The sequence below is a fragment of the Primulina huaijiensis genome, chromosome 2 (genome assembly GCF_012295235.1).
Source record: "Primulina huaijiensis isolate GDHJ02 chromosome 2, ASM1229523v2, whole genome shotgun sequence".
Classification (NCBI taxonomy): Eukaryota; Viridiplantae; Streptophyta; class Magnoliopsida; order Lamiales; family Gesneriaceae; genus Primulina; species Primulina huaijiensis.
This window is the reverse complement of record NC_133307.1, coordinates 21,679,792-21,821,937: the sequence shown is the minus strand read 5'-3', so window position 1 is coordinate 21,821,937 and position 142,146 is coordinate 21,679,792. Positions and strand designations below refer to the sequence as shown.

General features: G+C 35.4%; 15 protein-coding genes, 2 long non-coding RNA genes and 3 pseudogenes across 34 annotated transcripts; 11 read left to right on the top strand and 9 right to left on the bottom strand.

Annotated features, from left to right (window-relative positions):
• Positions 1 to 6,180: 6,180 nt before the first annotated feature.
• LOC140957510 (zinc finger protein 7-like) lies at positions 6,181 to 6,627 on the top strand. Its single transcript, XM_073414808.1, has one exon. It carries the CDS (start codon positions 6,181 to 6,183, stop codon positions 6,625 to 6,627), a length of 447 nt encoding a protein of 148 aa, XP_073270909.1.
• A 1,219-nt stretch (positions 6,628 to 7,846) lies between these two features.
• Positions 7,847 to 10,893, bottom strand: LOC140969792 (putative cyclin-A3-1). The gene is made up of 8 exons (XM_073431251.1): positions 10,480 to 10,893; positions 9,536 to 9,768; positions 9,384 to 9,459; positions 9,235 to 9,311; positions 9,068 to 9,101; positions 8,823 to 8,972; positions 8,418 to 8,549; positions 7,847 to 8,226 (listed from the first exon to the last, which is right to left on the bottom strand). The coding sequence occupies exons 1-8, from the start codon at positions 10,822 to 10,824 to the stop codon at positions 8,155 to 8,157; spliced, it is 1,119 nt and encodes a 372-aa protein (XP_073287352.1). The 5' UTR covers positions 10,825 to 10,893; the 3' UTR covers positions 7,847 to 8,154.
• Positions 10,894 to 11,657: 764 nt separating this feature from the next.
• Positions 11,658 to 19,038, bottom strand: LOC140969761 (protein DWD HYPERSENSITIVE TO UV-B 1). Of its 5 annotated transcripts, none has more exons than XM_073431212.1 (10): positions 18,881 to 19,037; positions 18,600 to 18,666; positions 17,560 to 17,813; positions 16,205 to 16,802; positions 15,210 to 15,875; positions 14,169 to 14,609; positions 12,986 to 13,180; positions 12,758 to 12,814; positions 12,134 to 12,196; positions 11,658 to 12,027 (listed from the first exon to the last, which is right to left on the bottom strand). In XM_073431212.1, exons 1-10 carry the CDS (start codon positions 18,910 to 18,912, stop codon positions 11,944 to 11,946), a joined length of 2,457 nt encoding a protein of 818 aa, XP_073287313.1. In that variant the 5' UTR covers positions 18,913 to 19,037; the 3' UTR covers positions 11,658 to 11,943. The 5 variants fall into 5 exon arrangements, with proteins under 5 accessions (XP_073287313.1, XP_073287327.1, XP_073287320.1 ...); XM_073431226.1 differs by having other exon boundaries at positions 15,210 to 15,854; XM_073431219.1 differs by having other exon boundaries at positions 11,659 to 12,027; positions 15,210 to 15,872.
• A 758-nt stretch (positions 19,039 to 19,796) lies between these two features.
• On the top strand, positions 19,797 to 21,856 carry LOC140969756 (protein TRI1-like). The gene is made up of 2 exons (XM_073431206.1): positions 19,797 to 20,168; positions 21,329 to 21,856. Exons 1-2 carry the CDS (start codon positions 19,878 to 19,880, stop codon positions 21,446 to 21,448), a joined length of 411 nt encoding a protein of 136 aa, XP_073287307.1. The 5' UTR covers positions 19,797 to 19,877; the 3' UTR covers positions 21,449 to 21,856.
• Positions 21,857 to 22,105: 249 nt separating this feature from the next.
• Positions 22,106 to 22,978, bottom strand: LOC140957500 (probable E3 ubiquitin-protein ligase RHY1A; annotated as a pseudogene).
• Positions 22,979 to 41,463: 18,485 nt separating this feature from the next.
• LOC140969741 (probable amino acid permease 7) lies at positions 41,464 to 44,848 on the top strand. 3 transcript variants are annotated; one of them, XM_073431180.1, is made up of 7 exons: positions 41,464 to 41,689; positions 42,545 to 42,781; positions 43,244 to 43,337; positions 43,429 to 43,643; positions 43,753 to 43,886; positions 43,978 to 44,205; positions 44,281 to 44,848. In XM_073431180.1, exons 1-7 carry the CDS (start codon positions 41,587 to 41,589, stop codon positions 44,668 to 44,670), a joined length of 1,401 nt encoding a protein of 466 aa, XP_073287281.1. In that variant the 5' UTR covers positions 41,464 to 41,586; the 3' UTR covers positions 44,671 to 44,848. The 3 variants fall into 3 exon arrangements, with proteins under 3 accessions (XP_073287281.1, XP_073287299.1, XP_073287288.1); XM_073431187.1 differs by having other exon boundaries at positions 41,489 to 41,888; XM_073431198.1 differs by lacking the exon at positions 42,545 to 42,781 and having other exon boundaries at positions 41,465 to 41,689.
• A 4,774-nt stretch (positions 44,849 to 49,622) lies between these two features.
• LOC140959928 (zinc finger protein ZAT6-like) lies at positions 49,623 to 50,683 on the top strand. The gene has a single exon (XM_073417986.1). It carries the CDS (start codon positions 49,679 to 49,681, stop codon positions 50,474 to 50,476), a length of 798 nt encoding a protein of 265 aa, XP_073274087.1. The 5' UTR covers positions 49,623 to 49,678; the 3' UTR covers positions 50,477 to 50,683.
• A 423-nt stretch (positions 50,684 to 51,106) lies between these two features.
• Positions 51,107 to 53,075, bottom strand: LOC140959918 (acetylajmalan esterase-like). The gene is made up of 5 exons (XM_073417976.1): positions 52,837 to 53,075; positions 52,479 to 52,685; positions 52,159 to 52,307; positions 51,800 to 52,061; positions 51,107 to 51,434 (listed from the first exon to the last, which is right to left on the bottom strand). The coding sequence occupies exons 1-5, from the start codon at positions 53,051 to 53,053 to the stop codon at positions 51,217 to 51,219; spliced, it is 1,053 nt and encodes a 350-aa protein (XP_073274077.1). The 5' UTR covers positions 53,054 to 53,075; the 3' UTR covers positions 51,107 to 51,216.
• A 3,856-nt stretch (positions 53,076 to 56,931) lies between these two features.
• Positions 56,932 to 59,474, top strand: LOC140969732 (uncharacterized). The gene is made up of 6 exons (XM_073431169.1): positions 56,932 to 57,101; positions 57,229 to 57,386; positions 57,674 to 57,696; positions 58,284 to 58,374; positions 58,699 to 58,781; positions 58,866 to 59,474. Exons 4-6 carry the CDS (start codon positions 58,294 to 58,296, stop codon positions 59,128 to 59,130), a joined length of 429 nt encoding a protein of 142 aa, XP_073287270.1. The 5' UTR covers positions 56,932 to 57,101; positions 57,229 to 57,386; positions 57,674 to 57,696; positions 58,284 to 58,293; the 3' UTR covers positions 59,131 to 59,474.
• A 4,770-nt stretch (positions 59,475 to 64,244) lies between these two features.
• On the bottom strand, positions 64,245 to 72,690 carry LOC140969696 (vacuolar-sorting receptor 3-like). The gene is made up of 12 exons (XM_073431129.1): positions 72,227 to 72,690; positions 69,132 to 69,824; positions 68,968 to 69,056; positions 68,770 to 68,839; positions 68,616 to 68,699; positions 68,448 to 68,524; positions 68,293 to 68,374; positions 66,337 to 66,419; positions 66,171 to 66,237; positions 65,570 to 65,698; positions 65,247 to 65,356; positions 64,245 to 64,681 (listed from the first exon to the last, which is right to left on the bottom strand). Exons 1-12 carry the CDS (start codon positions 72,534 to 72,536, stop codon positions 64,583 to 64,585), a joined length of 1,893 nt encoding a protein of 630 aa, XP_073287230.1. The 5' UTR covers positions 72,537 to 72,690; the 3' UTR covers positions 64,245 to 64,582.
• Positions 72,691 to 74,000: 1,310 nt separating this feature from the next.
• LOC140957475 (uncharacterized) lies at positions 74,001 to 80,234 on the bottom strand. Its single transcript, XM_073414763.1, has 2 exons — positions 78,974 to 80,234; positions 74,001 to 74,252 (listed from the first exon to the last, which is right to left on the bottom strand). Exons 1-2 carry the CDS (start codon positions 80,232 to 80,234, stop codon positions 74,197 to 74,199), a joined length of 1,317 nt encoding a protein of 438 aa, XP_073270864.1. The 3' UTR covers positions 74,001 to 74,196.
• A 409-nt stretch (positions 80,235 to 80,643) lies between these two features.
• Positions 80,644 to 81,710, bottom strand: LOC140969725 (uncharacterized). The gene is made up of 2 exons (XR_012173989.1): positions 81,629 to 81,710; positions 80,644 to 81,494 (listed from the first exon to the last, which is right to left on the bottom strand). It is a non-coding gene; the product is annotated as an uncharacterized lncRNA (long non-coding RNA).
• Positions 81,711 to 82,616: 906 nt separating this feature from the next.
• LOC140969690 (F-box protein SKIP22-like) lies at positions 82,617 to 84,445 on the top strand. The gene has a single exon (XM_073431117.1). It carries the CDS (start codon positions 82,694 to 82,696, stop codon positions 84,227 to 84,229), a length of 1,536 nt encoding a protein of 511 aa, XP_073287218.1. The 5' UTR covers positions 82,617 to 82,693; the 3' UTR covers positions 84,230 to 84,445.
• A 6,806-nt stretch (positions 84,446 to 91,251) lies between these two features.
• LOC140969703 (uncharacterized) lies at positions 91,252 to 93,925 on the bottom strand. 3 transcript variants are annotated; one of them, XM_073431154.1, is made up of 3 exons: positions 93,796 to 93,925; positions 93,669 to 93,692; positions 91,252 to 92,788 (listed from the first exon to the last, which is right to left on the bottom strand). In XM_073431154.1, exon 3 carries the CDS (start codon positions 91,869 to 91,871, stop codon positions 91,260 to 91,262), a length of 612 nt encoding a protein of 203 aa, XP_073287255.1. In that variant the 5' UTR covers positions 91,872 to 92,788; positions 93,669 to 93,692; positions 93,796 to 93,925; the 3' UTR covers positions 91,252 to 91,259. The 3 variants fall into 3 exon arrangements, with proteins under 3 accessions (XP_073287255.1, XP_073287249.1, XP_073287241.1); XM_073431148.1 differs by having other exon boundaries at positions 93,782 to 93,907; XM_073431140.1 differs by having other exon boundaries at positions 91,252 to 93,404; positions 93,796 to 93,873.
• An 8,180-nt stretch (positions 93,926 to 102,105) lies between these two features.
• LOC140959909 (agamous-like MADS-box protein AGL29) lies at positions 102,106 to 103,256 on the top strand. Its single transcript, XM_073417966.1, has one exon. It carries the CDS (start codon positions 102,196 to 102,198, stop codon positions 103,153 to 103,155), a length of 960 nt encoding a protein of 319 aa, XP_073274067.1. The 5' UTR covers positions 102,106 to 102,195; the 3' UTR covers positions 103,156 to 103,256.
• Positions 103,257 to 103,695: 439 nt separating this feature from the next.
• LOC140969664 (inositol-tetrakisphosphate 1-kinase 4-like) lies at positions 103,696 to 111,761 on the bottom strand. Of its 5 annotated transcripts, none has more exons than XR_012173980.1 (10): positions 111,247 to 111,760; positions 109,657 to 109,738; positions 108,552 to 108,584; positions 107,249 to 107,369; positions 106,984 to 107,076; positions 106,440 to 106,559; positions 106,096 to 106,358; positions 105,690 to 105,745; positions 105,472 to 105,556; positions 103,696 to 104,175 (listed from the first exon to the last, which is right to left on the bottom strand). XR_012173980.1 is itself a non-coding variant. In XM_073431101.1 (10 exons), exons 1-10 carry the CDS (start codon positions 111,459 to 111,461, stop codon positions 104,078 to 104,080), a joined length of 1,077 nt encoding a protein of 358 aa, XP_073287202.1. In that variant the 5' UTR covers positions 111,462 to 111,761; the 3' UTR covers positions 103,700 to 104,077. The 5 variants fall into 5 exon arrangements, 3 of the variants coding, with proteins under 3 accessions (XP_073287202.1, XP_073287189.1, XP_073287197.1); XM_073431101.1 differs by having other exon boundaries at positions 103,700 to 104,175; positions 106,182 to 106,358; positions 109,657 to 109,735; positions 111,247 to 111,761; XR_012173979.1 differs by having other exon boundaries at positions 103,703 to 104,172; positions 111,247 to 111,759.
• Positions 111,762 to 114,210: 2,449 nt separating this feature from the next.
• On the top strand, positions 114,211 to 120,030 carry LOC140969649 (proline iminopeptidase). Of its 3 annotated transcripts, none has more exons than XM_073431059.1 (11): positions 114,211 to 114,451; positions 115,088 to 115,299; positions 115,568 to 115,666; positions 115,748 to 115,858; positions 115,929 to 115,991; positions 116,105 to 116,198; positions 117,057 to 117,154; positions 117,649 to 117,750; positions 117,919 to 118,032; positions 118,251 to 118,325; positions 119,651 to 120,030. In XM_073431059.1, exons 1-11 carry the CDS (start codon positions 114,343 to 114,345, stop codon positions 119,750 to 119,752), a joined length of 1,179 nt encoding a protein of 392 aa, XP_073287160.1. In that variant the 5' UTR covers positions 114,211 to 114,342; the 3' UTR covers positions 119,753 to 120,030. The 3 variants fall into 3 exon arrangements, with proteins under 3 accessions (XP_073287160.1, XP_073287178.1, XP_073287170.1); XM_073431077.1 differs by lacking the exon at positions 114,211 to 114,451 and adding an exon at positions 114,506 to 114,637; XM_073431069.1 differs by lacking the exon at positions 114,211 to 114,451 and adding an exon at positions 114,790 to 114,913.
• A 3,677-nt stretch (positions 120,031 to 123,707) lies between these two features.
• On the top strand, positions 123,708 to 131,831 carry LOC140969627 (uncharacterized; annotated as a pseudogene).
• Positions 124,400 to 129,182, top strand: LOC140969636 (uncharacterized). Of its 4 annotated transcripts, none has more exons than XR_012173967.1 (3): positions 124,400 to 125,581; positions 125,940 to 125,993; positions 126,291 to 129,182. It is a non-coding gene; the product is annotated as an uncharacterized lncRNA (long non-coding RNA). The 4 variants fall into 4 exon arrangements; XR_012173966.1 differs by lacking the exon at positions 125,940 to 125,993 and having other exon boundaries at positions 124,405 to 125,050; positions 125,093 to 125,581; positions 126,156 to 129,180; XR_012173968.1 differs by lacking the exon at positions 125,940 to 125,993 and having other exon boundaries at positions 124,406 to 125,050; positions 125,134 to 125,581; positions 126,156 to 129,180.
• Positions 131,832 to 132,665: 834 nt separating the features above from the next.
• LOC140969618 (serine carboxypeptidase-like 17) lies at positions 132,666 to 138,601 on the top strand (annotated as a pseudogene).
• Positions 138,602 to 142,146: the final 3,545 nt, after the last annotated feature.

Below are 142,146 nucleotides of genomic sequence, written 5' to 3'. Positions count from 1 at the left end.
TCGACAAATCGTATGCAGAAGACTGTAACAAACAGAAAGAGCACCGCATAAGCAGACTACAACATCGTACTATTGTCAGAAGAATGTTGACATATTCAGAAAGGACAAATCAACATATAAGTATCAATTAATGCATTCAATGTTACCGTTGGAAGCAAAACCTATAAATAGCTGATGAGTTCAGTGAGAAGAGATTGATTTTTGAATTGAGAATTCTTGAAAAAGAGAACAAGTGAAAGATCAGTCATACAAGATCAATTACGATATTTACAAAAAGCCCACACTTCATAGATATATTCATAGCTTTCAGGCTATCACATGAGCAAAATCACTAGTAATTTACATTGAAATATTCGATCTTTTGAAATCAGTTGTGCTGCGAAAGATAATCAGTTTGTGTACTGATAAGTTGTAAGAAACTAAGAGTTTCAGTTTGTCAGTGTTTAAGTTCAAACTGAAGTGAGTTATTACAAGTTCTGTAATCAATCAAAGTTTTTTTAGTGAAAACCCATCCTTGTGATAGAAAGGGTGACATAAGAGCGTTTGAAATTTTCGAACATCTATAAAAATCTTTGTGTTCAGGAGTTCATTTATTTTTTTAGTATTCAATCTATCAGTTAGTTTATTTACGCATTTCAACTAGTTAACTGACTGATATCGACAACAAGATAATTGAATTCACTAGACCGATTCATATTTTAGAAAAAGAGCAAAAAATCTTTAAGTGTTTATTCAACCCTCCATTCTAAACACTTTGACCCATCAAACCGTTCCTAACAACTTTAAAATAATTTCATTTGTTTTAAGTAATTTTTTAAGAAAATATATCTCAATTTTGTTTTTGACAATATTTTTTAACAACAAAATAAACCAAAAAATTATATGTACCAGAAAATATAAAATAATTATGTTAAAATATTTGCAATTGTTGTGTAGTATAATAATTTTTTTATTAAAAATTTAATAAATATGATTGTAAATTTTGTGAGGTTTTGTAATCGAAAAATAAAGAGACTAGTGTAAATAAATTTGATTTTAAAATATTTTAAAAGGTGATTTATATTAGCAATATAAAAAATGTTTTTTTGAAAAGTCTAAAGAATATGAAAAAATACAGAGAAAAGAATGAATTAACTAGTTTTTATATATAGATTGTTTTCAATAGAAATGAAAATGAGTACGTGAGTTAGAGAGATTTTTCATCCAAATGTTTAGGCTGAATCCATGATATTTTTTACATTTTACAATCGTACCGTACCATACGTTTTAATTCTTGTACATAATAAAATTTCGTACACGCTTTAAAAATATAATTATATTTTGAATATTTCTAAACTTTCGTAAAAATTTTAAAAGTCAATTTTGAATATCACATGCTTTATTGAAACTGTACGAAAGCTTATTTTGAATACCACTAAATTTTTATAAAGTACTAGCATCACCACACACACGATGCATGTATATAATATAATTTATTTAGCATTATATGTTATATTTAAATAGTGTATATTTTAAATAATTAGTTTATTTTTTATTTTTATATATAAAAATAATTTTCTCAAATATTTGATTTAATTATGGATTTTTTTGTATTAACGTGCATGATTGAAAGTAATAATGAAATAAGTGACATTTTAAGAAGTTCTCGAGCATCAAACTGATGAAGTTACGCCGCTTTATCTGGTTGGCTAGATGAACTGTAAAAGAGTGATACCAGATCTTAATGAGTAATCTTATCTATGATGGGGACAAGGCTGACAGTAAGGAAAAAATAAGATTGATCTATAAGAGATACGATACACACCAGTAGATAGACACACACCTCCCGGACTTATTGGCCTAAATGCCCGACCCATTAGGATTCAAGTAGGTGCACTCTGCACTGCCATGAGTATAAGGAAATAAAGTTGCTTTTTGGTTAATAGCTATTAGCTTTTGACCTAGTGGTAAACACTTGATCCTAACAATTGGTATCAGAGCGTGGTAATTGATTCAAACTTCAAACCGCTCAAGAAGCATATTTTTATACTTCTTGTGAGGGAATGTTGAGTTAAAACTGCATGAGTGAGAGTAGTATTATCATGTGTGACCCTCCTCGGAAGTTTTTGTGCCTCAAAATTGCGATGTTGCGTTGCTTGATCTGGTAAGCTAAGTGGGTCGTAAAAGAGTGACATCAAATCTTAACTGATAATGTTGTCTCTGCTAGGGACAGTGCTAGCAGTAAGAAAGAGTACGACCGATCTTTATTTGATATGAGACAACACAATACATAGACATGCACCTCCCGAACTCATTAGCCTAACAAGCAGATACATTAGCATCCAAGTAAGTGCCCTCTGAGCTGTCACGAGTATAAAAAACATTACACATTGACTAATAGTTATAGCTTTTAGTCTAATGATAAACATTTGATCATAACAATTTTATATCTAAAAGAATATTTAATAAATTGAAAATTTATATATCTTACCTATAATAATTATTTGAGAAAAATATGATAAAATTCGATTAAAAATGCTTATATTTACTAATATATACATAAAATCAAATCTACGCATCTATATAATTAATATAAGAAAGATTTTGAACTCAGCTATTATATATACTTAGGGATGAGCAAGATTTCGATTAAACTGAATTAACCGACCGAACCGAGCCAATTCGGAAATTCGGTTCGATTATTTCGGAAATTCGATTTTTCAATTAAAAAAATTCGGTTATTTCGGTTCGGTTACGGTTTTCAAATTTTGAAATTGGTTAACCGAATTAACCGATATAATAAATACTCTTTTAAATAAAATTTTATTTTTTTTATCAATTTTTATATATATATATATTAATTTTTAATTTTAAAATCAACCCTAATTCTAATTCTAATCAACTCTTAATTTTAAAATCAACTCTAATTCTAATTCTAATAAACTCTTAATTTTAAAATCAACCATATCAATTTTTATGTCATCATCAATTGTACAATCTCATATCTACACAGTCTTGAAATTTTTATCATTCCAATTCGAGATCTGTTAATTCATTTTTCCCTTCCCCTAAAAACCTTTCAGGAGCCGTTCTGTGCAACCACTTGGCACCAGAGATCATTCCATCGGCTTCGGCTTAGTTCGTCCCCGAACCACACATTACTCTAAGAGGTCGACTATGATGCCATTATTTAATCCGACGGCTGTTCTCGCTCTACTAACACATTTTTAGAGTTTTTATTTCCTCACTCACACGCACTCCGAGAAAATTCATAAGAGGTTGGTTAATTCAAAATTGTCTTTAGTCAAACACGCTTAACTTTAAAATTTTTAAATTATTAGCTTCCGAAAATAACATGTACATTTTTTTGGTATGATTAATAACTATCAAATATTATTAAGCCATACTCATACATGCACAATCTTATAATATTTCTTATTCCAATGTTAAATCAGTCCATTAATGTTTCCCTCTTGCTAAAATCCTGTTAAGAGTCAGCTCCTTTTTCTGTACAAGTTTTTGACAATCTGTGCATGACAAAGTTAAGCATAACGTTGTGGCTGAGATGAGAACTCGTACGTAGCGGGCGTGTTTGCCACAAATTAATTCTAACATTTAGACAACCCGACCCCATTTAGGTATTTGCAATTTTGTATACTGCTTGTCTCTGCTTTTCGCGACATTATTATTATTTGTTCATTTAAATTAATATAAAATAAGAAAATTATTACATATAATATATTTGTGTAAATTTGGAGATGAGAACGAAAATTTATAAGATGGTAATTTCCGAAGAAGTTACTAATATATAATTTCTTTTTAAATTAAAATTAAGATTAATTTTAGGAGCACACATTTAAATTCTTAGATATATATATATACTTTAGAGGACACCAAAATATTTAATTCCAAATTTACTTTTCTTATCCTACTAAAAACCTCCTCAAGTTACCTCATATTTTACATAGATAAAAATCTAAACAAAACTCAACTCTTTTGAATTTAAAATAATTTCGTGTTAATTGTTTAGTATTATTCGATCAAATTAAAAATAATAATAACATATGCGATACGTGTGCATCTTTTACTAGTTATTTATTAAAGTTAAACCCATTTATTATCGAACTTTGAAATGATTTTTTTTTAAAAAAAACTAATTTTGATATGATGGTAAATTTTTTTAATTATTCTCGAAACAAATTCTAACCATCCAACAATATATATCAGATTTTTCTTCATACTTTATTTTCTCATACAATTTGTGAATTTTAAAAATGAATAAATTTCATTAAAAATAAAAACTTCTTGATTTTTTTTTCTAATTTTTCTACATAACACACATTTATCACGATTATCACTAAGTCTCGTTCCCGACCACTTTCCCCACGTCTTTGTATGAATCAATAAACCAAATTAAAAAAATACACTATATAATATAATCTAATCTAATGGTATAAATGTGCGCCCACTCGGCCCAATATTTATGTTCCTCGCCTAACTTATCTTTTTTACTCCATTTTTTTGAATTCTAGCATACGAGAAAAAGACATACATTATGTCAGATCTATGTCATTCCATATCGAGGATACATGAAATTAAATTATTTAATGATGATAGATTCAAAACATACATCAAGCTGTGTAGGCATACAATGTCTTGATCGATATTTTTAAGGCAAAAACTTGTGTCAGACGATCTCACGGGTCGTATTTTGTGAGACGAATCTTTTGTTTGGGTCATCTATGAAAAAGTATTACTTTGTATGCTAAGAGTATTACTTTGGATTGTGAATATCGGTAGGATTAACCAGTCTCACAGATAAAGATTCGTGAGATCATCTCACAAGAGACCTACTCTATTTTTAGACGGATTCGATATTCATTTTGGTTGTGTTTGGATAGATTGATTTGTTGAATTGAGATTTCGAATCTCACGCATCTGATTTTCAGTTATGTTTTGAACTAAAAATAAGTATCTTAATTCTTAGAATCTTTTCATGTCCAAAGTATCACCTAAGTTTAGTTATTTCATTTCTAAAATACTTCTCAAACCTATTCATATAATACTATGTCCCCATATTGGTTTAATGTAGATGTTTGATATTGTTTATAAATGGTACATAATTAGTTTCCGTAGCAATTTGAGTTAGCCATGCAAAGTGCAATGACATGTCTAGATTTTTCATTTTGATATATCGATGAATTGTTCTCAATAAGGACGTAGTCTATCTATTTGAAATGATATAACAACTTGAGATAATCATTTTTATAATATAAAGATGGACATGAAGTAATTATCAGCGAAGTCATTATACTGTCATGATCACGTAGGCTTGGACTCGGACTGAAAAAATTAATGAACGAAATGCCTACATTATTTGAATAACTCACTTCACTGTGCAGCCTGGGGAATGACAGAGAACAAAAATATATAAAAATAAGAAATCAAGAAGAGTGGCTGAAATTTAGTTGGTTGATAAAATTGGAATCTTGGGGAGCATTTCTCAATCATGATCCAGATAAGGCGATAATAAAAAGGTTAGGCAAGCAGATATAATGGCGGGCAATACAAACAAACTGGGAGGCATTGATCTGACCACAAATGGAAATTGTCGTTGGATGGTCAACTTTTGATTGCTTTCTACTGCTCAAATTAAGATGACACCCCATGGTGGAGCTAAGATTCTTAAGCAAGGGCCAAACTAAAAGTCTCTCATGAATATAACTTGATTCGATGTTACCTTAATGCCACATCTTATTTCTTATGTGGGACTATGCATTGGACAACGTGAAAAATTATACGTGATTCGTTGCAAGTAATTGTTGGGTAGCATCGAATAAACCCAACTAAACACGTAAAGCCAAGCATCACTTGGTGGGACAGTGAACAGAGAAATGAGTGATTATACACTGTGACTCGTTTCATCTATCTCATCATTCAATATGTTAGTTCATAAGCTCAAACTCAAACGATAAGCTTCTTAAACTGAAAATTCTCAAGCTTATTATTAGTCACTCGGTGAAGCCAATACACGGGACATGTCACACAATATGTATTCCATCCCTCGAGTGAAAAAAGGGTTGAACTTCATCCATTGATTTGAGCTTTCAACACCAAGAAGTAACTAATAGTCAAGAAGTAATAAAAATCTTCCGAAGATGCTATGGAAATAAGCTGCTAGAAAAAAAAGAAAAGGAAAAGATGCAGAGTGAAGAAAATAGTGACCAAAGAACACTGCAACAAAATGAAGTGGAATGGTTGAATTTGAGGCTGGGAAGGAATCCATCCCAAGACGAACCGTCACAATCGAAGCCTATATCCGCAAAGTTCTACTCTTGCAACTTCTGTATGCGCAAGTTCTACAGCTCACAAGCATTGGGAGGGCACCAGAATGCCCATAAAAGGGAAAGAGGTGCAGTGAGACTCCATAATTCCATGATCAGATCACTAGGCGTGCGAGCTCACTCCCTCGTGCACAAGCCAGGCAGAGATGGAACCGGAACTGTCGCAAGATTCAACGAGGGGAATGAAACAGCATGGCAGAGAAACCAAATGGTGGAAGCAGCAGATTCCGTGTGGCCCGGAAGTTTCCGACTGGATGAGCAGCCGTCGAGTCCAAAATCATTGGACCTGAATCTCAAATTGTAACGAGCTTTTTCATCTAGAATCCTTAGTTGTATCATACTTTTTCTTCGTGATCTACCAATCTGTTGAAAAGTTGCAACTCGAAGCACACGAGTACGCGACATAATAAGTGATTCGAGAACTTGTCTGGTTTTAATCTTCAAGCGCATGATTGAATGATGCCTTCACTAAGACAACTATCAGCCAAAAGAGCACCACCAACCATTTGATCATCAGACACGAAAGGAGCCTTCATCAAATCTAATTTGATTCCTAAAGCAATGAGTTCGAAGGGAAACCAAAGCAGTGGCAGAAGTTATAAGGACCTCCAAGATTGAGGGGCAAAATTTACTAGTTAACTATTTTTCTGGTTTTTGAGGGGTGATAACATACGTCAACTAATATTAGAAACAAAAAATTTAAACAAATCAAGAGGAATTTTCTAGCATACGATGATTCGCAAACAAAGGAAAGCGGGGATTCCTCGTTTTCATTTAATTTTGATCATTGTAAGATCTCTTCAGGTTAAAACTCATCTACTAATTTGTTCGTCAGCGATCACATAAATCTATTGCATGCCAGAAGCCGAAAACACGAAAAGTGGGAGAGTTGTTCGAGCTTATTATCCATTCCATATTTTTAGCGTAGAGCTGATGCAGGACATAGAACATCGGGAAGACAACGCCTGCGGCGACCGACCTTGGACGACTTTCACTTGCCTATATCCATTCATAGCATGCACCATAGTCCCAGATATAATATAAACATGGATCTTGGTAAGTGTGGTCGACCAGCAATATGACGAGTGGTGGATGGATGTATGAATAAGCTAGATGCATTAATTTTGTTACGTTTTTCGTCTACATCTATCAACGAGAACAAAGGCAAGTTGGCCAGTTCGTATGAATAAGAAGTGTCTCTCAAAAAGTTAATACCGATTACGCAACTCAAATCTTACATGTGGGACGACACAAGGTCAGCAATTACCAGTCACACACACAAAATTCGGTCCCGGAGAATCACAGTTATAGTATCGAAGAAAGTAGAGAGAAAGATGCTGAAATCAATTGGGTGGGAGGACTTTTAGTTTTAGTTACTGAAGGCCAAAAGGCAATATTGGATTATTTTGTTTTTCCTTTACATCGGTAATTGGTTGAAAACTTAGAACCATGTCCTCGATTCCATTATCTGAGTGGCAATTTTATAGTTGTTAGATACTAAATGTTGTAAGAGCAGAAAAATGTTCGAAATTGAATGCTTCGCTCGACCAAAAATGTATACTATTTCACAATTGTTCCTCAATTTCATATGTTACATACTGGAATATAAGCAAGCTTCATAGTACTGATTACTGAACCAATCGACATCATTAACACAAAGAACTTCCTTATGGCTGTGTCAACAGATTTAAAATGACGAGAAGATAAAAGTCTTCTCCAAAAAATTTTAACAATCCAACCAAGGAAGTAGTGAACTTGGGCCTTCATGCATGATTCCTTAAAAATATTTCCTTCTTCAGTGGAATCTGTTCAGCCATTTCTTGAGGAATTGTCATTCACTATTAACTTCAAAATAGCAGGCAGGAACTTTTGAAGGCGGATTCAATGCCGCGACACATTTAAACTGTTTCAAGGAAATAAATTGTCAATAATCTGATGCCAATCAGTTTTGTTTTCAGAATATATGAAATTTAAGTTGGCAAGAGATGCTCAGTAACACAGTAACTTCTAATATCATCTGTGACGACATTGAATTCAATATGGTGGTTGAACATAATGCAAAAACTAATATATGAAATGGCAAAATTGCGACACCTTGTGGTCCATATATTTCTTACTAACTGCTTGAGCCGATGTTTCTGCTCTTAGTTGCAGATAGTGAAGTGCAAGGACACATTCTTTCAGTTCAAATGGCTTATAACCTGTATACTGTTGCAGCACCCGGCTCTGCAAATTATGTAAATAATTTTTAAATGATTATTGACACAGACTGTATGGCTGCAGGTTATACGAGAGAAAATATTAAACTGGTGTTCATGAAAATACTATTTCATCAGTCTTCGATGTCTACAACTTACAAGTTTGATGAGGTCAATAAACATTTTGCCATATTAACACTTCCCAGTGAGGCATATTTAAACATCTCAACAGAATCACAAGTCTAAAAATTGTGCCAGTAGCCAGTATCATAATAAATTTTAATGCAAAGATCTGGCTTACCCATGGATGAAAATTTGGCTGAAGAATAAATCTTGATAGAAAGATGGCTGAAGCAGCAAGTTTTGAAGGAATGTATTGGGCACATCGATATTCCAATAAACTTAGCTCGGCAAGATAACAACAAAGAAAGTCGAATTGGAGATGTGAAACCTGAAAGATGGAAAACTTGGTTAGCCTTGTATTAAATATAACAAACCAAAAATAGGATAAAGCGATAACTGATGAATGTCAAGATTCCAACCTACCATGTGTTCGTCTTGAGCCACCCTGGTAAGAATTCTGCTCATTCAACAAAAAGTTAAGTTAGAATGTATAACTTACTCAACAGCTTGTCGGTACATCACAAAAACACAATGATGAAGATTTTAAACTAAAATCATCGGGGAAAAAAATTTAATAATTGGATACTAACCTGAGAAAAGTTTTAATCGTAGGATTACCCATCTCAAAGTCTAGAAACTTTAGAACGTTTCTCTCCATATCCACTACCTGTAAATAGCCTAAATTTAGATCACTAGAGTGCAACAATGCCAAACAAGGAATCGGAAACACACGACCGACCTCTTCTTTTGTGTATGTGTTATCTGTAATATAGCAAAAATCTTCAATATGTGGAGGGCTGATTTCTTCAAACTTACTGCCATTTTCATGAACTGTTAAAAAAGAATTTGCAAGAAGTACTACACAGAAAACACAAGTGAATAAGTGCTTACGCTGCAATAAGCATGCAAGATACGCCAAGAATTTGAAGTTTATTCCTGTTAAGGTCGTGGTAGGATAGATATCTATCGATGTAGTTTACGGTGAGATAAAGAGTGTCTGAAACAAATTTGTACTCTTCCGCGACCTCCACCAACCAATCAATTAAAACTTCGCGCATAACGGGCTTAATATCCTTTTGAACCTTTTCCATATAATTTGACAAGGGCCTCCTCTTCACCTCCACCTGATAAGTATACCTTCATCAGTTAACAGTAAACATTTCAAGCATAAATAATACTCCTATCAAGAAGATAAACACCGCAAGATCCTTTTTCAGTCTTCAATTTTCTTAACAAAAATGAAATGATGCAAGTGTGTGAAAATGTGGTAGGTATCGATTACACCATACCGGAAAACTACTCCATGTGTAACACGATGTATGAGTCACATGTGAATATCCGCACATTCGATTGCATTCAACAGTGTACACTTCATTGGAAGAGTATTTATTCTTGTGTAACATATACCAAATCACAGTAAAGAAGCATGGTTGACATTAAAAGGTATTAACATACCCGGCAACATAATGCACATTTACAAAAATCATATATACTGATAACCAGTTTAATCAAGTAGTCAAATTAAAAGAGGCATCCTATAGCCACATAAATTCGAGGGCTCCTGCAACAGTAGAGAACTGAGAAAACATATCTCGAGATCTAGTGTTAAATCGTTCCAAACCTTCAGTAGCTACAACAAAGAAAATGATAATACTCAGGATCTCTCTCTAGATTTCAATGATATCGCTCTTGTATTTTGTTTGAATTCGCGGCTCAGGGATTTTTTTTTTTTTGGCGACTTCCACGAACTCCGCTTGATTCCTCTCGCGGTCTCACACCCAATCATGATCATGGTAAAGTAAAATTTGACCAATAAAATAAGGACAAAAATTTACCTCCAAAGAATGCAAATGTTGATATATAAGCGAAGCATGGGAAAATATCGACAATTCTTCAGAACCCGCTCTAACACCAACAGCAGCAACATTTACTCCGATTTCATCGTTAACCTTTTCCTCGGCCACAACTCCAACCTTAGGAGCAGGCTCGGGCTTCCGTTTCCTGGTTTTTCCAGGAGCTGGATTAAGATTCAACGCATTGTTTGTGAGGTCCCCCAACACGGGTCGCTTCTCTGTCGCTTTGGGATGCCCTTGTGTCGATTCATATCCTCGTTTGCGAGACTCTGGTCTTCTATCGCACAACTGGTTTTCCCTGTCAGCCATTGAAGCTTGCCCCAACATTTATCTATTCTATTCGATTTGGATGAGCTAGGGCTTCACTAATTTATTTATTTTTGAATGGATTGTTGCCGCCATTACTTGGATTTCGAACAAAAAAATACGTAAACTGAAAATATGGATAATGAAAAATATGAGAAGTTATATTTGAAGATAAATTATTAATTTAAGAATATCAATCAATTAAATTAAATCTCATAAAACTCCAAATTATTGTGACAACTAAATCACACGTATGTATATGCAATACATCGAGTATTAAAAAACAGACAAAAATTTGTTTGATACGATCTCACGGATCGTATTTTGTGAGACAGATCTCTTATTTGGGTCATCTATGAAAAAATATTATTTTTTATGTTAATAACATTACTTTTTATGCTGAATATCGGTAGGGTTGACTCGTCTCACATAAAAAGATTCGAGAGACCGTCTCACAAGAGACCTACTCAAAAAAATATATAATTATAAGTGTTTAAATAATTACTTTAAAATATTGATGTAACGAATATATTTAATTATTATATAAAAAATTTATATCATTAGATGATATGATAGGTTGTAGTGTTTAGAAGTTGTTGAATAAATATTCGATATAATTTACTTTTTTAAATTTAATTTAGTTGGATTGACAACTAAATTAAATATTATCTATTGTCAATGTCAGTTAGACGTTGATTAACAAATGAGTGCGGAAAGAAGTCAAATTGACATGCTAAAACAAATCAAATAATGACTTGATTATGTAAACTGAAAGTGAAGAGTATGTTTGTTTCTGCAGGATGTTCGGAGAACTCAAGTTCATACGTAAGTCACCTCTTCTTCCTTATTGACTCTTCTTCCTTATTGAAAGCTCACGCTAAAAAACTTTGGATAGTGCAAATAATTTGCAAAATCTAAGTTTAGTTTGTACTTAAACACCATCAAACTAAACTCCCTCAGATTTTTCCATTTGAAAATAAATATACAAACTTCTTAAACTAAAATTGAAATAAATATACAAGAAAGAAGAATTAGGCATTGTCTCGGTTAGTTAAGCTTCCATCTAAATTATGCATTTAAATCTTCAAATACCGAACCTAGTATTCTAATACCCATCGCTGTTGCACAGCCTGCACAATGTCAACCGCCCATTCCGTTAATTGAGTGAGATTGCTGAGCGTAAGGGTGTGTTTTGTCATTGTCATTGGGTGCTAGAAGATTAACCTACATGCATGCTGAAACGGGTCAAATTTTCTGGAAAAGAATTGGAACATAATGCGTCGCATTTGGAATAAGTGACAGATGAGAGAACAACATACACAGAACTAACCTTGAAGATTTCTGAATTTGAGCTTGGACGTACATAAGCAGCCAAAATACTCATGTTAAAATCCTACAATCAACAGCAAGAAACTGGTTGTTGAGGTATGAGATGAAACTTTTTAAGCCATGAAGTGCATCAAGAAGGAAAACCTGTGCATCGCACAGCATAACACGTTGCAAATTCCGAAGAACTGACTACCATATCACCAAAAAGGTAATTTAAGGAATCCTAATAGGTTTGGAATGATTACCACAAGCTAGGTAAACACAAAACCAGAATGTTGTTATACAGACAAAACAAATGTCATGCCAGCATAAACTTTTGAATTATAATATCCATAACTCCGCAGTACACAAGCACAAAGGAAATTGTTGTGCGTACTTGAACTATCTTGATAATTAGTTGGAACTATCACGAGGAGAAACATATATACTGAGATCAATCATGCATTTGGGTATTAATTTAAGTGTTCGCATTGTATTCCAAACTTTATGAAGCTAAGGAATCCAAAGCATTTAACTTGATACTGATCTTGAGAATATATGACCTGACTTTGATGAAGTAAGGTGACAGCCTAAAAAGACACACACACATACACAAAGGGGTCGGAACCAGAGACAGTTGAATTACCCTGAAAGGATCGCCTCTCAAAGATTGCACAAACATCGATGTCCCTGCCCCTTTACCCTGAAGAAAATAACATATAACTTTTATCAGATTATTCATGATGGAGGTGGTGGTGTAATGCGATAAAACCTTAGGGACACTAAAGAAATGATAATAAAATCATCAGATAGTAAATATGCCACATACTCCATGTAATTGAAGTATGAAGCATGCAAGTACCACTTTTCATACCTCCAATGATACATCCCTGAGCCGCCTCCCTGTCTGAGCACAACAAACCCGAACCACATGTTCATCGCAACTTCCACTTATTACATAATCTCTTCCATTCATGTAGTAAGATCGAGTGTAGTTTTGAGAACTTCCTGTAGAAGCTATACCAAAATCCAGATGAAGCCTCCCATCAACAGCTAGCAGCTGCTTTACCTAGCAATAGAATACACACTTACAATTAACTTGTAGCAGAATTGTAGGTCACAAAGTGTTCTAATACTGATTGTGGCTGTGAATAAATGCTTCTGAACTTTCTTTAAGATAACCAAGGAATAAACAGGTGACATTTCCATTTAAAACTTCAAGTAGCATTTTATCTTCAAATTGCAATAACTGGCCAACTTATTTGATTCTCATGCTGTTGTTTGTACACCGAATCCATATTCTCAATGCATTTGAGCTTCGGTTACTCAAATCTCATTCCATACCGAGCCAGCATTTGTGTCAAACAACGATAAAGGCCTTCTAATAGTGCCATAAAGTATCTGTCAATCAAATAGGAATTCATGAGGGGCACCTAAACTCAAAGCCACTCCACTTAATCCAATCAAAAGAACATTTGACTAACCAAATCTTCAAAATTCAGAGACCCTCCAGTTTAGACATTTCATTACTAAATAATCTCCACAACACTCTGCACATTCCACCACTCTAACTATAGAATGAAACTAAATAATTTAAGACATAAAATATCATTACCGACTAGCAAATACAAACAGATAACACCATACTGCAAAATCTAGGCCTAAGGTAGCAGCTCCATCTCTATTCTCTCTGACCATATACATCTGAAAGACAATAATCATTTCAATCACTAGTTCTGATGCTATATTCTGTGTGACAAGAAACTTAGAAGCATGGAGACACTTTCCTTTCAATGCTTTCTTTATCCAAACCCCCAAATCTTGGAAACACGTACTTAATATGCCCTTTAGAGTTTTACTTGTTTGCTATCAGACAATATCTTCTAATCCATTCACGCAGAACCAGTTGCTGCTTTAGATACCAATATATCTAATGCGCTTTAAATAATGACAGCAAAATGAATTCAATTACATTGTCTCTACAATATTGTATGCGAAATACATTGTTAACAAGCATGCAACATTAGTCTTCCACCACCTAATGGCAATAAAGTTACCTCATTGTCAACAGCCGAAACTAGTAGATAATGATCATCTGGAGAGAAGCAGACCATTACATTCCCCCGAGAGCTTGAAGCAGTGTAACAAGGTTGATTTGGTCTCTGTCTCAAATCCCACATCTTAACGTCCTGATCAAAAGACGAAGTGGCAAAAAGATATGGGGAATGATTTGAAAACTTGACAACATTAATATGCTCTCGATGCATATCAGCAAAAATCTGTATACGCCTTCCGCTGCTAATATCATATAAAGCAACATGTTTTGAGTATCCACTTGCAAGAAACAATTCATCTGTTGAGTTGATATTAACAGATGTCAACTGGTCAAACTCATCAAATATGACACAACCACGACTGTCATAAATGCCTCCACTTGTGATGGCCATCCTTTGTACGTCGTACAATCTCAACGAACCGTTATCAGAACCAGCAATTAGCTGACATGTAAAGATTCGTTTTTTTAGGTGAGGAAAGACAATAAGGACGCTCAAGTATGAAAATCAAATTGAAGCCAGCAATAATTTGCGTCAAATGAGGACCTCTTGTAGCTTATAGTACGAATTTTTCACAAAGTCCAAGCACGTGATGAATCTCTTCAAATAGTCAAAAAACACGAATCCATTACTGGCTTACAGACCATGAAAAACAACAGCGATTTATCACAGTGGGAACTTTGCTGGAGCAAAACAAATGTAACCTCATCAGCCTCCTCTAACTAACTGCTTCCAAATAGTTTCAGATATAGAAAAATTATAGTATATTACATTTGATATTGGTTAAAAGATGCAATATATTGAAGATTAAATTACAATACAGCCATGAGTATGAAAAGGGACATATGATTAACCAGAGAATCGGAAGACTTTAGAAATAATTTTTTGGAGGAGTAGATCTATTTTAAACTAATGTTAGCGACTGTAGCTGCAGAATGCTGAAAAGATAATGAATGACAGTCTTGGATAATGTTTTGTAGATGCCCAATGGCACTTTCAATGCCAAAAAAATATGTTTGAAAGCAGATAAGGACAGTGACATACCTTAGAAGGATAGTTTTTTAGCCAACATATTCCCAAGACACTATTCATAGCTCCAAGTGATGGAATGTAACTGACAATCTTCTCACTTTCATGGTTTATAACAACTACTTCACCATCTAGGGTTCCAACAGCCATAAGGCTTGAGTCTGATGGATGGTACTCGAATTGCCTAGGACGAAAGTTTCTCCTTTCATCTCTGAATACACTGCCTGTAATGGAGAGTGGATGTAAGCTAGGCCATTCCGAAGATCCCATTTTAGCAGCTGATAAACACCTGGAATAGAAATACTGAGATTTTCCATATGATGAAGAAAACTTTTTTTTCGAGGCATGCGTACAAGGGAAATTTGCTCCGATCTCACGATTCCTTAACACACTAACAACACTTTCTTTATAATTTCGGTTGTATGGTAGGTATTCAAAGTGAAGTGTGAAGACGCCATGGGCTTTTTCCCTGTCTACCTTTCCAATCGGTAAATTATCAAGAACTTTCAGGTTGGGTAATGAAGCTATCATGTATTCTCTATAATGTTTCTCATAACATATTGGAGATGCATGACGAGAAACATATTTCTTTGGCAAAATACATGACAAGTTTCTAAAGTTGACCAATCGATCAGATAACAGATCTTCATTCTGCATGTCCTGTGTGCCAAAGGAGATCTGCTATGACAAAACAAAAATGCATTATGATTCTTCAAATATTCCCCTTTTTTAAACAAATACTGATTTAAAATAATTTAAGTGCTTGAAAATTTTACATTATTTGGTGGAGATCATAAGGGTCAACAGAATATCCACTTTTAATCATGATTTCTTATAATGCTAAGCGAATCTTTGGCAGAGAATCAAACGGATCTATATTTGCAGTATAATAAGGCATTTTGAATTTGTTCCTCCCCCTCCCACAAATTAAAAAAGAAAGGAAGCGAAAATGAGGTAAAATTACAAAAGGTATGTCCATTACTTAAGCAACACTTGAAAGTTTTCAGTACCTCACTGTGCATATCTACCAGATCATCCCACCCAAAAGGTCTATTGGGCAAGAGTTCCATAAAACCAAATTCCTGAGGATGACCTGAAAAATCCACTTCACTGTCATCTGAAGAATCTTCATTCATGTTCCCTGTGTCCTGAATTATATAATCATCATCATCACTTATGGCTTCATCTCTGACATTTGATTGTAAATGTGGAAAAACTTCACCGCTAGGCAGAGGCAAGTTCATGTGAAGGGCAAAGCCCATGAAACTTGAACACATGTCTTCATTGTTTTCATTTCCTAATGATGCATGAGAGCCCTTCGTGTCACTATAGGGGACACAGTTTTGAAATCGAAGTTCAGCTAGGGAAGGAAGTTTGGCTAATGCTGCACTAGTTGTCCACAGGTTTCCGATTCTTGTCTCACACAATGAAAGAAACCTTAAATTTGGCATACAGGAAAAACAGTCTTCTCGAAAACTAGTAAGTGAAGCACTGAAATCCAGGTTAAGCGTGCACATCCGCGTAAAGTTTCCAACCATATTGAGTTTTCTGAAATGGGATGATCTTAGGTTTAGGACTTGGCAAGCTAAGCCTCGCTGAGAAAGATACCTGGGAATAAAATTTTATCATAGTGAATGCAGATAACTGGAGCAACGAACCCATTTATTTAGCAGATAAAAAAGACATCTACATGGAACAAAAGAGTGTGCTCTTAGTCTCTGATTTATGTGGGTGTAATGGAGACAGTCTACAACATGGGTGAAAATGAAATGCACCACGTGTAAGATAAAACTACACCAATGAAAAATATAGATTTCCTCAAATAGAGAATAATGCAATTTTATATTTGTCACATCAAAAGTAATTAAAAGAAAATACTGATATGCCAAAAATCTGTAGCAGGCCCACAACGTAAACTACATACTTCAAAATACAACACTCAAGCAACTTTGCAAGGTCACGAGAATGAGATGTGCTCTTAAACAATCGCCTCAAATAGAAACTAGAGTTAATGACAAAAGGAACATCAACCATACATCATACAAAAGATGGAGATCATTGCTTGGATTGACAAGACACCTACAGATTCTTAATCGGCAAGTGGTCCGGCCAGCTCAATTTTGGAGGAAAAATAACAAGTCTACAAAGTAAACAGCTTTGGATCAAGTTTTAGCATTTTTGTTTCTAAGCTAACAGAAAGATAGTCCATGCCTTGTCTCAATTTGTTGTCGCACAATTCCTAGGGTAACTCCATTCGGCGTTAGTAGACGAGAGAAGGCAGAAGTGAATTCTTCATAGCATGAAAGTTGTATTGATATTCAGTAGAAGAATAACCGGGAAGTAGTATAAAGAAACCACCACTTACAGCAAGAAATCCTTTCCAAATGATGTATCATGGATATCGACAAATCGAAGCTTTTTGTTAACAGCATGCAGCAATGGATAGACATATTCACCATTCAGTACACATGAAGGACTATTTACAAAGTCGACTACATCAATTTCAGAAGAATCGATATCTGTTAATAGATCAAGAAATGGGTAGAAATCGACATCCTTCAAGTCATCTATTGAAACCATGAGGCTTGATACCTCATGGCGGGCTTTCTTGATCTTGGCCTGCATTAGAAAGATATAATGACTGATCAGAATTAGTCTTTAACTGTCAATAATAGGAAAAATGAATAGCCACGGAGTCCAGAAAATACAAAAAGTGAAGTATGGTCCATAATGATTAATTTTTCTAATTACATGATTCAAGTAATACATTTTTAAGATAGCATACACAACAGAACATATATCTTTCTATAGACAAGAAGTTCCTTTATCATATGCATGCATTGATGTTATAAGAGGTTGCAGTAGTCGTGTTAGGAAGCTTTCAGAAAATCCACGTAATGAATGAAATAACTCCCTTCAGTCAAATTTATTTTATACCAGGCAATAAAAAACCTATCAAAGCAAAACCTTCCTTTTAGTTTCGGAAGCATTTCTTAATTTCCCATCTCATTTTCTCCAGATCTCTCTAATTAATCAACAAACACAAGAAGCATAATTTTGTGCAGCTAAATTCCGGTCAAAGAAAAGCAAAAGGCCACTTTGAAAATCTTCCTGAACTTTGACATTAGCACATTTTGCAGCTAATAAGCGGCTGTAAAAACTCGATTCACTTGAAGCTTTTAAATTCGCTAAATCTCCATCATTCAACATGAGACAGACAGATAATATGGCATGGCGAGACTGCCACGGGTTATGAAATCCCACTCTTCCACAAAGAAGCTCCCGTGAAAAAAGAGTGGTATTTGAAGGGATTTTCCGTGACAAACTAACATCCACAGGAATATAGACATCAAATAAAAACACAATGGTGCACCAAAAAAATAATAAACCGCAGTTATATAAGACCTTGAATAGCGCTGCCACGACTGACTTGTTCGGCGGAATTTCTAGCCTCTTGCAAGCATCGAAGTACCTGAAAATGGTGCCAAGATACGAACTTTACAGCTCAATCATGCAATAAAAAAACAGTAGAAGCACCAACAGCATTTTGTTTTTCCCGGACGATAAATTGCTCAATCGCAGTCTTTTATGTATGCACAACAAATCAGGAAACAAATACGTAAATAAACAAATTTCATAACCTGTAGATTAATCAACTCAAGTTGCAATTTTGGGAAAACCACTACCTTTTCTCCAAGGTGCCAATATCTGTAGCCATGGCGATGTTTGAGAAATTATTGAAACGAAAACGCTCTTGCGATCATTACTAAGACAAAGTCATAATTGGTTTCTGGGGGATTCTTGTATTTTGGTTCTTCAATTGGTGTGATGACAATTTTTAATGAAATTCTCATTTTACCCCCTTGTGTTATTATTCATATGGCCTTTAAGTCCTATAACTATCCTGAAGTTTAATTTATAATACATAATAAAAAAAAATACTCTTGTAATAAGATTACAAATGAATCAAATATCGATGCGTGTAACTAAGAATGTATTGTGGAACCCATCGAATTTGGTCTGATAGGACAATAGAGATAGTTGATGTCGAGAGCGAACAAATTATGTTGAAATCAAATCACTAATCTACGAAGAATAGCTAACAGTTCTGCTCGAAGATTGTCCTCAATGTCGATATAATAATAGAAAGCTGGACAAACCGACCCACCGGAGTCTCGGATTAAACCAACAATTGCCGAATCGCCCCCTCCTTCGTGCACCCGGCTGTATTGAGTTTGTAAATGCAGTTGGTGGTTTAAGCCACGAACCACAATGCAATCCAGGAGTCTGCTGCCATGAACCACCACATATAGGAGTTTTTTACTATATTTTAAAATTTTATTATGGCACAAAAATTAATTATTCTAAATTTTTCAACATTAATAATATAATATAATATAGACTAAATTCATAACCTTAATAATATATATATAAGGTACCGATATAGTGTAGAATCCATATAACTAGTTTTATTTTATATAAAGATTTTAAATTTAANATTTTAAATTTAAATTGAATATAAATTTTTTTTATATTTTTTAAATACTTTTATTTATAATTTTTTTCAGAGAAATATTTAAGATAAGGTTTTGCCCACTTTTTCCTATTCAGGTCTTATCTGCTTCCACCGCTTTGTAAAAACATCTTCCTCTTCTTTGTATTCCATTTCCAGTGCCTAAAAAAATGGCGATTCCGTTTGGTGCCATCTCGAGTTTCATCGCTGGAGAAACGTTGTCTTTTGTCAAGTCTTCATCTTCTGCGGTTGTTAGAACTTTTCCCGTTCACATGCGCTCGATGACGATTTCGGCGGCATCAAAGCCGGCTACGGGAACTAAGAATCGCGAGCCCAGGGGGATAATGAAGCCTCGCCGCGTGTCGCCAGAAATGCAGGCCTTCCTCGGTGGGGTCCCAGAGATTCCTCGTACGCAAGCTCTTAAAGAGATTTGGGCTTACGTCAAACAACACGGCCTTCAGGTACGTACACTTGTTTTCTCGAAAAAAATGGCTGTCGGTAATTTTGCTAATGTTGATAAAGTTTAACATAGTTTATTGGTTCGGTGGAGAATGGAACCATGGAGATTTTGTTTTTGGTGGCGTTATTATTATCTTATGATTTGTGTATAGTATGGGATCTGGAGTTTGCAAGTTCTTGTGTTTTCTTCAGTTGTGGTGTATGAAGTGTCTGTGTGACATCGATTACATTATTTCCTTCTCGGTTTATGCATTGTTGAACAAATCTTACCTCCGCTATTTCCATTTGCAACTGACACACCGATGGCAGCAGCTGCTGTAGATTATAGAGCGCAGAAAAAAGTTTAAATTTGAGTAGTTTTTTTGTTCTGTATTTGGCAATTAACCATGATACATGGCAGTGACGGAGCCAGATGGTGGTAGGCAGGGTGACCGGCCCCTTTTCTCTTTCAATTTCTTCTGTACATTAATTTTTTCATGTATTATATATTCACGAGATCCATATACATGATTTCACAGCCCTTCGGCTTTTTCAAGCTTTAAAGTTGTAGTTTGGCGGCTTTCCCCCCTATGTGAAAGTTCTGGGTCTGCCAATGAATTGTGTTGATATACTGACACTGATCAATTTAACTCTATCCTGGAGGTCTTGCAGCTGAATTTACATATATTGGGTTCTGTTCATTTCTTTTCATTTGTAAGTTAGCAACAGGTCCTTGTTCAGTTGAGTCAATTCGAACAACTTCAGGATTTTTATCACTTACCTGTTTGTGTCAGCAAAAAAAAGCTTAGGATACAATGCCCCCAACATAGTATTCATCTATCAGTCTTTTTCCCTGGAGAAAGATTAACTTGAATTTTCCTTCTGCTAGCAAGAATTTAAGACTTCACTTATACACAAATATGTCTCACGAATCTAGTGATTTTGGATCATTGAGGTTTTAATTTTATGCAACATGAACTGAAGATAGAAGTTCATGCGGTCAATTCCTTATAGTTTAGAATTGAAAAGGTTGTTTGATGACAATTAAACTATTTTTGCCTGATATAATTCTAGTTCGACCGGGATTTAGCTTTTATCTTAGGTAAAAGATGAGGAAACCATGTGATTTCACTTTGCACATATAATTGAAGAAGAATTGACTCGGTTTCTCATCTCATTCTAGGATGCTGCAGATAAGAAGGTCATTGTCTGTGACGATAAGCTAAAGAAAATTTTTGGAGGAAGGGATCGTGTTGGGTTCCTCGAGATTGCTGGTTTGATCAGCCCTCACTTTCTCAAGTGAATTATAGCCGATGGATAATTGCTATGTGTTTTGGTATGAAATCAATCTTTTTTGTACATGAGGTTAGTGGTTGGTTGACGAATCGCTGTCGGGCAAAAATGGCAAAGCACCAACAGATCTTACCTTTTATAGACTAATCTTGTAGTACTCAAGATCAATGGACAACTGAAACTGATTCCACTTGAGAGAGACATCTCTCCCCGTGGTTTTTGCAATGGCTCGTTTTGTCATTTGGACTTGCTTGTAGGCTTTGAGGTGCAAAATGCATGTAGTTGCATATATATCTGTTTTTAATACCGGCTAGGTCTGCGCATGGATCGATTTTCCGATCTTTGTGCTGTTTTTGCTATACGGGTCTGACTTATCTTTGATATATATCATACTTTAATCCGCTAAAAGGAGTTTGGATATTAATTTTTCAATCCATATCCACATATTTGGATTCTTTTTTTTTTTTGGATTCAATAGTCGTTGCCACGGATGCTCGATCCTGCAAAATTTTTAGGTTATTTTTTAAAACATTTAAAAGAATTATTTTTTTATGAATAAAATTAATTCTTGTTTTGAGAAAAGTTCAAAAATTAAATAAGTGGAAATAATTATAATTTTATTAGTTTCACGAATCGTTAATCATAGAGATATAAAATTTACGTTGAACAGGTAGATTTTATAGATAAGAAATTTCTAATTATACATGAAGGTATTAGGACCTGCCTTCAACCGGTTCCACCTGGGGAACATCTGAAGCTCCATCCGTATATACAATGATACCCTGGCGAAAATACGGGCAGTCCCCATATGATATTCGCACCCAGGGATCCAAGCAGCAAACATGATACCCATGTCCACATGGTAACCACATCAGCTCGTCTCCCTCCATGAAACGCTCTAGGCATATGCTACATTCCCTTGATGCATTTGATGTGCCATCTCCTTCATCAACTTCTTGCGGCATACAGTACACATCCACGTGCAAAGTGTTCAGTAGATCTTGAGCCAGTCCTGGAGGTCTCGTCCTTATTTCTTGGTCGATGGTGTTGTTTGCAGAGTCGATTGTGGTTATCCATTCTCTAGATATCTCTGTTTCCAAATCTCCAGCATATACATAATACATGCCTAAGTTCATCTCCGACGAGCGAGTCATTATGAAGGGCGCTTGATGAACTCCGGTCACTCTGCCTTGAAGAAAGATAAATTAGTGATCTTAACAAATGAAGAGGTAAAAACTGGGATGGACTATAAGGGATATTAAACGACAAACGTTATAAGAACTCCAACAGAGGGGAAATAATAATAATTCAAAAAGAAGAGCTCGAGAATTTTAACAGACAACGTATTCATGGTTTGGCTTGCTATCGTGTTCGGATCATCCATGACCAACCTGCCACTGGAGAGCGTGACAGCACCCAACCTATGTAAAAGCCTTTCCCTGGCAAGAAGCACAGATCCCGGCAGTCGATCGTTCTCAAGAAATCTCACTCTATCCCAAACATTGTTTTGATTTTCAAGATGGGTAGCATCCCCTGAAGAAAACCATCATGTTCAGGCCGAATCAATTCAAGTTCCGGAGCATGTTAAAGAAGCGCAAATCAAACTTTTTTAGAGTTGATATAATCACACAAATTTCTAAATATTTTCATAAAATTTTGTAGATTTATTTTGTTGTACTTTTATTGACATTTGTTAACTTTTTTCATAGAACCATGTGAATTTTGTAATTTATGATCGTGATTATTTTTATTTTTTTGAACTAACAATTGAATGTGAATAACTTTTATTTATTTTAAAAAAAAAAATTACTTATTGATTTTTTTAATAAAATATGATAAAAACAAGTCAATACTATATTTATTGCAACTAAACTTCAATTATTCAAATCAATTCAACATTCTTATTTAATTAATTATAATTTTAAAAAAATATGAAACAATAATTTCAATATTAATAAATAATCAAACTTAAAATATTTTCATTTAGTAAATTTTTGTATGAAAACTATATCAATTATTTTTTAAAAATATATATAACAAAAAAATAAACAAGATAATTATTTGAACTTGAAAATAGAGAAGTATATTATAAAAATATTATAATTTTTTTGTTGTGTAGGGTAACAAATTTTTATGAAAATTTTATAAATATAATTTTAAATTTCATGAAGTTTCGTGATCAGAACTAGGAAAATAAAATGAACGATGTTAATAATTTTATTTTAAACTAGTATTAATATTATATATATATATATATATGTTTTTAAAAAGCCCAAAGAAAAGAAAAAGAACATATTAATGGGAAAAATGAATTAATTAGTGTTTATATTGATATTGTTTTAATATAAATGAAAGTGAGTTTGTGATATTTCTCAATTAAATATTCTTCTAAATCTTTAAGTTGAATCAAAAAATATTTTTCGATATTTTATAGTTGTATTTTAAGCTTTAATTTTTATACTTAATAGAATTTCATGGAGTCATCAAAAATAAGTTGATATTTTAAATATCTCTGGACTTTTGTATGATTTTTAAGTNGAAAAATGAATTAATTAGTGTTTATATTGATATTGTTTTAATATAAATGAAAGTGAGTTTGTGATATTTCTCAATTAAATATTCTTCTAAATCTTTAAGTTGAATCAAAAAATATTTTTCGATATTTTATAGTTGTATTTTAAGCTTTAATTTTTATACTTAATAGAATTTCATGGAGTCATCAAAAATAAGTTGATATTTTAAATATCTCTGGACTTTTGTATGATTTTTAAGTCAAATTTGAATACAAAATTAATTTTAAAAATTCTATAAAAATTTACGTTAAATATGACTAAACTTTTATAGAGTATATAAAATTTTATATTAAATACTTCTAGATTTTTAAACTCCACAAAAATTATTAAAAATCTAGAAACAATCTTTAATTTTGAAGACCATGAGTATCTAGAATTCATAGTAAGGGATCTTGGCACATCGTAAACTACTATATCGAAACAGTTTTGAATCCGAACAATATATACCAAATTATAATTATGATTGATTAATAAATATATTAATCCATATAAGTTTTAAAAAGTTTAGTGTTTTTTTTTAATGAATTGTATTGTACCAGTTATTTGAAAAATTGATTGTAAACAACACTATTTCTCTTTAGATGTGATCAAGTTAGTGTACGTGTCACTAATAAATTTAACAACTAAAACAAAACTCATATTAATATCTACAAAATTATCGGAATATATAAATATAAATATGTTACAAAAGTGATATACAACTGATACAAAATAAACTTTTTCGAAATAAAATTATGAATAGGTCTTTTGTGAGACGGTCTCACGAATCTTTATATGTGAGACGGGTCAACCTTACCGATATTCACAATAAAAAATAATACTCTTAGCATAAAAAGTAATACTTTTTCATGGATGATCCAAATAAGAGATCCGTCTCACACAAGTTTTTGTCTAAAATTATTAACTTTTGAAATTTCGGGTTTTTCTTGTGTGGAATGTCCGCGTTGAAAAATAAAAATTGTACAGAAATTTTGAATATCATATGCTTTATTTTAACATGTTAACACTATTTTTGGGTATACACTCAACTTAACACAATAGTTTGTAAATCACGTCAGTCGAGTAAACTGTATTAAACAAGTCTTGTTAGACAAACTCGACCCAGAAAATGTTGATATGTGAAATCGAACTTGAGATCATTAGACCTCATGTTCAACAATTTTACCAACTCGAACACCCCAAAAAAGATTTTTTTTTTTTAAAATCATCCGATTGTAAGAAAAGTTTCCCACTAATTTTAAAAGTATGTTTGTAGGGTGCACGTTGTTGTTGTTGTTGTTGTTTTTTTTTTTTTTTTGGGGCATAATGATAGGGATTAAAATTCAATGGCGACAGGCACAGGCATATAAAGCAAAATAAAGTCTCTTTGAGTAATCTGGTTCCCACAACGGTTCCAAAAGAAGATTCCGTGTATAATTAAGTAGCATACCTTTTTTTTTTCTTTCATCAATTTTTAGGTATCATTTGAAATTGACAAGGAATTTTGTACGACATTAGAAAAACACTTGAAAGCTTCATTAATTTCAAAGTGGGAATATATTTATTCTCACACAATACTTTTATCGATATTAACGTGAATTTTAAAAAGTCAGAATCACCTCAAATTCGCACATCCAAATGCATTGAATAACGATCTTAATTTTGTTGTTTATTTTTTATTTTTTTTTGGAAAAAGAAACATTTTATCAATTCAACAATCACTAAGCCAAACATCATAAATGAAACCAAGGCTGTCATAAGAATTAAAAGGACTAGCGTAACAAATGTATGAGCAAACCATGCATATTCGCTTATTTTCCAACGAAACGAACTTCGTACGAATTTTCTTGAGATAGAAAGGAGCAACATGCAGCAACCATCTATCCAAATTCGCGATGATCTACCGACTTTGAGGCCATAGTTTGTTTCAAAGATATTATCTTGCAGCTCCAGGGATGGTATAGAGCAACCATCTTAACTTTGTTGCTTAATCAATTGATTGTTTGTATTTCCCCCCAAAAAATAAAATAGAATAAAATAAATTTTAGATTCTTTGCCTGTTTTGAGATTTATCGACATATTAGAAATCATTGATCTTACATTATTTCAAATTAACAAATGACTCTTCAAAGATTTTCATGCATCATTTTAAAGAAAAATAAACAAAGTTCATGTTCCAATTAACTAATATGATAAATAATGTGGGCCCCAAATACCAACTATAATATAATGTAAAACTAATTATAATATAGTTATACTATGAATATACTATAAACATAATAGCGGAAGCGTTACTACAATTTATTCATAGCTTGGCGTCAAGCGAACGCTTTTCTACACGATCATACTTTATGACTGTCACGATTCTAGAATGGATATGCATGCTAAAGAGGTGGCTCCCACCATTATTCGGTGTAGCACTTTCCCCACATACTCATATAGAATATGTACAATGTATTAGTACGAGTCAAGGTGAACTCATTATTCCAAACCCAAGTCACGTTGTTCACATGAACCATATACCTGGATTGGAACCCGTTGTTCATAGGAATCACTTTCCAAGCTTAAGTCATGTTGTCCAGTGGACTAGAAATATGGTACAATGACGGTCGTCCCGGGTCCGTTCATTCAATCATTTAGTCATTCAATCAGTAAAAAACGATCAGTAACCAATAAAAATAAATCCAAAAATTCAATATGAAGTACAATATGATCAATAAATAAGAAATACATTATATGATGCAATATATAGGAATCAAGCCGTAGTTATGAAACTATACGATAAATTCCAAGCCGAATGCCAAACATGTCATAAAATCAATAATAAACCTCACATTTCTATCTCACAGAGTGATTTACTTTGATAATCCAATTGCTTCAATATTCCTATATTCATCAATTTTGTGATAATTCATGTGTTAGTAAGATTCTTCGAGAATTAACTTGTCTAAATTCAGATTTTGATTAAATTTGGTGCTTGGATACATTTTAAATTTATGAAAAAAATCATAAAATTGAAGATAATCATTCCAACGACAAGATCTACAACTTTTTTATACATAGTTTTCTAAGAAAATCAACATATTTTGCCCATAATTGAAATTTTAAAATTGGATAGCTAGCAATTTGCTACCAGATAATAATAGCTTCCGTTGACTTTCCGGTCAATTTTCTGACATGTCTAGATTCTACTCAACACAAAGAACAACATTATGTTATAACCAAAACAAAAGGAAAGCATTAAGCAAAAGTTTCAAGTGCATGAACAGGCAATCAAAAAATGTTATTTTTGGAAATATACATTTGTAGATTCTCACGGTTTTTATTTTTTTAAAAGTAATTTGTGAATTTTTGGCTACATCTCCCACCCCAACTTGATTCTGGGTGTGATAGGAAGTTTAGGTAACTTTTTCAGAGTTTTTTGACATTGATTACTAATTTTCAAGTACTTTCCTCATTTTTTGTCATTTTCTCACCCATTTTTCTTCTCCTCTATTTTCTACTGAATTTTTGCACAAATTTTTCTTATTTTTTTCCTGATAATATGATGATATTTATATGACAAATTAAATGAGAAAAGGATACCAAGTATATAAAGAGTTTTTAAATGATGGTATTTATAGGACTTTTTTTAACCGGTAATCGATATTTGACGAAAATAAGGACTTTTTGGGAACTCGGATAATATTTTCGAAAATTTTCCTAAACGAAATAATTTTCTTACTTTCTAATGTGCCTAATGTATTATGATTGTTGGACCTAAACTTGTACCATATATTTTATATTAAAACTTGAGGTTTCAAACCCTAAAACAATTCATATCACACGCCACCAAGCTTCAAAAGACTCCTAGTTTTCTCTCCACCATCACACGGTCACACACCTCACGTTTTCAAGCAATTCACGTAAGTTTGAAGAGATTAAACGCAGCAAGCTTCATCCCTCGTATCTCCGCCAACGTCCCTTGCATCAAGGATTGTTTTTTGTGCGTAAAACACGCAAAGACACGTCTTAATCTTCTTTCACTCATCGTTCATACCATATTATGTGTATTTAACATGATTGCATGAAAAATACTATACACTTTTTATATTTCTTTTTTATGACAATACATGATCAAAACTTGAGTTTTCATGCTATTAAATCCATTTTGATGTTGCACAAAGGGCTGCCATGATAGGGCTATGGGAAGGGAAATTTTTTACGGTTTCGGTTTTGAGAGCTAGGAAGGAGCAGGATGTGTGCTGCTGTTGGGTCACGTCCAGGGGTCCTAAGGGGGTCTAGTCATGGTCCTAGATGGCTTGAGGGAAGGCTGGTGCAAGTAGGAAGGCCCTAGGTTGAAGCTTGGGTCGCGCAGGTCTTATGGAGTGACGGGTTGAGGGCTGTGCAAGCTAGGTTCGTTAGTCTGGTCCAGTAGCTTGTCAAGGGCTCAAGTATGGTCCTGGGAAGGTTTCATAGGGTCTGGACATGGTGGTTAGGGTCTAGGCTTGAAGGAACTCATGGTTGTTCAAATTTGGGTTTTCAAAACTAGGGCAGAAAAATTCAGTAGGCTTATAGGCTTGTTCAAGGGTTTTAAGTGGCATGATTTGGATTGCATAGGGTATTGTTAGGTGTTGATAAGCTATGGTTCAAGTTTGGTAATGTTTGGTTAAGTTTCAAGGCGATTCAGGTTAAAACCGGAATGTAGGTTCAAGTTTTAAAACAAATTGAGAAATTAGTCTAGGAGCTTAAGTTTACGTTTAAAAAATGTTTATGGGTGTATTTTAAGGTGTTATATTAAGTTTGAATGGATTTGAATCATCGTTTTAAGGTCCACGGGTAATTTGGGAAAGTTATGGTTTCAAGGGCAAACAGTCATTTTACACCTGAAAAATGTTAGACGTCCTGGCAGTGCCCTGAATGCTGTAATAAATGTTTAAATGGTTATTTTGAAAGTTAATGAAATTTTGTGATAAAAAATGATAATACTAAAAGACGTATTGCATGCTTAGTTTAAAAGAAAAATGTTATAAGTGATAGATATAATGAAAGGAATTGAAGGGGGTGACTTGATTGTGACTAATACGAAAAGATATGATGATATGTAAGGTCAGTTGACGGGTGAAAGTGTCGTTGATATCCCTTTCCGCCTGGTATCGTGGTTATACGTAGATGGATCCATCGACCAAAAGCAGAAACGAAAGTCACAATTAATGATCTGAATTCAATAAAAAGATAAACATATACGTATATGATGAAAGGAAAAGTATATGATGAAATGAAAGGATTTAAAGTTATACATGTTAATGAAAAACTATTTTATTAAAAGTATTTTCACTGTTGCATGTAAATGTATATGTATTACTTGCTATCATGGTTAAGGTTTGCTGAGTCATTAGACTCACTAAGTGTGATCGATGCAGGTGAGCATGATTTTGATGATGTTGGAGGACTTGATGGTTGAACTAGCTGGACTGATGGTGCACATAACCCGAGAACATTTGTCAGTTTTTCTGTATTATTATGATTTTAAAGATTTTGATGACCTTTATGACTTTTATACTTTGGAAGGGTTTTGAGAGGATTTAAGATACTTATGTTTTATTTTGAAAAATACTAGTTTTAGGTTTGGTTGTCATCTTACGATTTTATGTTTTGCACTGCCTTCATTTGGATTTTTAAATAATAAAGTTGGTTGGTTTATTTTAATGAAAAACGAGTAGTATACATTTCATGAATGATACTCACGGGAAATTTAGGATCCGATCCCGGCGAGGGTCACTAATCCAGACGCAGGTTTGAAATTGTCCTGAGCCTGAAATCACAAATAAGACCGTTAGAAGGGGGCCAGGAGGGTGTCCTGGCGTAGCCCCTCCGACGCTCAAGTCAGAGACTGAGGATATATGGGAGAGCAGCTAAGGGTGCTGCTGAAAACAATATAGTGAATGAATAATCATACGCTCAAACCTGGTATTTATAGGAGAATATCTGGGCTGCTCATGGGTCCTTCACCTGTGGGCCCTAGAGATGGGCCGGGAGTTTGGGCCTAGAGATGGGCCCATCCATGGGGTATCACCAGTCTCCCCCTCCCGAGTCGAACTGAATCGTAGGTTCAAAGTTCGATTAATTGTGTTGTTCTTGGTCTATCAGCGACGTGGACGTACCGTGCTAGAAAAATTAATTTTGTTTGTCGTTAACGACGATGTTTACCGCTGCGAAAATTACGGGGATCGACCTGCCCGGTCAGGTCGTGGGGGTTTGGGGGCAACGCCCCCAAAAGCTCTTCAGAAAATTTGGAAGCAAATCAAATCGTAATCCTGCTCCATAGAGAAAGATATCAAATCAAATCGCAATCTCCTCCTGAATGGTAAGATTTGGTCTGAGCTCCCCTATAAATAGAGGTCCTCCCCTACTTCAATTTCACTTCTCCCCAACATAATTTCCTCTGCAATTCACATACGCTCCACCTGCGCGTTAACTCTAACACAGCTTCATCATCACCTCACCGTCACCATCGTACGCACCCTACCCATCGCCTCGCCCGAGCCTCGCCCAGCAAGCACCCCACGCCGCCCCCTCTCGCCCGAGCCTACACCTAGCCAGCACCCCGTGCCACTCCCTCTCGCCCGAGCCCACACCCAGCCATCACCTCACGTCGCCGCGCCTAGCCTTACGCTCGCCCGAGCGCGCGCTCGCCCGCTCGCCTGAGCTCATCGCCCCACGCTCGCCCTCGCGCAGACAACCCTAGCCTCGCCCTCACGTAGACCGCCCTAGCCTCGCCCAGCCGTCCGCTTGCTCGCCCAATGCCTCCAGCTTGCGCCACGCTGCACGCTCGCCCAACCGTCCGCTTGCTCGCCCAGCGTCCCTGCCGCAAGCTCGCCCTTGCCGCACGCACACGCCTCGCCCTGCCAAGAGCTCGCCCGGGCACTCGCTTAGCGCTCGCCCAGCCACTCGCCCAGCGCCTCCGCCAGGCTCATCCCTGCCGTGCGCACACAAGCGCTCAGCCCCGTGCCTGTCCCGCTCGCCACGCTCGCCCAGCCCGTGCCTGTCCCGCTCGCCACGCTCGCCCAGCCTCGTGACACACTCGCCCAAGCGGCCCGACAGCCACGCTCGCCCAGTCCCGTGACACGCTCGCCCAAGCGCCCTGATAGCGCACGCTCGCCCGGCGCTTCCTCGCCCCGCACGAGCGTGCATCACACTTGTGCTTGTCACCGGCTCATCCTTGTGGCTTTTCGAGTGTTCTTTCACGTCTCTTCCGGGTCAGTTTTCTCCTTCTTCTGTCTGATTACCCTTAACACTAATGTCTTCATCCTATTCCGATTCCGAGTCTAGTTATTCGAGTAAGTCTGAGAGATCTGGCGGGTCTAGCGAGTCTAGTGAATCTAGTGAGTCTAACCAGAGTAGGACTTCTCTAACTGATCCTGAATTCACTCTTGATTCCCATGAGGCAGTCACTACCCACAGTCGTCCTGGTAAGGAAGCCCGCCACGTGAACCAACAAATGAACATATCTGAAGCAGACAACTTATGGTACGGTCACTTGTCTTCCCACATCCCTCCTGGTAACGAGTCAAAACTTAGGACTTTGTGGCACATTCCTTCCTCCCATCAGATAATCATTCCTACCTCTGAGGACCGACCCTATCTAGCTCCCAATGGCTGCTACACTTTCTTTCAGCACCACTTTGATGCCGGTCTTCGTTTTCCCTTGTGCGATTTCCTCCAAGAGTTAAGCAAGTACTATCAGGTGCACTTAGGTTTACTCACTCCCAATGCTTTCCGCTCGATATGCTGCTTCGCTGTGCTATTTAGGGCCTTAGACCTTCCGCTGAACTGCACGACTTTCTCCTACTTCCTGGTCTTAGCCAAGTCTAAGGACGGACCTTTCTATGTGACCTCTCGATCTAGTCACAAACTTTTCGACGGGGCCCCCAGTCACGTGAAGGACTGGAAAAAATATTACTTCTTTATCCAGCCTCCTAAGGAATTAACTTGCTTCACGGATTGATACCCTACTTTCACTAAGCCCGACCTTTCCAAGGATTATAAGAAAGATAAGGAGTATCTGCAGATAATGAGTGTACTTGGAGACCGATGCTTTAACATTCCCAAACTTCTATCTGAAGATCTTCTGTGTCACGCCGGGTTAAGTCCTGCAAAAATTAAGCTGAAGGAGAATGCTGGTAGATACTCTCACTTTTTATGTTTCTCGTTTTTCCTTTTGCTTATTATGTTACTTGATAACACTCTCATCTGGTTCATTGTCTTTGCCTGCAGGTACTAGAGTTATGAATGCTCTATTTCTCCGTGAAATTGCAAAGAAGAAGACTGAGGGTTCATCATCAGTACCTCAGAAGTCAGTTGCCTCAGCACTCAAGACGGGGATGAAGGGAACATGCTCTACCACCACGACAAAACCTGCTGGCCTGCCCACCCCGGCAAAGAAGAAGAAGGCAGGCTCCTCCTCTTCCACTCAGGAGCGAGCCTCCTCCCCACCTCCTCAGGCTGAATCACATCCTCCATCTGGCAAAGAAAAGACATCCGCCGACCCTGGCCCGTCCATTCCACAGAAGAGCAAGCGCAAGTTTTCTGAGATCTCAGCCACAACGGTCTCCTCTCCAGAAGCACCCGAGTCGGATGATGGGCCTATCACCGGGCCGAGTATACACCCCTTATACACGCCGAAGTCGGTCATCGTTGGTCGAGGTCCTTCTCATTTAGCTCAGAAGATATTGTATCAGCTTCCTTCCCATGCAGATGCGACGTTCATGAGTTCACTGGGATGGTCTGATCTTACCCGCCGGACATGCAGCAGTATCGCTGAGGTATACTTCTCATTCCAGATTCTAGGTTGATATTCAATATATGCTTGCTTTTCTTGTCGTTTTTTCACTCTTATCTATCTTACTCAGGGCATGATGTACTTAGGGGAGTTGGTGGAGCGTGCCAATGCTACCCGGTCCAGCGCTTGCCATGACTTACGCGAAAGTAAGGCTCTTTGCGACCAACTCCAGGCGACCCTAGATGAAGCGAAAGCGACACACGTTAAGGAGCTTTCGGAGTCCCAAGCTCAATGTGGCGAGCTCTTGAAGGAGAAACAGGAGTTTCAGCGGCTGATAGAGGACCACGCCAAAGAGAACCAGAAGCTGAAGGAGGAGTTAAAGAATTCGCGAGCTGAACTTAAAGACGCCAAGGCGCGACATGCTGCAGAAGCCTCCTCCTTCAAAGAGGAATTTCTCAAATCCGAAGAATTTGTCGAGATCTGTGGTCCGAAAGCTTTTCACTACCTGGGGGTGGGTTTCGAGGGTGCAGTCAGCCTCTTCAAGGCTCAGGGCTATCCTCCGCCAGGGGCCCCTACTGACTTCATCGACCTTGAGGGCTTCATATCGAGTCTCCCCCCCGATTCTTAGACCGAGCTCCTGTGTTTATGTTATTTTTTGCACTGCTTTACTTTCCATAGGATTATGCGACTTTTGCGATGTTTACACTTGGTTATTTCCTTTCGCGCACTTTTGGCATGTTTGAAACTCGTTTTATGCAACCTTGAGTATTTTGCATTTGAATTTACTGCTTCTCACGAATTTATCTTTGATGTTATTAAACCACAAGGGCTAATAAAGTATCCAACTCTCCTTCTCTTCTAGTAGGCATACCTTAAGCAAGCAAGTAAAAATTCGACGTCCTTACCCTCTAGCTCCTCGGCTAGGCGATGTTCTAACAGGAAAATAAAAATTCAACACATCCACCTTCTAACTCCTCTGCTAGGTGACACCTTAGCAGGAAAATAAGATCCAAGACCTCCACCCTCGAACTCCTCTATTAGGCGACACCTTAGCAGGAAAATAAGATTCAAGACCTCCACCCTCGAACTCCTCTATTAGGTGACACCGTAGCAGGAAAATAAGATCCAAGCCCTCCACCCTCGAACGCCTCTATTAGGCGATGCTTTAGTAGGAAAATTTAATTTTTCTCCGGCACGCTGCTCCTCTACTAGGTGATGCCTTAGTGGGAAAATTTAATTTTTCTCCTGCACGCTGCTCCTCTACTAGGCGATGTCTTAGTAGGAAAATTTGATTTTTCTCCTGCACGCTGCTCCTCTACTAGGCGATGCCTTAGTAGGAAAATTTCATTTTTCTCCTGCACAATGCTCCTCTACTAGGCGATGCCTTAGTAGGAAAATTAAATTTTTCTCCGGCACGCTGCTGCTCTGCTAGGCGTTGCGTTAGTGGGTAAATTTCATTTTTCTCCTGCACGCTGATCCTCTACTAGGAGATGCCTTAGTAGGAAAATAAAATTTTTCTCCTGCACGCTGCTCCTCTCCTAGGCGATGCCTTAGTAGGCAAATTAAATTCTTCTCGTGCACGCTGCTCCTCTACTAGGTGATGCCTTAGTAGGAAAATTTAATTTTTCTCCTGCACTCTGCTCGTCTACTAGGCGATGCCTTAGTAGGAAAATTTAATTTTTCTCCCGTACTCTGCTCCTCTACTAGGCGATGCCTTAGTATGAAAATAAAATTTTTCTCCTGCACGCTACTCTGCTCCTCTACTAGGCGATGCCTTAGTAGGAACATTTGATTTTTCTCCCGCACGCTGCTCCTCTACTAGGCGATGCCTTAGTAGGAATATTTAATTTTTCTCCTGCACGCTGCTCCTCTACTAGGCGATGCCTTCGTAGGAAAATTTGATTTTTCTCCTGCACGCTGCTCCTCTACTAGGCGATGCCTTAGTAGGAAAATTTGATTTTTCTCCGGCACGCTGCTCCTCTACTAGGTGATGCCTTAGTAGGAAAATTTAATTTTTCTCATGCCCTCTGCTCCTCTACTAGGCGATGCCTTAGTAGGAAAATAAAATTCTTCTCCTGTCCTCTGCTCCTCTACTAGGCGATGCCTTAGTATGAAAATAAAATTTTTCTCCTGCACGCTACTCTGCTCCTCTACTAGGCGATGCCTTAGTAGGAAAATTTAATTTTTCTCACCCTCACAATGCAACAACTTTCATGAATTGAAAAGAAGAACTTGATTTTATTGAATTCCAACGGATTACATAGGAAAATTCAGAAAATAAAATACATCAACGATAGAATCAAGAATAATACTTCCTAAGGTGATAAGCATTCCAAGGCCTCTTCAAAGCCTTGCTTTGTGCATTCTCCAAGTAATAGGCTCCAGAGCTCAGCCTCTCGATCACTTTGAAGGGACCCTCCCACTTTGGGTCCAACTTTCCTCTCTGCTCTTCTGGCACCTTCCTCAGGACCAAGTCACCTACCTGGAAGTTTCTCTGAACGACCCTCCGATTATAAGACTGTGCAATACGGTTCTTATAAGCTTCCATGTGAATGCTGGCAGCCTCTCTCTTTTCTTCCAGAAGATCAAGGTCAGTGGCGCGTCTCGCATCATTGTCTTCGTCATAAAACATTATTCTTGCTGATTCCAACCCAATCTCAGCTGGGAGCACTGCCTCATTACCATAGACCAAACTGAAAGGAGTTTCTTTGGTTCCTTCTCTTGGGGTGGTTCGGTATGCCCATAAGACACTTGGTAGCTCATCAACCCAATTTCCCTTAGCATTGCCAAGTCGAACTTTCAGACCCTGCACCAGCGTTCGATTAGTCACCTCCACCTGCCCATTACTCTGCGGGTAAGCTACAGATGTAAAGACTTGTTGGATCTTCATCTCTTTACATCAAGCTTTGATCTTAGCCCCTTGGAACTGTCTCCCATTATCAGATATCAATCTTCTAGCCGCCCCATATCTGCCCACTATATTCTTCCATAAGAATTTCAGAACGTCATTCTCAGTGATTCTTGCCAACGGCTCTGCTTCCACCCAGTTCGAGAAATAGTCAACTGCCACCAATAAGAACTTTTTCTGAGCAGGAGCTATAGGAAAAGGCCCCACAATATCCATTCCCCACTGGTCAAAAGGACAAGCGGCCGTGATAGCCTTCATCATCGTGGTCGGCCGGTGATGCAACCGGGCATGACGTTGACAACTATCACAAGACATCACTATCTCTTGAGCATCATGCAGCACTGAGGGCCAAGAATAACAGGCTAGCAACACCTTCCTTGCCAACGCATAATCCCCCAAGTGATTTCCACAGCACCCCTCATGAACTTCTCGGAGTACATAATCAGCCTCTTGATAACTCAAGCATCGAAGAAGCGGCCCTGCGAAAGACGTTCTATACAACACTTCTCCGATCATCACATAACACGAACATTTTGTCTTCAACTTACGAGCTTCGCGAGGGTTATCAGGAAGCTTTCCCTCTTTCAGGTAATCAATTAAGCCAGTCCTCCAATCCTTCTCCCCCTGTTCAAATGCGGGTGAACTCGTGTGAGGTGTGAGTTCAACTTGGACTACCACATCTCTAGTCTTCCAACTTCCCAGTGTTCCAGCGATTTTGGCTAGAGTGTCCGCCTTTTCATTTTCTTTCCTGGCAATCTGTTCAAATGTAATCTCTGCAAATTTTTCTCTGACTCTGTCCACTTCTTGAGCATACTCAATAAGTTTTTCATCTTTCACATCATACATTCCCTTCATCTGTTGTGCTACCAGCTGTGAGTCAGAAAAAATAAGTACTTGGGTAGCTCCCACGTTTCTGGCTGCTCGAAGTCCTGCCAACACAGCTTCATACTCTGCCTCATTGTTGGATGCTCGAAAGTCCAACCTTACCGCTAACTTCACCTCCTCCCCAGCCGGTGAAATCAGTACCACTCCCACCCCACTTCCCTCCTTCGAAGATGAACCATCCACGTATACTTTCCAAGGGTCCTCATTTTCTTGATGCACGGTCTCAGCCAGAAAATCGGCTAAGGCTTGTGCTTTAATAGCTGTTCTCGGCTCATACTGGATGTCATACTCTCCCAGTTCAGTAGTCCACTTGACCAAACGACCAGACATATCTGAATGAGTTAAGATCTTCCCCAATGGACTGTTGGTGAGTACCACAATTGGATGAGATAGGAAATATGGCCTCAAACGTCTTGCTGTCATCACCAAAGCCAAAGCCAATTTTTCCAACCCTGAGTATCTGATCTCTGCCCCTTTGAGTGCATGCGAAACATAGTAAACCGGCTGTTGAACGGATCCATCTAGCTTGACAAGGACCGAACTCACAGCTCCTTCAGTGGCAGATAAATATACCCACAAAGGCTCACCAGCTGCCGGCTTGGCCAGGACAGGAAGCTCGGCAAGATATTCCTTCAATTCTGTGAAAGCCTTCTCACAATCCGGACCCCATTCAAATTTTTTCGCCTTCCGCAAAGTCCGGAAGAACGGTAAGCTTCTGTGAGCAGACCTCGAGATAAACCTCGCCAACGCTGCGATCCTCCCCGTCAACTTCTGCACATCATTCGGTCCTCGGGGAGAAACCATGTCTTGGATAGCTCGAACCTTCTCGGGGTTAGCCTCAATCCCTCTCTCTGTCACCATATAACCCAAAAACTTTCCACTCCTCACCCCGAAGATACACTTTTGAGGATTCAGCTTCAGCCCGTAGGATCTGAGGGTGGCAAAGGTTTCCACCAAATCTGGTATGAGCTGGGCTGAGTCTTTTGATTTTACCATGATGTCGTCCACATACACTTCGACATTCCTTCCCACCTGCTCAGAAAATACTCTATCCATCAATCGCTGATACGTGGCTCCGGCATTTTTGAGTCCGAAGGGCATGACCACGTAACAGAAAGTTCCTTCAGAGGTGATGAAACTCACTTTATCTTGATCCTCCACAGCCAAGGGAATCTGATGGTACCCTTGATAAGCGTCCAACATGCACAAATACTGATGTCCAGCTGTGGAGTCCACCAATTGATCTATCCGAGGCAAAGGATAACAATCTTTAGGACATGCCTTGTTGAGATCTCTGAAGTCCACACACATCCTCCACTTCCCTGAACTCTTCGGAACAAGAACGACATTCGAGAGCCAAGTAGGAAACTGTACCTCTCGAATGTGCCCAGCATTGAGCAACTCTCCCACCTCCTTTTTTATAACTATATCTTTCTCGGGCCCGAAATGTCTTTTCTTCTGCTTCACGGGACGAGAATTTGGTAAAATGTTTAATCGGTGTTCTGCTACATCGGGGCTCGTCCCTGTGAGCTCTTGGGCTGACCAAGCGAACCCGCTGAGATTAGCATGTAAACAAGTAATGAGTTCATCCCTGATCTCTGGGTCAAGGTCAGGGGCTATCCTTAGCGTCTTCTTATCGGGCCCCAATGCCACGATCTCCGGCTTCTCATCCATCACCTCATGAACCTCCCTCACTACCACGGGCAACCCGCTTCGCCCCCTTCTGATCATATTGACCTCCACACGCGCCCTCTTCCCCTCTTCTTTCACCATCCCCTCATAACACCGACGCGCGACCCTCTGGTCCCCGCATAAGACTCCAACCTCCTTCCCTACAGGAAACTTCAACTTCTGATGATACGTGGACGCTACAGCTCTGAAATCCTTTAGGGCTGGTCGCCCCAGAATTCCATTATAAGCGGATGGGGTGTCCACCACAGTAAATGTTGTCATCTTCGTTACCCGCCGAGGCTCATGTCCCAAAGATAGAGGAAGGACANTTTCAGTGGTAGATAAATATACCCACAAAGGCTCACCAACTGCCGGCTTGGCCAGGACAGGAAGCTCGGCAAGATATTCCTTCANCCTCCAACCTTCTTCCATGCGCCTTCCGAGCTCGCCCGGAATCTCCATCAGGAGCACCCCCCGATATCATATGAATCATTCCTCTCGTGGGGTGGTTGTCCTCATTCCTTCCCCTCCCCGGCTCGACGGGTTCCCGAGTGACATCTTGATCTCGATCTTCTCTCCTCCATTCTCCAACCCTCTGATTTATCCAGGGCGGGCCTCGACCTCGTCTAGATGATGAACGAGATCTCGGGTCATCCCTGGATGTAGATCTTTCTTGCCTGCCCAGCGGTGGAAGCCTAGTACTGCTCTCCACCCTCTGCGACTTCTCCCCCTTCTCCCCTGATTCCCTTACCTCCATCACTTTATCCTGATTCCTGTTCAGAGGAACATGTGAGGAGAATTGTCCTCTACCTCTAGTTTTGTTCTCCTCCCTTTCGCCCGCACCCCTCTTCCTTCCTCCTCTCTCCGTCCCCTCAACTCTTCCTCCCCCAGGCCGCTGCTCCATCCTCTTGTACCGCTGAGCATCCTCTAGATTCACATATTTTTCCGCCCGAGCCAACAAATCATCATAGCTCGACGGAGGTTTCTTGACCAACGACTTGAAAAATTCTCCCCCCCTCAGCCCTTAGGTAAAAGCACTTATCATGATGTCGGGGGTAGCCGCTGGTATCTCCAGCGCTGCACTGTTGAAACGCTGGACAAATTCTCGCAAAGTTTCAGCCTCTTGCTGTTTCATCACAAACAAGCTCAAATAATTTTTTTGATGCCTCTTGCTGCTGGCAAATCGGTGCAAGAAAGCTGTAGCAAAATCCTCAAAAGACTGTATAGAGTTGGGCTGCAGGGTATTAAACCATTGCTGGGCTGACCTCACCAACGTGCCCAGAAACACCCTGCATCTGACTCCATCTGAATATTGGTGCAACAAAGCCGCATTCTCAAATCTCCCCAAGTGTTCCTCGGGGTCAGTATGTCCGTCATACTCACCAATGTTAGATTGTCGGAAATTCGGAGGAAGCCCTTCCTCCAAGATGGCTAGTGAAAAAGGGCTTCTTCTCTTGGGTACCGGCGCTCTGCTTCCTACCTGCTCCCTCAACCTCCGTATCTCTTTCCACATCTCCCCCATCTCACTAATCTCCCCAGTTGGGAGGGGTTGCGTCTCCTCCACCCTGCTCTGGTGGACTTCAACATTTTCCTCACGTTCCTGACGAGCGGCCTGTTCCTCTACAAACACAGACTCTTGATTCCTTTTCATGGCCTCATCCACTGTCCGGGTGATAAATTGGCCCAACTGCTCCAGGGTCAAGTTCCCCACGTTCTCATTGGGACGGGTTTGCTCGACCCTTGTCTCGTGAAGGGGCTGCTCGGTTCTTGTCTCTTGACGAGGTTGTTCCTGTCTCGTCTCAAGACGCGGTTGTTCATGTCTTGTCTCAACATGAGACTGTTCGGGTCCCCTCTGAGGACGCGATGATGCTGAGGTAGCTCTTCTACTTCCTTTCCTGCCTACCATCTCTACGTCTCAACTCAAGTTTTCCCACAGACGGCGCCAAGTGATACTCACGGGAAATTTAGGGTCCGATCCCGGCGAGGGTCACTAATCCAGACGCAGGTTTGAAATTGTCCTGAGCCTGAAATCACAAATAAGACCGTTAGAAGGGGGCCAGGAGGGTGTCCTGGCGTAGCCCCTCCGACGCTCAAGTCAGAGACTGAGGATAAATGGGAGAGCAGCTAAGGGTGCTGCTGAAAACAATATAGTGAATGAATAATCATACGCTCAAACCTGGTATTTATAGGAGAATATCTGGGCTGCTCATGGGTCCTTCACCTGTGGGCCCTAGAGATGGGCCGGGAGTTTGGGCCTAGAGATGGATGGGCCCATCCATGAGGTATCAATGAAGAATGTCGTCAATTACCACTAAGCAATTTCCAAGAAAGAAATCGGCGCCAAAAGCACTTACAGACATTGTTTGATGCTTAAATTGTTAATACAAACGGACACGCTATTTACATTTTTCAATACCAACCATCAATCTTATAAAGCATACGGGAACTATCTAAATTGCGTATGATTCATCATTAATTTTATAATTGTGATATTATAATTATAAACTCATCGGCGGCTTCTGAAAATTTTTGATTGGTCCAGAGGAGGAAAATGGGAAACTCCAATGAAACCTACGGCCTGCTTCGATTCAATCATCGATTTATCGCCAACGTTTGGATTTCATTTGTCTTTTTTTTTTCCGACAAAAATTATATCTCGAGTTTTGGGCGATTTATTGTGCTTTGATCCGTGACTGAATTTTTTTTTTTAAACACGTAATTATAAAAAAAAATAAAAATTATATTGTTCGTTTAATGACATGATTTTATGTGAAAAAACTAAAATTGATCGAAAGAATATAATTACATAATTATTTTCGATTGAAAAAAAAATACAAGATTAAAAATGTCACACACCAATATATACAAAATTAAAATTAACGTTTTGCCAAACTAATATTAGCTGCATGAGAATTGAGATCAGATGTAATACCCCAGTCGAAGTCGTATCTGCAATAATGACGCATAAAATATGTTAAAAATTAACTAAATAATTGTGCTCCTATTAAGTTCAAATAATTAAAAAAAATAAGTAAAATACATGTGAGATCCATTGGAAAATGATGGATTGTGTGAGATTATTTATCATAAATTTGAGTTATTTATCTTTTATAGATTATTTTGGTATTTTTTGTTTAAAATATGATATAATTTAATTAAATTAATCACTTTTAATCAGTTATTTTTCTTGAATAATGTCACCACCTAACTTGTCTTTCTTTGAAGCAAAACATAGAAAACACACACCAAGAAGAAACAAGAAAAGATTGAAAAAAACCTGACTACAAAAATCCTACCAAAAATCAACTCAAAAAAGGGAATCCTACCAAAATTAAGAGAGAAAACTGTGGCCTTGGTCTTGGGCGGTGAATATGGATTCCATTGATGATCTGGACAGTTCACTGTTACTGCACTCAAATATTCCTCCTTTATCATCCTCTGCAATCATGAGGGTGAGGCATCCCCATAAGAAAGGTGACTCGATTGCTTGCCTTTTTAAACCTTTTTTCTCTAATAGGGAAAATTTTTGGACAAGGGTTGTGAAAATCAGTGACTTCATTAACCAGAGAAAGGAGCAGAATAATCCAGAGTTTTGATCTGGGTTTTTCCCTTTTTCTAATATTTATGTTGTCTGAAGTTGGGGCGGATTGAATGCAATTGCAGCGGGGTGTAGGTAAAGATACAAGAAAGCTTAAGCCTTTTCCATCTTGGCTGTAGGATTTTCAAAACTTTCTTTGTTTGCTTTCCTTTTTTCCCCAATAAAGATCGAAAAAGGCTTGATCTTTTATCCATATTGCCATTAACTTGGAATCACCATCTGTATCAAACCTTTTATATCTGTTTAATTCGTTCCTGCTGTTGTTGTTCTACTTTGTTTTATCTCCCGTTTTCTTTTCATTGTTAATATCTTGTGCTTGGAATCTGTTCAAGTTGCAGCATTCCATCTTTTTCAATTCCATATCCGGGTTTCTGGTTCGGCTCAGCTTGACGAGTCTAGGCCTGCCCCATTTATTTAATTAGTGCTCTGGTCATAATCGAATTTGACATCTACCAAACTTGTAATTTGATTGCTTTTTTTCCTGCTTTAAACTCCAATTATGCTTATCCTAGAGGATGATAAGGGAATCCCAAAAAAAAAAAATCTTGCTGATATGCTATAAACTGGACCCGATTATTTCCTTTTTCAATCTTGGAGGGCAGTATAGCATAGCGTAGTCTGGTAGATATTTTGGTCTCCGTTCTCCCTTCCACAGCTTATGAGCAAATGAATTTTTTTTAATCGAAATAAAGTATTAGTGAATATGTGTCTTCCTCCGATCCAACGATCAGGGACGATATGGACTGCTTTGGCACACATAATAACTGCCGTGATCGGTTCCGGGGTACTTTCGCTAGCATGGAGCATGTCACAGCTCGGATGGATTGCAGGTCCATTGACCATGTTGGCATTTGCATCAGTCACCCTTACTTCTGCTTTGTTTCTCTGCAATTGCTATAAACATCCAGATCACAATCATGGACCTCACAGAAACGGTTCATATTTGCATGCTGTGTGGGCAATTCTAGGTGAGACTTAGTTTACAAATCGTGGCTTCGGGTGCCCGAATTCTCTCTTTGCTGGTTTTTACTTGTGAAAGTTTAAAAGCTTGTTTTGTGGTACTTTAGCGTCTGACTGCTTGCTGTATGAAACAATTGGCTAGTATGGATACAAATAATTGGTTTTTTCAAGTGTTTATTTAGGAGAAGCACAGGCAGAAGCGTAGAAGCAAAAAATTAGAGTTCTTGAGAAGTGTTATTATAGCGGTTTTTAATGAGTTTCTCTTCCAAAACACTAGTTTTTTTCATTAAAAGTTTTTGTTAAAAAAAATAAAGTGTTTTTTGGGGAAAAAAATATTTTTTTTCCAAATGCACTCCTCAGAATTTAGCATTCATTAGAGTATGTGAGTTTGCTTCTAAAATCATTGAATGTTATCACTGGTTAAAGAATTCTTTATTCTTTGAATATATATTTTGTGCACTTTATGTCAGGTAAGAAGAATGCTTGGGTGTGCGCTATCATAGTGAAGATAAATTTCATCAAGGTAGGTATTGTTTATACCATCACATCCTCCAGCAGTATGAGGTACGTAGATAAGCTTATGTTAATTGTTGCCTATTCTTTCCCGGGTGGGAACATAACCCATCTTATTATGAATTGATTTTGAATGATACAGAGCCATTCAGAGATCGAATTGTTACCATAACGAAGGGCATAAATCGGCCTGTAAATATGGAAACACTTATTATATGATCATTTTTGGAGGAGTTCAAATTATCTTATCCCAAATACCTAATTTTCGGAATATTGAATGGCTTTCTGTCATTGCTGCGACGATGTCTTTCATATACTCTACCATTGGAGCCGCACTTGGCTTGGCCAAAGTTATAGGTACGAATGTTTAAAGTGTTGTTAACTGAGGACAGTTGAATCTATTTAAAGTTTTGTGGCTTCCATTTAATTTGTCTTGTATTTCGACTTCGGAACCGGATATTTATAGAGAATGGAGAAATCAAAGGTAGCATTGCCGGAAATCCAGCTTCTACCCCTGCCAGCAAAGTATGGGCTATTTCTCAAGCACTTGGAGACATTGCCTTCGCTTTCCCATTTTCCGTGATATTTCTAGAAATAATGGTACGGGGAAATAAAAAATTTGTATTTTTTCCTAGAAAACACTGGTTAATTATTTGATTACAAAGGGATTGAACTTTTTGAATATGTGAAGGATACTCTGAGGTCTTATCCACCCGAAAAGATCACTATGAAGAAGGCATCCATTTTGGCTGTCATCACCACAACTTTCTTTTACTTGTGCTGTGGAGGATTCGGGTACGCAGCATTTGGAGATTCCACTCCTGGGAATCTCTTGACTGGGTTCGGGTTTTACGAACCATACTGGCTCATTGATTTTGCTAATGCATGTGTTGTTCTTCATCTTGTCGGAGGATATCAGGTATGAAATTTCATCGACGAGTCTCTTTTTAAGGTAACGTTTCCACATTCTTTTAAAATATTCGTGCATGATTAGGTGTTCAGTCAGCCACTCTTCGCAAGTGTTGAGCAATGTTTTAGGGAAAAATATCCGAACAGCAGATTCGTGACAGGTGATCTGAAACAAATATCGGCATTGAGACTGAATCCTTTGAGCTTGTGTTTCCGGACCGCTTACGTTGCATTCACCACGGGATTTAGCATACTTTTCCCGTATTTCAACCAAGTCGTCGGTGTAGCAGGGGCGATCAACTTTTGGCCTATCGTGGTGTATTTCCCCGTGGAGATGTACTTGGCACAGAAACATATCGAACACTGGACGAAAAGGTCGGTTTTTTTAAGAGTGTATTGTTTTGTTACATTGATTGTGATACTCTATGCCTTCGTGGGATCCATTAAAGGGTTGATAGCCGCAAGGTTTAGCTAGGATGGCAGCAGATTTATGCGTAGAAATTCTTGTGGTGTTGATTCAGATGTGGTATTTAAATATGTCAATTGAGAACATCTTGTATAGTTGAGAAAGGATCATTGGTCGAGTTAGATGCTGTAAAACCCGCAAATTTCAAACTCGATGTATTATTTATGTACTTGAAATTTTGTACTAGATTATCAAAGATTGTATTTAATAATTATCTTGATTATCTAAAGTGATATGTGATAATTAAATATTTGTATATGAAATATCTAATAGTTCAAATTTAAGAAAATAATAAGTCTATGTTTCGATTTTTGGGATATATAAATACAAGATAAAGATATAAGATAAAAGATAATGAATATATGTATATTTGGATTAGAATAATGAGATAGATAAGAGATAATTTATTATAGATGTAAAATTTAATTCAAAAGTTTAAATGAAAAGATAATACACAATCTGAATAGCAGTCAACCATCTGTAAATGGGAGAAGTTTCAATTAAAAATTTACACCTAAATTTTTGAGTTTTGCTCTCCATGTTATCGAAATTTTTCTCCAAAATTCTGCTGCAGTCATCAAAGTTATGTCCAAGTTCGTAAAATAATTTCCCTTGCTCAGGGGCTCGGCTCCATCGTTCGGGATATGCTTTCAAATGTTTTGAATGACATATCCAAAATTCGGTCAAATCCAACGGTTAGCTTTTCGTATATAGTCTTCGCAAGAATTCGCAAGAAAACTGCTTAGATTCTAGGCGAGAACAGCATACCTACAATTTTTCGTCCATAAACAGGTTAAAACGACTATCAAACCCGATCTGCATCGTTCATAATTTATTTGACGCACTTTTGAACGTACTGTGAAAGTTTAAGCCCGATCCGACGATTCAATAAGACACAAAGAATTTTGCAAGACGACTGATTTTTCGGTCGATGTCTTGCTGCGTTTTCAAAGTGCCGATTGCATGATTCTTTTATGATTTTCAAATTCTTCACATTTTCTTCAAAGTCTAAAGTAAATGGGCTTGTTTTAAAAGTATAATTTCGTTCATGAATTATTTCGTTTTTCGAAAATTACGGTTGAGTTCAATTCTTCTTCTACCATTTCTTGATATGATTATCGTATATTTTATATTTTGTCACTGTGATGATTCAAATGGATACGGGTGGGAAATATGAGAAATGTTTATGATCCTTACATAGTGAGATTATAACAGTTGTACGGCCTCGCTCCCGTAGAGAAGTAAAAATTAGGGACTGATATAAGTAAACTATAGAAAGTAGAGAAATCTCAGTACTTTGGCCAAAATTATACTTATGGTTATGATGATGACATGTTATGAGAATCATGTTATGCATGATATGACATGTAGTTTTCAAAATTCATATGTATTTGTTATATATGTGTTCAAACGGCCACCGCTTACTGAGTGACGACTGTATAACTCACCCTTCACACTGCCATTCCCAGATAATTTATCAGAAGAATAAGAGGAAGATGAATCAGATACCAGTTTTGGGGCTAGTAGTCGACACATGAAGAAATTTAATTAAGTTTATGTTATTTTGAGTTTAAAATTCAAGTTATAAACGCTTCCGCATATCTATTTATCGTTTTCAGAGTTATTATTATAAAGACAATTCAATTTTATGATATTTATGAAATAAACTGGTTTTGATTTATACTGTACTACGATGCTTGTTGTTTACTAATTATGTGATTGTTGAATAACGTCGGTGTCGATTAACCCAATCTCGAGGCATGACAGATACGATTGAAATATGAATATTAGGTATATTGGATACTAGCTTGTGGTGTAGAACCTCTTAAGAATAAAAGCTTTTCATGAAGTTGATTTTGAGCTGCTATCCAAGAGCATTCATCCATAAACATGTTATTAATATAAATAATATAAAGAAATATAATCAACGTTTATTGGAAAAAGTAACTCCCATATATTCTAGGTTAAAAGCACGGAATGTATTTGCACCATCACTATTCTCAAATAAAATATTTTCTAAGGTAGCATGGATATCACATAACAAAGCAGGGTCCGATACACCAGCAACTCCCAACAGTATATGAAATGAGTTCAGTGTCCAATTATGAAATTTTTGGGGAAAAAAAAAGATGAATCGAAATATAACTGTCACACCAAAAGTAAGAGCAAAGAACCAATCAGACAGACGTGCGTGGTCCATAAAATTAATGGAGAAGACAATAGTTTTTTTTTTTTTGTTGAATTTTAAAATGAAAGTTATACATATCTTAAATTGAAATGCTTTTTTTATTAAAATTTAAATGGGTAAAAATATTTGATATACATTCATGAAAAAGAATACGTGTAGTAGATAAGTAGAAATATGGCAAGTGGTGGATGAATCAATGTAGAGCCAAATATGAGCATGCATGCATGGGAACAGGGACAGACAGGCTCACGAGACGAGACTTGGTTAAGTGGATCCAACGTTTTCAGTTCAATCGTGACTCGTAATTTGAAAGTGTCAATTTAGTACTTAAAATAAAAAATTTTGAGTAGATTTGATTAGTAATTAATACATACTCCATTAATTAGATATTTGAGAGTAAAAAAGATTATTTGGTGGTGATACGCTACCATATAAATTACATATAAAATGTCAAAATGACGCAGACGTGTATATTACCAATATCGTTTTCGTCACAAAAATCGATGTTTCATATTCTTTTGCTTCTTGAATTTCACTTGAGTCTCGTGAACGTGACATAGAATCAGTTTAATTATTTGTTAAATATATAGTGAGTAAGCAAACTCAAAATCATAATATTAATATATATTTTGTCGTGGAAGATTCAGCTAGCGATTCAAGATGGCTATATTATATTATACAATCTTATCTAATATAATATATATATTATTTCAATAAATGATTCAGCATAAACTCATCATCCACCTAAGTATCACATTGGTCCAATAGGAATGAATGCAGTTCATTCTCTCCGTTTACGTGTCACCCTAATTATTCGGAACTCATCTAATCCGCCACGTACCCCTCCGACAATCTCAGCCTTACGCGTGTCGCCGTTTGCTGTCTACGAGATCCGTCGAATTTGCTTCTCTCACTCACTCTCCCATGCACACTCTTTCTATATGTGGCACCGATTTCAATTATTATATACTATTTCCATCCGACGGGTCTCACATTTAGATTCCAATTTTAAGTTTGAAATATTAAGTTCGAGATTCGATCGAATCAATTCGTCTCAAGATTCACATTAAACACAAAAATTCTTTTGACACGACTTCACAGATAAATTTTGTGAGACGTATATATTATTTGGGTCATCGATTTTGTAAATATAAATAGTGTTGGCTGTTCTCATGAATAATAAAATCTTCCGAGTTTGTAATTATTTAATCTAATAGATATTTATTAAGGGTATTTAGGGAAATTTAACATTGACTTTGCGACTTGGTATGGCTACACTCTTTCCACTGGGGCTAGAAGAGAGTTCCATAATGTTCTCGAAATGACAAGAATGTCCCCGCTACTAACACACGTGTCCAAATTAAGGTTGCTGCCCACCAAAGGAGATATCCTAAAGCGAAAGTCCTCTGGCTCTTCCGGAGAGCTTTGAAGAAAGTCGTTTCGGATAAAGTTTTTACCTTATGTTTTTCCAAAGGGTAGTCGCTTTTTATTGGAGTTTAAATTCTACGGACATTATAATTTTAATTTTAAATTTTTTATAATTCATAATATCATATTAAATTAACAAAACTTAAAAGATCGAGCTGTGTTTATTACTTGTTTCGCTTTGCAACTCCTACGGCTGATCCTTATCGATAAAAAAAAAAAAAAATTATTCACCACGTGTAGTAGACCTCATGCAATAAAATAATATTAAGTTCAAATTTTATTCAAATTAAATCACTTCAATGCAATTACCCATAAAAATGGGCGCGCATGCATGCAAAATATTTTATTACGTTTTACAAAATCCATAAATGTGTTGTTATTTCGAATATTTTTGTTGTAAAAAGAAAATCCGGATATTAAATATTACGAAATCCTAAATATAAATGTAAATTTTATTTTATTATAAAGTCAATTATCAACAAAGTATCTATGCGTAACGCGTTTGATAAAAGGTATAGAAAGTAGTTTACAAGTTAAATATCAATTAGTTGGTGTACAAAGAAAAGTTATATTTGTTTGACTTAATTCAAGAAAGACTGTGTCCAAGCTAGCCGGCTTAATATGTGAGCAGCTTCAAATTTATTATTATTATTATTATTATTATTATTATTATTATTATTATTATTATTATTATTATTATTATTATTATGTGGTTTTTGGTATGTTAATAAATGATTATAATAGTTTAATAAGTAATTATCATTTAATTATTTTGTATATAAATAATAAGATATGATGTTTTGCACATTAAATAATTTGAAAATTGTTACTTCTCATTCAAGGCACATTGTTTGCTTCTATATTAATATAAAAACATATAAAGGTTAACATGAATTTGTAAAAATATATAATGAAATAATTATTATAATAATCAATTTAACAATTATTATTATTAAGAAATAGCAGATCTATGTGTTATAAATTATTGAGAAAATAAAAACTAATTATTTCCTAATGTAATGATATTTTTTATTGTTAGATTTATCTCACTCATTATTTTTGAAATCAACTTTTTTTTAATTGTCTGAGATGATTTCCATTCGCATAAATTTTTTTTTTTTTGAAAGTTTACATTAAGATAAGTTTTGGATGCCCTTTTTTAACGATAGAATTAATATTGATAAGAGTGACACAAAATCTTCTTCTTTTTTTTTATTAAATTAAATGAAAGTAGACTTTACATTGAGTAATGAGTTGTACATATGTATGAATAAATCCACCGCCATTCCCCACGCAACTTCTAACTTCCCCAAACCCTTTAAATACACACTTCTACCCCAAGCTTTCCTCCACATTTCACTCAAGTCTTTCTAAACTCTCTGTTATCTCACACGTCACACTATGGCTCTTGAAGCTCTGAACTCTTCCGCCGCCGCCATGCCGCCTGTTTTGACTCGCCGGTTTGATGACTTTCATGATGGAACCGGTCCGGAGACACCCTTCAGAAAAGGGAAGCGCGCGAAGGGACAGGTGTCGGATGATTATTGCCAATCAGACGAAGAATACTTGGCTGTCTGCCTTGTTATGCTCGCACGAAGCGGCGGCGGCGCCGCCATCTCCTCCGCCGCCCGTCCCGTGTCACCAGAAGTCAAAGGCGAGAACTTGCCCACCGACAGTACTACCGCCACCGCCTCGGCCTCGAAACCGACAGAACAGTCTTCTGCTAAGGCGGTGACTGCCCAGAACCAGTCTTACAGGTGCAGTGTTTGCAGTAAATCTTTCCAGTCGTACCAAGCTCTGGGCGGCCACAAAGCCAGCCACCGCATCAAACCACCGGCCGCCACCACCTCCTCCTCCGACAGCAATCTATCAACCTCGGCCTCCATCCCTGCGTCGAACGTATCATCTCTAAACCCAACTGGAAGGCTTCACGCGTGCTCTATATGTCACAAGACCTTCCCCACTGGCCAGGCTCTCGGCGGCCACAAACGCAGGCACTACGAAGGCAAAATTGGCAACGCCGTCTCCAAGAATACCGCCGGCTCAAAAAGCGTCAGCGCCTCAAGTGACATGACTACTTCTCACGGCGACGGAGACAGCACCGCAGCCCGCCGGAATTTCGACTTAAACCTCCCGCCATCTCCGGGACTCGAGTTGAACTTGATGATTGGTCTTGGAGAAGTAGAAAGCTCCGTATAATTAATCATCTGTTATTGTTAAAAAAAAAATATACTATTAAACTTAGATTCATTTGAGTTTACTTCTAATATTACGTACTTGTTATTTTCATGGATCGAATTTGAAAAGAATTACTTACACTTGTAAATGACAATTGATTGATTCTCTTTATTCTTTGAAAAATTTGTCACCATTATACTGATAATTTATATAAATACATTTTCTCAAGTTTTTTTTATGTAATTTCGAATTCAATTATTATTTATTTATTTATACGTGCCTAACTGCGTATTAGACCACAAACGTTTTCTGTAGGTAGAATAACAACGTGGTCACTAAGTCATATATTTGGGTAGCTCCAAATTAATTAATGGTCAAATCTTAATACCAGAATGTTCAAATGTTATTACAACAATATTCTTCTCTTGGTCAAGGTTTCAACAATTTTTTGGCTTCGAAATTTATTGATTGAGAAGATAGACAAGTCAAATTATTAGAAATTCAGATCCCAATATATATAGAGTTGGGTAGATTTTGGTAAGGTCTTCTCGTGCATAGCTCGTTTAGGCATGGAAGAATCGACGATGTGCACTAATCCAAGAATTTTTTCAAGTAGGACTATCGTATTATAAGAGGGGGAAAATGGATGATTTTAAAAGATATCCCGATGTAGAAATCATCGACGATACAAAACATATATATAGTTAGATTGATCGAATCAGTTCATTTTTGTGAACGATTATAAGAGAATAAATCGATGATCAGTAGCTGCATTTAATGTGGGGATATATTTGTTGAATGAGCGACTGAGCAAGATCTTTATAAGCTTCTTGAGTCAAATGAATGCCATCCCAATTCAAGTACCTTTGGGGTGTAGCACATACGGGTACTCCACGGTTCCCACACATACTCCCCATGTTGAAATTGTACATACCTCCAATTCCACAGCACGCCTTTTGCACATTATTCGGATCAAAACCTGCACGTTTTATGATTTAAATTTAATATATATTTAGCAGAAGCTTGATATATCATGTTACAAGATTTAATTTTTTTTTACTTTTTAATCTTGGGTAACTCTTTTTGATGCGCTCTGAGTAAACTCAAGGGTCATCGCAGTAACATACAAACCACGCTAACCAGATGAACTGCGCCGAACAAACCCTTCACAACAAGCTCAGCTGGAGAAGGCAGTGAACATGGAGATTCAAACCCTTGACCTCTCGGCCAAGAGTGCACTGCCCTTACCAACTCAACTACCGGGGGCGGGCAGAGCTAAACGACTTGTTTGGAGGTGATTTTTTCTTTTCCCCAAAATAATGCAAAGTTAATGATTAAACTTACCTAGTTTTGATGCATCACGCACAATAGAGAGGTAGGAAGTGTAGTAATCCCCGTAAACAATTATCACATTTGGATGCTCTTTTTTCACCTCCTCGATTGCTACTTGTAATATTTGATTGTGATACTTTGCTAAATCGTTGAACTCTTTCAAGCAATGGTATTCATCGTATGGACCTGTAAACTTTGTGAGGAAAATTGTCCCACACCCCATCGGGAGAACCCCCGGAACAACGATTCGAACCGCCCCGAAATCTATGACCCTCTACAACAAATCATATAGAAACGAGACGCACACGAGGAGTCATTGGTTGCATACATGAAACATGAAGAAGATATAGAGATAAGTTGATTTAACTCACTCTAATGGCCTTTTGGATAGCAAAAACCACATCACGAACCAAACTGGTTGTCTGTTGAATTGTTTTGCCTTGGAGTAATGCAAATCCATAATCATTGACGCCAATCTCCCCAACAACGAAGATTGAGTTTTTAAGCAATTCTATGCAATCTATGGGAGAAGAAAATGTCTAAATATTTACTGGGAAACCAAAAAAAAAAAATCTGGAGTAAAAATGTAAATTATTAGGAAAAATTACATAATTGTAAAAATGCTGGAATGAATCTTTGTAACCATTTCATAACTTTTATGAATCCAAATATCATCGAAAGATTAAATTACCTTTGGGGCAAATAGAATTGAAGTGGGTAAACATCCAATCAAGTTGTACATCAAGAGAGGTTGATGTAAATGGAGAAGAAATGTTGTTGGCTTTCAAGAATTCTACGGGCAGAGCAGTGGCCCCACTTGTAGCAAAGTTATTCCCTTTTCTGAAGTCTGCGTCTCTATTTTGGTAAGGATTCAAGAATGGCAAACCTGATGCCATGGCTACAAACATTTAAACAATAATCAAGTCTCATATAGGGAAAATTAAATAGATTAAAAAATAGGAATTAATATGAAATATGAAAAACCCAGTATAAAAAATAACTCTACAACTTAATCTAAACTCGAAGTTATTCCGGAATTTTTCGTTTACCAATGTAGTCGATTATAAGAAGACCATTCGAGCATCGACCGGTTGGCTTCTTCCCATAGAAATCTTGGCCATAAGGAAGCCTTGCGTATGCACTTCGAGCGCCTCTGCTGCTCTCACGAATGTAGTTCCCAGTATCCGACAAAGAATCTCCCAGTTGGTATATCTTATCGATATAGCATTTCTTCAAATCAAGTGCGTTAATGCAATGCACAAACATTAACAAACCAAAAGTGAGACCAATAAATTCCAAATTCGACATTTTCTCCAATGATCAAAAATCAAGAATTTTAGGTGAGTTATGTAGTTAGTACTGGTGATCTTGTTCAAAAAGGTACATGGATTTATACCAAAATTAAGGCGGCAATAAGGTCATTTAATTATTACAATCAAATTCTTGATTCTGGTCCATATTCAAATATAAATATGTTAATATATTTAATTTACGAGGTTTTATTTCCTTTAAAATTTATAACAAGATTAACAGTTGCAATATTAGATATTCTTGACTATATTGTAAATTAAAAATATCAATCACAATCACCACTTATGGTATGTAATACTATTAGGGATGTGTATACTTGGTTAATGTCTTTCCTGATAAACTTTGCAGGATATATAAATATATATATGATTTAGTTAAGTGGTGGAGATTTGGATATAATTTGCGCAATTTAAAATATATGATTTGGTTTGAGTCAAAAATTTGATGGGTTTAGCACGATTTTAAATAAATTATTAAATTTGAGTAATAGATATTAGATATATCTATTTATTATGCGATATTTAAAAATGACTTCTGAACATAAAGACGCTGAATCAATCCTGCAAAATTTTTCTAAGGATTTAGAATGTTTTTGAGAAGTTTATTCTATGGATTTAAAGGTGTTTGAGAAGTTTATATAAGTATTGTTTTTACTACGTACTAATAATACTATTACACGAATAATAATTATTATATTAATCGAAAGATAAAACTATATATATATATATATATATTATATGAATATGTTAAAGTGATTATTTGCATCAATTTTATAATGTCATGTTTTTATTTATAATTATCATAACAAAAAATCTTATATAATACTAAAAAGATTAACAATTTTAAGCTCGATTATCTTATTTTATATAAACATTTAAACAATTTGTTTTTAAAATAAATGCATATAACTTATAAAAACAACTTATAACGAGAGTGTACATCTTTTTCATTATTATTTTCTGGAAAATGTTATGCTCTTGAGTTAATGAAAATTGTAAAGTTTGTTAGAAAAATGAGTTATGAACTCATTTAGAACTTATTTAGAATCGATAAAATAATTCGAACGAGTTACGTAGCAAAAGAAATTGTTTATCGATTACCAATTAGGGTGAATGAGAAATTAATTGAATTTAAATTTTATCGAGTGAAAAGATTGAATCAAAATTATTTTATATATATATATATATATATATATATTATTGTTCAATTGAATTGTGATTTCGGCCAAGTCTCTTTGATTAAAAGGTACAATCCTTTTGTGAAATGATGTATCATTTCATGAAGTGACATGTCTTTTGATTCAAGACTTTTCATCTATTATAAATAGAACATACATCATTTGCATTAATTGCACCATTTCTTTTCTTCTTCTTTCTCTCTAAAGTTTAGTTTTATATGCGAATTTTTAAGCATTAACGCTTAAAGTTCAAATTTTCAAGATATAAAATCTTGAGTTTGGATTTTCTAAGCTTTTACGTTTAAATTCGAACTTTGAAATTAAATTTGAGAGTTGTCTTCTAGTTTTGAGTTTTTTTAAGCATTTGCGTTTAAATCCAAGTTTTGCAATATTTAAACTCTTGGAATTGGATTTTTAAGTTTAACGCTTAGAATTCGAAATTAGAAAGTTTGCATACCATCTTGATAGAGTTCTAAACATTTCAAGTTCCTGTGACTTTAAAATTTGTAGTGCTACTATTTTGAAGTCGTAGTCGTTGTATCTTGGGAAATGAATTGCCAACACCCGTGAGTACCGAGGCGGAGCGATATCGTTTTAAGGGAAAAAAGTCAAACTTTTGCCTCGACTATTTTCTCATAGTCATTTGGTTCACCCATTTATATCCCTTGATTTCTCAAGACAAAAGAATACCATACCAACAAAGTTTGGAATAGATTTTGATATAATATTAAGTGTTTAATATTCTTTTTGGAACTAAAAGTATTGTGCATATGTGGTGGTATCTCCAGGAGCGGAGCTTCTATTGGCCCGTGTGGCATGCCCTCACACTCGGCTAATTTGTTTTTTCTCACAAAAACGTGGCGTTATTGATCAATTATCTCTTAAAAAATATCATTTTTATACTACAAATATTATTTTTTTATTATAAATATAAACACACCATAAATAAAAATTCGTGAAACTATCTCACAAAACACTTATTTTTTTTTATTTCTTAACACAAAATTAGCATGCCCACGTTATGCCAATTTGGGGATTTGAAATGATTGGAACTGGAAATAACATTTCAGACAATGAAATTCTAAAATGAGATTGATAATTCATTGGATTTGATGAAATTTGTATTTGAATGGATGAATTTCAAATTTATAGATTTGAAAGATATTTTGTAATTTTAGACAAGTAAGAACATAAATCTCAACTTCAAATCTTGTATATTTATATAACGTTTCATGTTAGTTACGATGAATTTCAAGATCACAAAATAATTAAAAAATTTGAAATTCAATTATACTTTGTATAATTAATGAGTAAATAAGTAATATATAAATTTAAAATTATATATATTGTTTCATTGTTAACAATTAAACTATAATAACATTTTTTAACATTAAATTTTATTTTAAAAAAATTCATGTTAATGAAGTGTATATTTTATTTCGTTAAATAATATTTAATAAAGATATATTTTTTCATAGAAATCTTTTAATAAACAATATATGTGAATTTGTATAAATTTTTTTTATTAAATAATGTATTTAAAAAAATAGCGAAATTTTTTAGTGTTCCATAGTTTATTTTTAATTGTGATATAAAATTTCAAATAGCATTTTGAACTTTTACCAAACATTAAAATAGTTTTTAAAATTTAGATTTTATTTGAAAGAATGAATTCCGAATTCATAAATTTCAAATGTATTTATATTATTTAAAAAATAAGACAATAAAACCCAAATCTATCATATTTATGTTTATGTAGTATTCATGTTAATCAATATGAATTTCAAATTCACTCGATAATAATATCATTTGAATTACATTATATTTTGTCTTATTAATGTGTGGATTTTAGATTTAATTTATCATTTCATTATAAACGATTAATCTATAATATAATTCAATAAATTTCTCTCAAACACAACCTTAATAGTGTGTTTGGTTCAATATTTTTTGTGTAATTTGGTGGGATTTTGAATTATAAATATCATTTTGAGTGTTTGGTATAATATAATTTAAAAAGAGCATTGATATTTGGTGAAATTTGATATAACAAAATAAAATCTTAACAAAAATAAAAAGATTTAATAGGATTTGACTTATATGAACAATTTTTTTTTAAAACTAATTAAAATATAATTTTCTCAAAAAACAATACATTTAATTAACTCATTCGTACCATTTAAAAAAATTATTTTGAAATTATTTAAAAATATTTATCTATTTTAAAAATTATTTAAATTTTTGATTAATTTTTTATACTAAAAATCTAATTTATCATAAATTTGACTATTTTATTTCAATTTTCTTTTGATAAACTTTTTTTCGACATAGAAAAGTTATTTAATAAAAAAATTATTATTTTCTTTTATAAATTATTTATTTGTATATCATATATAAATAATATATAAATGTTAAATATTATTAATAAAAAATAAAATTTGAAAATAATAAAAATAAAATTTTCTAAATATCAAATAATATTAATTTTAATCATCAAATTCAATTCTAAAATAAAATTAATAAAACATTCCAATATAATTCTAAATTTACATATTTAAAATCGAAATTCAATTTCAATTTTAAATTTAATTATAATTTTTTTAAAACTCTGGTGATTTCAATTTCAATTTTAATTCTCCATCCAATTCTAATTCCATATTTTATTTAAACAAACAATTCAAAAAATTAGAAACCCTAAACCCCAAATCACCAACGTCTCCTTTCGAATACGCTCTCATTGCCACTTGTTCGTTGCCGGAAACAGGCCAGAGACCACCGTGGTTTGCAGTCCAGAGCCAGAAAACTCCAATAATGGTCTGAATCGAGGTTTGTGAGAGCCAAAATTTCGAACCGAAACCATTGTTTGCGCGGGTTTTGCACGCGCTATTCTTTGTTTGTTTGTTTGGTTTTTTTCGTTTTCCGTCGATTAGATGCTGCTTCTGACCGTGTGTAGCTTGCGTTCGAACCTTAGGACATATCTTGACAAAATCCAGTTCGTTTCCCTTCGAACCAGCTCGAGCTCCTGCCCCTGTTCGTGATTTCAGCTGCGCGAGTTCGTTCCTCGTTGTTTCCGGCCATTTGACGATCGATTTCGGTGATTTAAAGACTTGGGTATGTTGTAATTGAACCCTAAACTTTTTTGAGCTAAGCCCAGTTGTTCCCAACCATTTCCGGCCTGTTTCCGCCGTGTTTCGAGATTTTCCGGCGAGTTCCGCTGTGCACGACTACTGATTGAAATCCCGGATCGATTTTGCTTCGGTCTTGTGCATTTTAGCTCGATTTCCAGCTCAATATTTCGAGTGTTACAGGCTGCCTCGTGGGTAAAGTTTTTCCTCTTCGATTTAATTCGATCTGACTTGTTTATTGCCCTACAATTCATTTTCGATTATTTGTTTTAGGTATCAGAGTTGGGCTTTCGAAGGTAAATTTCAGCAAGATAAAATACTAGTCGAATTAGTTAGTGCGATGTTGTTGATGTTTTGATATTGTGGTGCATTGTGATTAGAAATATTTTATATTTTTTATGGTTTTATTAATTATAGTATATTATTGTCTACGCTGATCTAGATCTGAATTGAAGTTAGGAATTTTGATTAAGATTTTACGAGGACTCTTTGGGGATAGTGGGCTGTTTGTGTTATTAGGACATGTGTTTTCGGATAGTCAAAATACAGTTGAGCTGTTATCCTTTGTCATTTGGATTTTTTTCAATTTTTCTAAAAATTGAAAACTTATACCTTCTTTTAAATGTTCCAAAATTTCCCAAAAATATGTAATTATTGAAGTAGGAGAACCGGCGTCCCACAATGTGCTAATATTGTGAAAAAAGATTGAATTGAAGGCGTGTCTTATGTTTTTGGATTTAGGATCGAGTTAATCATATTTAGCTAAAAAATGCTTACACGCTTGAGAATATAAAGCATGCATATGACTTGGTGTGAAAGAACAAAAGATTTGGTGTTATCTTACTGTTTTATAATCTATCTCTCTTGCTTGATTGATGATTAGGCGTGAGGAAATGGCATTGAATGCAGTAGAGGAGGAATCAAAGAAAAAATCTGAACCTAAATTGGTGAAGCTGGACAGATCATTCAAATTGGTATGCTTTCTTACTCTGTAACTGAGGGGTCTTGTACATGGCTGGGATGAGAAATCATTTGTGGAAAATGATTTACTTACGAAATAACTTTATGAAAGCTGCCAAAATTGAGAAGTTTATAGATTTGTATTTTTAATTGAGATTTGAGACATTGGTCTCCTCAGCACCTTCCATATGCTAGCCGAATATTTAAATTCATTTATTTCCTGCATACTAGATTCTTGCCATAATCCAAAAGTGCACCATAGTTGCCGTCAAAGGTTTCTTTGCGCTACTGGTGTAGTATGTGCAACATTATAGAAGTTCACAATTTATTACATACAGGCTGAACAGTGGGTCAATAACATGAGTGCATCCTCAGTAAATGATAAATCTTCTGCGATGGAATTGGAAGGGCGGCCTGCTAGGTAAGCACACATCTTCACAGTGAAACTTATAGTATAGCGTGGTGGTTTTCATAAGTGTAGAACAACAGCTTTAAAATTTTTTAGGCTTGGTATTGGCGCGACAGTTCCTAGAGAGTCTAAACTTATGCTATCAAATGATCCTGTTGAAAGAAAATTGCTTGCCAAGTTAAATGCCAACAAAAGAAAAGTCATTGAGAGAGTTGATTCGGGGCCGTCTACAAGAAATAGAGACGTGGATGAAGAAAGTGAGGAAGATGAGTCAGAGAGTAAAACCAAGGTGTTTGGGAAAAAGAGACCCGTGAGTTTAACGTCAACTGTTATGGCAAAAAGGAAGCATGTGCAGGCCTAGTCGAGAACTTGTGTATAAGGTAGCAAACTAGCACGGGTTCCCGAAACTTCGGGTAGTTTAATTTATAGGCCTACAAATAAAAACATACGGCCTCTTTTTCAAAATTTCCCCCGAAACTTAACCAACTTGAATGAAAAAGATTTAGATCTCCTGTGTGTGTGTGTGTGTGTGTTAAAAAAAAAAATCAATAAATATGATATTGAATGTATTTGGACAAAACATCGGCGAGTGTTATGTTTATCATCATTTTGGAGGATGGCATTTAGTCACATCTAGGTACCATTTGGTACAGATGATTAAACAAGGGTCTATTTCTATTACATGTTCAACCTATGTTTGGTTCATTGATTGATTATTTTATTTTATAAAATCAAATGACATATATTTAAATAGTGTTCTAGTCATGAGGTGCTAACATGGTGTTGGATTTGGTGTGGGACGACTTGAACATCCACGAAAACACCTCTCTTTATTTTTTCACAGCCTTTAGAAAAATTATTTAAAACTGGTTCATTATGTTTTTCTATGTGACATTATGGTGTGGTTACTTCTCCAATGACTAGTCGATATTTCACAGATTCGGATTAATCCACTTTACTTTAGGTTTAATAAACTCATTATTTTTATAGCTGATAAAATAGTTTCACGAGACAGACACGCTGTCTCCATATAATATTAATATAATTATTAATTAGCTTCAGAAAGAGAGACTATAAAAAAAGAAGAAGTAGAAAGATAGGGTAGATTAGGGATTATTCCATCGTGCATCCAAGGGTCAGAATTTTTTATGGCACACTTTTTTTTTTTAATTTTTTTTTTCCCATGAAGTGAAATCCCAACCATTCATATAGGGCGTGGGGGGATCGAACAAACTGTAGATTAGACTGTAATTATAGTGCTAATCAAGATACATTAGCGTGTTATTAAATTGAATTATTAACATTAAAAACATTGAATACTTCATGCATATATTTTGGCACTGGCACTCGTATCTATCTATCTATCTATATCTACATTTTAAAGTTTACAGGGGAAATTAATTTTTAGAATATTTAACTTTACTCTAAAATTAGCACTTGTGAAATTGGGAAAAAGTTAGATGAATAATTTAGCATTTCATACTCCTTTCTATTGATTTTGATGATGATTAATAATACGACTTGATTCGATTGAAAAGTTTAATGAATGTGAAAACCTACTTGGGATTGAAGTTTGATTCAGAAATAATTATTTCCCGATATCTCAAGGTTAGGAACATTTAACACTTTTTTTTTTAAAAATATTTTATGATCATGAAACTTGCAGCTGTTTCTCATCGATGTATACCGAATAAAACTCTGGGTTAACGTGATAACCTGTAAACTACATTCTACAAAACATGTATGACATATTCACCTTAGAAGACGTTGGCAAGATGAATCAAATTTATAATCATTTGGTCAAGCGTTCACGTACTCTATCGATTCGGACACCCATATTTAACTTTCTAACATAATAAATAGATGTATAAAGCATAAATATAACAAAATGATGGGTGGATTATATGTATTCTCAATTGGTTAAAAAATGATGTAATTGAGAAATATTATTAATATCTTTCCTTATAGTTGTTGGAAGAACATGAAGTCATATATATTAAAAGCAAAGTCAGCAACTGTACATTCTGATAGATATTGTAATTTTAGTGTCTCTAACTTATATATGCCAGATAGTTGGTCTTCTTTTGTTTTTAATCCCAAAATCCAGTGTTTATAATCAATTTAAGTACAGTATTTTGTCAGATGATTAGTATTTATAATCAATTTAAGTACAGTATTTTGTCAGATGATTAGTATTTATAATCAATTTAAGTACAGTATTTTGTCAGATGATTATAACATCCAAAAGTGATCATTCTTATTTGTATCTGGTGACTTAGCCAGATTTTTAAAATAAGAAAGGTGATACTGTTTGTGTCTTGTATTTAATTTGTTATAACATTAAAATAAAAGAAACTAAGCAATTAACTTATGTATATAATTCAGTTAATTAATTTAATTTAATTCCTTATAATATAAATTAATTAAACATAAATGTATTTGATATATAAATGTGTAAATAAATTTATAAATGTATTTGATGGAATAAATAATTATTATGAATAAAGTAACATAAATATCTTAAGAATATTCTTTTTAGATTGAGTAGGTCTCTTGTAAGACGGTCTCACGAATCTTTATATGTGAGACAGGTCAACTCTACCGATATTCACAATAAAAAGTAACACTCTTAGCATAAAAAGTAATATTTCTTCATGTATGACCCAAAAAGAGATCTGTCTCACAAAATACGACCCGTGAGATCATCTCACACAAATTTTTGCTTTTTAGATTTTTAACATTAAAAAAAATATGTTGGAGATGAATTTTGTATTTAATTTCAATATTTCAGGATTAAAAAAAAAAGGGGAAGTTGGTGAAAAATCCCCGATCAAAATATTTCTTTGGGTTTACTCCCTACCCACAAAATTGTGGTACTATGTCATACAAATTGTGGTACACTTCATGTGGAAATGTGGTACACTTCATGTGGAAATGTGGTACTAAAAAAGTACCTAGGGACTGAACACTAAAAAAAAAGATGGCTGGGGACTGATCCCCAATTTCCCGAAAAAAAAAAGAAGCAGCTAAAATAGATATGGGAGGTAAGGCCGTATGGACAATTTTTAAGGAGGTGGTTGTCCTTAGCTGATTTTTACATTATTTGGTTAAATAAATATTTAATAGTCGTGACTAGTGACATCATAGGAAGAATTTTTTTAAAAATTAATTCTTGTATTATTTTTAAGATAAATATTAGTTTTTGTACATAAAAAAATTTATGAGTTTTGTATCGTCTCATTTTTAATTTTTTTCTTCTATATTTTAAAAAATATTTGCTTTCATGTTTGGAGTTTATTATTTATGTACAGATTCATTAGCGGACTTGACCACAATTAATCTCGATATTTATTTAATAATACAATATATTGAGTAATTAAATGTGAAATCTTGATTAAATTGCTAAAGTCTACCTTATCTCATTGCGTGAGACAAGATTAGCTAATAAATTACGTCGTATTATTGTCAGAATTTGGCTCCTTAGTTTGGGAGAAGCTACCATTGATTTTATTTACATAAATTTTCTTCTAACATCATCTATTAATTTAGTTTGAATAATTATTTAAAATTAATAAGTATAAGCGTTTGAATAATTATTTAAAATAAAAGTCGACTAAATTGATTATAAATCATATAATAAAAAAACAAATTAACTTTACAAATTTTAGAAAAACCTAAAACTAAAGTACAAATTTATGAAATGTCATAATCGATTAATAAATTTAAATGTATTTTATATTTTCAAGGGTCCTCATATTAAAATTTTAATTTTAATAAGAATTTAAAAGGTTTTGAAATTAATTTTTAATCTCGTAGGTGAATATATTAATATTAATAGATATTTTCTTTTTAAACATATTGCTTTTGGCGGAAATTAATAATTTTAGCCGACAACTATGTTTTTATGTGTGTTTTTATCTATCAAATCTCATGATAAATTGAATACAAAATCTCACAATATAAATGTTGTACATATTGTTTTACGATATATTGATTGTAATTTTAGTATTATTCTTTCAATTAGTTGCACTATATTAAATTATTTAGATTTCAAATTCACTTCCTATCAATTTATGTTATGCTCAAAATTAATATAATTGGAAATTGTTGAATCAGATTCTTTCGTCCAAACGCATGCTTCCAAAAAATTAGACGAATATGATTAATATAAAGACTGATTGAAGTAGGTCATTTAAGGCATAGTTTAGTATATATGATAGGATAGACATGTGATATATAATATAAAGATAAGTTAAAGATAAATAAGATGTAGGATATTATATTTAATGTTTAGTATGATTTTAATAAGAGTGATTAAATTTATATATTAGATTGTAATGACAAAATTAACCTTATCATAATAAATTTTATAATTTCAAAGTTGTTGCTTGAGTTCATATTTTTTATATGTTCATGCGCTGACAATGCTTGCATGATTTATTTATTTTTACCTAATTTTATATATTATATAATATGATAATTGAGCTCTTGATTTTGTGAGTCAAGTCAAATATCAATTTTTAAGGTTAATCGAGTGATACTAATAATTTTATTGAGATTTATAAAAATCATTTATATAATTATCTCGAGTTCATTATATAATTATCATATTATATAATATATAAAAATAAATAAAAATATTTATTTGATGGGACGGTGAAATGAGAGAACGATAGGGTTTATGATTTTTATATATTGATGACAATTAATTCATTGTAGTGTTTTTTATCATTAAAATAAAATTATCACATATCATAAAAGAGATATTTTATCCTTGTATAAAATTATTTATCATATCATGAGCTTTCTAAAAAGGTACCAAACGTGAGATAATGATGATTATTTATCAATCAATATCTTATCCAATGTACTAAGTGTGAATACAACTCATTCTCAATTTTCTCAAATCTTAAAATAAATCAATAAGATTTATGTTATATGTTCGATGGATGTTACATATACGGTTACACGTTATTTTTGAAATTACAAAAACACCTCAAATGCAGTTTAATTGCAAAAACTCTTTTAAAAATGCATTTGTATACCAATGATATCTTGACTTAGTGATAAGAATAGGACCCCAAGATCCTTATGGTCTTGGATTCAAGTCCCACCCTTTGCAATATATCATTACCGACCCTCTGAAAATTGTATTAGATTTATTTAAATAGGAATATGGCTACTGTATATATGTGCATATAAAATCTGAGTTACGACACAATTAAAAATAGAAAATCTTGAATATCAAGAAAGCATGTAGATCCACTTTCCTTGCAGACTGGTGGAACTGATCCACAGTGTTTTCCGGTATTCTTTGAACTGAGTTTTATATATAGTTCAGCAGATCCAACTAAAAATTTAGTAATAATATGATTCAAAGCTTAAGCTTCATCTGTGTCAGCAATTCTTGAGATCTATGCAATTTAATGCTCAAAACAACATTATCCGAATCAACAAAATTCTTAAGCACCATCATTCCAAAAAACACACAAGCTGTATATTAAAAGATATCAGACTTTGGCTCATCGATACAAATATTTGACTCTCCCAACATGAAATGTGAAGTCACGACGTACGACTAAGGGATCTCGAATAATTAAAGAGGGCACAACCTGTCACATGATAAAATTTACAAGAGTTATGACCTTTTCTTATACCCTAACAAGATCGTGATTTGGACATGTTCACTTATTATGAAACAATTTTTACAAAACCAGATAATTATACCTTCAAAACCTCTCTAATGGGGACAAAGATCAGTCCTACGAGTCCCCACATCACCCTCGCAGTAGAATAATTGTTAGGATTCTGTTTCAAGCACGATTGTCGTTAACATGATTAGGAACTTCGTTTTGGCTGTCTAGAGGCATGTATTGTGCCATTATAGCCCTGATCTCCGAGTCCATATACATCTGAAAATGAAAAAAAGGCAAAAGATGAGCTGATAAAAAAATGACTGGAGTTACAATTCCAATTAACAAAACCACCATCAATAGTGTCTGATGTTACAGAAATATTAAATTGAAAAGCAAGGGAATCCTGCACTGAATGGAACTTCTGTCCTTCCACAGGAACTGTCGAAATGCAACAAAACTAAAAACAGAAGCACTTCAAAATTTGTTTTTCCATGCTCTGAAAACATTGAAAAATGAACTCAAAACAATCCTATTTAAGAATTAACATGATGAAACATATTTTCTTTGAATTATCAAATACGAAAATTTTAAAAACATAAATCATTTTCGAAGTTGATGTCAGACCGAAGGCAATTATTCCTCTAATAGTCGCTCATGTCATTCCTTCAACCATTCATCTTGTTTCAGCTTCTTCCCAAAAAGCCTATGTGCTATCTATATAACATGTTCGGAGTCTAGATGTCAAAATAAGGAAGGCCAGATTATACAAAGAGATTTCAACTTTTGAGGTCAAATGGCTAAACTAGCAATTTAATTGAACATTGATGCATATAAAACTCACCCTCAACCTATACTTGTAAATGAGATACGCCCCACCAGCAGCCATAGCCAATACAATCATAGTGATCCAAACAGCTGTCCAAGAAGACTTCACTTCTGTAGCCCTCTTACCTGCACACATGCACCACAGATACTGTAGAAGCGAGTGTCTACTGCTACACAAAATGACAACCTAATACTGATCATACAAGTCTTATTTTAAATTGTACAGTAATCTAAACATTTTGTTTCAACCTAGTCCGCATAAAAAGCCACGCATCATAGCAAGGACAATTGGTACTTTCCTACACACACAGAGGGTGATGTATGTGTAAATGAACTCACTAATGCATGTATCGTGGTCCCTGATAAACAATAGATCCCCACTACAGGTACATTCGTAACTGCCCCACAAGTTCTTGCAGCTGCATTCTGGGCATTGACATGCTTTCTTTTCTTTACATTCATCAACATCTGTTTGTTATAAGAAAATTCAACGTGGAAGAGGTTAAACCAAGAGAATATGCTGGGAATAGACGCTAATTCAATGTTTCAGAAATATAATTGACAATAAATGACAGGGAACTTAGTGTCTGCTTGAAAGACGTATTCCTTACAATTTCAGGAAAATAAAATTCTAAAATTTATTTTTGCATAATATAATTCCACAATGTCCATACTAAAATGTAATATATATTCCAAAAATATCGAGTGAAGACAGGTCCAGTGTTCATGCTAGAAAATGGTCTGCATGACTTAGTATACGCATATTAGTATTAGGCAACAGAGAGTACTGTAACTTTAAAAAGGAACAACATTGTACTAATATCCGTGTTGCGTTGCGGTTTAGATTAATAAAAAACAGTGGATTGAAATGTACTCAAACAAGGATGTTATCAAGTAACAAATATAGGGTCATTAGTACGTGATATGAAAAAATCCTTACCCGCACATGTTTTAACGCCATCACCTTCAAATCCTTGAGGACACGCGCATTTTCCCTCCTCATTATCCTACATATATAATACAGGGATTCTCATATGAATCAATTTTTGTCCCATAAAAAATAGCAACAAAAATAAATATAATTAGAAAATTAAAAAAATACAAACCAAACAAGCAGAGAAAGTAACTCCATTTCTGGTTTCGTGCCAACAGCCTCCATTACTAATTTTGCACCGCCCAGGCCCACTTGCTGCATGGTGAAAATAGAACATAAGACAGTTTCATTGCAACGCCTTGAGATACTCATACAAGAAAGGAACAAATCAAGAATCAGAATCTTTTGGAATGGTCACAAATATGAGTCAGACCCTCAACCATCCAGACTCAAGGATGATGTTTTGTGCAATCAAAGGTGGCCTGAAAATAAGGCTCTTGGTTTGAATACTTATTTTTTGTCTCCATAAATTCATACTTTGGCTATAAAATGAATTCATCTTATGGACGAATTCATCAATGAAGATAATTAGTTTCTCCAACTCCTTCTCACATGATAGATTGATCTCTAAGAAGAGAGAAAAAAAGCTGTATAAACACTGGGTCGTGACAGTACATCCAACTTCAGTTGCCACGTAGCCTCCCTGGTTTAGGTTCTATAATTCCATTGGTGAGCTAATTTTATCTTTATTTTTTAAAAGAGAACTTGAATCGCAATTCGCAAGCCAAGATAGAGCAATACCACTTTACTCTTGTATGCCCCATATTTTTTGTTCCTCCTGTCTTTTCCTCTAATTTACCTTACACATACAAAACAAGCAGCATAAAGCATCCATCTACAATCTGGAAGAATGATGACACATAGATAAGCACCACATAGCTCCGATTTGTGTGGAGAGTGGCATAACATGGAGCAACTCAGCCTTTTAAAACTATTTAACCTCAAATCATCTTTGGGTGCCAAATTTTGTAGGGCAAACAATTGTGAAGATTCACAGAGCAACCAAAATTCTGTGAAGCGATTAGATGAAGTTGAGGATAAGGCGAGCGTGAATGAAATGTGCATTATTGATGGAATAATTGCATCACATAAAAAACTATAACATGAGCTTCATAATGTCCAAATTGCTTGAAATGCTTAAGCTAGAGAGGAGAGACAAATATAAGTTACACCTTCAGTTAAGGGATTGTGACTCAAAAGATTATGACACCGAAATTAAATATCTTGTTTCTTAAAATTAGGGATTACATTTATTTTCCAGTCCTTCGATGAAGCCTGTGTTCCAGTGGAATTATTTTTTAATATAACTTGTAAGTATTTTGTGGATGAATTAATATATGAAGAGGATTATTTTATTCAACTTTTTCTAACAGAAATACATACATACAAAACAGGAGTGCGCACCAGTAAACAATCAAGTAACTCTGCTAAAAAATGAGAAAATAATTGGGAGAGATATGAAGAAGCAAGAACTGTTATTCTCGTGAGCTGCAATCAAATGACTCAATTTGTGTCATATGGTGTCACGTAAGGTTTATTTGAATATAACATAATTCTAATATGAGAAACACTGTCGGTTGAATAAAAGTATACATTAATGTCAACTCAGACTGGTCGATATACTTCTCTTTTGGTTCACTGTAATTCCAAAAGATGCGCAAAAATAGTGGAATAATAAATTATATGATTTATGGGCTTCTAGATGCCTGGATATTTTTCAACTTTATTTCCTCTTTATTTTTAGTTTTCAGCTGGAAAGAGCACAGGAGTGGGTTCTCAAGGCATTTCCTTCAAAATTTTCTGTTGTTTGGACACTATTCCTCCGATTTGAGTCACAAAGAAGTAACAAGACAAGTGGAGAAAATATTGACGAAGAAAATCTCCAAGGTGGATGTGGACAGAATAAATTTCTTATTGTGCAAAATGACTCGTGTTTAATATACATTCTAATTAATGTTTTATCGATGTGAATCTATATTAGAAGCAAAAAGTCATTCTGTGGCAAAGTAAAGCATAATTTGTTGCTAAAAGTACTTCCAACAACTAACTCTTGTAGAAAGCACATTCTCATAAAATTATATAACTAACCACATCCAAGAAAAAGGACAAATTGCATTCACTTACGTACCAATACAAGAACTGTAACCATCTCCCTTAAACTGCACACCATTAACTACGGGGCATTCACACACTCTTCCTCGAAATGTGTCCTGAATATACAAAAAAATCATAACCAAATGCCATAACACTCTTTTTTATTAGTTTAGCAATTGAAAAAAGTACCTTGCAAGCTGTAATGTTAGCTGTCTTGTCTAGCCAGCAGCCTCCATTATTATCCAAGCACTCATTTGTTTCTACATCTGTAAGTTAACAGAGCATAAGCTCCAACTTTATTATAAAACCAATTAATCTAAAGACATTAAAATTTTCCTTCAAGCGGAGATTACTTACCACCACTCAGACAAACAGCTGGCTCTGTCGTTTCCTCAAAACCTGCACAGAGAGCCTTCAAAACAGAGCCTTTTTCCAATTTCCCTGAAAAGAAACCATATAAGAAAAGATAATAATTTTACTCCTGAAAGGAAATATACTATTACAGTCTAACCTCGACATTGTCGATTATTAACAACAAGTGTAGGCAATATGGTCACATCACCTCGCGATCCTTTTCCAATCTATAAGTACATATTTCAGTTCTCAGACAATGAATGATATTCATAAAACAATATGAAATAAAAGCATATTGCAGCAATATGATGAAAAGCAGAAGATGATTTCGAAGAAGTTGGTCACAAAAACTCACTTGTGCATCCTGTTCTAACTTAAGAACTGGATTGTCTGAATCAGCCTCAGGATCACCCATACACATTTCAATATTTTTCAGATCAAGACCTGAAGGGATAAAAACATTATGTTGATAATCAGTAATTTAGATGGTAATTTAATGTGAGAAATGAAAAAACTTACCTAAAGATTTTACAACACTGTCTGCACATTCTTTGTTGTACTTCTTCTCTTTCATGGGGCATCTAATTTGAAAGTCAGTAACATAGTCCCACCATATCCATGGCTTATTGGTCTCATTGGTCACTTTGAACACGCAAAGCTGTCTCAAATTTTCAAGAACCACATCTCTTCCTTCATAGCCTGTGCTAAAATCCTGTTCAGGGTCCGGAGCACAATACCTTCCATGGTTGATGCATTGAGACTTGCACTGTTTGCTAATGGTAAATGCCTGAGGGCAATACCAAGTTATATAATGTGGTGTAAATTGAGTATAACTGCCTTTCTCAAGAATTTGAGCTGCTCCCTTAAAATCTTTTACAAACTCCATTAACATATCACACTTAACGCCACATTCGTCATTGCTATTAGTCCACAGTTCGTATTCCACACGATCATCTGGGTGTGGAACAGCTTCCCTCCAGTCAAGATTCACATTCACCATATCTCCACCACTGATTGCTTTCTTCAATTTTTCTCCAAAACTTTTGTCTATCAGTGCTGATGGAATTGTTATGTTCTTAATATAATTTGCCGATGAACCATCCTCTTCAGGTGAGTCCATAGTTATTAATGCTTCCTCAATGTCATCAGCCACTAGAACTGCAGCTGCCCCAGCATTTTGGGCATTCCAAACTTTTAAAGCAAAAAAGCAATCTGCAAGCCAAGAAAAAAGATTCGTAAACTTATGTCTTCATAAAGCACGTGCAATTGTACTTAGCAGAATATCTTAAGAGAATAAACTTAATCAGAATTCCTTAAGCAATGCCATTAAAATGGTAGGCAACATTTCCAAATATTACTTAATAACAGGAAAGGTGAAATATTGGAAAAATTGAACACCCTAAACTATTGTAAACCAGGACACAGTGGCTTACTCTCGAAAAACCAAACCGAATTAAAAATTGAATAATTTGGTTGGCGACCGAACAAACCAAAATTTCAGAAAAAAATTACAAAATTGAATTTTATTATTAAAAACAAAGGGTAATATTCCAATTCTGTGGCCCAAGAAATTTTTATTAAAATTTCTGATCTTCTAATTCCATGGCCCAAATCAAATTTTGTGATCTTCGATATCTATGGCCCAAGAAATTTGTATTTGAAATTTTTGATAAAATTGAATTTTATTTTAAAAAATCGGTTTATTCAGTTTAAGCAATTTTTTTTTATAAAATAACCAAAATCGAATAGAATAAATCAATTTAATCGATTTTTTTAAATGAAAATTGTTCTGAATTAACCGACCAAAATTTCTGAACCAGATCAGTAGGACCGGTTATTTCGGTTTAACCAAAATTTTGAAGGCAATGCTTATGTCAAAGAGGAAACATATGACCAAGACTATTGAGAGAATTTTGCACCAATTGCTAAACAAAAAAAATTAAATGTTCTACAAATCATAGAGAGTAAATATGAAATATATTTATCTCTAATATGATGCAAAAAACATATTCCTCAGTGATGTTTACACGAAGAAGTGTAAATTGAATAGCTGGCAAGAAAGTATGAAGATTTCGAAAATCTCTGAATGGACTGAAACAACTCCCAAGGGCTTGATAAAATCATGCAGCAACCCAAGAACACGAGGATACTTTCGCTAGAACAATTTATATTCTTTCTCAAAAGTACTCTAGTAACAGTAAATAATAATATTTAATGTATAAACGCTATTAGAGAAAATCTTGAACACAATAAGATTTTGAAAAGTTATCTTCTTTATGAACTAAACCCAAGAAGTCGGGAGTTCTCTGGCATTCTTTGTGAATAGAATTGGCTATAAGTAGCTCTATTCTCCATTTCCTAGTGTGAATGTATCATCATATATTTGCTGAAAGAGGCCAGGATTTTGGGGTGCATCACTGGTGGAGGAGTGAAGCCCAACATAACACAAAGCTGAATGATGACCAGCTTAGTTTTTACTTCAGAAAAAAAAGCTGACGTTTATATGAGTACAGAATTTGCAAGTTTTATTTGAAAGACTCTTACACAGGGTCAACTTGGTGACATGGAGAGGCAAGAACAAGTCATCAGTTGCAAAGTCACTGTAGAGGCTAAGTTTCTGTGCAGTTGCTCCAGGGGGAGATCCGGTTAAAAAGACTCTTGGAAGAATTAAAAACTGTTGGGAAAATACTTATGAGTTATGACCTTGTTTTGCCACGATAAGGCACCAGTAAGTACTGCTCAGAATCCAATTCACCAAGACAGTAAAAACACTTGGAAAACAACAAACATTTCGTTAAGAAGAAGTCTGAGAACGGCAACATTTGCGTTACTTAGTTTCCATCCTAACGTCAACTGGTTAACATTCTTACAAAGAACTTACTCAAAAAGATCTTTGAAGTGCTATATAAGGCAAGTAGATAATGATCCACTCTATACACATGCTTGAGGAAGAGCATTTGAAACCACTACATTTGTGGATTACCCATGAAATAAGAGACAAAATAATAATCTTTTCATGTGCATGATTTGATAAGATATACTTCGTAAAATATTCATCGACTCCATAAATCAAACAAACCAAATGATAATTTTAAAAAGATAAAAAATAATAATAATAATAATAATAATAATAATAATAATAATAATTCCCCCAAACCAGACAATTATTTTGCCCGAATAGAGAAAGTGACTAAAATATATAGGGATAAGCAAATCAAAATAACCTAGCAAGATAGATTATTCATCTAATCTAAACAATGAAAAAAGGAAAATTTATCAGAAATTACCAAAAGGATGTCTTCTCGAATAAAATAAACAACTATCCTAAAAAGACAAGAGCATTCTCAAATTCAACCTCAAGCCAGCAAACTAACGAAAATGGACTAAAGGACATGCACAAAAAAATAACGATATACACCTCAAACAAGAAGCTCAATCATTGAATGACTGGATACTTCTTTTAAGTAAAAATTACCCACATCATAAACTGAAACAAAGAAATAACCAATATGATAGAAATGACATCTCTAGATATCACAATAGAAATTTCGGATCCAAGTAACCGACAAGGTAAGACGGAACCAAAAATGTTCAACAAGTAAAAGAACAGATACCTCCACGATCAACAAGAACAAAATTCGGTAGAGCCCCAGGCTTGGTCTTGAAAGAAACCCCAAAATCATCAAAATTTTTACAGCCTTTCTTGTTATCTTTTGGGTACACCACAGTTCCTGCCATACTTCCCCCATACTGTGGAATCCCAAAGTTTCCAATAGCACTGTCTTGAGTCCCCTTTATGCTATCCGGTGACGTCACCCTCAAGCTGTTCTTCTCCACAACAAACCGACCCATCACTGATTCTGCGAAAACCAGCAGAAAAAACCCCAGCAAGATTACAGAGCTTGGAATTTTAAAACAATCCATTCTCTCGAACAGAATCAACAAGAAGGAAGTTTCAGGCTTTTGCAATCGCTGCTTAGCTATGTCTTGGATATCCTATTTTTCATGAGGCAGTGCCGGGGAACACGCTCAAACAATGTTTTTTCTGTGCGGAGATAGAGTGGGTTGACAGGGAAGGAAGTCGGATTTATAGCAAAGAGAACTTTCTTCTTTAAATATTGAGAATAATAATATAATATATTCAATCAAAAAACAAAAGAATAATAATAATTGGCTGAATATAAATAAATTAAAGAATAAATCAAGAAATTATCAAGATTTTTTATTTTTACTTGAAAGTTATTATCCTTCATAAATTGGAGAATTGAGCGTCGAATGATACTTTTTTTAAGGATTAAGAAAGAAACTAGAAAATTAACTGAAATAATAACAGAGTTCATGTCAGCCGGATGTATCCGAATGTCAAATTCAATTATCCAAATTTGATTTAGATATGTGGATCATATATATATTTATAGACCTCATATACACAAATCAAAATTGAACATTTGAATTAGTTTGATAGTATTACCTTTTCTAGCATCTTATTATTCGGTTGAGTAGGTTTCTTATGAGACGGTCTCACGAATCTTTATCTGAGAGACGGGTCAACCATATCGATATTCACAATAAAAAGTAATATTATTAGCATAAAAAGTAATATTTTTTCTTGGATGACCCAAATAAGATATATATACGTCTCACAAAATATGACCCGTGAGACCGTCTCACACAAGTTTTCGCATATTCGGTTTGCACTAAGCTATCAACATGTTTCCATATTTGGTTTTGAATAATTTACTCGAGGCCACTTATCTTTATATGATTCGAAATTGAATAGAATTGGCAATTTATTATGAGATTTCTAAGACTTTATTTTTGGATTTTTTGTGGACATAAATAATTTATTTTATGCATTTTTAGAAAAATCAACCACTACACCATCACGCTTAGTTTAAAATATACTTGATTTGTAATTGATATGGTTCTTGAAAATTTTGAAGTTATGAGATACTTGTAAATAAATTTAGATAGATTAAGTGTTCGACAATGACAAAAGATTTATGTATTCGAGTGGCTTTGAGTTGGTTCAAGGATCTAAACTTCTCGAATGTTTTGGTTGGATCAGATGTATTTATGGTTATAGATGTTCTTAACAATCCAATGGACGATGTTTCGAGCTTTTATTTGATTTTCGAAGATCGTAGAGTATTAGCGTTTGAAATACAATATTGTGTTTTTATTTTTGTTAGTAGATCAGCGAATCATGTGAGGGCCCGTGCACTTAATTAATATTTAATTATCAAACAACAAGGATTAATTGGTGTAAACAGCGAAAACGAGTTTAAAAACGTTCATTAGGGCCTACAGAAATTTCGGCATGACCTCCCCGTAAGTAGGACATCCCAAAAATCTCAAAACACAACAACAATAATATACGCTCGAAAATAACATCAAGTTCACAATCAACCACACAAACATCCTACAGCCGCACTGGCCAGGACTAGACACGACATACCACAATTAAAATCCCAAACAACATAAAAAATATCACCATACAGCTACACAGGGCATCTCCCTGGCAAATGTATCAAACCAGCATAATATATATAAATATCTGGGAACTCTGACACAAACCGACTGACTACTGGGTACCACTCGCTGACGCTCCACCAGACGCGTCAAATCCCCTGGAATGACCTGCTATGGCATCAAAAACAACCACAACATAAAAAGAAAACAGGGGTCGGACCCCAGTACGACAAACCAGTAAAATCACGACGTATATAAAAGACATGTAATAATACCAAGTAAATGCAATGATATGCGATGCATGAATGGTAACAATGGAATAACGGATACCAAATGGAGTCCAAACGAATAGCATCATCAACAGTAACAGTGGCCACCCGTGCCAGGAATGCAGCATCAAATCGCCGCTCGTCCATGCACGTAGCATCGGGAATGCGAGTAGCTAAGTCGCTCGTCCCTAGCTGTCATCTGGGAATGTGGCTAATCCTAACCCACTCGTCCCTCTGATGACTCAATATATCTCAACAGAATCAACATAAATCGCCGTCGAAGGAGTCAAGGCTCAATATGTTATGTCAATATAATTTATGCATGAATGCATCAGAATAAACATTCAAAGCACGTAATAGCAAACAACATTCACCGAATATTCTTACACGCCAATATAAGCGTCATAATGATATAGGTTTGAGCGTACCTCAATTACAACTTACAATACCACGGTAAATTCTTAAGGACTTCCTGATGAACTCGTCCAACAATAAAACCTACAATATACATTCGCTATACACTTCAATACAATGCATTCCAAACGACTAAACCAAAATAAATCGGCTCGGTTAAAATTCGAAATCCGGGCAGCCTATATAAATCTTATACAATCTGAATTCAAGCTTAATACCTCAATAAACGAAACTAGAATGCACAACGGTAATTTCGCAAAGATGGCTCGCCGGAAAATGTCGCCGGAAACACTGTTCACGATCTGAAAAACGAGCTGGAAATTAGGGGAAAACAGGGGAAAAGCTTAATTTTCCACTACACAAACTAATCCACCAAAACACAACTAAGAATTGAAGCCAAAAATCTTACCTAGAACCGAATCGAAGCTCACGAACAGTTGCTAGAAATCAACCCGATCGAACTCGATAACTTCCGATTCATGGCAGAAAAGAAACTAATAGACTGGAGAAAGAAGTTTGCTAAGCTGCTGCACTATTACTCCAACTACTGGCGGTGCGACGCGATGACTCCAGAGAAATGAGAGAAGTCGATGGGTTATTCAAGTGGAAAAGAAGGGATTTCTGTTCTCTGCTGTACGCTATACTCAACAAATGGGTTTTAATTAAATGGAAATGGGCTGGGCCCAGAATAAGTTATTGGGCTGTCACATTCTCCCCCACTAATAAAAGATTTCGTCCTCGAAATCTAACAAAAACAATACTGATATCCACAACATTACGTCTGATAATACATAGTAAATTCAGAATACATCGCGTAATTCATTACATTCTCAAACAAATGAGGCCATTCTTGTCGCATCTTTGCCTCTAATTCCCATGTAGATTCTTCTCTTCCATGCCTACTGCATTGTACCAAAACTAGTGGAATCGTCTTGCTCCTGAGCTGTCTTTCCTTGCGGTCCAAAATTTGCAGTGGATGTTCAACATAGCTAAGAGAACTGTCTAACTCCACATCCTCGACATTCACGATATGAGACGGATCTGGCTCATACTTCCGCAACATAGATACATGAAACACATTATGTATCAAAGACAAACTCTACGGCAAATCCAAACGATAAGCCAATGTGCCAATCCTCTCAACAATCATATACGGACCAATATAACGCGGAGCTAACTTCCCTTTATGTCCAAATCTCATAGTACCCCGAAATGGTGATACTTTCAAGAAAACATAATCGCCCACTTGGAACTCTAAAGGTCTACGCCTTTTATTAGCATAACTGGCTTGACAATCCTGGGCTGCTTTCATCCTTTTTCTGATCAATTCAACTTTATCTTTCATCTCTTGAATAAATTCTGGTCTTGACATCTGTCTTTCTCCTACATCTTCCCAACATATCGGCGATCTGCACTTTCTTCCATACAAAGCTTCAAATGGTGCCATACCGATTGTTGCCTGAAAACTATTATTGTAAGAGAATTCCACCAAAGACAATGATTCTTGCCAACCACCTTTGAAATCCATCACTACTGCTCGTAACATATCCTCTATAGTCTGGATGGTTCTTTCTGACTGACCATCTGTCTGTGGGTGATAGGCGGTGCTCATAGCCAACTTTGAACCCAAAGCCGATTGCAAACTTCCCCAAAATTTCGAAGCAAACCTTGGATCACGATCAGATACTATGGTTACCGGCACACCATGCAATCACACTATATGATCAATGTACAGTTTTGCCATTTTCATATAAGTAGAGGTACGATCATATGAAATAAAATGAGCGGATTTAGACAATCTATCAAAAATCACCAAAATCGCATCACAACCACGATTAGAACGAGGAAGATGTGTCACAAAATCCATAGCAATATGCTCCCAGTTCCACTGCGGCACTTCAAGACTATGTAACATTCCACTAGGTCTCATTCTCTCGGCTTTAACCTGTTGACACGTTAAACATTTAGCCACAAAATGAGAAATATCTTTTTTCATACCTTCCCACCAGTAATGAGCTCTTAAGGTATGATACATCTTTCGAATTCCTGGATGAATACTGTGTCGACTACAATGTGCTTCCCGTAGTATAGCTTTTTTCAGATCTATCAAATTAGGAACCACAAGTCTACCATTAAAGCGCAGACTACCATCTGAGGCAACACTAAACTTTTCTGTCTGACCTGTTCGAGACAAATCTTTTAATCTATGAATGTGCGGATCGGTCTTCTGTGCTGCTTTGATGCTGGATAAAATCTCTGGCTCAACTTGAATAGATGATACTACAAAGTAGTCTCCACTGATCTGATAAGTCCATCCTGAAGTTCCCAAGTGCTCGTGAACTTTAGAGATAGTCAAAGATGTCAGCATAGCATTCTGAACTTTCCTGCTGAGGGCATCTGCAACAAGATTCATTCGACCTGGTTGATACTGAATCTCACAATCAAAGTCTTTAAGCAACTCCATCCATCGACGTTGTCTCATGTTCAAGTCAGGCTGTGAGAAAAGATATTTAAGACTCTTGTGATCCGAATAAATCACAAACTGCTCACCGTACAGATAATGACGCCATAACTTCAATGCAAACACAATAGCAGCCAACTCTAAGTCATGAACTGGATATCGGGTCTCATGCGGTTTCAACTGACGAGAAGCATATGCAATCACTCGCCCATTTTGCATTAAAACACAACCAAGTCCATTTAGAGATGCATCTGAACAAACAACATATCCACCTGAGCCTGATGGCAAAGCTAGCACTGGAGTTGTTGTCAACTTTTCCTTCAAAGTCTGAAAACTTGACTCACATTCATCAGTCCACACAAAACGTCGATCTTTTTGCGTTAATTGGGTCATAGGCCTTGCTATAATAGAAAATCCTTCAATAAAACGCCTATAATAACCTGTCAAGCCCAAAAAGCAGCGAATATCGGAAATATTCGTTGGTGTTGGCCAATTGATAACAACTTCCACTTTACTAGGATCCACTGATACTCCTTGAGCTGATATAACATGACCCAGAAATACTACTCTGTCCAGCCAGAATTCACATTTAGAAAATTTTGCATACAATTGCGCTGCTCTGAGTGTTTGGAGAACCAACCTTAAATGTACTCGATGCTCCTTCTTTCTCTTTGAATAAATCAGAATGTCATCTATGAAGACAATAACAAATCTGTCTATAAATGCTCGAAAAACGCGATTCATCAAATCCATAAAAACCGCTGGTGCATTAGTCAATCCGAAAGGCATAACTAGAAATTCATAATGCCCATAACGTGTTCGAAATGCTGTCATCGGAACATCTTCCTCTCGAACTCTAAGCTGTTGGTAGCCAGAACGAAGATCGACCTTTGAATACACTGATGTACCTTGCAACTGATCAAACAAGTCATCGATACGAGGCAGAGGATACTTATTCTTCACAGTAGCTTTGTTCAACTGCCTGTAATCAATTCACATTCTCATCGTTCCGTCTTTCTTCTTTACAAACAATACCGGAGCTCCCCAAGGTGACATACTTGGTCTAATATAGCCTTTTTCCAGTAAGTCCTGTAATTGCTCTTTGAGTTTTTTCAATTCCGCTGGAGCCAAACGATATGGTGCTCTCGAAATAGGGTTTGTCCCGGACACCAACTCAATGCTAAAATCGATTTCCCTCTGGGGTGGAAATCCAGGAATCTCATCGGAAAATACATCAGGGAATTCCTTGACAACAGGAATATCTGATACTTCAAATCTTTTTCCCTGAGTCGCATCAACTGCATAGATCATGAATCCTTCATTTCCTGATGACAAGATTCTAAACATTTCCATTGCTGACACTAATGGAATACGTGATTGCGAATATCTACCGTAAAAATTCCATTTACTGCCATAATACGGTTTAAATCTGACAACTCCATGGAAACAATCAACGGTAGCTCGATAATTTGACAGAGTATCCATTCCCAGAATACAGTCGAAGTCAGACATATCTAGCTTGATTAGATTAGTTATCATAATATTATCATCGAATCTAATCACACAATTCAGAATTATCTCATGAGACATCAAACATACACCGGCAGGTGTAGAGACTGACACAGTATCTATCAACGGAGTAGTAGCAATCTCATGCTCATCAACAAATACAACAGATACAAATGAATGAGATGCTCCTGTGTCTATCAGTATACGCGCAGGATGATTAAAAATAAGACAGATACCTGCAATAACTCCGCCCTGTGCGTCTTGAACTTGATCCTGAGTTAGAGCATGAACTTGAGCCTGCTGTGGCCCTGGAAAACGCTGCGGAACAGAACCTCTAGGCTGAGGATAGCTAGACTGCTGAAAAGACTGAGTCGGAACAAAAGGTCTAGTTGCTGGTCCTCTGAAACCTTGACCAAACTGAGGTTGCTGAAATTGTTGTCTTGCTGCATTCGGACATACTCTAGCATAATGTCCAACTTGCCCACAGATATTACAAGATCCATGAACTCCCGTACACTGAGTACTGATATGCTTACCACCACAACGATCACAAAATACTCCACCTGGTGACCCAACTGAACCTCCACGCTGACTGCCAGAACTAGAAGAACTACTACGACTCTGTTTCTTGAACTGTTTTCCTTTGGCCTTAAAGTGTTGCTGCTTTGGTTGCTGATAAGACTGCGAAGGCTGATACGGCAGTAAAGGACGGTATAGTGGTGCACCAACTGGCATCGGCACATTGCCTCCGAAACTCTGAGGAAAACCTGGTTGAACTGACTGTGGTTCTGCCAAAAGTAGACTTGCCTCCACATTCTTGGCTTTCTCTACAGCATCGGCATAATTAACAGGCGCTCCAGCAACTACTAAAGTGCAAATGGGTCGATTCAATCCTTGCATAAAATGCGAGAGCTTGTTCCGATCACTGCTAGCAACATGAGGAACATAGGCAAGAAGTGCTGAGAATTGAGATGCATTCTCCACTACAGTCATGTTACCTTGAGTCAATCTATTGAACTCAGCTTCCTTGGCCGAATAATACGAAGGCGGTGAATATTCTCGAGCAAACTGTGCGCAAAATACATCCCAAGCAACTCTTTCACCTGATTCCTTCAGAGCTTCCTCGGTAGTTTCCCACCATAACTGAGCTCGGTCTTTTAATTGACAAATAGCCAACTTAAGTTGCAAATCAGGAGTGTACTCCAACATATTAAACAAACGCTTCATACTTTTTAACCATGCTACAGCTTTCTCACCATCTTCATTCCCAAAGAATCGAGGAGGACGCATGTTCTGAAATCGGGATATCACTAGTTCCATTTCACCCATTCCTCTAGTCAACTGATCCACTTCATGCTCAACGTTAACATTTCGTACTTCACCACGAGGACGACGACCTCGTCTTCCCCATTCAGTCTCGTTAAGTCCTCTCACATTAGGAGCTTCAGATTCCTGAGCAACTTCCTTTCCTTTTCTACCCTTACGTCCAGGTGCCATCTACAAGACACAAGGATTTAATCCAATGGCAGAAACAAAATAATCGGCTGAGTATAAGAGCATAAACTTAAACTAATACGTTCTAGTCATGCTGATACAATTAATTCAAAACATACAAACAAGTAAGAGCAAATAATCAAACACATGCACAATCATTTTATTTGTGCCTAAACTCGAGTGTCCTAGACTATAATTCGAGCGTATCCCAGTTACGCTCTGATACCAAACTGTGAGGGCCCGTGCACTTAATTAATATTTAATTATCAAACAACAAGGATTAATTGGTGTAAACAGCGAAAACGAGTTTAAAAACGTTCATTAGGGCCTACAGAAATTTCGGCATGACCTCCCCGTAAGTAGGACATCCCAAAAATCTCAAAACACAACAACAATAATATACGCTCGAAAATAACATCAAGTTCACAATCAACCACACAAACATCCTACAGCCGCACTGGCCAGGACTAGACACGACATACCACAATTAAAATCCCAAACAACATAAAAAATATCACCATACAGCTACACAGGGCATCTCCCTGGCAAATGTATCAAACCAGCATAATATATATAAATATCTGGGAACTCTGACACAAACCGACTGACTACTGGGTACCACTCGCTGACGCTCCACCAGACGCGTCAAATCCCCTGGAATGACCTGCTATGGCATCAAAAACAACCACAACATAAAAAGAAAACAGGGGTCGGACCCCAGTACGACAAACCAGTAAAATCACGACGTATATAAAAGACATGTAATAATACCAAGTAAATGCAATGATATGCGATGCATGAATGGTAACAATGGAATAACGGATACCAAATGGAGTCCAAACGAATAGCATCATCAACAGTAACAGTGGCCACCCGTGCCAGGAATGCAGCATCAAATCGCCGCTCGTCCATGCACGTAGCATCGGGAATGCGAGTAGCTAAGTCGCTCGTCCCTAGCTGTCATCTGGGAATGTGGCTAATCCTAACCCACTCGTCCCTCTGATGACTCAATATATCTCAACAGAATCAACATAAATCGCCGTCGAAGGAGTCAAGGCTCAATATGTTATGTCAATATAATTTATGCATGAATGCATCAGAATAAACATTCAAAGCACGTAATAGCAAACAACATTCACCGAATATTCTTACACGCCAATATAAGCGTCATAATGATATAGGTTTGAGCGTACCTCAATTACAACTTACAATACCACGGTAAATTCTTAAGGACTTTCTGATGAACTCGTCCAACGATAAAACCTACAATATACATTCGCTATACACTTCAATACAATGCATTCCAAACGACTAAACCAAAATAAATCGGCTCGGTTAAAATTCGAAATCCGGGCAGCCTATATAAATCTTATACAATCTGAATTCAAGCTTAATACCTCAATAAACGAAACTAGAATGCACAACGGTAATTTCGCAAAGATGGCTCGTCGGAAAATGTCGCCGGAAACACTGTTCACGATCTGAAAAACGAGCTGGAAATTAGGAGAAAACAGGGGAAAAGCTTAATTTTCCACTACACAAACTAATCCACCAAAACACAACTAAGAATTGAAGCCAAAAATCTTAACTAGAACCGAATCGAAGCTCACGAACAGTTGCTAGAAATCAACCCGATCGAACTCGATAACTTCCGATTCATGGCAGAAAAGAAACTAATAGACTGGAGAAAGAAGTTTGCTAAGCTGCTGCACTATTACTCCAACTACTGGCGGTGCGACGCGATGACTCCAGAGAAATGAGAGAAGTCGATGGGTTATTGGAGTGGAAAAGAAGGGATTTCTGTTCTATGCTGTACGCTATACTCAACAAATGGGTTTTAATTAAATGGAAATGGGCTGGCCCAGAATAAGTTATTGGGCTCTCACAAATCATATAGCTCATGCTATGACTAAAGCGACATGTTTTGTGAAAACATTATTATATCTCAATCTTCGTTGATTTTTGATATTATTTTTATCGAATGTTAGTAATGAATTTATAATTTTAATTTAAAAACAAGTGTTGGAAATGTGGAATTACGAAATCGTAGTTTTGATTACTACAAAACTAGCTTAAAAAAAATTGAATAGAAGTTTCTTCTATCATCGTCTATAGAACTAACTAGTAGTTTTTTGATCCATATTTAGAAAGCTAAAGGTGATAGATTGAAAAAAATTATCAGAATATTATTACAAGTTACAATAGATAATTAAAATGAAATTTGATGATTTTTTAGTAATATATAATTTCATTTTTAATTTTAATTTCATTTTTCCTACTTTCAATTTTTTTAAAAATATGCTACTTTTAACTTTAGAATCAAATTAATTTTAGAAAATGTTTTTTTTAGTATTTTAGCAATTTCACCCGTAAATTTTTGGATAAATGTCGACTTTCCCAAACCGACTTTAACGATCTCAATTTCCTGCTCGCCAAGTTTCAGATTCTTGAAGCTGCAAACCATGAAACTCAGGCTCAGATCAATTGATTCCAAAGAAACCCTGAAAGTCGAAGCCCCGAATCCATGTACCCTTCGCCAACTCAAGCAGATTCTTTCTCAAAACCTCCCGAATTACCCCTCTCCCGCTTCGATTCGCCTCTCCCTGAATAGAAAAGACGAGCTTCGGTCCGCCTCGCCGGGTGCCGAAGACTCTCTCCAGGTTTTAGGGGTCGCGGCTGGTGATCTTATATTCTTTACTCTCAACCCTGATTTAGTGCAGAATTATTCCCCTGTTTCGGAGCAAGAAGTTGGTAATGATTCGAACCCCGAAAATATTCATCCCTCTCTGGAATCTGAAGCTTCTCAAGATTTGAGTGCCGGTGATAGCCTCAGCGAACCCAAGATTTCGGAGTCTGATGGGTTGAATAGGAAAACACTAGATACGGCAACCCAGTTGGAGGAATCTGCGGGGGGTTACATGGAGTTAGATGATGGTTGTGATGACAATTACAATGTTAGTGATGGCTTTTCAGCAGACGCGGTCAAGGATTCATTTTCTGTATCTGGGTATTTGAGGAAAGTATTCATGGACGAGTTGAATGATGATAGTGGACGTGATCACAAGTTGACTTTAGTGGCAATTCATGCGGTATTTTTAGAATCTGGTTTTGTGGGATTCGATCGAAATTCAAATAAGCAAATTGATAATTTTCAGTTTAAGAATAACTGGCCTTCAGGTGGTTTTATGCCGTCGGTGTCATACACTTTGCCAGACATTGTTGCCCGGGGTGGTGGAATTGACGTTATTGTCTTGCAATTTCACAGCTTAGGGAAGTTCATGACTGTTTATGGATCGTTAGAGAATGAATCAAGGGGACACAGTACGCACTTTTTGAAATTGAATGAGGATGAACTAGTGCCACTTTTGAATGTTGCCTGGGCGAATTGTGGTTTGACCGAAAGTATCAAAGGATTCGATGGAGGTGTTTCGAGTACCTCTCCTGAGAAAGAGTTGTCTAAGTTTTGGAGAGAAGCGAAAGATAATCTTGCATTACCATTGTTGATCGGTTTATGTGAGAAAAATGGTTTAAAACTACCTCCCTGCTTTACAAGACTGCCTACTGATCTAAAAATGAAAATTCTGGAGTTGCTGCCTGGTGTTGATATAGCTAAGACAAGCCGTGTGTGCTCGGAACTGCGATATTTGGCGTCAAGCAATGACTTATGGAAATCAAAGTTTAATGAACAATTTCCAAATGAGAGAACCGAGGGTCAGGGATATGCTAGTTGGAAAAAGGCGTTTGCCGTGGCTTGGGAGAAGGAGAAGCCCAGGAATGTTGAGGAAAGGAGGGGGATCAGATCAGCAGTTAGGACGATAAGGCATCCAAACCCATTCTTTGTCCCTCAGGTACCTCGTATGCTAGGCGGTCCACACGATATTTGGCCCGTCCTTGGGGCTGGTACCCGTACTGGGCCTCGTGATCGAGTCAATCCTCGGATTCGGAATTTTTCTCCACCATGTAGACTTGGAGGGCAAAACAACAGGGGACTTATCTAAAGTTAGAAGGTGGTTTAATGGGCTTTAGTTTAGCTTTTATGCTGGTGGTAAACCATACTCGTTGAAAGCAAACAAGTCGTGTCATGTCTATGCTTGTGATAAACATACATATTAACATTCTAGCATATTACTGTTGGTGTGTGAGTCTTGGCCTTGCGCCACAGGTGACTGAGTTTTCTTGGATCTTAGTTTCCAATCCATACTCTGTTTCTAGCATTATATCGTAGATTAAAGTTGGCTACTTCAAATCAAAGTAGTATATGGGGAAAGTTTTTAGTTGAATTTTCTTGACATATTTTCAAAAGACATTCGTTAAAACAAATATAGTATATTTTAATTTCGATATTTTGAATATATGTATAAGAATTTAAAATATATATTTGGCTTGGATCAATGAAGCATCAGTATTGTAAATATTTTGTAAAATCAGAATATCAAGTGAAGTGTAAATTATCAAAAAGAGTAACTTATAAAGAAAATTATAATTATAATCCGAAGTTCATAATTAAAAAAATCACAAAATTAGACACGTGACATTTCAAAAGTGGTGACATTATTATCTATAATAAATCTATATTATTATTATATAATACAAGAACGACATTAACCATATGTGATCACCAAGTAATTTTAGATTTGCCTAAATCAATCTTTATTTTATTAACAATTCATTATTTTTATCTATGTTTTTGAATTTTTAAATAATTATATAACCTCTAACATAAAAAAAAAACTATTATAAGAATAATGTGAATTTTATTTTTTAATAATAATATAATATCTAAAAAATCACATAAATATTATTTAACATAAAACAAAAGAGTGAGTTTCATGTGAGACCGTCTCACGGATTCTAATCTGTGAGACGGGTCAACCCTACCCATATTCACAACAAAAAATAATACTCTTAGCATAAAAAGTAATAATTTTTTATAGATGACCCAAATAAAAGATCCGTCTCACAAATACGACCCGTGAGACCATCTCACACAAGTTTTTGTCAAAACAAAATTAAAGTGTGCACACGGCGAATTCTAGTCACTATTAAATTTTAAATGTGATAATCATTCAACCCCTTATCTATGTAAAGTTTTTCAATAATTCTATGTAACAATAATTTAAAGATTTCAGCAAATTTTTAAAAAGAGTAAGGTTATATGTACAACAAAATTTATACAACAATTCTTACAACACAAAAAATTCAATACAAAATTTTATTTATAAAAATCTTACGATAAATTCAATACAAAATATCATGAAATAATAATAAAATCTCACAAAATATTAGCAAAATATCACAATATAATTATTGTAAATATCTTTGTACGATATTTTAGTTGTACTTTAACATTATTCTTTTAAAAATTTGTATTCTTAAATATGAATATATTACACAAAAGTTGGGTAATGTTATCCTAATAACAGAAGACAAACAAATCAAAGATTTACTCCAAAAGTTTAGGAAAGTTATTTAATCTTCAAATTTCACCGTTATATCTTGGGAATGGGTGATTTAACGAGTTGGGTTTCTGACAAATTGATGTCACTGTTAAGTTATTCGCAATCCATGGTTGTCCAGTACGTGATCATGTTGTCAAGAAAGCTTCGTCGCCCTCCCAGCTTGTTAACCAGCTGACAGATTTGGGGGTATCATCGTCGACCCAGATAATAGTGTTTATGGAATAAATTTTGGCAGAGTTGAGCGCAACAATGCAGGGCGAAATCTATATCATGAAAGGGAAAAGGAGGATGTAATGCTGGCACGAAAGTAGAAGGCTTATAGAATTTTGGAATCTGATTGGGAGGAGGATGATGATGATACAGATACCCGGAGTACAAAGTTGAGAAAAAGGAGTGAGCTTTGTGTTGATTCAGATGATGTGGTTGTCATAAAAGGAAGCCAAGATAGAGTAGTGCGAAGCAGGACTTTGTGTCATAAAGGTGATAGGTCTGAGCCAGAGGAAGAAAGGCTGCGTGATCAAAGAGAAAGGGAGAAGCTGGAGCAGCATATTAAAGAACGCGATGCTGCGAGGACCAGGAAGCTGACTAATCGGAAGGCTAACAAAGAAACAGTGGCCACCCGTGCCAAGAACGTAGCAACGCAACATCAAGTCGCCACTCATCCATGCACGTAGCATCGAGGGTACGGGAGCTACCCGCTCAGCCCTCATGCAAGTCATCAGGAGTGCTAATCCTACCCACCCGCTCCATCGATGACGCAACAACTCGATAGATCAGTAATAATAGCAATCAACGGAGTCAAGGCTCGAAATGCTATGCACTAATAGTATCAACACCAATAAATGCATGAATGCAATCACGTAGTCACAGACGCATATAAGGCACGCCACAACTCATTACAAAGTACTTAACGTCATTTCACATCATATAGACGTCGTAATGAAAACAGTTCGTACGTACCTCAACTGATTTTAATTTACCACAAAATATCTTAAATATTTCCCGAAAACTCCAATCCTATGGCAAAATTATTTATTGCACATCAATTCCTATCTTGGTTAAATAATCAAGGAATTTATCGAAAGAAATTCCAAAATTCACTAATTTAGCCTAAAATTCCAAAAATCCATAATTTAGGCTTTAATATTTCTAAAATTAATATGCGACAATTCTATAGCAGCTAAACACCTAATTATTGAACACTAAAATTCAAAAACCCAATTTTAAATTTTTGAATTTTCGAAATTAATCCAAATAAATTTCGAAAATCTGGTAAATACCTTTAATCGGCTCAATTCTTGTACCTACAATCAATAATATAACAATTATCACTATTGGTACCAAATTTAACCCAACAAAAATACAACCACCTTGCTGGAATCATGATTTGTACCTCAATATATATACCAAAATGAAGCTTATGACCCAAAGAACAAAAGCCCTCAATCAATTCCCGAACTCCGGCGACGTACGGCGACGATTTAACGAAGAAACAGGCGGCGGATTTCGGACGGGTTTTCGGGAATCGCAATTTTTCTTAGCAAAGAGGGTATCACTGGATAGCCCTTGACGAGAGGATTCCAAATATGTATTTACTTTATTTTTTCGACAACCGGTGGTGGAGCTACGACCGGTCAAAGACGGCGAAATTGATTGACAAAGAAGAAGAATATCGCGTCAGCAACTTACGGGAGAGAGAGTGATAATTCTCATTTCATTTTCATTTTTATTTATTTATTTTTTTAAAAAAAAAAATTTACTCAAATTGGGCCGGGCTTGGGGTTCACTTGGGCTGGGCTCTCACATTCTCCCCTACTAATAAAAGATTTCGTCCTCGAAATCTAGCATACACAAAATTTATACAAAAGTGGTTTATAAACATTTACCACGGATAGTACATAGGAAAATCAGAATACATGGAATAATTTATTACATTTTCAAACAAATGAGGCCATTCCTGACGCATCTTACCCTCTAATTCCCATGTAGCTTCTTCTCTCCCATGTCTACTCCATTGCACCATAACCAGTGGAATCGTCTTGTTCCTCAGTTGCTTCTCTTTGCGATCAAGAATTTGCACTGGATGCTCAACATAACTAAGGGAACTATCCAACTCTACCTCATCAGTCCGTAAGACATGAGAAGGATCTGGCTCATACTTTCGTAACATAGATACATGAAATACATCATGTATCGCAAACAAACTCTGTGGCAAGTCCAAACGATAAGCCAAAGTGCCAATCCTCTCAACAGTCGTATACGGACCAATATAACGCGAAGCTAGCTTCCCTTTACGCCCAAATCTCATAGTACTACGAAATGGTGAAACCTTCAAGAAAACCTGATCGCCAACCTGAAATTCTAAAGGTCTACGCCTTTTATTAGCATAACTGGCTTGACGATCCTGAGCTGCTTTCATTCTTTTCCTGATCATTTCAACCTTTTCTTTCATTTCTTGTATAAATTCTGGCATTGACATTTGTCTTTCTTCTACATCTTCCGGGCATATCGGAGATCTACACTTTCTACCGTACAAGGCTTCAAATGGTGTCATTCCGATGGTTGCTTGGAAGCTGTTATTGTAAGAGAATTCAACAAGTGACAATGATTCCTGCCAACCACCCCTAAAATCCATCACGACTGCTCGCAACATATCCTCGAGTGTCTGAATGGTCCTCTCTGACTGACCATCTGTCTTTGGGTGATATGCAGTGCTCATTGCCAACTTTGAACCCAATGCTGATTGCAAACTGCCCCAAAACTTCGAAGCAAACCTGGGATCACGATCTGATACTATGGTTACTGGCACACCATGCAATCTTACTATATGATCAATATACATTTTTGCCATTTTCTTATAAGTACAAGTACGATCATAAGGAATAAAATTAGCTGATTTAGATAATCTATCAACAATCACCCAAATCGCATCACAACCACGATTTGAACGAGGCAGGTTTGCACAAAATCCATAGCAATGTGCTCCCAATTCCATTGTGGCACTTCCAGACTATGTAACATACCACCGGGTCTCATTCTCTCAGCTTTAACATGTTGGCACGTTAAACATTTAGCTACAAATTCAGAAATCCCTTTCTTCATGCCTTCCCACCAATAATGAGATTTCAAGATATGATACATCTTCCTGATTCCTGGATGAACACTGTGTCGACTACAACGAGCTTCTCGAAGTATAGATTCTTTCAAATCTATCAAATTCGGAACCACAAGTCTACCATTATAGCGCAGACATCCATCTGAAGCAACATTGAACTTGTCTGATTGACCTGTCATAGTCAATTTCTTCAATTCATGAACATGCGGATTAGTTCTCTGTGCTGATTTGATTTTAGAAACAATTTGTGGTTCAACTTGAATAGATGAAACTATAAAGTAGTCGCGCTTAGACCGATAAGTCCATCCTGAAGTTCCCAAATGCTCATGAACTTTTGAAATAGTCAAAGATGTCAACATTTTAGGCTGAACCTTTCTACTCAGAGCATCTGCAACTTGATTCATCGTCCCTGGTTGGTACTGAATATCACAATCAAAGTCTTTAAGCAATTCTAACCATCGCCGTTATCTCATATTCAAATCAGATTGTGCGAAAAGATACTGCAGACTCTTGTGATCAGAATAAATCACAAATTGTTCCCCGTACAGATAATGACGCCATATTTTCAATGCAAACACAATGGCAGCTAACTCCAAATCATGAACTAGATATCGAGTCTCATGTGGCTTCAACTGACGAGATGCATATGCAATCACTCGCTCATGTTGCATCAAAACACAACCCAGTCCATTTAGAGAAGCATCTGTACAGACAACAAATCCACCTGAGCCTGAAGGCAAAGCTAGCACTGGAGCTGTGGTCAACTTTTCTTTCAAAGTCCGGAAGCTAGACTCACATTCTGCAGTCCATAAAAAACGTCGATCTTTTTGTGTCAACTGGGTCATCGGCCTAGCTATTTTAGAAAATCCCTCAATAAAACGCCTATAATACCCAGCTAATCCCAAAAAGCTTCGAATTTCAGACACATTTGTTGGTTTAGGCCAGTTGATAACAGCTTCAACTTTACTAGGATCAACAGATACTCCTTGTGCAGATATAACATGGCCTAAAAATAAAACTCTGTCCAACCAGAACTCACACTTAGAAAATTTGGCATACAATTGTGCTTCTGTGAGTGTTTGAAGGACTAGTGCCAAATGTTCTTTGTGCTCTGTTTTTGACTTAGAATAAATCAAGATATCATCAATAAAGACAATAACGAATCTATCGATGAATTCTCGAAATACACGGTTCATTAAATCCATAAACACTGCGGGTGCATTAGTCAAACCGAAAGGCACAACTAAGAATTCATAATGCCCATATCGTGTCCGAAATGCTGTCTTAGGAACATCTTCCTCTCGGACTCTAAGCTGATGATATCCGGAACGAAGATCAATCTTAGAATACACAGAAGTACCCTGCAACTGATCAAANTGCTAAACGATATGGTGCTCTTGAAATAGGATTTGTCCCTGGCATCAATTCAATGCTAAGATCTATTTCCCTTTGAGGTGGAAAACCTGGAATCTCATCAGGAAATACATTTGGAAAATCCTTGACAACGGGAATATCTGAAACTTTCAATCGTTCTTCCCGTGTTGCATCAAGAGCATAAATAAAAAATCCTTCATTGCCGATTGACAACAACCGGAACATTTCCATTGCAGATACTAATGGAATTCGAGACTGTGAATCATAACCATAAAAATTCCATTTGCTGCCATAATACAGTCTAAATCTGACAACTCCATGGAAACAATCCACAGTGGCTCGATAATTCGTCAACACATCCATACCCAGAATACAGTCAAAATCAGTCATGACTAATTTGATTAGATTTGTTATCATAATATTACCCTCAAATCTAATCACACAGTTCAAAACTATCTCACGGGACATCAAATATACACCGGGAGGAGTAGCAACTGACACAGTATCCAACAAAGGAATAGTAGCAATCTCATGCTCATCAACAAATGCAGCAGATAAAAATGAATGAGATGCTCCTGTGTCTATCAATATGCGTGCAGGATAGTCAAAAACATAACAAATACCTGCAATCACTCCTCCTGGTGCATCCTGAGCCTGGTCCTGAGTCAAAGCATGGACTTGGGCTTGTTGTGGCCCTGGAAATGGCTGCTGAATAGGACCTCTGGGAGGTGGGTAACTAGATTGCTGAAATGATTGGGTAGGAGCATATGGTCTAAAGACTGGTCCACGGGGAACTTGACCAAACGGTTGTGGCTGGAACTGCTGTCTCCCTGCATTAGGACATACTCTGGCGTAGTGTCCAATCTGACCACAATTATGACAAGTCCCCTGAACTCCTACACATTGGGAACTGAAATGTCGACCACCACATCGGTCACAATGCACAGTGCTAGACGACCCAACAGAACCTCCTCCTCGTGCACTGCCTGAACTGGAGGAGCTGAATTGAGACTTCTTCTTGAATTGCTTTCCTTTTGCCTTGTACCTCTGCTGTTTGGGTTGTTGGTATGACTGTACAGGCTAATATGGAGGTAAATCCACTGGCAGTGACATACTACTCCCAGATCCCTGAGAAATAGATGATGGACCTGGCTGTGGGTCTCCTCTGAGCAAACTTGCTTCAATTTTCTTCGCCTTTTCCACTGCTTGAATATACGTATTTGGCGATCCAGTCATTACCAAAGTATGAACAGTCCGCTGCAACCCGTGCAGAAAACGTGATAGTTTAGCCTGATCATTCCTAGCAACATGTGGAACATAGGGCAAAAGAGCAGAAAACTGTGAAGCATATTCCACCACTGATTTATTGCCCTGCACCAGCTGATTGTACTCTTCTTCTTTAGCAGCATAATATGATGGTGGTGCATATTCTTGGGTAAAGTGAGCACGAAAAGCATCCCAAGTAATAATGTCACCAGAGTTCTTCATTGCTTCCTCTGTGGATTCCCACCAGAGTTGTGCTCGGTCTTTAAGTTGGTAGATGGCAAGCTTCAATCTAATATCTTGGGAATACTCCAACAAATTAAATAGATGATTTATACTTTTCAGCCAGCCTGCTGCTTTTTCTCCGCTCTCATTGCCAAAGAATTTTTGAGGACGTAATTCCTGGAACTGAGAAATTATTAACCGCATTCCTCCAACTTTCTGTGTCAGCTGTTCCACTTCTTGCTCAATCGCTACCTGTCTAGCTCCAGGTATTTCAGGTCGAGGAGGTTCTTGGTTCACTTCTTCTTCAACATTTTGGGCGACTTGTCTCGAGGTCGACCACGTCTACCTCTAATGATATCGGCAAGTCCTCGAACATTTTGCGCCTCAGATTCTTGCGCTATTTCTTTTCCTTTTCTACCTCTTCCTCCAGGTGCCATTCTACAAGACACGAGTATTAAATCCACAGGCAGATAACAGGTAAAAGAAAGTTATAGGCAAGTTCTAAACTACATTCCATGCTTAATCAGCTAGTCGTTCTAATGCAGGTAAATTCAAGCAAATCACACCAAATAATTCAAATAAGAGCAAATAGTCGAACACATGCACAATCATGTTATTTGTGTCTGGACTCAAGTGCCCTAGACTCTAATTCGAGCATATCCCAATTACGCTCTGATACCAACTGTGGGGGCCCGTGCTCCTGTTTAATATTTAATGACCAAACAACCAGGATTTATTAATGTAAACAGCGAAAGCGATTAAAATTTTCCATTTTCGGCCTACAGAAATTTCGGCATGACCTATTCGTAAATAGGACATCCCAAAAAAAAATCAAAACATCACAAATAATATTCATACACTCGAAATAAAGTCATAACATCAATTCACAACCTATAGCCGCACTGGCCAGGACTAAACACATGCAGAGCCGGCAAGGCTCGTTCACACAACTATCAAGTCAAAACATCGTAAAAATAATAGTACAGCTACACGGGGCATCTCCCCGGTAAATGTATGACTCCATAATATAGTATATATATCTGGGAACTCTCAACCATGACTCGAAGACTGGGCACCACTACCTGACGCTCCACCAGACGCGTCAAATCCTCCTGGATAACCTGCTATGGCATCAAAAACAACCACAACATAAAAAGAAACGAGAGGTCGGGCCCCAGTACGACGAACCAGTAATATTACGACAAATATAACTGATATGAAATAAAATCAAGTAAAATGTGATGCAATGCAATGTAATGCAATGCGTGAAAGGTAACAACTGATAACGGATACCAAACGGAGTCCAAATGAATCGCATCAACAACAGTAACAGTGGCCACCCGTGCCAGGAACGTAACAACGCAACATCAAGTCGCCATTCATCCATGCACGTAGCATCGAGGGTACGGGAGCTACCCGCTCAGCCCTCATGCAAGTCATCCTGAGTGCTAATCCTACCCACCCGCTCCATCGATGACGCAACAACTCGATAGATCAGTAATAATAGCAATCAACGGAGTCAAGGCTCGAAATGCTATGCACTAATAGTATCAACACCAATAAATGCATGAATGCAATCACGTAGTCACAGAAGCATATAAGGCACGCCACAACTCATTACAAAGTACTTAACGTCATTTCACATCATATAGACGTCGTAATGAAAACAGTTCGTACGTAGCTCAACTGATTTTAATTTACCACAAAATATCTTAAATATTTCCCGAAAACTCCAATCTTGTGGCAAAATTATTTATTGCACATCAATTCCTATCTTGGCTAAATAATCAAGGAATTTATCGAAAGAAATTCCAAAATTCACTAATTTAGCCTAAAATTCCAAAAATCCATAATTTAGGTTTTAATATTTCTAAAATTAATATGCGACAATTCTATAGCAGCTAAACACCTAATTATTGAACACTAAAATTCGAAAACCCAATTTTAAATTTCTGAATTTTCGAAATTAATCCAAATAAATTTCGAAAATCTGGTAAATACCTCTAATCGGCTCAATTCTTGTACCTACAATCAATAATATAACAATTATCAATATTGGTACCAAATTTAACCCAACAAAAATACAACCACCTTGCTGGAATCATGATTTGTACCTCAATATATATACCAAAATGAAGCTTATGACCCAAAGAACAAAAGCCCTCAATCAATTCCCGAACTCCGGCGACGTACGGCGACGATTTAATGAAGAAACGGGCGGCGGGTTTCGGACGGGTTTTCGGGAATCGCGATTTTTCTTAGCAAAGAGGGTATCACTGGATAGCCCTTGACGAGAGGATTCCAAATATGTATTTACTTTATTTTTTCGACAACCGGTGGTGGAGCTACGACCGGTAAAGACGACGAAATTGATTGACAAAGAAGAAGAATCTCGCGGCAGCAACTTACGGGAGAGAGTGATAATTCTCATTTCATTTTCATTTTTATTTATTTTTTTTTAAAAAAAAATTTACTCAAATTGGGCCGGGCTTGGGGTTCACTTGGGCTGGGCTCTCACACTTAATGTGTACAACTCATGGAAGGAAACCAATTATTCAACTCAATGGTGTTAAAAAACTGAAAATATTGTTACTATGTTGGAAGATTGTATAAATAATATCTTGTAGATTTTTAATTGATATTGTGTATCTTATATTGATATAGGTGTATATTTGGTGTCCTTAAATCAAAGGATTGATAGGATTAAGATCTAGGGTTTCCATTATAAATAATTTAGTATGTTGTATAAATACCATATAGTTATTGGAAAATAATACATGAAATTATTATCTTATTTTTTACATGGTATCAGAGCCATCCTTTTTCTAAATTCACGTTTTTTTCTTACTCGATAGCTCTATCGTTCTCTTCATTCCTTAATCATGTCTGATTCTGAAGCTTCGAAAAAAATTGTAGCTATGAAGCAATCTGCCAAATTGGAGGATGTAAATCTCAATCCAACCACTGGCGACTTGCAAAACATTCAGACGAACTATCGTTTGGATGGAAAGAACTACTTGAAATGGTCCCAATTTGTGCGGACTTATTTGAAGGGAAAAGGGAGAATTAGTCACCTTCTTGGGATTGGACCCAAGCCATGAGAAGACGACTTCGACGCGTGGGATGAAGCTGATTCTATGGTCATATCGTGGCTGTGGGAGTCGATGGATCCAAGGATCAATGACGCTGTCATGTTTTTGACATCTGCAAAGGCCATTTGGGAGTCAATCAAACGAACTTATTCGAAGGCTCGTGATACTGCCCATGTTTACGAAATCAAAATAAAGGTTGGATCAGCCAAGCAAGGAAATAAACCGATCACTGAGTACACCAACGAACTTCACCAACTAACTTCAAAATCTTTGGCAAGAATTTGATCGCTATCGGGACATTGTGATGAACTGTCCAGAAGATGCCTCAATTCTTAAACATTCATCGATAAGGACCGAGTTTATGATTTTTTAGCTGGATTGAACCCATAATTTGATCAAGTAAGGGTCCAAATTCTAGGAAAAGATGTGATACCATCTTTGGAAGAAACAATCTCTTTTATTCAGGCTGAAGAAAGTCGGAGAAGTGTGATGCTTGAGCCTCAAAATTCAGAGGGGTCGGTGATGGTCGCGAAGATTCCAGAACAACGTTAAGTTAAGGAGTATGTAAGGGTAGAAATATCAAAAGTTGAAAGCCGAGGGGGTAAGAAAGATTTATGGTGCACTTAATGTAGAAAGACTGGACACACCAAGGACAAGTGCTGGAAATTACATGGCAGAAACAAGGAATGAAATCAACGATAGGGACAGACCAGAAACATAAACCAAGCCAACTTTGCGGTTAACCGGCCAAGTCAAGAAGGTGATTCAAGACTGAATGAACTCAGCAAGGAAGAGGTTGAGAGACTTCGAAAACTCCTTGAGAATGAAGAGAAAATCAGTGGTACTTGCTCCTTAGCGGCTCAGCCCATTCAGGTAAGTCTCTTACCTCTCTAGGATTAAATGCCTCAGATAAAGTTGTTAGAAATTTGTGGATTGTCAATTCAGGAGCCACAGACCATATGACCCATTCCTCACTTAAATTCAATAACTACACACCTTGTCCAAGCAACCGAAAGATAACCATTGCTGATGGTTCTCTTACCACTGTTGCTTGGATAGGCGGTATCCAAATCAGCACCACAATTACACTTCACAATGTTCTTCAAGTGCAAGGATTATCCACCAGCCTAATATCTATCAAAAAACTTACCTCTGACTTGAAATGTAATGTGTTTTTAATCCATCTCATTGTATATTTCAGGACCGGGATTCGGGGAGGAAGATTTGACGTGCTAGGGAAGAAAACGGGCTATATTTTCTTGAGGATATTGGCAACTTGAACAGCGTTAGGTTTCAAGTGTCTTCATCTTTTTTGTCATCTTCAAATAAAGATAACATTTGGCTTCATCATTTCCGATTAGGTCATCCATCTTTTGGAGTTTTAAAATCTATGTTTCCGTTGTTATTTGTAGGGTTAGGAAATGAACGTCTTCATTGCGATGTTTGTGAATTTGCAAAACATAAACATGTAAACTTTCCAATAAGCAATAAAAGATGTGATACACCTTTTTATCTAATCCATAGTGATGTTTGGGGAGCCTCAATTACTCTTAATATATCTGGACCTCGATGGTTTGTCTCATTTATTTATGATTGCACTCGGATTTCATGGATATCCCTTTTCAAAAATAAGTCCGATGTTAGTACTGTGTTTCAAAATTTTCATTCTATGATCCAGAATCAATTTGAAAAAAAAAATCAAAAAAATATATCCGATAACGCAAGAGAATATTTCAATCACACATTGTCTTCTTATTTTGAAAATGAGGGAATTATCCATGAATAATCTTGCTCTTATACCCCACAACAAAACGGAGTGGCGGAAAAGAAAAATGGTCATTTGCTAGCTACAGCACGAGCTCTTCTTTTTCATAAAAATGTTCCAAAAAATTATTGGGGAGAAGCCGTATTAACAGCTGCATACATCATAAACCGCCTGCCCTAAAAAACGTTAGGTTTTAGAAGTCCAATCCAGGTACTGTCTGAGTTTTTCCCTAACCTTGACAAGGATCCTCACCTCAACCCAAAAATTTTTGGCTACCCTGCATTTGTTCATGTTCATAAGAAGGGAAAGTTAGATCATAAAGCTCTTAAGTGTATCTTTGTTGGGTATTCATCAACCCAAAAGGGCTACAAGTATTATCATCCTGCTACCAAGAAATTTTTTGTTTCTATGGACGTTATTTTTGATGAAGATGCATCATACTTTTGAACTTGGGAGATTGAAGTATTTTCTTGGAATAGAAGTAGCTCATTCCAAGAAAAAGATCTTTGTCTTACAACAAAAGTATGTCATAGACCTACTGTTTGAAACCGGAATGTTAGCTTGCAAACAGCCCCTACACCAATTGACGCTACCCACAAACTTGGTGATGACAATGATGGACCCGTGGTCGACAAAGAGAGGTATCAAAGGTTGGTTGGTAAGCTTATCTATCTTGCTCATACCTGACCAGATATTGCATACACTGTGGGGGTAATAAGTCAATTTATGCATGATCCCAGAGAAGTACACTTACATGCAGTCTACAGGGTGCTGCAGTACCTAAAAGCCAACCCAGGCAAAAACATTTTATTCACGAGAAACGCTGGATTAAGCCTTGATGCATATATTGACGCTGATTATGCAGGTTCTCTTGTTGATAGAAGGTCAACTTCAGGATATTGTACTTTTTTAGGAGGCAATCTAGTGACGTGGAGAAGCAAGAAGCAAGATGTTGTGGCTCGATCGAGTTCAGAGGCTGAGTTTAGAGCATGACATTGGGAATATGTGAACTTTTATGGATCAAGATAATTTTGAATGACTTAAAAATTAAATGAGGAGGGCCGATAAGATTATTTTGCGACAACAAATCTGCCATAAATATTGCTCATAATCCGGTTCAACATGATAGAACGAAGCATGTTGAAGTGGATAGACATTTCATAAAGGAGAAGCTAGATAATGGATTGATTTGTACTCCATTCGTTCATTCAAATGGCGAACTTGCCGACGTGCTTACAAAAGGACTCCAGAGTACAGTATTGCAAAGAAGTATTTCCAAACTGGGAATGGAAGATGTCTACTTCCCAGTTTGAGGGGGAGTGTTAAAAAAATGAAGATATTGTTACTATGTTGGAAGATTGTATAAATAATATCTTGTAGATTTTTAATTGATATTGTGTATTTTAGAGTGATATAAGTGTATATTTGGTTTCCTTAAATCAGGAGATTGCTAAGATTAAGATCTAGGGTTTACATTATAAATAATTTAGTATGTTGTATAAACATCATATAGTTATTGGAAAAAAATACAGGAAATTATTCTCTTATTTTTTACAAATGGTGCTATGAAAATTATATTCAAGTTAGGAGCATGGAGAGAGCTAGAGATATACGAGATCAGCTGGAGGGGCTGCTTGAAAGGGTTGGAATCGAGTTGACAACAAATCCCAACGTTTTAGATTCTATTAAGAAAGTAATAACTTCAAGATTCTTCCCCAACTCAACTAGGCTGCAGAAGAAGGGATCCTATAGAACTGTGAAACATCCGCAGATTGTTTATATTCACCGTGGCTCAGGTTTAGCACATGTGCAACCAAGATGGGTCATATACCATGAACTGGTTTTGACAACCAAGGAGTATATGCGACAGATAAACGACTAAAACGGAATGACTGGTAGAAATAGCTCTGCATTATTATCAGTTGAGGATGTAGTATCAAGGAAAATGCCTCGTGGAGAGGGTCTAGCATCTAGAAAGGGTTGATGTAAGGAACTTTATTTTTTGTTTTCTATATTTTATGGTTTGCGGTAAATACTTGCTTTTCTGTTTTGTTTTCATTGAAATATTTTTACTTTGAAAGTAATCACATTAATTTATATTATTTATATCAGGTTTATTAAAATATTTTGTATAATATTTATTACAATATAAAATATAGAGTTTAAGTGAAAATATCTTATGCAACTTTAGTTTAATCAAATTCTTTTAAACTCGGTTACCTCTTTAAGTTCGAAGTTCATTTGATTCTTGTACTTTGGTTTAATCCCTTAAGTTTATGTTGTGGTATTAGTGTTTAATACCTTCAGGCTCAAGCCAAAGCATCACCACCTTTAACAAAGCATGTGTTTTAGTCTGTGAAAGCTCACTGCGTATACTCAAGAAGCCCTTCAATAACGCCTCAATTGCTGGAGTTGTGAATAATCCATGTTGACAAATATAAGTAATTCATATTGTAAATGTATTACATGCTTTATTGTTACTTGATTGTTTTTAAAGTACACATTGGATGTAATCTGACATAATTTTATCCATATATTTAGAATCTAGAATATTGTATATTTGTACGTTTTCTTGCTTTGCACATATGCTGCAGGCCACTAAGCATGTTAGTTTGCTTTGTGCCATTACGAACCATTGGAATTTTTCTGTTTTTCTGTGCATATAATTTCTTATACTGATTCGTGGCTTCCAAACTTATTATAGGGGTTCCAAAATATTTCCTTCTTTTGTGAAGTTTTTGAAGAGCAAGGATCCCACTGATGGTTCAGACTTCAGAGCAAGCTCTGCTTGATGATGAATTGAAAGTTGTGGATGAACACCTGAAAAATAAGTGTTGAATGTGTCATGAATGTCAGTACTTTGACCTGGAGACAAAATCAAATATAAAGAATAAGTAATAAGATTGTGTATTTGTTGTTATCAATCAAAATAAGATCTTTTTTGCGTGATCATGGGTCTTTAAATGGAGAAAAAAAGTGTGTTGTTGATTTTAGTTTGGCTCCATAGCTTTACCATCTTGATGTGGCTCATTAGAAAGGCTGGGATGCATATATATATATATGTTCTATATTTTCTGTATAAAAGTGAATTGGAGGGCAAAGTTTTGAATTGTATATTTTCTAAATTGTCCAATGATTGCATGACAATGTGAAAAAGCATGGGGTGTTTTTGGAATCTAATGCTTCAGTGAGGGCAATAATATGATTTGTAGATGGTTTAAGTACGGTGGATTGGAATAAAAAAAAAACATATGGTGGATTGCTTGCGTGTGTACCTGTTGGCATTTATGATTGTGGATTCTCATGGACGTTGCATTATTTGTGGATGTGTGAATGCTTGCATTTGTTTGTGAGGAATTGAAAAATGTATTAATTGTTGGTTAGTAAATTTTGCTGATTCTGATTTGCCTGGGTTTCTATGCTTTTCTGCTCCTTCGTGTTTTTAGTTCCCACCTTATATATTATGAGGGGTAGAAAACCTTCTGCGTTCTCGGGTTTGGGCAGTGGGTTTTTCATTTGTTTTATGCTTCATTTCGTGTTCTTATTATATGTTTTTTCAAATCTTATTGATTATTTGCTGTTGGTTTGATGATGCCTTGTAATTATGGACAGTGGAGGTGTTGCATGTGGCTTCTGGATAGGTTGTGCCCGGTTCTTGGCGTCAAAGTGATTTTTCCTTACTTTTCTTTGCTCGACCATGTTTTGGTCTCTCTGGTGGCTTGATGAAAAAATGTTGTTTTCTCTGATTGAATTTGCATGTTTTTCAGCCTACTATCCATACTTCTCTTGGTCGTTTTGTGTTTCTGCTGTCTTCATCAAGATGATTTGTTCTGGTTGTATAGATGTGGAATTCAAGTTGTATGTATGTTCTTTTGTGGCAGGATAGTTTTTGACCATGCTGAAAAATAAATTTACAGTGATTTGGTCGTGTTCCTGATTCTTGGCTTTCAATCCCCCTCTTCTTAGAGTGTATTTCCTTTTCCGGGAGCTGCAACATTTAATAAAATCAAACTTGATTCATAAAGACAGGATGATTCTGACACCATGTTGTATAGTTGCAATTCCATTCCAAGGCATAGATAATTGAAGGTCGATCATAGCGAATTTGTATCCGTTGCAGTTGCTCTTTATCATTTTTCTCCTTCAAGCCCTATCCCTTTTGTTCTTTGCTATTGACTGATGTTCTATGTCCACATTTGTAGATGGATTTGCAGATCATAGGCCGGTTCTTGGTATGCCGATTTGCTTATAAAGGAACGACGATGTTCCATCGATAAGGTTATGGAATGTAAGTGACAAAAGGCAAGATCGAATAGAGTGTAGCTTGCTCATCTGCTGAAGCACAACCAAGAATTATTTTAATGTATGAAACTTTCTGAAAGGAGCTCCAAACGCACTTCATTTTATTGTTAGATGAAAACGAGAATTGTTTTTTGAACTTATTCGACGCAGTTTGTATCTAAATGATCTATTTGAATTAGTAATAAGGTTCCATGGAGATTCTTTTGGTGACAAGAAAGACTACGCTTTTACTAAAGAACAGAAAATGATTTAAAATTCCAAGTTACACTGATTTCTAAATCCAAATAACAAAAATCCTATTTCTATATGAAACATACATATACCTCCAAAAAAAGCTAACTGGAAACATGTACATCCGGAGAGTAATCCATTGTATGGAACATAATATACTGGTGTATCTCGAGTTTAAAGTTAAATTTAATTATCATTTAGAGAATATTTGCGTCTTCTAAAAAAAGTGATTCAATAATCAGTTTAAAAAAAACGATTTTACTAAAACACACTGCGTGTATCGGGTACCATTTTACGATGCGGTCTCATGCCTCGTCTCCCCAGCCCTATGTTTAGGAATTAGGTGCACTCCATGGCGCTTTGTTTCTAAAATTTTCTTGATTTCACAACATGAAGTCCTGCATTTTCTAGGACGACTTATCTCAATGTGTTGTGCCGCCTTCGTCTCAAATATTTCCATGTCATGTGATGCATAAATTTTTAGAAATATTTGAATGAAAATTTTGAAAAATTTTCTAAACAGTTTAGCATATTGTTAGATTGGAGATAAATAAATTGTCATTTTAAGAGAATAATTAAATGAAATGCATCATTTAAAATCTCTTTTTTGTTGTACAATCAAACCAAAATATTTTGATATATTATTTCTACTTTGGGAGATACTTGTATATGTGATTCTTGAATGAATTTGAAAGGGAGAAACATACTATGTACATAATACACCTTTATTAACATGCCGATTAATTTTCTTGGCATATTTGCTCGCACATTTTGAATTTGTGCATGTACAAGATGTTAAAATTTTTTAAATTTAGAACTTTGGGATTGCAAGTTGGTTGTTTCATTTATGTTAAAACTTATTTTACTAATGCATATCATTTACTTGTGTAGATTTTCTAGGAACAAGACACTAATATGAAGATTGTATTGTGAAACAAACTTAATATCTATGTAAAGCACAATGTTTCAAATGTTATAAACTCGATCCATTGAATTAATTGCACCAACGTACCAATGCCAAGAAAGAAGACAAGATCCTTGAACCATAAATACACACTTCCTATAAATACCCTTTTCTTCTTGAAGACAAAAAGCTCAACTTTTACATTGGTTTTCCTCATTTTTCACAAACAAAAATATGTTCATGAGTTCATCAAGCCAAGCACCACCAAGAAAAAGCAATGGCCGTAGGAAGGTGAGAATGGCGAAGATGGAGAACCAAAGTAATTTGCAGGTTACTTTCTCGAAACGTCGTGCAGGTCTGTTCAAGAAAGCTAGCGAACTCTGTGTTCTATGCGGGGTGGAAGCCGCCATAATCATCTTCTCACCTGCGGAAAAGGTTTATAGTTTCGGCCACCCTAACGTAGAAAACGTTATCAACAAGTTTCTCAATGGGACATCTCCTTGGCAAAATAACAACACTGCCGCAAATCATGAGCTTATCGTCGAGTCTCACCGTAACTCTGCGATCCGTGAACGAAACTTGGAGCTGGTCCAAGTCGAAAGCATGCTGACAGCAGAAAGAAACCGCGGGGAAGAGCTTGATAAGATCACGAAAACAGCAGGCCATATGCCTCCCCAGTTTCCTCCTTGCGTTGATGGACTCAACTACACCCAACTTTCAATCTTGAAGGAAGCCATGTTGGACCTCAAGAAAAAATTTGAAGACATGGTGCACAAGGGAATCCATATGCATGCGACTTCCCAGCATTCGTTTGATTACTATGACTCCTTGATACAGAAAAACGAGTCTGTCAAGGGTTATCCTATTATGGTCGGATCAAGTATTCATGGTGCATCCTCTTTTGATGTCAAGTCATGGTCACATGGACTTGGTAATGTTTCCCCTTATTTCAATCCCCACGTCGGGATCAACGAATCAATTCAAATAGCTGGTAGTAATGATATAAACATAAGGAGTCGAGGTCCCAACACTCGTGACAATTTCCAGGATATACTAAACCCCATGGCTATATTTTCGAGTGGACCGAGTTCCGCTGCTGCTTCGATGCTTCCATATGCTACTAGCGTTATTAATAGTAGAGGTTCGGGGCTTGGTGGACTCGACAGCGGTTACGGTAGTTGGCCGACCAATTAGACATTTGGGGGTCTGATGAATTGAATGTCACTATATTTGTTAATGCAAAAGCTCTAAATTTGAGTTGTAATGCATTCGTGGGGTTCTTATTATTTTTAATGAGTTTTTGGAATTTAAATTAACTTTTGAATTGCATTTTGATTTTTGAGAACTTCCGGGGCAAAGGATACGGTGATCGCCGGCCCGTTTGGCGGGCTAATAAGGTTTCAATATAACTTCAACTCAACAGATTTAAAATCATGTTGTATTGACATAAAAATCACTCGTCGGAAAAGTCGATCCTGATCGGCTGGGACCAGATTCAGTTCAGGCTTGTTTGTTTGTTTAAGAAATATTTTTAACTAAACAAATACAATAGAATAATATAAAATATTACAGACTAGGAATTTTTATGACTAAAACAATTAATTGAATAAGTAATTTTGTTTTCTAAATACGCAAAATTATAAATATATATGGAGAAAATATTTTTAAAAATTAAAAAAAAATTGACTTATTATGGGTAACCAAGTTGGCAACATTCAGGAGTTGGCGTCGAGTGTCGCATCACATTTGACGACTTGAAACATCATACTACATAACAGATTCTTTTGAAGTTCCAAGTACAATAAGCTACAAAGCAAAACTTACTGCATCATTAACCAAAAGATGTACTAACACACGAAAAACTGGGGGGGGGGGGGGGGGGGGGAACTCAATTATTCTTGTCTGCGCCTCATTCAACCAATGACCACTGAGGACTGATTCCATAACTAGCTTAAGTCCAGTTAGTGTAAACTAGAAAATTACTGCCTATACAGGGTGTTGTGCACTCAGATTTAACCTCATTGTCACATTACACTAGCACACCCGGTTGTAAGCAAAAGTCTCAGGTAAAACCTGCTAAAAAAGGATGTACAAAGATTTACATGTTTCCACGATGCTACGCTGCAGGAGGTCTCTGTTTGTGTTTGTTTTGCACCAGACCAAGAACAAAATCAGTAAATATATGTTCATATTCCGGCATTTTCCCATATCCTGCTAACATGTGTAAAAAGTCAGCAATTCACTTGTTCATACTTTCATGATCCAAAAAAAAAAGGAGTAAACAAAGAAACAGTTTTGTACTTGAATCGGTAAGAGTCCCTAAAACAAGAAAATTATCTAAAATAGGAAAAGGATACACACGTGATCTAATCTAGAGATTCAGGATCTGAATCCTGAGAACAGATGCAATCAAAGATTAAAGGTAAACTATACGGGTATCCATAGAGGCTGGTTTAGTTACAAAGACAATCCCTCACTCTTCAAAAACTACAAAAACAACCCCGACATCTGAAGAATTAGAATATCAAAACATTTGTTATGACAAGTCATCGTTACCCTTCACCTCTTATCTTCTTCCTTAGCCAACAAAACACCATCCTTTCAATCACTACTACCTCCCATCCATTTCAGTGTTCACCAACTCTTCCTAAGAGCGACGTACCACTCGTTACACCATCTCCCTCACAATCGTGCTTCCCCCCCAAGTTCATTCTTTGCACCACGTCATTTGTCGTTCTACAGCCACTTTAACCCCCACCTAGATCTATCTTCTTTCACTTTGCTCTCCACCACCATAGCAGTGTCACCCTATCGCTGCAATTCTGTCCTCTCCCTCCAACTTATCGTAAATCTGACATCCCATTCTTTATCTAACTTCCTATTGTTAGTTTAAGGTAGAAAAGGAATAAACTGTATCTCTCACAAGAGTAAGCTAAAAAATGAACTTTGAGTTTGATTTCATTCCAATAATTGATCCCAAATCTTCTGGTGTTGCAACATTTGGGTAACCATGTAAATTAATTCCAAATCCGTAGAATATTTGGTATATTATTTTTAAAGTTAAGGTCTTTCTATAACTGATTGAAAATATTGTACCTTTTAACTTTAAAAAATCTGAAGTCTCTTTCTTAAATTAAACCACAAGGAATTTTATAATCACAGTTTCCCCTAAAGGGCATTATAGTCCGGAAAATTTTCCAAATCTTAATTATTGACCTGAGGATATTCCCAAAAAAATTAGTAGTTTTGATAACATCAGTAGATTTTTCAGTGCAGCACAGTGAAAAAATGTTGACTGTGTAAATACCTAAGGGCTGGTTATCATAGTTAAGAAAACTTAAGAGTGGTTATTGTAGTTTGGAAAACGTAGGCAGATGTGAGTGTAATTTTGGGCAATCACAACCTCAGATGATACACTTCATATAGCAAACATGCTACAATGGTTAAAACAACTGCTTATGTGTGGACTCAGCACTTAAAAATCAAATGAATTCGAATATCATCACTTACCAGGGAAGTAGTTGATGTCAATGACGTAATATAGATCTTTGGTTCCCTTTTGCCGAATCATATCGACGTTAAATAGCCGGAGGCCCTAAACATCAAGTAAAATAACACAGATCACACATAAATGTTGACGACACGTTATATACTGTAGCATCAAAAGTAGCAGAAGACCCCTTATAAAGTGGCATGAAATTAAAATTTTGTTAAAGAGTGATATTCACCAGTCGATTACGGAGTTCTCTTGCAAGTCCCTCAAGCAAAGGTCTTGGAGGAAGTTCTACATCAATCAATGAACTACTATGAAATAAAACCTGGCGTTTTGAATTGACGTAAATAAGACAACAAAACCAATAGCTGACATCTTATGGTTTGTCCAACTCTGTTGGTAAAAGCAGTGAAATAAAAAAAAATAGCTAACAATTATCTAAACTCTAAAGAAGGCCAAAGATGGAAGTTGGAGTTTTTGAGCATCTACACTTGAATGTGCTTTATCGTGTTTAATTCATTTCAGATAGTGATTGTAAATTGTCCCAGTCAAATTTTCAAACAAAAAATAATAATAATTCTCCCCGTGAACCAATGTATCATCACTTTTTTGGTTGGTGAATGAGCACCCAGTACACATACCACCTGGCTTAAGATATTTTGAAGTGCCAAAGAAGTCCTATTTGCAACAGGGTAGACATCACTGCTGCAACGGGACTCAAACTCACCAGCAACAGCAGGATCCAGATCAGCCTCATCTGCACTAGCTGCAGCACATGAAACTCTTGGAAAACGGAAAACACCAGAAATTTTTGGTAAGTCGCATTTGGTTATATCAGGCAGAGAGAAACGCCGGGTAACTTTTACGGACTCCCCAATGACATAAACTTTAAAGAGAACACCACCTATTATTTCGCAAGTAAATGTTCATAAATCATACAGGCAACACCAGAAAATAATGGTGACGAACTACGGAATACACATACCATGATTAATGAACTCTTGTAAAACCATTGGAGGCTCCAGTTCTGAGGGGGACAACTGATCATATGCAAGGAATAATTCATGCGACTTAGCACTTCCATCCACAAATAGAGGTTTCACAACTGAAATAATAGTGTTAGAAAAGTTTAAGCCATAAATTAAAATTTCAGTAGAGAAAACAAAATGTACTTATGGAGTGACACAGATAAGAAAAATATAATCTATTGCACAACATATTATCGGATTTTAGCATTTCAAACTAGGTCACACCATCACACATTCTATGGGAGAAATCTTTAACCACTTTAATTAAAAGAATTCTGATTTCGAAACAGCATGCCTCTGCCAGTAATGCACAGCCACTACAAGTATCCTTTTTGTATAATACTATAATCAAAGCAAGGTCCTTTTACTACGCATAAACAAACCCCCTTCCACAATTAGAGGGAATTGGGTAAAAACCATATGTCCTGCAGTATTTCTTATAGTGTTATTGCAATAAATTCGTGTATTCTACCAAAATAAAATGGAGGAAAACTAGCTTACCTAGAGGTACTCTTAATCCAGCTTTAGCAACTTCATCTGGTATTGCAGCTGGATCTTTCATAACAACCAATTGCCTTGGAGTGGAAACTTTTCCTATTGCAGTTTACAGGAAGGTAAAAAATTACATGGAAAATTATCTCGGAGAAAATACTAACATTAACAGCACACATGATAAGAAGAAAGGCAACATTTTTTTAGTTTTTCATTTTTTTGGGTGTGCATGATGAGAAATATATGTCAGATAGCCCCAAAGAAATGAAAGTACCATAGTAATCAGGCAACTTCAGTTCAGCGACCTCTTCAAGCATTGATTGACGGTTGTGAACATGCTGTATGGCTTGAGGAGGATCCAAAATAATAACCGCGGGATATTCTCTCTGATAATCCTTTATTAAAAATAAAAATAAACATCATTGCCACTGAAAGGAGGCTGTTTCAGGAGGATAAAAATCACTTCTATTCACTAGGATGAGATATCATTCAGATTAGAAATAGGCACAATGCTTCACACGCATGAATCCGGCTCCGGCATTGCTAGTTTTAGCACTCTGGAGTGTTTCACACTTTTAAACCATTAGACAAATTTGCATTCTACTCGTTAATTTCTGGTCAATCCGTAACTACTAAAATGCCTTCAAACAACAGGGAGAAAAATATCCTAGCATAATCAATTCATCGAGCCGCACCTCAAAACCATATTAGTATTAGACATGAAAAAAATGACAACTCCTTGAAGTTCTAAGCATAAACATGGTTAGGAATTCTAGTAATTCAGCAAACGCACACAACATATTCCTTAGTTGTTTTACCACAACTTGGAGAATATTTTCTTACCTTCCATGATAATTTTATTTATGGCACCCACAACCATAAAGGTGAATTGTAGCATTATAGGTGAATTCTTTCCATTCCCTGAATTCTTTAAACTAAAAAGTTTTAGAAGTCTAATTTTTACAGCAACTGGGCTTTCAAGAAGTCATAATTATAATATTAATCCAAATGTGAGAACAATTTTACAACCAAGGAAGTAGCTGCATCACTATACCAAATATATCAAGTTGTAGCTAGCTAAAAACGCACTCGACTGATAGAGTAGTCGATAAAAAACTCAACAAAAAATCATTTATCAACGCAATGGCGAGTAAAATTGACCATCAACCAAGTAGCTAAAACAAAGCAAGAAAATACATCAGACTTTTGGCCATGATTATCAGCAACAGCCGGATGGGTTATACAGATCTCACAAGTTAAAATTCTCACTAATATGACTCTCAGGAACTACCCACAACTATTAGATTGTGAATCATGATAAAGAGAGAAAACACTGCGATCATGTCAGCATAAATGAGTTTTAGGCCTCATACAGTACAGCTTTCAAACTACCATCTTCAGACAATAAAATTCGGGCATAAATTATCAGCAGTATATCTCTATCCTAGCAGGAGAACATCTACATTTTGGCATGCATTAGAAATATTGCAAACAAAATTCCACAGCATCATCGGAAATAATTCATTTTCCTTTCATAGAACTTTTGTGAAAACGCTATGAAGATAGAGAGCACGAACCTTAATTGACTGGGACCACTCTTTTCCAGTTAACTAAAAGAGAAAAGGGAAAAATCAATCAAGAAAATGTTAAACTTGAAACTTCTTGAAATGGCAACAGGAAAATAATGAGGTCAATTTTCACTGGCTAGACCTTTTACTGACAGGAATTCCTGCTGAAGGCGGGATGAATTGACAATTGATATGATATTACAATAACTCGAATAATGAGGACATTGTTTCCTTAAATACATTTTTACTTCCTTCCCTTGTAGGTCTTATGATAATAAAAATAAAGCAACATATTAAATTCAAATAGAGGTTTTAACCAAGTAACAGATCGTGACCTACACTCCAATCCATAGACATAGATAGAAGTCCCATTGGATTTTAGAGTCAAGTTTTTATTAGCCGGATAAAAAACTTACCATTTCCAGTCATCATAGTTGTATTTTCATATTCCAGAGGAAAAACAGAATCCAACTTTTGACATGCTAAGGAAAAGGAAATGGAAAGAGTTGTGAGTCTAGTGACGACTGACAGGTTAAAAAACAAAGATTACGTGCCCTCCTATTGAAAATAGTGAGCTACCAAATAACATAGAGTTGGACTCCAATGGAGATCATAGTGGAAAACTCCAGTATATTTTGGTAATGCTGCTAAAAACCAGTGCAGGTAGGTGATGCCAGTGGCAAGTAGTGCGTGAATAAGAAGAGATATCAAATCAACAATCTGAATCTTCAGAGGTAACCAGATGAAAGGAAAAGAACCCTTGGAGATAAAATATGAAACTATTCATTCATATTGAGAAATGTTTGACTTTTGTTGACTAATATTAGTAGAAATGTTAATATTTGAAACCATATGTTTGTTTAACGGATCAAGCCAGCTTTTATCCATCATTCATTTTTTGACTTCTACTCTGCAGATCCCCTCTTTGGAACGAACAACTAAATGTTTTCATTTATAGAGATTACAAGTTTATCAATGAGACCTAATCCAGATGATGTAGGTGGAAGATTTCCATTGTTCTGTTTTAGCACTCAAAATTGATATGCAGATCCCTTGTAATTATAATAGTATTACTAAACATCTACAAGCTCTTTACAGAGAGTTAAGCTCTTACCTTTTGTAAAATAATGTCGAATGGTCCTTGCTCCAACAAAGGTCTGTTCAAGTCAATGGAGACATACTGTATCCCCTTGCTTCTGCGTCAATATTGTATTTATAAACAACACAATAAAGAAAGCTTAGGCCACACGAACATCAAAACAAATTTTGTAATAGTAAATAGGTAGACAATGTAAAAAAAAATAGAACTTAGATAAAACATCTAACAAGACATGTCCAGCACAACAAAAGGTTGCAAAAAATAGATAGCTTCATTTCTTTCCCCAGAATAGATTATAGAGATTTTAAAAGTAGTAACAAATTGCAATTCAAGGCAATTCCCCAAGTATTGAAGAGATAAACAAAGTACTAAGAACGCCTCTCCTAATATATCCTATTCCTTCACATGGGCGTTCCCCAAGGGCTAATGAATAAACTGGAATCAGCATGGCATAAGTTGAAGATTGAGAAACCTATTTTATTTCTCGATTCAATAGAAGCTCAACGAGGTGAAAAGGGTTCCCAAAATAACAAGAGATAATCCTAAATGGAATGAAGCCACCTAGGGGATCCATATGTAAACATACTATCTATTTAGATACGTTCGAACGACCCTTGAGAATGTATATAAACTTATTCCGGCCTGCAAAATTCCCTTCCTTTTTCAAAATAATAATCATAATAATTATTATTGTCCCCTTTGGGCTACTCCAAAGAAATAAAAAAAGCGGATGTAAAGCAGAAATACAAGAACCTTGAAAAGTTTACTCCTCTGAAAACTCTGAATCCAGAAGATCTTAATTAACGATTTATGAAGAAAATAATTTTTTTTCTAGGGGAATACTCATCCTTAGCAACAAAGACGGTAGAGACAAGCATTCCGCTTGCATGAGGAAAATAATATGGTTGACTTCGGTAAGATCACCATGTAGTCATAAAATACCAAAAACTGCAGGTTTAAGAGCATATATTGTGGAATATATCATAAAATAATACAAAAGAGAATATATTATGGAATATACCCAATAATAAGTTTCAACTTCCTCCTAATACCATTGAAATAAATGTACAAGTCAAACAAATATTGACCAAGAATTGTTCAAATCGGACGCTACAACGATGCCGAATAAAAACTTATGGCGCGCAATTTTTGTTGTACTTGATTTATTTCTTTTCAATTTTTTAGAAAAATCTAAAAATTTTAACTTGATAATGTATCATTGAAAGCTGTATAATAACGAAATTAATATATATAAAAAAAAATTTGTCATCCCTATGCATCCGTGCGCAATAGAATGGAAAAAGGAAACAAAATCGAACTCAAGATTGAATTCTGTTGTACTTTTTATCATTTTAAAAAGTTCACAATCAACAATTCTAAAACTGAGTGTAATTCCCAAATACAAAAAAACCCGAAAGTTGAAAGGCGCAAGGATCTTAATGTATTAGAGCATGAACTACCTCGGTAAAACAAGATAACAATTCACGCAGCAGTCATTTATAGATGCAAATTTCTGAAAATACATTATAGCAAAAAGCACGCATTTCACAAAGAGCACGGTTAGAAAACACGGTTGCATTTACAGATTTAGCTTGAAATGGTTACCGGGACAAACGGATAAGTTTCGGCTGCAAGAAACTCTTCTTCTTCTTTGAAGTAAGAGCACAGCCGATCACAACACTCGGCGAGGGCGACACTGAGGGAGAAGTAGGCGGTGAAGAAGAAATGTCGGGGCCGGAAGAATTCACATGTGTTTCGCCAATCTCTTCTTCTTCTTCATCACGGATGCATGAATCTGAAATCTCTCCGTTCAATTGCATACCCACTAACGCTTCACCAGATTAAAACCCCTAATTCCCGGATTCAATCGTCAGATTCACACTCGATTTCAACGAAATCTCGGAAAACTGTCGCAAATCCTTCGCCTGCTTTTTTGTATTGTCAAATATACATCAAAATTATGGGCGAGTGACTATTAATTTGTAGAATAGAAAGCTTTAAAAATCCTTGATTGTTTTCCCAATAATTTTGAGTTTTTTTTTGGATATATATGCATAATTGCATATAACAGCGGAATATATACGATCGAATGCTTCGTATATATATATATATATATATATATATAGTAGCTCCACAAGTAGCATTCTTTATTCGATATCGGGGGAGGTGGATCAACCCACAAATGGGCCTCCACCTCCATATTGGAGGCATATGGTAGCAGCCTTGTGCCACCAGCGGCATCCCAGAATAGTAGACCCGGCCTAAGCTAGGGCCGGTTCGGGTCTGGGCCTGAGATAAGTCGGTTCGTGTGAGGGCCCGTTATGATAATTAATATTTAATTACCAAACAATAAAAATTAATTAGTGTAAACAACGAAAACGATTTTAAAAAAAAAGCTCATTTGAGGCTGCATAAATTTTGGCATTAACTCCTCATAAATAGGACATCCCAAAAATTCAAAAAAGCACGACAACAATTCACGCGCGAAATAACATCAAATTCACAATCAACCAAACAAATATCCTACAATCGCACTGGCCAGGACTAGACATAACACATCACAAACAAATCTAAAACAACATAAAAACTTCACAATACAGCTGCACAAGGCATCTCAATGACAAAAGTATCAAACTAGTATAATATATGTAGATATCCTAGGACTCTGAAACAAACCGACGCAACTACTAGGTACTACTCGCTAACGCTCCACCAGAAGTATCAAATCGCTTGGAATAACTTGTTATGACATAAAAAAAACAGCCATAACATAAAAAAGAAAACAGGAGTCGGACCTCATAACGACAAATCAAAAAAATTATGACGTAAATAAATGATATGTAATAATACCAAGTAAAAAACAATGTTATGCGATTATCAATGGAATAACGGATACCAAACGACGTCCAAACAAATAGCATCAACAACAATAACAGTGGTCACCTGTGCTAGTAATGCAGCATCAAATTGTCGCTCGTCCCTAGCTGTCATATGGGAATGTGGATAATCCTATCCCACTCGTCCCTCTGATGACTCAATATATCTCAACAAAATTAACATAAATTATCGCAAAAAAGTTAAGGTTCAATATGCTATGCCAAAATAATTAATGTATGAATGTATCAGATAAAACATTCAAGGCACAAAATAGCAAACAACATACACTAGATATTCTTACACGGTGACATAGACGTAATAATAATATAAGTTTGAGTGTACCTCAACTACAACTTACAATATCACAATCCACAGTAATTCTTAAAGACTTTCTGATGACTCCAAACCTTAAAATCGTCCAACGATAGAATCTACAATAAAAATTTGTTATATACTTCAATATAATGCATTTTCAATGACTAACAAAAATTAAATCGGAGCGTTAAAAATTGAATTCTAGCAACCTATAAACTGATTTAGAATCTAGAATTTCAAGTGTAATACCTTAAGAATCAAAGCTTAAACGCAGAACGGTGGTCTCAGGAAAGGTGGCTTGCCGGAAAAGACACCGGAAATACTGTTCACAGTGAGAAAACAAGCTATACAAAATGAAAAACTCGAGGCTTCACTTATATATACTAATCCACCAAGAATCATTAAGAATCGAAGCCAAAATCTTATCTAAAACCGGATCAAAGCTCCCGTGCACAGGTGCTGGAAACAGGGCCGATCGATCTCGAAATCTTCCGTTAAGTTGCAGGAAAGAGACTTTAAGCCTGAAGGAAGAAGGTTGATGGGTTGTTGCGCTACTTCTCCGACTGCTGGCGGTGCTGCACGAGGGCTGCAGAAACAGGAGGGATGGGAAAAGCTTTATTTCTATAATGTACGCAATACATTACATATGTTGAGTTTAAAATAAATTGAAATGAGCTGAGCTCAAATGAGATATTAGACTCTCACAGTTCGATCTTTTTTTAACTTAAAAAAAACGATTTTTTTTTCCTTCAAATATTTTGACTTGCACATATAATTGTGAAATTAGAGAGCATATGGATGAATCATGTGCAAAATTTTAATTTATCAAACATTTTTTTTCTATGGAAGGTATTCATGAATCATGAGCATATGGATGAATCATGAATCTAAAATCGAACAATGTCAGAAGAACATCCAATATTATTTCTTCAATGAAGCAGAATCATTTGAAATGAGGTTTAGTTTTGCATGACATCAAGGGACATGTTAACTTGTAAAGAATATATATTGCTGCCTAATTTCAGAATCTGACCCATTTTTAGTTCATCAATCCAAAGAACTCCATACTTTTCTTTTTAAAATCAATCTCATATTTACTATTCGGGATTAATCTCGACAACTATTAATTTTAACATCGTAGTATCTTTTATACGTCTATCATTTTCGATTTTTCTTTGTGATGTGGATAACACCCAAATAATTGTTTATTGGATTTGTTGGAGCATTAACGGACTGCCCAAAATCTCAAATCAATTACATTACTTTTTAGCAGCATCACTGAATAATTGTAAAAATCTTTTATTAAACAAATCTTTTATTGTTTTGTCAAGTGGGAATATTTTTCTTTACATACCTATGTTATCTTTATTTCCAAGCTTTTGTTTAGCTTGATAATCCTAAATCGGTCATATAATATGTGACGAAATTTTATATTGATGGCTAAAGATTATTGATATTGCAAATAAAAAGAGAAAAATCCGGGCATGATTGCTTCAAATTAATTTTCCAATGAGTCTTGGTATTGTGTCTATATCAGCAAAGACTCCATTTTTACCTCAATACGTCAATCATGCGCCTGCCCGTTCCTTGTTTCCCAAAAGAAATCCCCAAAACCCAGGTTGTTTTTCACTTTCTTTCAATCTCACTTGGGCTGGATTGTATTTTGTTGGCGTGTATAAGTAGGTCGATGGAACGCAGTTTTTGTTTTTTTGTTTTTTTCCCATTCATCGTTAATGCTAAACTCAAGATTCTTGAGGAAAAGGAGATCGAGAATCTTGAATCCTGAAAGAAACAAAAATATGAGGTTGCGTCTCACATTGTTGCTCTATGTGCCTACTTATGTGCTTTGTGGATGAATTTTGCTAGGATGCGTGATTCTGTAAGAACGTGTAATTGGTTTACTGGAAAATTGTTCTCTTAGTTTCAGTGCTGATTGAGTAAAACAATTATATTTCAAGGAAACAAAATCAAGAAACACAAGCCGACTATCCTTGATCGCGTGAATGTGTGATTTTACAGCGCTACGGTAGAAAAGCGAAAAATGCATTTAAAGACCAACTTTTCTTGATGATTTTTATTGGTAAAATGACATGATTATGCTGAATCATCTATTTCGTTTCTTGTATATACAATATATTTAGCTCTTCTCTTTTTGTTGCGTGCGATCTTATTTTCTTAGTTTCGTACTGTCTTTTAAACTTTGGTCAAAATCTTGCCCGTACCAGTTAATTGACAACGTGAATGGTGTGTGCAGGGAGGACTTTAGTTTCTCGGAGTCAAGTTCATAATCTCGAGTATTACGACAGTGAGCAACAATTAAGCCCGAAGTTAATGGATTCAAAGGCTCTGTTTCCGGCAATGGATAGGAATCTTTACCCTGATATAGAGCCATATAGCACGGGGTTTTTAAAGGTTTCTAAAATTCATTCAATATATTATGAGCAGTCTGGAAATCCAGATGGGCATGTGAGTTTTCTTGGGTCTCCAATTGCAATTGCAGCTCTGATTTTAATTTCAATATTTTGTTCTTGTGTTGAACTTCTTGTGCATATTGTGCTCGTGAAGAAAAAACCCTATCTGGATCGTGTGCAATCAATTTGCACTACTAGTGTTTTAGCATACTGAACCTTCAAATTTTATCTGTTTCTCCCCGGCTTCTTTTTGAAAAAAGACCAGAACAGATCTTATTGATTATACGGAGCTTATTGGACCTTTTGATCATATTTCATCGCAGCCAGTAGTTTTTTTCCATGGAGGCCCTGGAGGAGGGACTTCACCAAGTAACAGGAAATTCTTTGATCCTAATTTTTACAGGATAATTTTGTTTGACCAGGTATATTATCCGAACTATTTGGTTTTGGAGGATACCTAAGTTCTAGTCATCTGACATTTTTGTGAAAAAATCTTCTGTCAGCGAGGTGCTGGTAAAAGCACACCTCATGCTTGCCTGGAGGAGAATACAACATGGGACCTTATTGATGACATTGAAAAGCTGCGAGAACACTTGAAAGTCCCAGAATGGCTAGTAAATATTTTCTTCCTTGTGAATTTTGGTAAATGCTCCAATATGTGCATCCCACTAGTGGACTTTGCAGGTTTTTGGGGGTTCATGGGGTAGCACACTCGCCCTAGCATATAGTCAGTCAAACCCAGATAAGGTTTCTCAAGATGTCTTTCCTATGTTTGGAAGTGATGTTTTACCTTTTGGAAATCTAGATGCAAGAGTTCATATCAATTCTTCACCAATAATCTTTTTGTTCTTACTTTTAAGGTCACTGGCATGGTCTTGAGAGGTATCTTTCTACTGCGCAAGAAAGAAATTGATTGGTTTTATGAGGGTGGCGCTGCTGCGATATTTCCAGATGGTATACTTTGTTTTTTCCCCCTTCTTTTTTGGAGATGGCAGTTGACCTTGCAGTTGCTTTATGTATGCTTAAAATGGAAATGTTTGTATTCAATTGAAAGGATCGACCGAATTTGTTAGTTGAAATTGTGATAGTTTGCGTACTTAATTTGTTCATTTGGGCTCTAAATATCCTTACGGGATGAAATTTTTTTTTTTATTAGAAATCAAAAAGTATACTTCTTAGTCAGATTTTATATTATCTAGATAATGATATGTATTTGATATGGTTGTACTGTAATTTAGTTGTAAGATAATTTATGTTCTTTCATAGTCGTGGGCACAAAATTTCTGCTGTAGGTAGTCTACTAACGGAATGCAGCATGAATGCTATTCAGTTATTATATGTTATATATATACCAAATAACTGATATATCATACAGTTATCTATTTAAGAGATAATTAATCTTTTTATTTCATAATTAATCTTTTTTTGTCTGTGAGAAATGTCCACTTGCCCATGTAGTATGCTTTGACTCTTTCATATTCTTTTGCTTGCCTTGGCGCATGTTATAGTTCCACATGTCAATAAACAATAAATAACTATTACAAATTTATTTAATTTACTTTTTTATTTTTAGATTTAAATTTGGTAACATTGCAAAACAAAATAGCTAACAAAATTCGATAATATTTAACTATTTTATTTTTGGCATTATTTTATTGGGAATAAATAATTTGTCAACAGTTTTATATCTTAATCTATCATAAACATTGCTGAAATCTAAGTTGAAGTTAGTGGTTTTGTCCTTTTGATTTCACTAGTGCTTAAATCTACTCTAGATGGGGGCGTTATCCTCTATGTAACATATTTTTATAGCTTGGGAGCTGTTTAGAGATCTTATTCCAGCTGGTGAAAGAGGTTGTTTCGTTGATGCTTACCATAAGAGGTTAAACTCCAATGACAAGGAGACACAGGTAAGATAAGTACTCTGGTGATACCATTCCTCAATCCTTTTTGAGGACTTCTTGTTGCTTCTGCTTGCTGAAGAACGCTTTCCATAATAATGAGCAAAGTCCGTCATTTTTTATGGTTTTTCTCACCTTTTCTGTCTTGATAGAAGTAGTCATCAAAATCCATCATACAAACGGCTAGAGAAAAGGGGTTGGGAATTTGAAATTATCCTTAGCCTTTTTTCGAGGCGTTTGAAATTGTTACAGAAAATACTTATTTGAAGTCCATTCACTTTCAATTCCTTCAGTCAAAACTCGTCCAATCCAAATTCATGAATCCAAACTGAAGTATCTGAAATATTAGCAATGACCATCATCAGTGGTCTTATCATGTTGTTTCATCTATACATTTAATACACACTGTCAAAATGTGGGGTATCATATTTTTTTTTTAAGTTTCCAAGTGTATATTTTGCTTCCTTCCATCCCTTTATTTATATGATTTTTTAAATTTATAGTATAAAGCTGCTAGGGCATGGACCAAATGGGAAATGATGACTGCTCATCTTCTGCCAAATGAAGTGAATATAAAACGAGGAAATGACGATGACTTCTGTTTGGTGAGTGTTTACATGAAACCAGTATGCATGTACATAGCATATATTTATACGTCTATTGTGTGTATGTATGTATCTGCATCTAGCTCTTTCCGCTATTGATTAGTGTGATGGGCAGTGCGGAATTTATAAGTGAATTTCCTTAACATGGCTGAATTATGCTATGTTTAGGCATTTGCAAGGATTGAGAACCACTACTTTGTGAACAAAGGCTTTTTACCCTCTGATTCGTTCCTGTTGGATAACATTGAGAAAATAAAGCATATCAACACGATAATTGTTCAGGTTTGTACGAGGCCTCGTCTAATTAGATTTACCATGCATTATAGCACCTTTACTTTCAGATTCTGGCTGAATATGTTTTATGCTTGAGATTTCAAGTTGCAACAATTACGATGTTGCCTGAAAACAAAAAAAAAAAGAACTTTGGAGACTGTTCAGATTCATATGAAGCCGTTTGGTCAACCCATGTTTCAAAACTCACTATCTCCTCTATTATGCAGGGAAGATATGATGTCTGCTGCCCTCTGATGTCTGCATGGGATCTTCACAAGGCTTGGCCAGAGGCTGATCTCAAGGTAAGAGATCTATGGGAAGAGATCTATCGGGGACACACAACACCACCATAAAAATATAAAGCTTTTTGGATGATAAAATAGTTTTTGATGAAATAGTTAGCATATACCACAGGGAAGTACGGACAGTGGAGGCACCATGGTTGCTTTCCGGTGCTATAAATTTATCATTGTTCTTGATTTCTCATTTTGACAGACACTACGACATATTACCTCATTTGACATAGAAAAAGTTTCATCACTGCATCTTATGCTATCTACCTGCATATTAAACCCTCATCGCAACTAATTGATCTCTTTGACATGTCACCAAGTGGGGTTATTAACTACTTTGTTTAATCTATGAACATGTGATATACTAAGCAGAACACGTTGTATTATTTTTTTTCTTGCCCTCTTTGGAGTGTGTCGCCAATTGAATTTACTGTGATAGCCTAACCTCTTTTATCAACTGAAATGGAGCTAGTGTTTATGTAGTGTTTTTTTATACATCATTAATGAATCAAATTCCCTTAAACATCAGAGTTTTCATGGAATAGTATTTTCAGCCTTTGATTTATCTACTTGGTTAATAACGTAAACGGCAACAATTCAGATTTAATAATAGCGAACAGACATTTCATGTGACGTGATTAGTTGTAATTTAAGCAAGAGCACTATAGAGGAATTACTTTCTGTTTCATTGGTATTTCTTTTTGTTTCTTAAAATACTCTTCCTAAAACTATATAGTGCATTATCTTGGCTTGTTTAGTTTTTTGTCTCTTTGATGTATCTCATTATTTACTTTATTTAACTGAAAATATATTTTTGAGAAATGAATTGGGGTATGAATATAATTTTTGGTGATGTTTTAAAAGGATATAGTTTCTATTGTCGATATTATATCATGTCAGAATGTGTGGGATTATTTTGTTTTTAAATATTTATGATATTTTTTTGGAGTGATGAAAATTGAATATAAAACAGTGATTGTATCAAGAAATGTGGAAGTAAATTGACGATGCAGCGTATATTCAAATTAAGTTTTCTATATTAAATTTGTTTCCCATTCGAACTATGTTTCTTTTCCACTCTATATATTGCTAATCTAGGATTGTTTTAAAGTAAATCTTTTTCACAGTTAAAATTTGAAAGTAAATTTATTTTCTTGTTTGCTCAACAAACAAGTTGCTTATTTTCCTGTTTGCCGGCTATTTTTCAAGAATCAGCGGGTTACAAAACTTTCCCTGTACTTCCATTGCGTCAGTTCACGTATTTTTTCGAAAAGAATTATGGAATAATCCGAGTGTATTTTCCGGAAAATGAAAAATGTGTCTCCTTTTGGCAGATTGTTCCGGATGCAGGCCATTCTGCTAATGAGCCAGGAATATCTGAAGAACTTGTAGCTGCAACCAATAAGTTCAAATATATCAAGGAAGGTGCACATTGAAATTACTTGATGTGCTGCACAATGTGAGATTGTTTCGAACTTCTCGTTATTTTTTCTCGGGTCCATCTATTTTGATGCACGGTAATGGTTTTTCTTTGCAAATTTTCGAATTCCATATGATCTAGTTTCAGGAATTCACGATGGTTTAACGAATATAAGGCCTTGATGTCAATGATTTCATGTGCTGCAGTCTGAAATATTTTGCAAGAATCTCATCTTCAAAATCTTGTACATCAAAAATAATGCATGCATGAAATACAACATTTTGATAGTTGTAATAGAGGCTTGAAAAATGCAAGAATCTCATCTTCAAAATCTTGTACAGCAAAAATAATACATGCATGAAACAAAACATTTTGATATTTGTAACAAAGGCTTGAAAAATGTTCAGAATGGATCAAACACCAAACAAATCAATGTATGAAATGATAGAAGATAGCAATAATTTTTCCAGCCTGTATATCTATACCGGCCAGTGAAGTTTCGTGTACCACTTCTCAATCTCTTAGTTTCTTTACTTTGAAGAGGAGAAATTATCAAGATTGGCTCTTGATTTGGTGAAAGAGTGGTCTTGCCGATGCTCAGGGCTGCTTTGTTTTGGTCTCCCTTTTATGTGAACATTAAAAGTATATAATAAATTTATGGCACCTTGCATTTTTGAATTTGGGGTGACAAAATCTTGCAGTTTTCATCGACCTATTTTGTATATGTGGACTTCATACATATTGTCATAAGGGTAACATGAAATTTTCCATATGGATCATGCATGTGGAATTCTATGGTCTTATGTGTGTTCATGTGATGTCTCTATTTTTGCTTGAAAAACCTAAACTGACCATATTTCTTTACAGTTAGGCTTCAATCCGAAAACTCAAAATATGGTTTGAGATTTCTAGTTTGCGGTATAAACCATGTATATGGGTAAGACTGAATCATCTAACTTAGCTATAAATTGAATTTATCTTCCACGATGACGTAATATTATTGTTAAAAATAAGTGCTAAATAATAGTTATTGGGTGTCATTATTAATTCTGGTACACCTAAAATGCCTCTAGATTATTCAAATGTCTTGTAATATCCTACCACTCGACCTTCAATTCAATGTTTCTTATACAGAAATTAAACTCTTTTTTTTCCCGAAATTAAAATATCTTTCTCAAAATAGAATAGGCTTCATATTTATTTTTTAAAATCTAAACCAATCTTTAATTTCAATTGAATGTCAAAATCTCAAGATGCGAAAAAATCTTTTGAGCCCATCTTTGCTGTTATTCTTCGTCATTGTCAACGTCTCCGAGAGTCGTCGTAGATTATGCTCTTATTTCAAAGAAGGAAAACAATTTTTGGCAGTCGAAACTTGTCGACTTATCCTGATAATCCTTTCAAATAATCACGATAACTGTTACCTCGAGGTTTGAAAGGGTTATAGCATAAACAATCCATCCTTGTGCCATAATTGTAAAATCGCCTAGACGGCTTTCATGCCAGGCGGCCGATTAATATGGTGGCGCCTAGAAGTTTCGACTAGCCTAAAATCGGGGCGGTCAGCGCTTAGACGCCGCCTAAGCGGTCCTAGGCGGGGATTTTTAGAACACTGGAAGTAAGAGCCAGTCTAGTGTCTACCTCAAGACTTAGAGACAGTGTCAATGACGGAAAAGTAGGAGGCAAAAATTGGATTAGAAGATTTTTTCAGATTGTGAAATTTTGATTTAATTGAAATCGAATATGAGTTTAGATTTTAAAAGAGAAGCTTAAATTCTGTTCTATTTTTGACAATGATGTTTTAATTTATAAAATGTATTCTATTTGTGCATAAAAAACATTGAATTGAAGGTCAAATAGTAGGATATTACGAGAAATTTAGATGATTTATGGGTATTTTAGGTATGTCAAAATTACACAATGATACTTGATAGGTATTATGTAGTGCTTGTTTTTTATCAACATATTTAAAAAATAATATCCGACTTAGATATTAACCCGATCAAAGCTGAGGATGTTCAATCTTCAATCTTCGGATAAAATCAAAAAAATCGTAAATCCAAATCGAACTCAATCGAATTTTTAAATTCGAATATAAATGTTAAAACCAAAATTTATATGGTTCGTTTTCGAATTTTATTTTTTCAAAACCGAATCGACTAAAAAAATTGAAATGTAATTAAATTAATATTTTTATCTAGATTATATATTTTATGAAATGATATTTAGTGAATTAAAAATATTTTTATTGATTTTTAGTTGATTGTTATTTATTTAATTTATTTAGATATTTTATTTTAAAGGTTTACTTAAAAAATTAATTAAAAATGATATATTATATTTTAATTATTAATTTAAATATTTATTAAAATCAAATAAACCGAACCGAAATAATCAAATCTTTTTTGTTAAAAAATCGTACCGAACTGAACCGAAAAAACAGTTCAGATATCATATCATATATTTTCAAAATAGAAAAAAAATCGAAAATCCAACAAAATCGATCAATAAACACCCCCAATCAACGCATCAAAGCAGTGGATTACTGTTCGCCTCGTTAATTGGTGATTGAACTTGTAAAATATGAAAATAAATATTTTCTTTTATAAAAGACAACAATAAAATAATGTGGGCAAAAACTTGTGTTAGACGGTCTCACTGGTCGTGTTTTGTGATACAGATATCTTATTTGGGTCATCCATAAAAAAATATTATTTTTTATGTCAAGAGTATTACTTTTAGTGTGAATATCGGTAGGGTTGATCCGTCTCACAGATAAAAATCTGTGAGACCGTCTCACAAGAGACCTATTCAATAAAGTGTACTGGTTAAATTTTTTTATTTTTTGTTTAAACAAAAACCAGATTGTATACTTTGACTTCTCTAACCAGATTTTTTTTCTCTAACTTCATCCTCAAATTTCATCCGTTGTCAATTCTTATTAAATTATCCGCATAAATTTTCAGACATAACTCTCATATGCATTTATAATTTGAGATAGAGAAAAAGACATAAAAATAAGCATGAAATAAGAAAAATAATATTATCATTTCACTTGTATAAATTATGATAATTATTTTCACTTACGTGTGTGCATAGTTTACTAATAAGAAAAAATAATTTGAAATATAATAATTATTTGTGTTAAGATAAGTTTACATTGCCGATATTATCTGTTAAAAAAAATTAATAATAATTAAAACATCCTCAACTTTAAAATTGCAAAATAACACATAATGTATCCCTAAAGGTTGCAAAATGGCTAATGGTGCAGCCTCCATGAGTGCACTGGAAGCAGGTCGTGTGGTATGATCTTTCATTCACAGTCACCTTTTGCACCATAATATTTATGTCAAATAGCATGTGTTCGTCCATATTTTGTGCAATCTTATTATAAAGTAGTTAATTTGTAGGACAAAAAACTGATCAAAAGTTCGAAAATACCTTCTCAATAGGGTAAACTGTGTTGCTGCATACCTCCAAACATATTTGAAACTTTGCTTGCATTCTATTCAACGTAAGTTCCAAAAATTTCCCTCGAAAATGACCAATCGTTCAGCTTAGGGGGTTGTAGGCGGGCTTAGGTTTTTTGGTATTTTAATTTAAATTAAAAATGAAAGTTAACTTTTTTATAAGTCTTAAACTAAAATTTGACAAGGAATGCGATTTATAGACTAACCGTCTGCATATTTTTTTTAGAACAAATGTAGATTACTATTAATAATTTTCTAATTAGAATGTTCGAAATTATATTTCATAATCATTTCGAGTATGTAATTTGATGTTCGAATATCGTATCAAAAATTTAGTATTGAAAATAATTTTTTTTTAATTTTTTGGTGGTAAAAAATATAAATTTTAATGTTTTAAATGATGAAATTCATATAAAATTTAAATATCATTTTTTTTGTACCGCCAGACACATCATATGACATACCGGAAAGTAGCGAGGCCGGAGCTTTGGTTTGCGGATGGCGTATTAATCGGTTTTCGATGCTTCCGCCGTCAAATCCGAGTTCGAGGCTGCTGGAATTAACCCTAATTTCATCCCCATCATCTGAAAGCACGTTCTGAAACAGGTGGGATGAAATTCCGTCTCTGCCTGTTGCAGCTTACTCTCTCCACGGTTCCAAGTTCAAACCCTCTACCTCTACTCTCCACTCCGCTGTAGATTCCGTTGACAAGGTCACGACTAAGCTCTTCATCAATTTGAAGGTAGTTTTGGTGTGAATTGAAGCATTGAGTAGAAATTTTTGTTAGCATTCGATTTTCTGTGGTGTATGTGAGAGTCTGTTCTTTAGTATTGATACGATATCCTGGATATATCCATGGGATTTCATACATGCATGGTTCACAAAAATGCCTATCGGGGTTGGAATGGTCGCGACTGAGCTGGACGGTGATGCGTTCAAAAAATGCGCATCCATTAAAATACTTTGATCCGATAATCTCCCACCAATTTCTTCAATAAGCCGAATCAAATCGCTCCAAAATATAACTGTTTATCAAAGAAAATGGGTGAGATGACTCCGCCATAAGGCGGAGCCACGCCGCTCAAGTCAGTATAGTGTTTTAGAGAACAAATACAAGACTAAAGTAAATAATTGTACATAAAAACGTACCTTGATTAGGGTTAGGAGCCCTTTATTTATAGGTGTGTAGTTTTAGATGGTATAGAATTTGTAACACATGGTAACTAGATTTGTGTATATCCATATAATATTTTGTAATATCTCTAAAATATAATTGATGATATGATATGATTTTTTACCATATCATCAATAGTATCCCCGCAGAAAAGTGACGACGAGTGAAATGATGGAGGAACGTTAAATGAATGAAATTATATTTTAGAGTAGTAAGCAATATAATAATATAGTTACCTGTAACAATGCCCTTTGAGCGCTTGTTATGGAGTGTGCTTTCAGAGATGAGCAAAATTAAGCGGCCAATGTAGTCATCTGATACTGAATAGATAGTCAAATTATCTCTCCTGTCGAGTCACTAGAGAGTCAAAAGAGCCAATAATGGCTATACTTCTCAATAAGAAGTCGGGTCAAGATGTCGAGACTAGCATAATATCAAACATAAATAAGAAGTTCGAGATATATCGATTGTCGCGAGAAGATAGTACGTGTCCAAGTAGACCATGATTAAGAGTCCGAACCAAAATACAGTTTGATATGATGATCTGAGCTGTTTGGAAGTCATACTCAAATAAGAGTTGTTGATGAATACCTGCTGAAAGTCGAGCTCAGATGAAGAGCCATAGATAATAGTCTGCTGAAAACTGAGCTCAAATAAAGAGCCATAGGTAGTAATCTGCTAACAACTGAGCTCAAATAAAGAGCCATAGATAGTAATCTACTGAAACCGAGCTCAAATAGAGAGTTATAGATCATAGTCTGCTGAAAACCGAGCTCAAATAAAAGCTATAGATAATAGTCTGCTGAAAACTGAGCTCAAATAAAGAGCCATAGGTAGTAATCTGCTAACAACTGAGCTCAAATAAAGAGCCATAGATAGTAATCTGCTGAAACCGAGCTCAAATAAAGAGTTATAGATCATAGTCTGCTGAAAACCGAGCTCAAATAAAAGCTATAGATAATAGTCTGCTGAAAACCGAGCTCAAATAAAGAGCTATAGATAAGATCCTCCTGAAAACCAAACTCAAATAAAGAGCTATAGATAATACTCTGCTGAAAGTCGAGCTCCAATAAAGACCTATAGATAATAGTATGCTGAAAATCGAGCTCAAATAAGAACTATAGATTAAGAATCAAATTACTGCTATCGAGCGCGAGGTCGAGCTTATATGTTTTCCAAGCCGAGTTGGACTTACTGAGTGCCGAGCGAGTGCGAGGTCGAACTTGTATATTTGCCAAGTAGAGTTGGGCTTACTGAGTGCCAAGCGCGAGGTCAGACTTATTGAGGTGCCGAGCAAAGTCGGGCTTACTGAGGTGTCAAGCAAGATCAGGCTTACTGAGGTGCCGAGCAAAGTCGGGCTTATGTAATTGCCAAGCAGAGTTGGACTTACTGAGATGCCGAGCAAGGTCGGGCTTACTGAGGTACCGAGGAAAGTCGGGCTTATGTAATTGCCAAACAGAGTTGGACTTACTGAAGTGCCGAGCAAGGATGAGCTTACTGAGGTGCCGAGCAGAGTCGGGTTTATGTAATTGCCAAGTAGAGTTGGACTTACTGAGGTGCCGAGCAAGGTCGGGCTTACTGAGGTGCCGAGCAGAGTCGGGCTTACTGAGGTGCCAAGTAGAGTTGGACTTACTGAGGTGTCGAGCAAAGTCGGGCTTATGTAATTGCCAAGCAAAGGTGGACTTACTGAGGTGCCGAGCAAGGTCGGGCTTACTGAGGTGCCGAGCAAAGTCGGGCTTATGTGATTGCCAAGCAGAGTTGGACTTACTGAGGTGCCGAGCAAAGTCGGGCTTATGTAATTGCCAAGCAAAGTCGGACTTACTGAGGTGCCGAGCAAGGTCGGGCTTATTGAGGTGCCGAGCAAAGTCGGGCTTATGTAATTGCCAAGCAGAGTTGGGCTTACTGAGTTTGCCTCAAAGTTAAAAGCTTATTCTTTCTGTTTGCGATCCATGTCTTGTATCCTATATTTCTTGAGTCGCCGAGTAGAACCTAGCTATGTTGTCACAAAGTGCCAAGCTCATGTGCCCACTAGTAAAATGACATGAGTTGAGTTCAAGCCCATTGTCTGTAGCTAAATATAATATGCTCTGAATTCTGCACCAAAAAACGAAACCAAGACACAAGGAATCTAAAATAATAATAATTTGAATATATAACTTGGCATCTAAAATTTATCAAAAACTATCACGATTCGAGTAATGATCAAATCCCAAATTCATGATGCTTGGCATCATCTAAAATTTAAGCTTGACATATCGAAAACAAATTTAGTGGACATGTCCTGCTAAATTTCAAATATTTTTGTGTCTGAATTCTAAAAAGATCTAACAAATATATACTACCTCTATCGAATCAGCAACGAAAACATCTAACAACAAAATTCCAGCACATGTTAGACAAAAATTTAGGACCAAATATGAATCCCTTTCTAAATCACAAAAACCCAAATGATTCCATTTAAGTGCGGGCCACGAGTTTGGAGTACCTAACACGGTAAGTCTCGACTTGTGAGAATCTAATGTCCGTAGAATTGTGAACTTTCTTTCAAATTAATCATGGGAGAAAATTCAACTACATGCTTGAATGATTCCTTATTCCTAAGACTCCACGGATAGGTCGTAGGCGGGAGTATAGACAAAGTGAAAGTATATACCTCAATTGTCATAAAAAAATAAGGACTGCAGCTCTTAAATTCATCTAATTGACCCATATATGGCATATTTTTGAAGAGCCAAACCCATAATAATTTAAAAAGTAATTTGAGCAAAATAAAGATTTGTTGCCCAAGAGAGCAATCGGATGATCTTGGTTTATAAGACCAAATGCCCTTACTAATTTTTATTAGAAATAAGATTTAATTGGAAAAATATCCTTCGATAGACGTGAAGTTTATCGTGAATTTTAAATAGAACTTCAAGAATTTAGAGCAAAATTCCCATAGGCACTAACAAATTCTCAAATCCCCTTACGAAATGAATTCTCGTAGAACAATCTATTATTATGAACCAATAGACTAGGTATTCTTTTGTCAATCATGTGGTCACTTGAGTCAAGTTAATTCCCAAAGAAAGACCTGCTAAAGTGTGAAGAAATAAATGTTCCGAATGTGATAAATATGCAAAGAAGAACTAAGTATCCCCTCCCCTTAGGCCAACAGACAAGAATATAACAACGGGAGTCACTTTGATCTGGTCCACAATATATTCTCAAACAAATTTACTTGTGATAGCAAACGAGGTGCTAATATTCAACTGGTTTTTTATTTTATTTTATTTAAGTTTACTGACTTAATGCACATAAAAATATCAAATCTAAGGCAATAATAAAACTATATCACAATGTTTCTTAGGACAATGATGCCGATACATGTCATGACTCCATGCTATGGAAGTCTAGACGACGATACAAGGAGCAGAGGTGGTGATCAACCGAGAAACATGTGGTGAGGATATGAGTGTTGAGAGGCATAAATTTTTTTTAAATTTCTTCCCTCTTCTCATGACTAAGCTAAACTGAAGCTAACAGGAAACAAATCAGTAGAGTAGGCAAAGAAAACGCCAATTCAAGCAATTGATCAAACACTTAAAGTGTGGCAGAAGTGGAAACAAAGGTGCCTAGAGCAAGGGAACGATCGAGCCCAATTTCAAGACAAACAAACCAAGTTGACAATTGAATATGAACCAGAACCAGAGGTCGCACAAACAATATAATAATCCATCAATAAGCATGACTGAACAAGGAAATACAACAAACGATTCCCAAGAGAGATAGATGCAAAATGCAAAAACAGAGATGCTTAAGTTATTGAATGTTGCTGAAAATCAATGGTTGTACGATAAATCGTAATGAGAATATAGACTTATCTTTGTTCCTCGATTGTGAAGGTAGATTCGTCAAATAACCGTCAGCCCGCCAAGCCGCAATCTCTCTAATTTTCTAAAGGAAAACGCCAAAATGTCGAATATTCTTATCACTTTTGATTCTTTGAGATTCAATATATCAGTTGTATCCACGAGGATTGCTCCATTAACAACTGAGCTTAGCTGCACTATTAGATAAAATAATGCATGTCCTGTTCAACAAAGTTACAGACCGGTCCCCTTAAAGTGATTTCATCGAACTGTTGGTGGATGTGCAACTTCACACTCATGTAATGTGTTGATAGGGTTGTTGGGACTCCACAAATTTTTTTATCAAAGGCTCGCAAGTGTCGCGCAACGAGCGAGTTAAAATCATGGTGGGCGCTTTGACAAGGCCAACATAAGCGAGAAGAGATGATCGAAGGAAGACGTTTGATGAAGCGGGTGGTGACGGTGAGGCGTTTGGTTGCACACTTGATTGTAATAGAGGCCGAGAATAGTCTTGGTGGCCAGCCTTTGCCCCGGGCTTTGGTGAGGTGTGGTCGGATTTAAGTTTAACGGCCAACGAGATTTTAGCGAAATCCTATAAAGGTGGATTTTTGCTCGGATTCAACAATAAGGATTTTTGTTTTGGGTTATTTTATGGGAGGTTCTGTAGGTGATTAGTATGGGATCAAAAAGAGAACAATATTGGAGGGTTGGCGGCGCGGATGTCCAGTCTCTTCCTTGGTATTTTCTTATTTTCTTCATTCTTAAGTCAACCGTGGAGAGTAATCATGGGATTAAATTTCTTTCCCAAGGACGGCGCCATTGATGCGTTCAAAAAATGCGCATCCATTAAAATACTTTGATATGATAATCTCCCACCAATTTCTTCAATAAGCCGAATCAAATCGCTCCAAAAATATAACTGTTTATCAAAGAAAATGGGTGAGACGACGCTCAAGTCAGTATAGTGTTTTAGAGAAAAAATACAAGACTAAAGTAAATAATTGTACATAAAAACGTACCTGGATTAGGGTTAGGAGCCCTTTATTTATAGGTGTGTAGTCTTAGATGGTATAGAATTTTGTAATACATGGTAACTAGACTTGTACATATCCATATAATATTTTGTAATATCTCTAAAATATAATTGATGATATGATATGATTTTTTACCATATCATCAGACGGAATAATAATGCGTTTATTTGTAGTACTTGTTCTGAGACAATGCATTGTTAACGGAATGGTGGTTGCCATGATGATAGCCGTTGAGAGTGCCCCTGCAAATCGTGTGTTCATGGTTCATTCACTGGAACATCTTTATCACTGATGGGATGTAACTTATGCTACAAAGGACATAATAGAGGGCATGATGGATTGGCGTTGGTGTGGAATAGGAGGAAGTTCCATAAATGGTTGTGATGTTCGACTGAAAATGTGTGAATATGATTTTGGTGACGGGATGGTATTAGCATATTTTAATTGTTACATAATATTGTATCAGTATTTATTGAACTACCAAGCCACAAAATTGCGATAAGATTGGAAAATTGGTCACTTTGTGGATCACAAGGGCTATTATTTCCGAACTATAATAACATTTCGGCATTTCATTTATCTGTGTAGTTGAATTATTTGGTTTATCTGTACTAGCTTTAGAATTTGCTATTTCTTGTTATGCATATATTTTTTGTTTGCTAGAATGGGGAGTTTGTGGAGGCTGTGATAATGAGATACGACACCTGATTGGGGAAATATGACGGAAAGCCTCGTCCTGGAGGTCTTAGGTCAACCTTGTGCATATCTTCAGAGGTCAGAGATGCTCATGTCTATGCCCACCTAAGTCATTTACGTATAAAGACTTCCTCACATGTCACCCTCTGTACTTCAGTCTTTTTACCTTTTGATTTCTGATTTTAGGTTGGATGCAAAATGGGTGCAACTTTTGTGCGACAGGAAGCATGGGATTTAAAAGCAATCTTTCATCTAGAGAAATCTTGGAATAACTAGTGCATGCTTCTCGCATAGCGGCTATACACAATGTTGTTTTCATGGTATCTTATTTGTTTTTTCAAATCTTATGCTCAGGTTTCAGTGTTTAATTGGGTAATTTGCTCATCATGGTTTGCTAATGGTGGATTAGATGATATGTATATTTTTACCTCAATGCAATAAGTAGTAGGAGTTAAATGCAGTTATTCGTAGTTTATACACTTTCATGGCGGTTGACCACCATTGTATCGGTCCCTTTTAACTTACGGTTTTGCGTTGTTCTATCACTTCGCTTTTGAGAACCTAAGAAATTTAATAGCTGAATGTTAAAGTTTGCTTATTTATGGTTGTTGCTGTTGTCAAGTGAAGATCAGCTTATGTGAAGTGTTATTGTTCTGATTATTTGTTCTGAGCAGGGAATGGGAATGCCACTTAATAACTACTTCACAGTGGTCGGAGATATCAGAGTTATGATAGCAACTCTTTTTCAGTTATCACCAAAGAAAATTACTGTCTCAATGGTGTATGACATACTTCTCTCATGTTATGAATTTTTTTCTTCTTTATTTAGCACTTATAAGTTAATCAGACTTGTTTAGTTCAAACTTTTAATTTCTACTGAAACCTCTGCACTTGTTCGTTGTAATGAAGATATTTTCTTCTGTTTCTATTTCTATGCTATGTTGTGTGCCCACAGTATGGTGGAAAGTATCTGGTCTTTGTTTTCATTCACATCAAGCTTGTTCAGGTAGGTGTCATCCACGCAATCAGCAAGCTTCACTGAGATATACCAAACTTAAATCCTAGCTGTGTCCCTGCATGCACCAGTTCAAGAAATTCGCTGTCGGATAATGCCTGCAGCAAGGGCTTTTCCACTAGAGAGACGAATGAATGCATCACAGGACTATCAAGCTTCCAGGTTTATATCTCCCTGTATCATATGTATATCCTGATCAATCATGGGCGTAAGACGAAGACAACATATATCTCACTTGTTTGTTTTGTTGTAGCCAGCAGAAAATATTTAATTTATCGAGTACATAATCCTCGATGGGGTGAATGAAGAAAAACAGCACGCCCACCACCTTGGTAAATTGCTTGAAACGTTCGAACTTCGAAGTGGTATGCTTCACAGTGCAAAGATATACTAGTTTTGCATTCTATGTACAAGTAACCCATCCATGCACTGTTGACATTGATCTTTGTCGTATACCACACAGGTTGTGAATCTAATTCCTTTTAATCCAATCGGTTCTCTGAGTCATTACAAAACTACCAACGATCAGAAAGTCAGCAAGTTCCAGATAATAATACTAAGAGGCACTTACAACATTAGAACGGCTGGTTCGTAAGCAAATGTGCCAAGATATAAGCGGCGCTTGTTGCCAATTAGTAGTATACATACAGGGAAAAGGGTCCTCTAGAAGCGCAGATCTTATAACAGACATTGAAGTTCTTCGTATTTAATCCTTTGATGGTTGTGCCTGTGTGAAAATATATCAGTTAAAAATAAATACCCTTTTTTCATTATATTTTACCAAAAATTCATTTCTTTCCAAACTTTTTCTTTTTTGTGTTCATATAGTCTATAAATTATAATTGTTTGAACTATTTTTCAATTCTCGTACAAATTATTAAACTTGTTGGTTTCTAAGTATATTTTCTAATTAAATATCTATAAATATAAATGATACCACGTTAATTATATATACATTACTAATTACCTTCTAATAATTCGAAAATATGATAACTCAAGGAAAATACTACATGATTATGTTACTTTTCAGTAAGTTCAACAATCAAAAAATTTATTTTGTTTTTGATTAAACAAATTTCTTATCCCTTTTACATCCCCGACCTTTTGGACCATTAGTATGTCACACGTTGATTGAGCTTTGAGAAAACGTCGGAATGGTCTTGACTCTTGATTGAACTCATCTGCCTTTGAAATATTTCACTTGCGATTTCGATTTGACTGGAAACATCACAATTTTTTTGATTAGATGTGATGGTGGTTGACATTTAATAGTTAGGCTTGCATTTATTTCCTTTATTGTTTCCGTAGTTTATTGAGACAATAAAACGAGTCTAGTATATATGAATCCATACAAAATTTTAAAATAAATGCATAAATATTCAAGTTCTAAAATATATTATTAGAGACTCAAATCACCAACTGTTTTAAAAATTTTCTTCTTATGTACTTTTATTTTATTTACTATTACTATTAATAGTATTATAATTTTTTTAGAAAAACCTTGGATATGTTAAAATTAGCTAGCTTATTCGTAATATATTGTAATTGGTCTAGAATATAACTATATAAGCATGGTCAAAATATTTATATAAAATAAATAATATCTAAATTCGAAAATTGCGTGGAATTGAAAAAGTGTTAGGCCGACTGTCCGTATCTCCTATATGGGTGATATTTTTGACATATAGCCCATTTAGGCCTTCCCATATATCTGAGCACACGAAAATAGAAATGGTGCCATTACCGTACAGTACTTCTCTGTTGCTCTGTCTGATCACCGCTGCAGCTGCTACTAATATTATCCAAACTCTTCCGGGTTACCCGGAGGATATCCTGCCTTTCCACCTCGAAACCGGGTCGGTCTTCTTTCTTTCTTTCTTTCTATTTTTTTTTTTTGAAAAAAAACTATTTATATAATATGTGAGTTTCAGATATATTGGAGTTGGAGAAGACGAACAAGTGCAGCTATTCTATTACTTTGTAGAGTCCGAAGGAGATCCTGATAAGGATCCGCTTGTGCGTTGGTTGACGGGGGGACCCGGTTGCTCTGGTTTCTCCGGTCTGGTTTATGAAATAGGTGCGTGCAGCCGCCGCCTTCTTCTTCGTTTTCTTCTGCTCATGATCATTTCTTTTTAATTTATTTATTAAATATTATGTTTGATTATCAGTTTCAAGAATTAAACAAATGAAACTAATTTTGCACTTCAAATCTGGTGCAACTCGTTTTTATTATTTAACTGTCTATTAAATACGTTAGTCCTCGTGTTGTCACATCTTTCCATACATTAAAACTATTTTAAATTAAATAATCAAAATTAGTGGGACATTTAACAATAATATAATCACATGAGAAGAGATTAGATAATTACATACTGAATGACATAATCAAGATCTTTTATATATATTCATTGGGGATGAGTGAATGAGTTAAATATGGAGTCAAATTTAGGTAGCTAAACTAATCGAGCTTGTTTGCAAATTTTTTGAGTCGGATCGATAAATATTAAATTCGTATTCATATTCGAATTTATCGAACTCGAAAATATTCGAAATTCTTTTCGAGTCGAAGTTATTTTGTTATATTGTTTGAGAGTATATATATAAAATAAAATCTTAAGACTCTCAAACAATATAACAAAATAACTTCGATTCGAAATATATATATATATATATATAGTAGTTTTCGAACTTTTATTCTCGAACCTTATTATCCAAACAATAATTCAAATAGCTCATGAATAAATTCAAAGATTTTGAGATAAATTCACACTCGAACTTCATTTTGAGCTAAATTTTTTTAAAAATTCGAATTTCGAATGGAGCTCTAACTTGAAAATTCGAGCTTTAAATTTTTACTAATATTCGACTCTATTCGGATCATTAACACCTCTAATCAAAATGGTTAAATTTTTTTACGGAAAACTGAATTTTTTTAATAACGTTGATGACAAAGCCTCGTTTGCATTATTTTACTACCTTACCCTTGCCTGCGACGTGGTTCAACTCTGGCCTAATCAATTTTCCCTAGAAACAAAAGGGAACTGCCAAAATTAATTTTCATAAATTAATCTCATCGTCCAAATCACTATTTCCAAACACACTATAAATATTCCAACACAAAAGCTAAAAAAAAAGCAAGCATAAAAAAAAATTTAATGCGTTTATAAAACCATAATTTAATTACCATATGTGGCTGAAAAGGTTGAGGGTCACAAATTAACTTTGTAACTACAATTCATCATTCATGCATGTGTACAGGTCCACTCCGGTTTGATATTTCAAGTCTNCCAATATTATATTTATAGACTCACCGGTTGGGACTGGATACTCGTATGCAACCACCCCAGAAGGTTTCACTTCCTCCGACACCAAAGCGACCATGGATAACTACACATTCTTGAAGAAGGTAAGTTTTTCTCTGAATCCAGAATAATTTTTGCAGAAATTAATCAATACCTGATCTGTCCAACGTATCAATTTGTGTTTTCATACATAATTGAGAAAATTATTGGAAAATCAAGTTTAATAAAATTTCAATTTTACTGTTAAGCTTTAATATGATATCATATGAAAAATTATTGACAATAAGTAATGCCACTACAAAAAAGTGTCACAATAGTCATTTATTGTTGTAGTGTGTATTTGATAAACAGAAAAAATAATACTAAATATAGATACTGCACTATATATTTGGGACATTTAGGATGAAAATTTTTAATTTTAATTTTAAGAAATTAAATGGAGCACAGGATTCTGCATGCTATTCAACCACACTTGGTCAAAGACACGTTATTATTATTATTATTATTATTATGATTATTATTATTATTATTATTATTATTATTATTATTATTTTGAGGTGTAAACCCACGGATCAAAGGGACGGGAGAACTTGACTGGGGAAGAGATAATGACGTTGAATTATTTAATAGGATTCTCAAACTGAAATGGAAAATTGAAAAGAGATATTCTCAATGTCTCACATAGCCTACATTTTCTTATTTATGTGTCTCAAATATATAGTCGAGTGTGTCAATCCATCTTTATTCATTGAATACATTAATTATTTCCAAAAAGTTTTTATATGATATTAAAACACTTATTAATAAGGGTGAAATGAGAATTTTATGCGTAAAACTCATTGTTCCAATAATTTTGTTAATGTGTGACAACACCAGTTGTACTAAATACATGAGACGGATCGGAGGGAGTGAAATTCTTGGTAGATAAATTTTGACAGATGAAATATATCTTTAAAAATATTTTTGTTCTTACAATCCAGTGGTTATCGTTCCATCCAAGATTCATCAAGAATCGACTGTACATTGGAGGTGATTCCTACGGAGGCAAAACTGTAACCTTGCTTGCTTTAGAAATTGCAATGGGTAAATTTTACCATCAATTAATTATTATATTGCCCTATATATATGAGAGTTTTCACACAAGTATGTGTTATTATATTATATTCATCCAGAAATTTGACCATGTTGTCACATTAACTTAGGAAATGGAGGAGGGCTGGAGCAACGAATGAACCTCCAAGTACACATTACTTTCATAACTTAATCCTATTCATTGGAGAAAAAAAAACGCACTTGACGAAAAAAATTGAACCAGGGATATTTCATTGGAAATCCTAAAACAGATGAAGCCTTGGATACTAATGAAAAGGTCCCTTATGCTCATCGGATGGCACTCATATCAGATGAATATTTTGAGGTAAAATGCCCTGCATTATCCCTGAGAGACATTTTATCGAGTCCGAGTTGAGTTTGAATTAGATTATGCTCATCTGATTAATTTGACTGTGAGTTTCTAATTAATTCGATTCAAACATTGATTTATCCACTCACATGACATATGTGCCCAATCTCTGAACACTTATATTCTAACAAGTTTGTTCGAGGATAGTGTAACATGCATGCTGTCAAACGATACAAACTAAGCAAAAATCTACTCAATGTTGCATGCAAGGTAATATCAAATATGGGCTGATGTTTTAAATAAAATGCGGTGTATAAGGGGTGAATTCTTTTCCTATTTTCAGTTAGCAAAGAGCAGCTGTAATGGGAACTACAGCGATCAAGATACAAGTAGTGCAGAATGCCGTTATGCTCTTCATCTATGTGATGAGGTAAAATTTTTTTTTGTGCTTTTTTTGGGGTGGGAGTAGAGTTTTGGAGAAATAAAAAGTATGTTTAATTTTATCTTGGAAGGAAAAAAATTTATTGCAAGTGTCGAATAATGTCAGCATGGTTGGATAAAATTTAAAAGATATGAGGTTAGAATATGATATGATAAAAGAGTATTTTTGGAAATGATCATGAAAACTTTAGTTAAAATTACTGATTATGTTCAAAAAATATACGCAAATGATTCGAAACTTGGTTTGGAGGAAGAGAATAAAAAGAAAATGATAGTTTTTATTTATGTACGTTGTAGGGGATGAGAAAGTATTTTAGGAAACTGAAAACAAGCACTGCGTGCATGTTCTTCATTTTCTTTGCTCTATGATTTATGGCAACAGTTACCGTAATATGGATGCAGTGCACAAAGAACATCAACAATGCCTACATTTTGGATCCAAACTGTAAACTGTTTTCACCGAAACTCGATTATATCGTAGAAGATGATGATCCCGACGATTTCCGCTTCATGTTAAAACAGGAGGAGCAATGGTGCCGTGTAATTTCTTTAACTTTTCCTATGACCTGTCTTGGTAGTATATGGAAAATGACTGAGAACTCTTTAACATAAATTTTAAATACTCCAGTGGTTATTTTTCTATCTGAAGACATAACATGTTAAAACCTCCGATTGTTTGGCAGAAAAATTATAGGTTATATTTTGATTTATGCAAAATATATAAACCTATCACCAAGTAAGTTGTAAGAATTCACATGAATTTTTTTTATTTTGAAGATTTCATCATTTCAATAGATGTGTGTATTTGAAAAAACTATTAAGCCTAAAGGGGGAGCCCTTTTAATCGGATCAAGGCGCTTTTATCATAAGATCAACGGATTTTGACATCTTGGATTTTTTAATATGAAAATTATTAAATTTAGTTTTATGGATATAATCATTTGCTGAAGTTTTTGAATACGAATATTGATTTTAAGAGTTTGTTTTACTAGTTATTTTTAAAAGATGTGGCTATGTATTTTCTTGAGTATTGTAAGGATGAAATCTTGTTGGTTGTAGAATAACAATTACTCGGATTCTGCTGTCTGGGCAAATGATCAAACTGTGCAAGAAGCTCTTTACATCAGAAATGTACGTATGCACTACCTTAAAATGAAGAAATTTTTTATTTTTTGATAAAACTACAAATTTTTTTATCTCATGTATGTATGACTTTATTTCAACAACCAGGGAACCATACGAGAATGGATAAGATGTAACAAGAGCTTATCGGGTTACGAGAATAATGTCGCTAGCGTTATCCAGTATCATCAAATGCTAAATCAGAAAGGCTTTCAAAGTTTGGTGTACAGGTGATCCTCGTGTACTTTTTTCCTTGGAAAAGCGGTTTTGAATCAGGTTTCCACTTCGACGAAGTTGAGATCGGATCAGAAAGCTTGAAATCAGTTTTTGTGAATCACATATATGTGTCACAATCCAATGATGAATTAATTTAGGATTTGTAATGGTCCGAATTTACCATACAATTAGATCATGTATGTGTTTGGATATGTCTGTAAACATGTGTCGAATCAGCGCCAACTTGATAACGGCATGCTCTCTTATACTTTACCAGCAGAAATATTTCTTGTCGAGTGGCGATCGCCGGATGCATAATAGTATAGACTGGATCTATGTTAATAGATGTGTTACCCACACATCTTATCATTTTCATCACACAATATCACTTCCTACAGTTATATTTTTCATTCACCGAGTTTAATTTTCATCGATCACAGAACAATATTACCCTCTGAGCTAAAATTTTGTATTTCTTCTTTCCAGTGGAGATCATGATATGCTTGTTCCATACATCGGTACAATAAAATGGATACGCTCTCTCAACCTCACCGTTGAAGATAATTGGAGGCCTTGGACCGTCGATGGCCAAGTCGCAGGGTTTGCTTTAAATTCTTGATCCTGCAGCCACAAATTTCATATTACTACATTCTAATGGTTTTTAAAATTTGGTTTGCTATGTTCCTGTTATAGATACACGGAGAAATATAAAAACGGAGAAGCCTACATCACCTTCGCAACTGTGAAGGCAAGAAAAATCAGCTCTATGCGTGATCTTTATAGGGATGAAGTGAAGAAGTGAATGGTAGCATCTAACTCGATGCTATTGTTTTGTAGGGTGCAGGTCACACAGCTCCGGAATACATGCCCAAACAATGTCTTGCCATGATAAAGAGATGGCTCTCTTTGTTTCCACTGTAGAGAAAAAAATGTTGGTATGTAGCCATCCTGATAGATTTTCTTATCATTAATAAGTGTGCTTGCTGGTCCATGTGGATTATCAACGTGGTGCACTATATTTCCACTATCGGTATTGAATTAGAAGAGCACAGCCATTGTATAAAGCATAAACGCCGTTGATACAAACTACACCTTGTAAACATTTCCACATAATGAAATAAAATTGATATTTGGCATTCTTTTTTACTAAACTTCGAGGGCTCAAACTCTCTCCCAACAGAGTGTCAAAGAATACAATCTCAAGAATTTCTACAGTCTTTGATCAGCGTTATAAGAAAGTGAAATCACTAGCGATGAAGTGACACAGTCTTCACATTTGTTGCAAATCCAACCCCAACGTTCTTGTTGGAGTTGTGATCGTTTTGTTTGAAATTGTGTCCAACTCAAGCGTAATATGTGGTTCTCGTTGCTAATATTCAAGCAATCATTTTGGAATTCAACAACACAATTAACATATGGTTTGAATTGGTAAAAAAATGTTTGGTTTGATTATGTAAGCAATGATGTTTTATTTTTTGTTTTCTTCCATAAACTTCACCTATAAATACACATTCATTCTTAATTTCAAAATCACATCAAAACACAAAATCATCTCATCTACAATAATAAGTATAGAAGTGAGATAAAAGATTTAGTGTGAAATTTCTTAAATAGTGTTTATCCTTAAAAAGAATAAGATTAGTGGAGAGAAAGTGAGTGTTAAAATCAGAATATTCTGAGTGAAATACTTTGTATTCTCAATTATCTTGTTTTCTTTGTTATTAATAAAGAATCGATCTCCTTAAGAGGTTTAGAGTGGACGTAGTCCAATCTTGGGGTGAAACACTATAGATATTGGTGTTCATTTTATTCATTGTTGATACTACTTATGATGTTCCGCTACGATGTTATCTCGTTTATTTATCTGATATCCCAACAATCGCGGGTATATTGTGATTCGACTGGTAATTATTTTGCATTCATGGTCGATTTTAAAAATAATTATTTTTTTGTACGGTTTTGTAAATTCAATCGCTTGCACCTTGCAATGTCTACCTCCCTAAGTACTGCACTTCTACTAAATAAATTCACATATTTATTTATAAAATTAGGAAAAGAAAATAAATCAGGACTCGAATAAAGAAATATTTACTACAATTATGGAGGTGTATTTATTATATAGATTTGAATGATTTTTATTGACATTTGTAAATTTTTTTATAAAACCCTATGTATTTTGTAATTTATTATTGTGATTTTTTTAATTTTATTTGAAGTAACAATTAAACGTGAATAACTTTTTATTTATTTCAAATATTTTTCTCTCTCAATATAATATTTTTTACATATTGATTTTACAAAAGACAATAAATAAAGTTAATACTAAATTTATTGTAATTTAACTTCAATTATTCAAATCAATATGTTTATTTAAATAATTAATATTTTTTAAAAATAAATAACAATAATTTTCAATATTAATAAATAATCAAACTTAAAATAATTTTATTCATTTTAAATAAATTTTTGTATAGAAAGTATATCAATTTTGTTTTTTACAATATATCAAACCAAAAAATAAAAAAACAATTATTTGTATCTGAAAATAAATAATAAGTATGTTATAATATTTGTAATTAAGGTAACTTTATAAAATTTTAATATATTTAATTTATCATTGTTATTCTTATATATATTTGTTGATAAACTTCTAAAATTATGTATCAATCACACACACACACATATATGTAAGTAAGTAAGTTAATGAAAAATATCATGTGCAAGAATTAATTTTGAGTTATAATTAAAATCAAGATATAGATTAATTAAAATTATAAAAAATAATTAAACATCAAATGTTATATAATAATTAATAAAAAATTAAATTTTACTTATTAAAAATTATTATTATTTTCAATTTATAGGTCAATAAAATATTATAATTTCTATAATTATGTAGTGTAATAATTTTTAAAAATTTTAATAAATGTAATTTTAAATTTTATGAGGTTTTGCTACTGGAACTCCAAAAATAAAATGAAAAATGTTAATAATTTTGATTTTAAACTATTGTTAACAATAAAAAAATATGTTTTTAAAAAGTTCAAATAAAAAGAAAAATAAATGGGTGAGAAAAGAATGAAAATTTTAGTGTTTCTATTGAGTATGTGAGTTTGGAAGATTTACCTACAAATCTTTAGGTTGAATCAAAGATAATTATTGACATTTTATTGTTGTACATTAGGCTTTAATTCTTGTACTTAATAGAATTACACAGAGTAATTAAAAGTCTATTGACATTTTGAATATCTATAGATTTTTGTAGAGTTTTTAAAAATCAAATTTGAATACCACATGACTTTTTAAAATTCTACAAAAGTTTATATTGAATACCACAAAACTTTTATAGAGTATATAAAAGTCTAGATTGAATACATTTAGACTTTTAAATTCCATAAAAATTATTAAAAATCTAGAACCAATACACACCGTTAAACTCTAGACTTTTAAATTCCATAAAATTTATTAAAAATAAAAATTTTAATGGTGCATCAATTTTCTGAAAAATTTTCTTGTGTGGTTAGAAATATTATTCAACATGATTTAAACCATACGATAAAGAGAACCTGTCTCTGATACCACTGTTGGGTTATAGGTTTTCTCGTGTCCAAATTACAGCGAAAGTTTAAAAACTTTATTTGGATAATCAAAATATTTGGACACTCGTATGGTTTAAATTGAATAAACATTCATATGGAGTTTGTAAATCTACCTTTAGTCAAATTTCACTTGACTCCAACTACTCCGCTATTAGCGGATGTAGCTCTTGTTGTATATCTCTACGAACTTTCTTCAAAGATTCATTTCTTCGATCTCCTAATCCGGTCCGTGACTGGAATATTTATTACTCTTCTAAATGGCACTAGACAAATAGAAGATATTTTGCGTCGAGATAGAACACGAAGAAGAAATCGACTCAACACTATTGATTAGGATAAGCCGAATTTTTCTTGCAAGAGAAATAGGATTTCGAGAGCTGAAATTTTTTCCTTGTGTGTGAAGAATGTTTCGAAAGCCTCCTATGCAATAAGAATAATAAAATCCTTATTATATTTTTAATCCATCATTTACTTAATTAATTAGATTAATTAAGTTAATTATAGATTCTAATTGCATGTTATATCAAAATCAATCTCGAATTTTAATACATATATTTTTGAGAATATCATGTATTAATATTATTTTGCTTTGTGTGCAATTTTTTAAAATTATGGTATCATAAATATTTCCATATTGTATAAATCAATACCATATTTTATAAAAACTTAATGTGCTATATTTTAACTCAATTAAAATATAATTTAATTATTAAAGTCCATTTGAACTTTAACAAATTAATATGATGGGATTATACTCTTACAAGCCCATGATCTATGTTCTCATTACATTAATCACATCATAATCCCGATCGACGATCAAATATCATCGATATATGACAATTTCAACTTATTTGTTATTTCGACACACACTTTAATTTCGAGATCACCAATGTCTAAATAAGGCAGGTGCACTCCTTTTGACTGTTTTAGCAGTCATGCTCTCAAAATTTCTATAAGCTTTTATAAATTTTATTTATAAGCTTATCGATTGATACTATCAAACTTATTTATTATAAATTCAACTCTTTGAATTTATTATCTAACGGAAACAAGTAAACCGGTACTTGTCCGACTCTCAATGGTTC

Bases quoted from the DNA above. Each gene is read 5' to 3' on its own strand.
- LOC140957510 (XM_073414808.1), top strand. From the start codon at position 6,181: ATGCAGAGTGAAGAAAATAGTGACCAAAGAACACTGCAACAAAATGAA.
- LOC140969792 (XM_073431251.1), bottom strand. From the start codon at position 10,824: ATGTTGGGGCAAGCTTCAATGGCTGACAGGGAAAACCAGTTGTGCGAT. The intron at 9,769-10,479 runs GTAAATTTTTGT...TATACTTATCAG, and splicing joins AACATTTGCATTCTTTGGAG to GTGGAGGTGAAGAGGAGGCC. The intron at 8,550-8,822 runs GTAAGCCAGATC...CATAATTTGCAG, and splicing joins AGCCAAATTTTCATCCATGG to AGCCGGGTGCTGCAACAGTA.
- LOC140969761 (XM_073431212.1), bottom strand. From the start codon at position 18,912: ATGGCTACAGATATTGGCACCTTGGAGAAAAG. The intron at 15,876-16,204 runs GTACTGAAAACT...GTTTTGTCATAG, and splicing joins TGGTAGATATGCACAGTGAG to CAGATCTCCTTTGGCACACA. The intron at 14,610-15,209 runs GTATGTCACTGT...TTTACATGTCAG, and splicing joins TAAAAAACTATCCTTCTAAG to CTAATTGCTGGTTCTGATAA.
- LOC140969756 (XM_073431206.1), top strand. From the start codon at position 19,878: ATGGCGATTCCGTTTGGTGCCATCTCGAGTTTCATCGCTGGAGAAACG. The intron at 20,169-21,328 runs GTACGTACACTT...ATCTCATTCTAG, and splicing joins TCAAACAACACGGCCTTCAG to GATGCTGCAGATAAGAAGGT.
- LOC140969741 (XM_073431180.1), top strand. From the start codon at position 41,587: ATGGATTCCATTGATGATCTGGACAGTTCACTGTTACTGCACTCAAAT. The intron at 43,338-43,428 runs GTACGTAGATAA...TGAATGATACAG, and splicing joins ACATCCTCCAGCAGTATGAG to AGCCATTCAGAGATCGAATT. The intron at 43,644-43,752 runs GTACGAATGTTT...GGATATTTATAG, and splicing joins TGGCTTGGCCAAAGTTATAG to AGAATGGAGAAATCAAAGGT.
- LOC140959928 (XM_073417986.1), top strand. From the start codon at position 49,679: ATGGCTCTTGAAGCTCTGAACTCTTCCGCCGCCGCCATGCCGCCTGTT.
- LOC140959918 (XM_073417976.1), bottom strand. From the start codon at position 53,053: ATGTTTGTGCATTGCATTAACGCACTTGATTTGAAGAAATGCTATATC. The intron at 52,062-52,158 runs GTGAGTTAAATC...GATTTGTTGTAG, and splicing joins CTATCCAAAAGGCCATTAGA to AGGGTCATAGATTTCGGGGC. The intron at 51,435-51,799 runs GTAAGTTTAATC...TAAAACGTGCAG, and splicing joins GCGTGATGCATCAAAACTAG to GTTTTGATCCGAATAATGTG.
- LOC140969732 (XM_073431169.1), top strand. From the start codon at position 58,294: ATGGCATTGAATGCAGTAGAGGAGGAATCAAAGAAAAAATCTGAACCT. The intron at 58,375-58,698 runs GTATGCTTTCTT...TATTACATACAG, and splicing joins TGGACAGATCATTCAAATTG to GCTGAACAGTGGGTCAATAA. The intron at 58,782-58,865 runs GTAAGCACACAT...AAAATTTTTTAG, and splicing joins TTGGAAGGGCGGCCTGCTAG to GCTTGGTATTGGCGCGACAG.
- LOC140969696 (XM_073431129.1), bottom strand. From the start codon at position 72,536: ATGGATTGTTTTAAAATTCCAAGCTCTGTAATCTTGCTGGGGTTTTTT. The intron at 69,825-72,226 runs GTATCTGTTCTT...CTTGGCTTGCAG, and splicing joins TGTTCTTGTTGATCGTGGAG to ATTGCTTTTTTGCTTTAAAA. The intron at 65,357-65,569 runs GTGAGTTCATTT...GCATGTGTGCAG, and splicing joins GGACCACGATACATGCATTA to GTAAGAGGGCTACAGAAGTG.
- LOC140957475 (XM_073414763.1), bottom strand. From the start codon at position 80,234: ATGGCACCTGGACGTAAGGGTAGAAAAGGAAAGGAAGTTGCTCAGGAA. The intron at 74,253-78,973 runs GTATCTGTCTTA...ATGCCATAGCAG, and splicing joins ACAGGGCGGAGTTATTGCAG to GTCATTCCAGGGGATTTGAC.
- LOC140969690 (XM_073431117.1), top strand. From the start codon at position 82,694: ATGAAACTCAGGCTCAGATCAATTGATTCCAAAGAAACCCTGAAAGTC.
- LOC140969703 (XM_073431154.1), bottom strand. From the start codon at position 91,871: ATGCGGTTAATAATTTCTCAGTTCCAGGAATTACGTCCTCAAAAATTC.
- LOC140959909 (XM_073417966.1), top strand. From the start codon at position 102,196: ATGTTCATGAGTTCATCAAGCCAAGCACCACCAAGAAAAAGCAATGGC.
- LOC140969664 (XM_073431088.1), bottom strand. From the start codon at position 111,461: ATGCAATTGAACGGAGAGATTTCAGATTCATGCATCCGTGATGAAGAA. The intron at 106,560-106,983 runs GTAAGCTAGTTT...CTATTATTTCAG, and splicing joins TGGATTAAGAGTACCTCTAG to TTGTGAAACCTCTATTTGTG. The intron at 105,557-105,689 runs GTGAATATCACT...CTTGATGTTTAG, and splicing joins GAGAACTCCGTAATCGACTG to GGCCTCCGGCTATTTAACGT.
- LOC140969649 (XM_073431059.1), top strand. From the start codon at position 114,343: ATGAGTCTTGGTATTGTGTCTATATCAGCAAAGACTCCATTTTTACCT. The intron at 115,667-115,747 runs GTATATTATCCG...ATCTTCTGTCAG, and splicing joins GGATAATTTTGTTTGACCAG to CGAGGTGCTGGTAAAAGCAC. The intron at 116,199-117,056 runs GTATACTTTGTT...ATATTTTTATAG, and splicing joins TGCTGCGATATTTCCAGATG to CTTGGGAGCTGTTTAGAGAT.